Source organism: Salmo salar, chromosome ssa19 (genome assembly GCF_905237065.1).
Source record: "Salmo salar chromosome ssa19, Ssal_v3.1, whole genome shotgun sequence".
In the NCBI taxonomy this organism is placed as follows: Eukaryota; Metazoa; Chordata; class Actinopteri; order Salmoniformes; family Salmonidae; genus Salmo; species Salmo salar.
In genome coordinates this window covers 24316813-24460991 of record NC_059460.1, presented here as the reverse complement: position 1 = coordinate 24460991, position 144179 = coordinate 24316813, and the positions used below count along the sequence as shown (strand labels likewise).

The 144179-nt window shown below is 42.4% G+C and overlaps 1 protein-coding gene across 1 annotated transcript; it reads right to left on the bottom strand.

Annotated features, from left to right (window-relative positions):
• Positions 1-64586: 64586 nt before the first annotated feature.
• LOC123729048 (succinate--hydroxymethylglutarate CoA-transferase-like) lies at positions 64587-127852 on the bottom strand. The gene is made up of 10 exons (XM_045702883.1): positions 127795-127852; positions 124055-124138; positions 123601-123633; positions 123189-123332; positions 119824-119834; positions 108125-108133; positions 103005-103013; positions 95195-95257; positions 94569-94705; positions 64587-64671 (listed from the first exon to the last, which is right to left on the bottom strand). The coding sequence occupies exons 1-10, from the start codon at positions 127850-127852 to the stop codon at positions 64587-64589; spliced, it is 633 nt and encodes a 210-aa protein (XP_045558839.1).
• Positions 127853-144179: the final 16327 nt, after the last annotated feature.

Sequence of the window (144179 nt, the reverse complement as noted above, 5' to 3'; positions counted from 1 at the left end):
TCCTCGGGGTTTCGCCTGCCATTTCAGTTCTGTTGTACTCACAGACATTATTTTAACAGTTTTAGAAACTTTTGAGTGTTTTCTATCCAAATCTACCAATATGCATATCCTAGCTTCTGGGCCTGAGTAGCAGGCAGTTTACTTTGGGCACGCTTTTCATCCGGACGTCAAAATACCGTCCCCTATTCCAAAGAAGTTAAGGTAACCTTCGGGCCGACTGGGAGCACAAGGCAGGTTAGAAGACACCGCTAGAGACAAGATGTAATTGTGATGAACTGAGAGAATATTAGGGTAGCACTGTAATTCATTAATCATATGCTGTCTTCCCTTGTCGTCTGTTTTACCTCTTTCCTTTTCTGTCTTCTACACCTCTCTCCCCACCTCTTTCTTCCTCATTTTTTTAATAATGCACACCATATGTTCACTGAAGTACAGATTGAATTTGTATTTATAATATAATATTACTATAATAATATTTATAATACATGCATTTATAATCAAAGCGTTTCACATTCTCCACTGGTTGAAATTAAGTATATCATTGGAATACTACAGCTACCCTGTGTCCTCAGATTAATGCAGATGAAGGGAGTTAGATATGCATAGGAAGTGTAATGTACTGTTTTTTTATTTGTATATATGAATTACAAATCAGCCTTTACTTAAATCATGTTTCTAGTCTATTGCATAGTTATAATGTGTAATCCTTGATGTCCCAGTAGTAGGGGTGTATAATTGTAATACATACATGCAGACATAGCATCATTCAAAGAACGGAGTTTGATACACCTGATATTGGATATAACTGAAAAAGAATGTCTCACAGCGATTCATACCTGAACCGCACCTTTATTTGCCAAGGAAGAGTACATGATCATTGAATATATTCAATGTACAGGCTACAATGTGGGGATATCATGCATGGTAATAACTACAGTACATGTGTATATAGGACTTGCATCCTTGGCACAATAAAGTTATTATTTTCTACTCTATCCATAGGCTTCATTAAATGCCATTCAGACTTGAAGTTGATACAACAACTATGATAGCTGAGGTTCATAGATTGGTATGAATATTAGTTCAGAACCTAACATTTTAGGGTCCATACACAGATCGGCTACATACTGTAGCTAGCTACACATCCATAGGCATACGGTTATTTTTATCCTCCACTACACAATAAGAAAGTAAATAGTTAGCTAGCCTCTTGAGGATACCCTAGGATAGGGGGCGCCACAGCGCATTTTGAAAAAAATTTGTTCCCATTTTCAACGGCCTACTAATCAAACTCAGAAGCTAGGACATGCATATACTTATTATATATGGATAGAAAGTGTGATTACCCAGTAAAGTTAATTTAAAATCTGGTATGACAGGTGTTCTCAAGAGATATTCATCTATACATGTTAGACTGACAATATAAATTAAAAAAAAAAATTCGAATAGTAATTTAGGGAATTGTAGCACTGTTTCCCGGGACGCATTTGAGGGGAAAATAGTTAGTCAACATCAGACGCCGATGTAAAATGCTGTTTTTATATATAAATATGACCTTTATTGAACAAAAGAATGCATGCTGTGTGTAACATGATGTCCTAGGTGTGTCATCTGATGAAGTTTGTAAAAGGTTAGTGCTGCATTTAGCTGTTTTTTGGTTATTTGTGATGCATGTGGTTGGTCGGAAAATTCAAATGTTGCTACTTTTTCCATGTACTCCTCTAACATAATCTAATGTTGTGCTTTTCCTGTAAAACCTTTTTGAAATCGGACGACGAGGGTCGATTCAAGAGAGGTGTATCTATAAAACGATATGAGACAGTCCTATATTTGAAAAAAAATAAAAATACATTTCGTTATGCTAATGTCGCTAGGAGTTTTTCGCTGGAAGTTGATCCCGCTTACGGGACGAGACGCTCAAGAGGCTAGCTATGTTACTTCAGCTGCATTGCAAGGCAAGCTTACACAATTGTACATTCAATTTGCAGTAAATGCTTTAGCTAGCTAGATTATTTACATCCACTGTTTCACAAGACGACATAGCTGAGGTTCATAGATAAGATCTGAACTAATGTTCATACCAAAAGTTTTAGGGTCCATACACAGATTGGCTACGTACAGTAGCTGGCTACACATCCATAGGCATACAGTTATTTTTATCCTCCACTACACAATAAGCAAATAAATAGTTAGCTAGCTATGTTACTTCAGCTGATTCCTAACATCCACTGTTCCACAAGTCAACAGCCTGGTTTGCTGCTTTTCTCAGGAGTCCCTAAAACATTAAACAACACAAATTACAAATTCATACTCATGTCATAACACTAGCTAGCTAGCTGGCTAATGTTAGCTAGTCAGCTAACTTGCTAAATAGCGATTTTCGTAAAATAACTTCATGACAAAAAAATATCCACAATCATTTGTCTCTACATTAACTAACATATTCCTCTCAATTGTACATTTTTTGCTTGACTCGTTATGACCTTATAATTACTTACATTTGCTTCCACAGTAATTTTCTGTCAGCCATCTTTGCTGAAGAAAGTCACCAGGGACAGGTGGCTAGCGTAAAATTCGTCATTGGAACCACTCGATTTGATTGGTCTTATAAAAACCTTCGGACCCAAATGCATAATGAGTGCTCTAACTGAGTGCCCCTTGCGGTGGTCTGGAGCAATGAAGCCATGACGCAGGGTACCACTAAGTCCATCGGTGTAAACTCTCAACTTTTAAAGGAGGAACCACTGTACATCATGATCGAAAAACAGATGCTTAAAAAATATAATTTAATACTTATAAATATCTAATATCTTATCATTCCAGAGCACAACTGTGTGCTCTTGACATTTACGTGCTATGAGATATGCAAGACTTTCTGGACACACATGCATCATTGGAATCAATAATGACGATCCAAAAAGCATTGTGATGGTTTTACAACATTGAAATGAAATGTATTAGAAAATCCCTAATATTGCAACTGCGGCAATAACTCATGTTGAAGCAACCCGCTAGACTGTTGCATTTCAAACTTGTCTCAAAATGCAATATTGAAAGTGAGCATATTTTGATGAATGCACCACTTTTGGCTTCTTCAGAATGCCTCCCTAAAATGTTGCCACCACATTTTCCTGAGAATCATATCCAAAGCAGCCCATAAAAAAGTCTCAAATCAGTCTCACGGTGGAAGGTGAAAACTATGAGAACAGTAAATACAACTCCACGTCACTCCTTATCTGTTTTGATGTCTGAAGCCAAGGTTAACTACCTAGAGTGATTTTATTTTACAACAGATGTTTGTTGGAGCTGCCAAATGTTTCCCAGGTGCCCCGAACAAATGCTATGAAAAATAACAAGTGATGGCAAAGAAACGACGTCTGAAGTTTGTTCAAGGACAGCTCTCACGAACACTAGAGCTGAGAAGCCCATTTATGAACAACACTAGAATACACCGACACTAAATCATTGCTTACACATGATTTGTCAAAACATCCAAGTAAAAAAAAGCAATATGATTAAAAACTACTTTCACATTTAACTTAATTTCAGCAGACACCTGTTGCATGTTTGTGTGTGACAGAGTGAGAGAGAGGAAGAGAAAGGTCCCACCCATTTCCGATTTTGGACTTCCAATCTGAAATCTGTTCTGATGAGCACTACAACGTTAATGATCTTGAGACCTTAAAGAACTCGTCATTGACTGGTTTCCCTCCCACCACTGGCCATGCCAGAGAGGTCAGCCAACTGTCCTCAGTCTTCACACAGGGCTTCATTAAGCCCCCTCCACCGTGACCATGACCATCCTGTGCGCCTATGCGTGTATGAGAGTTTGTTCTCTGCCCTTTCACTCCCTTCCCTCAGGGCCCATCTGATTTTGTTTGTCCTGTCCTGGGACCCAGCTGTAAGGGAAAGGGACACACACACACACACCATAAATCGATCCCGCTCCTGTCCTCCTCAAGGCAAGAGCCTCCCCTCCTTTGGGCCTCTCCCTGTCGAAACCTCTCAAAAAGATGCTTCCCACACACACCCTGGTTGCTTCGAGGGGACGAGGCGTTGATCAGGAAGTGCCTCTGTGGCTGAACTGGAGGAGAACCCATGGTATGGAGAGAAAAGAAGGGAAGCTGCCAATAGCGAGGGGAGTGACCCAGTTGAAGGCCTCCACCTGTAGCTCATGGCAAGGCCATCCCACACAGCTGTACAGGCCCCTGCCCTAGCCAGCGACCCTGGATCATTAAAGCAAAGCCTTCCTCCACTACGGGGGAGAGCTTCAAGTGTGTGTGAAAGCCATTATAGAGAGAAGGGGCATATCTCTGGGTCTTTCGATGCAGGAGTGAAAGCACTCGTAGGGCTTGCATGTGTGACTCCCACCCGAGGCTTTAGGTTTGACATTTACAGTACCGCTAAGACACACAAAGTCTACTTCCAGGGCACGGTTTCACCGTTTCCCCCCTGTCCCCCAGAGGGATTCTGGGATGTTTCAGGACCACTCAGACGTATAAATGTCCTCCCACAAGAAAGGGGTTATAAATTATATCCGTATCGGAGAGCCATCACAATATATCAGGAGTTGCTTTCAACTCATCTCCCAGACTCAATGTTTTCTTTTGGGGAAACAGACAGCTCCTCATAAACAAAGCCGACAGCTGACATTCAGATGCACTCGGACAAAGTGGAGAGCTGAGGAGAGGGGACAAGCTTAATCATTTTGGTATCATTGCAATGTACTGTATGTGGTCATTGTGTGAATACCCAGTGTCCTTAATATGTAAAATAATATATACAGTACCAGTCAAAAGTTTGGACACACATACTTATTCCAAGGTTTTTCTATATTTTTGCTATTTTCCACATTGTGGAATAATAGTGAAGACATCAAAACTATGAAATAACACATTATGACGAGAACAGCTCAAATAAGCAAAGAGAAACGACAGTCCATCATTACTTTAAGACATGAAGGTCAGTCAATTCGGAAAATTTCAAGAACTTTTAAAGTTTCTTCAAATGCAGTTGCAAAAACCATCAAGCACTATGATGATACTTGCTCTCATGAGGACCGCCACAGGAAAGGAAGACCCAGAGTTACCTCTGCCGCATAGGATAAGTTCATTAGAGTTACCAGCCTCAGAAATTGCAATCCAAAGAAATGCTTCAGAGTTCAAGTAACAGACACATCTCAACATCAACTGTTCAGAGAAGACTGCGTGAATCAGGCCTTCATGGTCAAATTGCTGGAAAGAAACCACTACTAAAGGACACCAATAAGAAGAAGAGGATTGGGCTAAGAAACACGAGTAATGGGCATTAGACCGGTGGAAATCTGTCCTTTGGTCTGATTAGTCCAAATTTGAAATGTTTGGTTCCAACCGCTGTGTCTTTGTGAGACGCAGAGTAGGTAAACGGATGATCTCCTCATGTGTGGTTCCCATCGTGAAGCATGGAGGAGGAGGTGTGATGGTGTGGGGGTGCTTTGCTGGTGACACTGTCAGTGATTTATTTAGCATTCAAGGCATACTTAACCAGCATGGCTACAACAGAATTCTGTGATACGCCATCCCATCAAGTTTGAGTTTAGTGGGACTATCATTTTTTTTTCAACAGGACAATGACCCAACACACCTCCAGGTTGTGTAAGGGCTATTTGACCAAGAAGGAGAGTGATGGAGTGCTGCATCAGATGACCTGGCCTCCACAATCACCCGACCTCAACCAAATTGAGATGGTTTGGGATAAGTTGGACCACAGAGTGAATGAAAAGCAGCCAACAAGTGCTTAGCATATGTGGGAACTCCTTTATGACTGTTGGAAATCATTCCAGGTGAAGCTGATTGAGAGAATGCCAAGAGTATGCAAAGGGTGGCTACTCATCAAGGCAAAGGGTGGCTACTTTGATGAATCTAAAATATGATTACTACATGATGTGTTCACTATTATTCTACAATTTAGAAAATAATACAAATAAAGAAAAAACCTTGAATGAGTAGGTGTGTCCAAACTTTTGACTGGTACTGTATATATAATAATATATTCTAATATTTGCAGATGCTTTTTCTTCTGTATTCCTGTCTCAGTCGAGTTTGTTGCACCCATGTCTGGCCTGCCAAAACTGTAAACAAAGGCCTGCTCTGTGCTTTCAACTAAAAGCAAAGGATCTCTCACATTGCAGACAGGGTGTTCCTGTAAACTACAAGAAGGCGGCAGCGAGCATTAAAGTTTCATCTCTTTTTTTATCTAGTGCAACATCAGACAATTTCAATCTTTTTACTGGAGGCAGCTGCTTGGGCTAATTGAGGATGACCACAGGGTGGATTCTATTGTGATTTTAATGCTTTCATTCATTTGCTCATCATCTCTTCCTCTCCTGGAAATCCTGAGGATATATATTCCATGGAGATGTCAGGCAAATGATCTTCTCAGGGCCGGTAAGAGTCTTCCACACAGTGACTCACAGAGAGCGGGAGAGAATGGAAGGCCGGTAGAGTGGACGGTCCCTGGGCTGCAATCTAATTGCCTCCAGCTTCCAGCCACTGGAGCCAGCAGTGTTAAAGCTCAAAGCCATCACTGCAAATGTTTGGAACCGCCATGCACTCATTCACATACTCTCAGAGACCCAAGGAATAACAGAGTGCGAAACAATGAAATATGAGTTTAGCACTCCATGTTGTCAAAAACAATAAGCAAAACAATACCTTATAAAGCCAATTCAGTGTCAGTTCCTTGGGATACCTTTACAGAGTCTAACAAAACATGACAAGGTAGGATTTCTATTGCAAATGACTTCAACATATTCCCTTATTCTTATCACTATAATCCTTTGCTGATTGACTGGGGTCCTTATCTATATTTTTAAGTTCATCAAAAGTAACCTGATACAACAATATCAGTATCAGGTTAATTTTTTATTCAGTTCTTGGGAAAATCCTGTTTTGGGGAATTCCTGTTTAATTCACACCAGACCCTTTCCTGATGCTCTCACTGCTTCCCCCGAAATCTCCAATCACCCCAAGTCTGTGATCCATTCCTTCAAGTGGCCAATCATGTCCAACAACAACACCGAATGCGAAAAGCCAACACCCTCTGGAGCTGTGCCATTCAGATTATTTGTCTGAGATCTATTGACTGTATCACATTAAAAGTCATTTGATGTTTTTTTAAATTATTATTAGCGTTTGGGTTTCATTGTTTTGGCTTCTTTTGCTGTAAGGTCTAACACTGATCTTGACAGCAAATATATCTGGTTGCTCAATGCATTGATGTCCATCAATAGTATGACCAAGCCTGTTAGTTTCAGCTGTTAGGATAATACCCTAATGACTCCTTGTGTTGTTCTCTACTTATGAACCGAAACATATGAATGTCCATCTTTCACAGCCTCATGCAGTGCTACACCAGTTTTTGTTCCTCGAAAGGCTGAACTTTTTCTCTTGCTGTATCGTATTATTAGGTTACGAAAGCAGAGCGACGTGAGAAAGAGGTGAAGCCAGTCCATAGCACTTATACTGAACCAAAATATAAACGCAACATGCAAAAAAGTTGAAAGGTTTTACTGAGTTAAAAGTTCATAATGTCTAATGAAATCAGTCAATTGAAATAAATTCATTAGTTCCTAATCTATGGATTTCACATGACTAGGCAGGGGTGCAGCCATGGGTGGACCTTGGAGGGCATAGGCTCACCCACTTGGCAGCCAGGGGTGCCAGGCCAAGCCAATCAGAATGGGTTTTACCCCACAAAAGGGCTTTCTTAAAGACATATATATTCTGTTTATATGTTTTGTTCAGTGTGTATCATAATGGTGAATAAGCAGTACATATTGAGTTACCGAGCACACGGGTCATACTAACTTAGCGGAGATTGAGAACCATAACAATGGCACAAAGCCCTTTGTCTATGGCTAAGAGACAGAGTTGCATGGCCGCCGGATCAAAACAACACATTTTTATATTCACAGCTTCTTTCAAAAGATAGCGGGCAGAAGCCCAAAAGCTCTGAAGTTATTACTCATGTGTGCTACTCAAATGAGGTATAAACTCTTCAAAACGGATCGCTGTGTACTTGTCTCCCTCTGTAAATAGAGCCGACACAGCGCTGCAGGTGCCAAGACAATACTGACGTTGCATTAGAAAAGGTCAAGTATGGGAGCTTTCAAAACATTCAATGTAGGACCTATGGTGTCTCCCAAGGACTCTTTTGAGACTTAGCCAATTCCTCATCACTTTCATGCTATACTAGTGATACCGTTGATGTTACCTACCACAGGGGAAAATCTGCACATGGATGGATGTCTAGGGGCATACAATTATTTTGCTCGACCAAAAAAGAACACAAAGACTAAGAATGTAAACCATGTCCCTTCAATAAATACATTTTCAGTAAAATTACCTTTCAAAGATAGCTATCCAGGGTTGACAGGTCACACACAAAATGTCCCAGCCCAATGGCTACTCATACTCTAACTAGCCAGGAAAAGAGTTAAATTGTGTCCGAAATTCTAGTGGTAACCCATAGTTGAATCTGAGATATTGCCTAGAACACCTGCACTCACTCACAGCTTGTTCTGGAGCTCTGAGAGAAGGAAAGAGTCTTTGAAAAGAATGTTAATGGTGTGCCCCTGTGACATTGCATTGGCACTACACAGCCTCCATCAGATCAGTTATAGAATTCTAGCAGTTTGACAATATCTCTCAATGTTAGCCTTGCTGCCTACATGCAACATACAGACATGCTACTGTATGGTAATGGTTGAACCTGAGCCATCTCCACGTGGGACCTACGGAAAATGACTAGGCAGGGGGCACAGAAGGCCGTGCCTAGGTCTGATGCAACCTGCAAAAGTCACTGCTCTTTGCAACATCTGTTTAAGCTCCACCACTTGGATGTCTTGTTGGGGTGGATTTGAAGGTCCGCCGGGCTCAGAATATCCCCTTGCTTATAAATGGTCGGTGGAAAAGACTGCCTTGAGACAACACCAAGGTCGGTAATTATCTGTTATTGTGTGCAGCTGTCTGGATAACCTAGCCTAGCGTTTGCTCAAGAAAAGACACGGGTAAGGGGAAATATAACCTTGTGCAAACTTTTGGCAAACATTCTGTATGTCAAGAAACGTTTGCCCTAGAATCATGTGTTTATTTTCACCAAGTCAACATTTTTAGGAAGTAAATACACCCTACATATGCTGAATAGAATATATTGAACATTGTGTGTCACCTTGCTTTATTTTCATATTTTATTAATTGCCCAGCAAAACAGATGGCTATTAGAGGGCCAGCGTATGTAGAATACAATATGAAAAACCTACTCCCTAGACAGTTGGATATAAGACATATTGCTACAGTACAATGCAGCGTTGTCTGGATCTTTACTGCTAGGCTACACACGTCAATAGGAGATGGATGACTCGTGGTAACACAGTCCAGACAGAGCTGCTGAGAGGATAAATCAGACAAATTTTACAGCCCAAATGAGTTGAGCCTCGTTAAAAAAGTCCTGGCAAAACAAAAAACATTCACCTACGTAAATTTGGAAGCATAATAATAAAAAAGCGAGACTCCCCGTTTTGTCCACTTTCATCCATAAGAATACACCCATGTCCATCAAGCCGCAAATCTGGTAGCCATTTCGGGAACGTATAACATCTGGGCCTGCCACCTGATACGAAGGAGCCAGTGCATAGGAAATATCTAATATTAATATTAATATGTCTGAGGACCAGATCCAGTTGCGGGGCCTGGCAGGGAGTCGGTCGATAACCTGCTTTGCTTTGAAACGCTGTGTCTTTGGTGGAAGCACCCAATATCCAGGCATAATACCATACATAAACATACTGTCATATGTATGATTTATTGAGATGGAACATGAGCATTGTGATTTAGTGTCCATGCTACATTGGGAGCAAAAAGTTTGTGTGAACCGAACGCCATTGTTTAAAGGCCTAGTGCAGTCAAAAATGTTTTTTTTTATATATATATATATTTCCACACTATGAGGTTGGAATAATACTGTGAAATTGTGAAGATGATGATAATGCCCTTTTAGTGTAACAGCTGTTTAAAAAGACTGCCTGAAATTTCTGCCTGTTTTGGTGGGATGGAGTTTTGACATGCCTGGTGACAACACATGGTGGGAAATGAGTTAATAGACCAATAATAAAGAGAGTTCAAAACCTCTCTGCCAATAACAGCTAGTTTTCAGTTTTCCCCTCCCCACTCAAGACCACTCTCAGACAGTCCGAGCAAAATTCTTGCTTGAGAAATTGCTCTTTGCTATGAAGCTATTTTGTTTTTAATTGAAAACAATTACAGTAAGGTACTTAATTGTTAACCAGAAATTATTTTATATTGAGATAAAAATGCCTGCATTGAACCCTTAACATTATGGTTGGAATGAGCACACTTAGAACTCCTAACTCACATTTTATGCTTTGGGTATCTCTCCAGCTAGTTCTTATGAGGAGCTAGATCATATTCTCTGTTCAAAGGTGAAGATGACCAAACAGAAGATGTGACAACAGGGAAATCCACTGTGGTTCACATAGACCATAAGAGTTTGTTCATAGTTGACTTACAGTTTACAGTACATTCAGAAAGAGTTCAGACCCCTTGACATTTTCCACGTTTTGTTACGTTACAGCCTTATTCTAAAATGGATTAAATTGTTCATCAATCTACACACGATACACAATAAGGACAAAGCATTATAAGTATTCAGACCCTTTATGGCAGCATTTACAGCCTCGAGTCTTCTTGGGTATGACGCTACAAGCTTAGCACAACTGTATTTGGGGAGTTTCTCCCATTCTTCTCTGCAGATCCTTTCAAGCTCTGTCTGGTTGAATGGGGAGTGTCGCTGCACAGCTATTTTCAGGTCTCTCCAGAGATGTTCGAATGGATTCAAGTCCGGGCTCTGGCTGGACCACTCAAGGACATTCAGAGACATGTCCCGAAGTCACTCCTGCGTTGTCTTGGCCGTGTGCTTAGGGTCATTGTCCTGTTGGAAAATGAACCTTCAACCCAGTCTGAGGTCCTGAGTGCTCTGGAGCAGGTGTTCATCAAGGATCTCTCTGTACTTCGCTCAGTTAATCTTTCCCTTGATCTTGACTCCCAGTCCCTGCCACTGAAAATCATCCCCACATCATGATGCTGCCACCACCTTGCTTCACCGTAAGGATGGTTCCAGGTTTCCTCCAGACATGACACTTGGCATTCAATCTCGGTTTCATCAGACAAGAGAATTTTGTTTCTCATGGTCTGAGAGTATTTAGGTGTCTTTTGGCAAACTCCAAGAGGGCTGTCATGTGCTTAGTATTGGCTTCCATCTGTCCACTCTACCATAAAGGCATGATCGGTGGACTGCTGCAGAGATGGTTGCCCTTCTGGAAAGGTCTCCTATCTCCACAGAGTAACTCTGGAGCTCTGTCAGAGTGACCATTAGGTTCTTGGTCACATCCCTGACCAAGGCCCTTCTCCCCTGATTGCTCAGTTTGGCGGGGCAGCCAGCTCTTGGAAGAGTCTAGGAAGAGTCTTCCAAACTTCTCCCATTTAAGAATGATGGAGGCCACTGTGTTCTTGGGGACCCTTCAATGCTGCAGAAATGTTTTGGTACCCTTCCCCAGATCTGTGCCTCGACACAATCCTGTCTCGGAGCTCTAAGGACAATTCCTTCGACCTCATGACTTGGATGTTGCCCGGACATGCACTGTCAACTGTGGGACCTTATATAGACAGGTGTGTGCCTTTCCAAATTGAGCACATGTGGACTCCAATCAAGTTGTGAAAACATCTCAAGGATGATCAATGGAAACAGGATGCACATGAGCTCTATTTCGAAGTCTCATAGTAAAGGGTCTGAATACTTACGTAAATAAGGTATTTCTGTTTTTCTTTTTAATAAATTTGCAAACATTTAAAAACATTTTTTTTGCTTTGTCATTATGGCGTATTGTGTGTAGATTGATGAGGGGAAAAAAATATTTCATAAAATATTTAATAAAATATGGATCAAGTAAAGGGGTCTGAATACTCTCCTAATGCACTGTATATACTGTACATCACCATAACCAAGCTGCATTTCACCTTAGCTGGGCTTATAATATTGGAGCCAAACAGGAGGTGCTGAATGACAAAAATGTACAAAACGAAGAAGACAATCAAGAGTTCCATTTCGTTGATGCGTTCCTAGAAATCACTCTCGGGTTACTCAACAGAAAACTATCACTCCCCAGTGAGAGCAGCCTTTTACAATATCTTTTTCTATAAATGTTGCTCATATCATTCACATTGACAACTTGTTTATGGTTAAGGAGGAGGAAATCTTAGTGAGTGAGGTATGGGACTAAAGCTATGCCTGTTTGCAGGTGCTTACAGATTTGGTGACATAGCACAGTGATACTCGTAATATTAGTCAGGAGGCCAAATTGGTCCCCTTGTGACATAATTATTCCATAATTATGCTTCCCGTACAATTCAATCACTTCACAGAACAGCATGACACAAATCATCCTAAACAAAGCATGCTTTAATTGTTGTATATATTATAAATAATAGAGTATTTACTTTTGGCCTATAACCTCAATGTTTTTTTTGTTCCCCACTTGCTCCATTAATCAAGTATCCGTCAAATAGCTAATTGTCTTGTAAAGGCCATATGAGGAAACTTTTTTTTTGAATTAAACCTTTATTTAACTAGGAAGAATGGGTTAACTGCCTTGTTCAGGGGCAGAATGACAGATTTTTACCTTGTCAGCTCTAACCACTAGGCTACCTGCCGCCCCATATGCAAAATTCTGATGAGCCTATCAAATGCTGATCGATTTCCAACCATACAGTACAATATGATGGAAAGAATCTACAACATCAGCGCAACTACACGTAGACCTTTTGGAGGGAGAGGTTCCGGAGCTTTTGAAATGACTTCCAGATTGAGGTTTTCTCCTATTTTGATTACAAACGCAGTAAACATGCCATGGAAAGTATTTCACAGACCATTGAAAGCAGCTTATGTCATGTCATTCAGGGCCTAGAGGATCATGAATGTCAATGTCAGTTAGAAGAGGGTGTGTCTGCCTTCTGAGCATTGTTCTTCTCTACATTTCTTCCTTCTAGGGAGTTTTTCCTGGTCACTGTACTTCTCATTCTGCCTGCTATTTGGGGTCTAGACGGGTTACTGTAAAGCACATTGTGGCAATTGCTGTTTTGAAAAAGGGCTTTATAAAAACATGACTGATTAATTGTTTGATTGTGCAATGCTTGTGGGCACTATGTTGGCCTACATTTCTGTGGACAGATCAAGAGGACAAAGGGAGTGTCTATTTCTGGTCCTGGGCTGCCTCAGGGGATGTAGAACTCATCACTTCAGTCAATTGTTTTGTGTCTGCCCAAGACTGTCCCTTCATCAACCCCTCAGGTCACCTCCGCCCCAAATCATCTGCTTTCCTAATTTGAACATCTTCCACTCTCATTCCATCCACTCTCACCCACTCTCTCCTCCTCCTGTGTCTTCTCTTTGCATTCCCACTCTTCCACTCCATCTGTTTTCTTTTTTTGCCATCTTTTTTATTAAATTGCTCTCTCTCCTTAACACTCCTCTCAAGGGTCACCTAATCGCTGTTCCTCACCCTTCCCCTTCTGACTGGATCTTTCTGTATTCTGAGCGGATGGCTACCACTGATTTCACAAGTGAATCAGGATGTTGGCGTTTCCTTTGAGGGGGGAGTCAGTAATAGAGATATATATCTCTCTGGCTGTTATGTGGTCCAGATGCACTAATTGGTGTCATCGGTCAATCAGCAGGTGTAAGCACGCAGTGTGTCCCTTTGTAATGGTGCTGTGGTTCCGTTTCTATAGATTAGTCACAGACACACATGCTGTATCCTTATCTCTTGGCCTCTAGCCTGCATTTCCGGCACATGTGTGCTCTCTGGCAAGGCATGGTAATACACAGCAGTCTGTAAAACTGGCACCATGGTTGATATCTTCAAAGCAGTCTTTGTTGTGGTGCTGAATGTTTTGGGGCATTGTCTGGGGGTTGTGGTCTCTGCGCCGGAACTAAGAGGCCTCTGGGCAGCCTGGGAAAGCCACAGCCCCGACCTTCTCGCTAAGGATGTCTAAAAAAAAAAATAGATGGAGACCCAGGCCAGTCGACGAGCAGCTTAGGTAACATTGTGACTCAAAGCACAAGGCACTATGACTTGAACGATGGTTCACAGCATGCACAGCCTTCTGAGAACATGTCAATGAGTCACAATGGATGTCTCCTGAATGACATTTCATTACTAGCCAGGTGGTGACAAACCTTTGTTTTATGTTTTATTTCGGGACCACGGTGGTGGTAGGAAGGTGTATGCCGGAGCAGGTGTTGATATCTCAAACATAGAAACAGCATGCAATTCTGTTGTGAACCTCAAACTGTTAGTATTTATGCTAATGCAAAAAATATGTCTAAGCGTCAGCCCCGCCCCCCAATTACACGTACAATCACATGAAAATGCCTAATGGACCTATGATGTCCTCCAGATTGGATTTTCCACAATCTAGATTTTTTTTAAATCAAATGTTCAAATATCTTCTTCTCATGAACCGTATTTCTGATTGACTCGAAACTCAGAATGTATCTTAAACATTACAATTACATTGCGAAATATGAAGCCGATTCCAGATTTCATTTTGGATTGGAGATGCTTAATGTGAGTCTGGAAAGAGAGTTTAGAGTCTAACCAGACACCTAGGTATTTGTAGTTGTCCACTTATTCTAAGTCAGAACCGTCCAGAGTAGTGATGCTCGCGGGCGGGCAGGTGCGGGCAGCGATCGGTTGAAGAGCATGCATTTAGTTTTACTTGCATTTAAGAGCAGTTGGAGGCCCCGGTAGAGTTGTATGGCATTGAAGCTCATCTGGAGGTTAGTTAACACAGTGTCCAAAGAAGGGCCAGAAGTATACAGAAGAGGTGGATCAGAGAATCACAAGCAAACAGGGGCGACATCACTAATGAACAGTCTATTGATGTACAGAATGACACAAATATTAATTTTCACAAAGTCTGCTGCCTCAGTTTGTATGATGGCAATTTGCATATACTCCAGAATGCTATGAAGAGTGATCAGATGAATTGCAATTAATTGCAAAGTCCCTCTTTGCCATGCAAATGAACTGAATCCCCCCAAAAACATTTCCACTGCATTTCAGCCCTGCCACAAAAGGACCAGCTAACATCATGTCAGTGTTTCTCTTGTTAACACAGGTGTGAGTGTTAATGAGGACAAGGCTGGAGATCACTCTGTCATGCTGATTGAGTTCGAATAACAGACTGGATGCTTCAAAAGGATGGTGGTGCTTGGAATCATTCTTCTTCCTCTGTCAACCATGGTTACCTGCAAGGAAACACGTGCCGTCATCAGTGCTTTGCACAAAAAGGGCTTCACAGGCAAGGATATTGCTGCCAGTAAGATTGCACCTAAATCAACCATTTATCGGATCATCAAGAACTTCAAGGAGAGCGGTTCAATTGTTGTGAAGAAGGCTTCAGGGAGCCCAAGAAAGTCCAGCAAGCGCCAGAACCGTCTCCTAAAGTTGATTCCGCTGCGGGATCGGGGCACCACCTGTACAGAGCTTGCTCAGGAATGGCAGCAGGCAGGTGTGAGTGCATCTGCACGCACAGTGAGGCGAAGACTTTTGGAGGATGGCCTGGTATCAAGAAGGGCAGGAAATAAGCCACTTCTCTCCAGGACAAACATCAGGGACAGACTGACATTCTGCAAAAGGTACAGGAATTGGACTGCTGAGGACTGGGGTAAAGTCATTTTCTCTGATGAATCTCATGTCCGATTGTTTGGGGCATCCGGAAAAAAAGCTTGTCCGGAGAAGACAAGGTGAGCGCTACCATCAGTCCTGTGTCATGCCAACAGTAAAACATACTGAGACCATTCATGTGTGGGGTTGCTTCTCAGCCAAGGGAGTGGGCTCACTCACAATTTTGCCTAAGAACACAGCCATGAATAAAGAATGGTACCAACACATCCTCCGAGAGCAACTTCTCCGAACCATCCAGGAACAGTTTGATGATGAACAATGCCTTTTCCAGCATGATGAAGCACCTTGCCATAAGGCAAAAGTGATAACTATGTGGCTCGGGGAACAAAACATCGATAATTGATATTAATTGACAGCATGCCAGAACAGATTGCAGAGGTCTTGAAAAAGAAGGGTCAACACTGCAAATATTGACTCTTTGCATCAACTTAATGTAATTGTCAATAAAAGCCTTTGACTCTCATGAAATGCTTGTAATTATACTTCAGTATTCCATAGTAACATCTGACAAAAAATATCTAAAGACACTGAAGCAGCAAACTTTGTGGAAATTAATATGTGTGTCATTCTCAAAATGTTTGGCCACGGCTGTATGTTTGTTTAGTCCATGTCTAATTCTGTGTTGTTGTATATGTCGAACTGCTTTGCTTTATCTTGGCCAGGTCGCAGTTGTAAATGGGAAGTTGTTCTCAACTAGCCTACCTGGTTAAATAAAGGTGAAATAAAAAATACCTATACACACTTATGGGATTTGGCCTAAAATGCCTTAATTTAAATGTTTCTTACAGAAGAAATATGGAATGCATAAGCATTGTATCAATTGAAATGTAACAGTTTAGAGATGATGGGATAATTATTAGACCAAAGTTGAGGACACAACAGTTCACCTGACAGAAGAATGAATCCAAACTTTACACTGTTAATTATGTGCATTTTACATTTACTGTACTTTTCACACCATTTGTTGATAACAAAATCTGAAAATACTCTGGATACATTCAGTAACCTGAAAATAATATTACTGGAAAATGTGGGGTAGGTGCAACGTAAGACAAAATAATGTTTGAGAGGACTAACTCCACACCTCTCCAAAGTGTGCACAGTTCCTAAGCATTTTCAATGCTCTTTTATGACTCAAAGAAGAGTCTTCAAATAAAAGTTTTATTTTTGCTTAGCGGTGCCATTGTGTAACAAGAGCAAGCACACTTGTAGTTGTTTTGAACGCAGCCCTACAATCTACCATCAGACAATTAATGCAATTGTTACACAAAACTTGCTTGGTGTCAACCGGTGTAGCTAAAATGAAGAAGGAATCATGCTTAGGATTAGGATGTCTGGGTAACCAGCAATAGATCAGCTATGTTCCTGGTCTGACTTGGGCCTACCCCAGAGAGAAAAATATCCCCAGCTGCTTGTTCCCGAAAGGGAAGGTAGAGCTGACAAATGCTGACTGCGTGTACCAAACGAAGGGTAGAAATGGGATAAGGAAAAAACACCATAGCGTAGTGCACTTGCAGAAAAAACATGACTTTCACATGTGATAACGTGATCGTTTGTGAAGTTAATGTGACGGAATGTAAAATCAACATGGGATAATATAAAACTACAAGTGAAAACAACATCTCATGGGAAATAAATGTGACAACATGGGAATGGAAGATTTATACATGTGAAACTGCAAATTAAACTTTTTTTCTAATGGAATGAAATGATATGGGGGTTTTAAAGTAAGGAACCTCCAACCAGAAGTAAGAAAGAGTGTACTGACTGTCATCTAGCTCGATAAAAATAGTTTTCTGTCAATAGTCCTGAAAAATATGGTTGGTAATGGAGCCAAGAAAACCTTTTCCCTTGTTTATCGTTATGAGAACAGGGGATTGTGTCAGGTCTTTTCTCTGCTTCACACACTTAGAGTGATGGCAGCTCCTGGTGGTAGTACTGAGGAGGTGCACACATGAGCCTGTTTTTACTGTGTTGCTTGTGCAATAGATTGTTAGAAGCGATCAATCCCGTAAGGCAAGGGAAGGGGGGGCATGGAGAATGGCAAATGGCAATCTGTCATCCTGATCTGTATGTCAGAAGAGACCGAAAAGAGAGCAGACATGCAGACTTTCTTCGCTGGCTAGAACCTGAAAAGGTGCCGAGGGGAGTGTCCAAGGAGGGATGGAACTTGTGGTTAATAGAGCACATCCTCTATCTTCTCATGTGGGAACTCTCATGAAAGTGCGCTGCTACACAGGGAATATTTTTAAACACCCACCATTGTCGCTTGAGACGGAGAGGGGGAGGGACGACTTACGTTAAACTAGAGAGAGAGAGGGTAGGGCAAGGAAGGATTTGCACACTATCCTCCACTGCCGCTTAGGGCTGTTCCCTAGGTTGATATGGTTAGCTTGCTTTACAGCTAGCTAGCCAGGTTAGCTTAAGCCTTGCAGTGTGATCTAGCCCCTTTGTTAGTGTGATTAGCAAGCTTTACAGCTAGCTAGCCAATTTAGCTAAAGCCTTGCGGCATGGGCTAACTTAGTTAGCTAGAAGCCTTGCGGCCTGGGCTAACTAAGTTTCAGTAGCTAGCCGTATGACCGGAGACTGAGGAGTAGAAAATAAATTATACTTGAAACAAAATGTTGCTTTCAGTCAGTACTCAACACTATCGACAAGAGCCGAGGTCCTACGTTCGGCAGCGTTAACCTCACGGTTCACCTGAAAACAGTTCAGTAGGAAGAAAGGAATCTATTTGTGCTGAGTGCCTCAGTGAGTGTTGTCTATTCTGCAAGGAAAAGAGGTGAGAATGACCAGTTGGCAGGCCAGTGGTTCCTTATATGGAGGAGAGGGGCTCACCTCATTTGCCATTTAACATTTTTTAATTAGCCAAGTCAGTTAAGAACAAATTATTATTTACAATGACAGCCTACCCCAGCCAAACCCAGACAATACTGGGGCAACTGCACACTGTCCTATGGGACTCCTAATCACAGCCAGATGCAATGCAGCCTGGATTTGAACCAGGTACTTCAGTGACCCCTTTTGCACTGAATTGCAGTGTCTTAGACCACTGCACCACCCGGGAGCTCCAAGCTGTTTGACCTGTCTATCTCCAACAGATGCTGTGTGATTGGATACTTAGAGCCAGTGTTACGTGAGTCCTATCCCATATGTGAGACATTGAAACGACTATTTGAAATACAACCATTTTGAAGATCTCTCATAATATCAGACACTTCAAACTGGTTGAGGATTTGTGGTGCGATATCAAGCAGCAAGATAGTGCCTGTTAATGTTCACTCCTTCTGACACCTACCAAATTTAAATCTGAGATAATAATAGATGGAATATCCTTGCTTTTCCAATCAAAAGCTTTTTGTGTATATCAATCCAAGTGTTTAGAACCAACAACCCATGGACATTACGGGAATGAACCTCTTGAGCGTCTCGTCCCATATGCGGGATCAAAATCCAGCGAAAACTCCTAGCGACATTAGCATAACGAAATGTAATAAAAAAAAAATCAAATATAGGACTGTCTCATATAGTTTTATAGATACACCTCTCCTGAATCGACCCACGTCGTCCGATTTCAAAAAGGTTTTACAGGAAAAGCAAAACATTAGATTATGTTAGAGGAGTCCATCGTAAAAGCAGCAACATAGCCATTTTCCGACCAACCACATGTATCACAAATAACCAAAAAACAGCTAAATGCAGCACTAACCTTTTACAAACTTCATCAGATGACACACCTAGGACATCATGTTACACAATGCATGCATTCTTTTGTTCAATAAAGTTCATATTTATATATGAAAACAGCATTTTACATCGGCGTCTGACGTTGACTAACTATTTTCCCGTGAAATGCATCCCGGGAAACAGTGCTACAATTTACTGAATTACTATTCGAAAACATTTTTAAAATGTAATATTGTCATTCTAAGATTTATAGATGAATATCTCTTGAAAGCACCTGTCATACCAGATTTAAAAATAACTTTACTAGGTAATCACACTTAGTGATAAAAGGGGATGCGATACTCAGAAAATGAGCTAGTAAACCTAGCTCGGTGCCATCTTGGAACAATCGCATATCACATCTAATCTTGTATAATATTGTCAATAATCGCTTACCTTTAGTTGTCTTCATCAGAAAGCACTTCCAGAAATCCCAGGTCCACAACAGATGTATTTTCAGTCGAAAAAGTCCATCCTTTATGTTCCATTAGCTTGCTGTTGTTAGCGCGTCTGAAGGCTGTATCCAAATGCTCTGCCGTGCGCGGGACAGCCGTTTCGGAAAAAAATAAAAATTCTCCCATTTAGGTTCGTTCAAACATGTCAAACGTTGTATAACATAAATCTTCAGGGCCTGTTTCAACAAGAGAGCCAATAAGATTTGAGGGGGACGATTGTATTGTGTTTCAAAACGTTTCCAAAGGAGGGGGTAGCCAGGGCCGCCGGCGTCATAATGGTGATGGCCCTCCCCCTGTGAGCAAATTCCAACGCGTCTCATTCACTGAGTTTCGACAGTAGAAGGCTCAAAACACTTTGTAAAGACTGGGGACATCTTGTGGAAGCAATAGGAAGTGCTCAATGAACGATAGCTCACGGTGTGAATAATAGGCAACGACGTGAAGTTGAGTCCACAATTCAGAATTCCACTTCCTGTTTCAATCGGTCTCGGGGTTTTGACTGCCATATGAGTTCTGTTATACTCACAGACACCATTCAAACAGTTTTAGAAACTTTAGGGTGTTTTCTATCCACAGGTATTAATTATATGCATATCCTAGCTTCTGAGTTTGATTAGTAGGCCATTGAAAATGGGCACGAATTTTTTCCAAAATGCGCTGTGGCGCCCCCTATCCTAGGGTAACGTCAAGAGATTAAACACTTGCTTAGGTCCAACCTCTGATCTTTCCAAACATTATAAATGCTAAAACAAGGCACTGTGGGGACTGACCTATGGTTCGGAGAACACCTGCTCAATGCTGTTGATGGGGCCGCAGGGCACGCCTGTCCTTTCAAATGTCCTCAGTCACACATCCATCACCTCTTCCAAGAACCTGGGAGTGGGGAAGGAAGAATAATGGAGGGTTGTAGTTTGAAGGGACCACAAAGTGAAGCTTTCAAGGAGTTGGAGGCCACAGCTGGAGCTGATCCAGAGACACAACAACTGCTGCAAAAATGTGAGACGTATGTGGTCATATGTAGGCCCTGAGCTTAGCCTCCTGCCTTGGCCCCAAGCACAGAATATCCTAAGATAGCAAGAGAGTGAGACACTCTCTCTCTTTTGGTCTTTACCCATAACCCCGAGCAGACTTTCCCTCACTAACACACACACACAGACACACACAAAAGCATGTGTGCACAAACACAGATGCATTGGCATACACACATGGATGTTAGGATAAAGACACTCTCAGAGCCCCTTCATCCACTGCCAAATGCACACGAACAATCTGCATTTTGTGCAAACAAAGAAAAATATGCTCCCAAAACCAATGCACTGCTGCCCAATAAGGCCTAGCAGCTGACAACTGCTTTGCGTGACATGATTTCATTCCAGCTGGCGACGAGGATGTCCCATGTGGGACGCAACGATAGGCTGCATGTATTTCACATACTGTTCAGACACAGTCATGTAACGAGCCACCCTCCTCCAGTGGTGTTTGATAGCATCCACTTCGCTGAACGCCTCTGATCCCATCACACCCCTTGACCCATTCGAGAGCCTACAGTCAACTGGGCCCAGGGCCCAACTAGGGCTTTTCATCACCAAGCGACTGGGAAGGGAGGGCAGATGAAAACCTCTGTGTGCGTGGTCTCCATGTCTTGTTGCCTTTCCATATGCCACATCTGTTACAGCCTCTCTGGACAAGCTGAGGACTTGCAGACTTACCGAAGAAGACATGAATATGGCATGTTTGCCCTGACTCAGACATTTTTTTACTATGTTTACTGTGAAGGACAAGGCATCACCTCTGGGAGAAGATGTGAAGCAGCTCTTGCAGGTGCTGCACTCTGTGTGTTTCTCTTGTACTTGGGTTCCTCTGACAGATGATTCAGGCCCAGCACCTGGGAATACAAAGTCAATACCAAGTCAATTGGAAAGGACTCTGGGTGACAGTTCAGTGATACAATAATACTTGTTAAATTCTGCTAACCCTAGTAGCAAACTTTGTTAGGAAAGATTAACTAGAAGAATTACAAGACTATGTATTTTATGCTGTAAACTGTTTGATTAACTCTGAGAGGATGTCAATGTGTGTGTGGGTGGTCATGCTAATTACTTTGCCCGCAGTCACAACCAAGTATCCATCCTTGGTTCTGAAATTCTGAAAACAAGGGAATAGTATAATGAAATAGACAGTGGATAACATATTGTCTGGTGTTTGTGATCCTGACTTCTCTGTAAATTACTGGTGAAATTCTACCCCTAAGTCTAGCCCTACACCGTCTTCACATGTTGTTGCCTTAGAATTTAATCAAAACAATGGATTAAAATGGATATTTTCCCTTAGGATCTACACAACTTACTCCACATTTTCAAAGTGAAATAAAATTATAGAAAATGTTCAAAATTCATAAAAAATAAAGATGTATTAATTGCGAATGTTTTCACACCCCAGAGTTAATATATTATATTTTTTTTATCCGTTATTTTACCAGGTAAATTGACTGACAACACGTTCTCATTTACAGCAACGACATGGGGACTAGTTACAGGGGAGAGGAGGGGGATGAATGAGCCAATTGTAAACTGGGGATTATTAGGTGACTGTGATGTTTTTTTGAGGGCCAGATTGGGAATTTAGCCAGGACACCGGGGTTAACACCCCTACTCTTACGATAAGTGCCATGGGATCTTTAATGACCTCAGAGAGTCAGGACACCCGTTTAACATCCCATCCAAAAAACAGCATCCTACACAGGGCAGTGGGATATTTTTTAGACCAGAGGAAAGAGTACCTCCTACTGGCCCTCCAACACCACTTCCAGCAGCATCTGGTCTCCCATCCAGGGACTGACCAGGACCAACCCTGCTTAGCTTCAGAAGCAAGCCAGCAGTGGTATGCAGGGTGGTATGCTGCTGGAAGCACCTTTAGCGGCCATTACAGCTGTGAACAATATTATTCAAACCTCTGATTTTAAAAAATATATATTTCTCTCCATCTGCCGGATGCATGAGCCTTAGGCTGTAGCCTGAACCTATTAATTTGTTTAATAACGGACACTCCTTACCTATTTTGTGTCTAGCTGTTTTAAAAAAAACTTTGCCTATATTCCCATCACTCTCCATTTGTTACGCTATGAAAATGACTTTGGGCTATAGGCTACGCTTTCATCGTTTTATGCATGGCTTTCTCCCGATCAAACAATGAATCTAACAGAGATCCATCTCCAAAAGTTGTTTGAATAGCCTAAAAACATAAGGTAGCCGGGGTCTAATAATGACAGAGAACCAACAATAGACCTATCAATAGACTATAGAAAAATCAAATGACAAGTTTAAGCTTATTAAGAAATGAATTATCTATGCGTGATGCGAAAATCCCTCCATGTGAGGTTGAAAACCAAACGGCCAATTACATATCCTCCTACACTCTTAGAAAATGTGTTATTTTTTTAACACATTTGTGTGTCTATTTAGGGATGATTTCTTAAAAATTTTTAACACTATCGACATGAGCCAAAGTCCTACCTTGTGTCATATGAAACAAATACTGTACATGCAAAATATTCTTCATGAAAGATTTCAAACTTGTCGGATATTCAGTCCAGGGAAACCAACCCAAACAATGTTGTACAAGAGATACAAGAGAACAGACTGTGGTTTGATATGGTAGCCATTTACTCAAAAGAAATGACCTCTACCATAGACCAGTTAAACTAGTACAACACTTCCACTCACTAACTGAAAGCCACGTCCCCACTAAGCCATGCCTCCAATATAATTTCCTAGTGTGCCAAGTTACTACCATGCTTGTATTTGTTAGTGACAGAGACATGGTTGTTCAACTTGTACATTTTCAGTCCTGTGGCTATCACCAGGCAAATGTTATCATTAAAATGAATCTCTTTATGACAGTACATATCTCGTGATTTATTTTGAGGCCTCTTTTTAGCCTTAAACTGTAGGGTTGCACAATTCCATTAACTTTCCCAAAATTCCCAGAAATCCTGATTGAAGGTTTCCAGATGTCCTGCTTATTCCCTCCTATTTACTGGAAGTTTCCAAATGGAATTTCTGGAAATCCTGGGAAATGTGGAAAAATATCCGGAACTTTGCAACCCTACCCACAAGTCACATTACACATGAAGTTTAATTAATATTGTAATCCAGCCACTAATCATGTTTCCATCCAGTGTTTATGTGAGTAAATTCATGCCGTATTAAAAAAAATCATGGCAGCTACAATTTTATAAATGCTGACAGATAATTTGTTAGTTCAACATTGTGAGATCTTTTAATGTTGGTAAAATGAATTATGCGAGGAATGGTGATGGAAACACCTTTATGTGCAAATATTGATATAATAATCATCATATTTGTCACGTCCTGACCAGTATTAGGGATTATTTGTAATTGTAGTTTGGTCAGGACGTGGCAGAGGGTATGTTGTTTATGTGGTTCGGGGTGGTGGTTTATTTAGTAGGGTGTTTGGTTAGTTAGTTCCGGATTATTGTCACGTCCTGGCCAGTATAAGGGTTCATTGTTATTGTAGTTTGGTCAGGACGTGGCAGAGGGTATTTGTTTTATGTGGTTCAGGGTGGTGTGTTAGTTAGGAGGGCGTTTGATTTATTATTTCCGGGTTTTGAGTTGTGGTCTATGTTTATGTATTTCTATGTGTAGTCTAGTGAGTGTGTTTCTATGTTGAGTTAATTGGGGTGGACTTCCAATTGAAGGCAGCTGTTTGGTGTTGCCTTTGATTGGATGTCCTATATTAGTTGGGTGTGTTTGTCTTGTATTTGTGGGAGATTGTTTTTGCATTGCGTGTTTATGTATAGCCTGCAAAACTGTCATTTGTCGTGCTTATTGTTTTCTTGTTTTTTTCGTGTTCAACGTTCGTTAATAAATTAAGAAAATGAACACCAACTCTGCTGCATATTGGTCCACCTTTTCAGACGACGATTTCGCTATATCGTCCTCCGATGAAGAAAGCCGTGACAGAATCTCCCACCAAACCAGGTCCAAGCACCAGAGGAAGGAGCAGAGGAATTGTGATTTGGACAATTGGGAGAGATGGACATGGGAGCAGGTTATGGCCGGAGAAGGCCCATGGAGTAAGGCTGGTATGGACCGGGAACGTTTCCGAGGGACACGACTGGCGTATAAGCACGAGAGGCACCCCCAATAAAAAAAATTGGGGGGGGCACGGGTAGTTTGGCTAGGCCTAGGAAGAGCCGGAAGCCAGCTACCCGTGGTTATATGGAGGAGCGTATGAGGTGGAGAGCGCCATGTTTCGCTGAGGAGCGCACTCTCACCCATACGCACGCACAGTCCGCTACGCGTTATTCCAGCCCCTCGCAGGTGCCGTGCTAGAGCGGGCATCCAGCCTGGTAGGAGGATGCCTGCGCAGCGCATCTGGGCGCCGGTACGCCTCCGAGGACCAGGCTACCCAACTCCCGCTCTACGCACGGCTACCATCAGGCCCCTGCACAACCCAGTCCGCCCTGTACAAGCACCCCGCTCGTGCAGGGCTACTAGTTCCATCCATCCAGGAAGGGTTGTGCAGGAGGTAAGATCAAGACCGCCTGTGCGCCTCCATAGCCCTGGGTTTCCAGCTCCTGTCTCTCGTGCGGACCCAGAAGTGCGTCAACCCAGTCCGACTCATCCTGTTCCCGCTCCCCGCACTAGCCTGGAGGTGCGTGTTCCCAATCTGGTACGCCCAGTACCAGCACCACGCACCAGGCTTCAAGTGCGTAAACCCAGCCTCGCCAGTCAACAGTCACCAGAGCTGCCCGCCAGTCAACAGTCACCAGAGCTGCCCGCCAGTCAACAGTCACCAGAGCTGCCCGCCAGTCAACAGTCACCAGAGCTGCCCGCCAGTCAACAGTCACCAGAGCTGCCCCGAACCGCCGGAGTGGCCAGACTGCCCCGAGCCGCCGGACTGGCCAGACTGCCCCGAGCCGCCAGACTGGCCAGACTGCCCCGAGCCGCCAGACTGGCCAGACTGCCCCGAGCCGCCAGACTGCCCCGAGCTGCCAGACTGGCCAGACTGCCCCGAGCTGCCAGAGTGGCCCGACTGCCTGGAACGGCCAGAACCGGAGCCACCTCCTGATATAGGTGGGTTGGGGAGGGGGGGTGTAGCACAGTGCCGTCGTTGACGGCAGCCACCCTCCCTTCCCTCCCTTTTAGTAGAGGGGAATTTTTGTTTTGTTGTTTGGGGTTGTGTTTTTTGTTTGTTTTTTAAGGTGCTTCCGGGGTTAGCACCTTTAAGGGGGGGGGGTACTGTCACGTCCTGGCCAGTATAAGGGTTCATTGTTATTGTAGTTTGGTCAGGACGTGGCAGAGGGTATTTGTTTTATGTGGTTCAGGGTGGTGTGTTAGTTAGGAGGGCGTTTGATTTATTATTTCTGGGTTTTGAGTTGTGGTCTATGTTTATGTATTTCTATGTGTAGTCTAGTGAGTGTGTTTCTATGTTGAGTTAATTGGGGTGGACTTCCAATTGAAGGCAGCTGTTTGGTGTTGCCTTTGATTGGATGTCCGATATTAGTTGGGTGTGTTTGTCTTGTATTTGTGGGAGATTGTTTTTGCATTGCGTGTTTTTTGTGAACCTGCAAAACTGTCATTTGTCGTGCTTATTGTTTTCTTGTTTTTTTCGTGTTCAACGTTCGTTAATAAATTAAGAAAATGAACACCAACTCTGCTGCATATTGGTCCACCTTTTCAGACGACGATTTCGCTATATCGTCCTGCGACGAAGAAAGCCGTGACAATTATGTTCTGTGTTAGTATTTCTATGTTCTTTCTGGTTAGTTGTATATCTATGTCTAGTTAATTGGGATTGAACTCTCAATTGGAGGCAGGTGTTTTCTAGTTCCCTCTGATTGAGAGTCCTATATATGGGTATGTGTTTGGTTTAGTGTTTGTGGGAGATTGTTTCTTGTTTTGCTGTGTGTGCGCGCGCCTGACAAGACTGTCTAGACCGTTTTTGTATACGTGTTTATTTTGGTTTTTCCTACTTTGTCCGTAATAAAGAAGATGAGTATACACTTCCCTGCTGCATTTTGGTCCTCTCCTTACGACAACCGTGACAATATGAAAGTAAACTAGGAGTCACACAATGATATGGCTCTGGAAACCATGCAGTTAATGCTTGATTGCCATTTGACAAATACAAATATTCTCGCACTTATCCATAATAATCACATAGTTCACATGAAAATCTGCTGCCAATTGGATAGAAACCTAGCTAGTATTAGGATATCCAACAGTTAGAATTTGTATTCACCGGTCAACCTGCATTCAGAATGATTGCCAGATTTTGTTACATTGTGAGACTACCTAACCCATTTAAACTAGAACAACCATTTCAGTAATGGGTGCAAAAAATGTAACTGTTTGGAATAGTTTAGATAAATATAAACTCAGCAAAAAAAAAGAAACTCACTGTCAACTGCATTTATTTTCAGCAAACTTAACATGTGTACATATTTGTATGAACATAAGATTCAGCAACTGAGACATAAACTGAACAAGTTCCACAGACATGTGACTAACAGAAATGGAATAATGTGTCCCTGAACAAAGGGGGGGTCAAAATCAAAAGTAACAGTCAGTATCTGGTGTGGCCACCAGCTGCATTAAGTACTACAGTGCATCTCCTCCTCATGGACAGCACCAGATTTGCCAGTTCTTGCTGTGAGATGTTACCCCACTCTTCCACCAAGGCACCTGCAAGTTCCCGGACATTTCTGGGGGGAATGGCCCTAGACATCACACTCCGATCCAACAGGTCCCAGACGTGCTCAATGGGATTGAGATCCAGGCTCGTCGCTGGCCATGGCAGAACACTGACATTTCTGTCTTGCAGGAAATCACGCACAGAACAAGCAGTATGGCTGGTGGCATTGTCATGCTGGAGGGTCATGTCAGGATGAGCCTGCAGGAAGGGTACCACATGAGGGAGGAGGATGTCTTCCCCATAATGCACAGCATTGAGATTGCTTGCAATGACAACAAGCTCAGTCCGATGATGCTGTGACACACCGCCCCAGACGATGACGGACCCTCCACCTCCAAATCAATCCCGCTCCAGAGTTCAGGCCTCGGTGTAATGCTCATTCCTTCGACGATAAATGCGAATCTGACCATCACCCCTGGTGAGACAAAACCGCGACTCGTCAGTGAGAGCACTTTTGCCAGTCCTGTCTGATCCAGTGACGGTGGGTTTGTGCCCATAGGCGACGTTGTTGCCGGTGATGTATGGTGAGGACCTGCCTTACAACAGGCCTACAAGCCCTCAGTACAGCCTCTCTCAGACTATTGCGGACAGTCTGAGCACTGATGGAGAGATTGTGCGTTCCTGGTGTAACTTGGGCAGTTGTTGTTGCCATCCTGTACCTGTCTCGCAGGTGTGATGTTCGGAGGTAACAATCATGTGCAGGTGTTGTTACATGTGGTCTGCCACTGCGAGGACGATCAGCTGCCCGTCCTGTCTCCCTGTAGCACTGCCTTAGGCATCTCACAGTACGGACATTGCAATTTATTGCCCTGGCCACATCTGCAGTCCTCATGCCTCCTGGCAGCATGCCCAAGGCACGTTCACGCAGATGAGCAGGACCCTGGGCATCTTTCTTTTTTTGTGTTTTTCAGAGTCAGTAGAAAGGCCTCTATAGTGTCCTAGGTTTTCATAACTGTGACCTTAATGGCCTACCGTCTGTAAGCTGTTAGTGTCTTAACGACCATTCCACAAGTGCATGTTCATTATTGTTTATGGTTCATTGAACAAGCATCGGAAACAGTGTTTAAACCCTTTACAATTAAGATCTGTGACGTTATTTGGATTTTTACAAATTATCTTTGAACGAGAGGGTCCTTAAAAAGGGGTTTCTTTTTTGCTGTGTTTGTTATTTATATTTCTGTAGCATAAGATTGAGTTAAAAACGTTTATATACACTGCTCAAAAAAATAAAGGGAACACTTAAACAACACAATGTAACTCCAAGTCAATCACACTTCTGTGAAATCAAACTGTCCACTTAGGAAGCAACACTGATTGACAATACATTTCACATGCTGTTGTGCAAATGGAATAGACAACAGGTGGAAATTATAGGCAATTAGCAAGACACCCCCAATAAAGGAGTGGTTCTGCAGGTGGGGACCACAGACCACTTCTCAGTTCCTATGCTTCCTGGCTGATGTTTTGGTCTCTTTTGAATGCTGGCGGTGCTTTCACTCTAGTGGTAGCATGAGACGGAGTCTACAACCCACACAAGTGGCTCAGGTAGTGCAGCTCATCCAGGATGGCACATCAATGCGAGCTGTGGCATGAAGGTTTGCTGTGTCTGTCAGCGTAGTGTCCAGAGCATGGAGGCGCTACCAAGAGACAGGCCAGTACATCAGGAGACGTGGAGGAGGCCGTAGGAGGGCAACAACCCAGCAGCAGGACCGCTACCTCCACCTTTGTGCAAGGAGGAGCAGGAGAAGCACTGCCAGAGCCCTGCAAAATGACCTTCAGCAGGCCACAAATTTGCATGTGTCTGCTCAAACGGTCAGAAACAGACTCCATGAGGGTGGAATGAGGGCCCGACGTCCACAGGTGGGGGTTGTGCTTACAGCCCAACACCGTGCAGGATGTTTGGCATTTGCCAGAGAACACCAAGATTGGCAAATTCGCCACTGGCGCCCTGTGCTCTTCACAGATGAAAGCAGGTTCACACTGAGCACGTGACAGACGTGACAAAGTCTGGAGACGCCGTGGAGAACGTTCTGCTGCCTGCAACATCCTCCAGCATGACCGGTTTGGCGGTGGGTCAGTCATGGTGTGGGATGGCATTTCTTTGGGGGGCCGCACAGCCTGACTGCCATTAGGTACCGAGATGAGATCCTCAGACCCCTTGTGAGACCATATGCTGGTGCGGTTGGCCCTGGGTTCCTCCTAATGCAAGACAATGCTAGACCTCATGTGGCTGGAGTGTGTCAGCAGTTCCTGCAAGAGGAAGGCATTGATGCTATGGACTGGCCCGCCCGTTCCCCAGACCTGAATCCAATTGAGCACATCTGGGACATCATGTCTCGCTCCATCCACCAACGCCACGTTGCACCACAGACTGTCCAGGAGTTGGCAGATGCTTTAGTCCAGGTCTGGGAGGAGATCCCTCAGGAGACCATCCGCCACCTCATCAGGAGCATGCCCAGGCGTTGTAGGGAGGTCATACAGGGACGTGGAGGCCACACACACCACTGAGCCTCATTTTGACTTGTTTTAAGGACATTACATCAAAGTTGGATCAGCCTGTAGTGTGGTTTCCCACTTTAATTTTGAGTGTGACTCCAAATCCAGACCTCCATGGGTTGATAAATTGGATTTCCATAGATTTTTTTGGTGTGATTTTGTTGTCAGCACATTCAACTATGTAATGAAAAAAGTATTTAATAAGATTATTTCATTCATTCAGATCTAGGATGTGTTGTTTAAGTGTTCCCTTTATTTTTTTGAGCAGTATATATATATATATATATATATATATATATATATATATATATATATATATATATATATATATATATATATATATAACATACATATATACACACACCTGCAGTAGAGCATGCTGGGAAATATGATAATAGAACAAATTTGCCTAACTAGACTATCTTCTTGAAAACTTGTCTGAGATTATATTTTGCATTGTATGTTTTATAAATCAGGGCTAAAATGTTGCCATTTCCACTCAGCATTAGCCTCAAATGGTCACCTCGTCCAGATAGAGAAAATGTAACTTATTTCTTGTTTGGTATTCCTCCAGTTGAGGCTCACTCCAGGCTGTCAGTTGAAGGCCAGGGTGTGGGGCCGTGGCATAGACGCAAGAAGACTTTGGATCCGCAATGTGATTGGTCAATAATCTAACACATCTCGAGTGTGTTGTATGGTTTTCAGTAGTGATGTTACGTTTGATACCGGAGCTCCGAGGCATGCTTCGTAATCGCTAAGCAGCTAACGTCGAAGCATGCTTCACCATAAGGATGGTGCCAGGTTTCCTCCAGACATGCCACAGAGAAATTCTAGAGATCTATCAGAGTGACCATCGGGTTCTTGGTCACCGCCCTGACCAAGGCCCTGTCCCCAAATTGCGCAATTTGGCCTGGCAGCCAGCTCTCGGAAGAGTCTAATGGGGTATTGCATGTAGATTGTTGAGGATTTTTATTTATTTAATCAATTTTAGAAATAAGGCTGTAATGTAACAAAATGTGAAAAAAGTCAAGTGGTCTGAATACTTTCTGAATTGTATTCATATTTACAGATGACATACAAAGTTGTTAAAAAGGAACATGAACATTTTACAGAAGGAATTTCTGCCAAAAAAAATGCATTTTAGTAAATAAAAAAAGATTACGTTCAAATGGCTTTCGTATAGTGACCCGCAAATTATGCCTGGTTTCCTGAAACGGGTCACTTAAATATACTGAAATAAAAGAACTCTGAAATGTTCGATACACACAAAAAGCTTATTTCTCTTGTGCACAAATTAGTTTGTATCACCGTTTGTGAGCATTTATACATTGCCAAGATAATCCATCCACCTGACAGGTGTGGCATATCAAGAAGCTGATTAAACAGCATGATCATTACGCAGGTGCACCTTGTGCTGGGGACAATAAAAGGCCAATCTAAAATATGCAGTTTTGTCACATAACACAATGCCACAGTTGTCACAAGTTTTGAAGTAGCTTGCAATTGGCATGCTGACTGCAGGAATGTCTACCAGAGGTGTTGCCAGAGAATTGAATGTTCATTTTCTTACCATAATCCGCTTTAAATGTTGTTAAGAGTATTTGGCAGTATGTCCAACCAGCCTCACAACCACAGACCACGTGTAACTACGCCATCCCAGGACCTCCACATCTGGCTACTTTACCTGCGGTATCATCTGAGGGGGACTCATGACAGCCTGCTTGGAGTTCTCAGACCATGAGAATGAAGATTATCTGGTCTGATGAAACCAACATTCAACCCTTTAGCCTGAATGCCAAGCGTCACATCTGGACGAAACCTGGCACCCTCCCTATGGTGAAGCATGGTGGTGGCAGCATCATGCTGTGGGAATTTCTTCAGTGGCAGGGACTGGGAGACTAGTCCGGATCGAGGCAAAGATGTTTGGAGCAAAGTGCAGAGAGATTTTTTATGAAAACCTGCTCCAGAGAGCTCAGAACCTCAGACTGGGGCAAAGATTCACCTTCCAACAGGACAACGACCCTAAGCACACAGCCAAGACAATGCAGGAGTGGCTTTGGGACAAGTCTGTGAATGCCCTTGAGTGGCCCAGCCAGAGCCCGGACTTGAACCCGATCAAACATCTCTGGAGAGACCTGAAAATAGCTCTGCAGCAGCGCTCCCCATCAAACCTGACAGAGCTTGAGAGGATCTGCAGAGAAGGATAGGAGAAACTCCCCATGTAAAGGTGTGCCAAGCTTGTACTTTCATACCCAAGAATACTCAGGGCTGTAATTGCTGCATTAGGTGATTCTACAAAGTACTGAGTAAAGGGTCTGAATACTTATGTAAATATCATATTTCAGTTTTTATTTTAATAAATTAGCAAACATTTCTAAAAAACTGTTTTTGTTTTGTCATTATGGGGTATTGTGTATAGATTGATATGGGGAAAAAACGATTTAATCAATTTTAGAATTAGGCTGTAGCCTTAGACAATGTGGAAAAAGTCTAGGGGTCTGAATACTTTTCGAAGGCACTGTTCTGTATGTGTTGACTGAATATACACAAGTGATGTTTGCTAAATTCACAAATTGATGGCGAAGCCATGAAGCCTCAACTACTAAGCACAGATAAAATAAGGTTTCACATATTTTCAAGACCTGAGCTATTTAATGTATGGGTTTTATTTATTACATTATCTTCTGGATTGTTACCGAACAGATAACAACAATAGAAATAATAATCTGGTTGCATTGAGAGTCAGGCAGAGAATGGAGTGAAAGTGCACTGTAAGTACTCAACAATGCTGTCGGCCAAGTGTAAATGGTTTAGCAGCCTTTCCAATGAATTGGAATACCAAATAAGCCATCCACCCTTGACGGGCTATCAGCAGGACAATAGACTTTTGCCGAATTTAGGGTATTTAAATGTATTAATGGCTGTTTGCGAGGCATGTCAGTTCACCCATCTCTTTACATAGCCAACCAAATGCACTGTTATCTAACCACATCTGGATGGATCAATAACACATTACTGTGGGAATAAATATCACTGAATGACAGAAATATTGGAATAAAGTAGGCTAATGCAATTGAAGGCAACAAATTGTTACTTACTGAAACACCCAAAGTCATCCAATTGTTATAATAAGATTTGAAGCAATTGCCTATCCGCATGTGGTCAACTATTTCAGCACCCTTTCGCACTGCTTTGAGACAAGCATGGGGACTGGTCTTGATAAATCAAACAGATTTTTATTTTCACTGAATCTCTGTTTGGGTATTGGTCAGCCTACAATTAGGGTGTGGAAATGTTAGGATTATTTTGCTCTTCACTCGCAGTCGCTTAGTAGCCTAGGCCTACTCCCGACTGGTCACATTGTACAGTGCCATATTTTACTAACGGAAACCCTGAGGCATACATAGGCTACTGTAAAATGCATTTTTGTTGTTCTTGGAATAGAAACACCATAAAATTAATCAGTTTAATTAAGCAACATTTATAACAGTATAGACAGCACAACAAATACAATAATAATTTACGAACAAATTATAATCAATCCCATATAGTCTGTTTTAAAGTCTTTAGTACAGACAATATTAAAAACAGTCAAATGCATTCGTGAATTCAATCGCTTTAGCCGACATGTTGCACTTTAATTATTCAAGGCTCCCTTTGTTATTTTGTTTTATAACTAAAATGCTTGACTGTATTTAAAGACATGGATGACTTTTATTCTGTGTGATAACATGCACAAATTAATGAATGATTGATTGATTGATATGCTGTATATTGAAGTAGGCCTTTATGCCAATAAGTAAATTATACTAAAACAGCTACAGTAAACAGACTCTTAGGCCGACATGGATGTCGATTATGGCAGCCCCCCGCACCTCTCTGATTCAGAGGGCTTGGGTTAGATGCGGATGACACATTTCAGTTGAATGCGTTCAGTTGTACAACTGACCACATATCCCCCCCTTTCCTTTTTTACAGCTCCATGTCATTTCAATAACTTAGCTTCTCAAAGATGCCCTCTGGTGGTCGAACTAGCATTAATGGCAACAATGGCTGACAGTAAATACAGTGATGTCATGCACTCCAACGTGCCATACCATTCTGCAGCATCCCGCAAGCTGTGCTGCTGTATGACACAACTTTTAAAGGAATAACCACTGTAAGTAACTAGCTAGCAAACATAAAAACGGTTTGCATGAAACGTCAACAGCCCTATGTAAGTCAAAAGCTGAAACTTCAAAAAAGTTAACAATCCCTTTAAGTAAGTCTGGTTGTCTGGTCATTTGGCACCGAATACTTTGGCAGCTGTGACTAGATATGGTAACAGTATCTAAACAATAATGTATGGTCCTTGCTATCCGGGATGCTTGTTACCCCACTGAATTTTACATTTTAAATGATTAAGGTAAGGGTTACGGTTAGGGTAGGGAGGTCCGAAGGATCCCTGATAGCACTAACCAATAAGGTATGGAGGTTTGGAGCTGAGCTGGGCCAAGAAGGCCACATGGCTTGGGAATCTTTGACTGACCCAAAATCAGTCTGAGAAGAAACCTCAGAAGCAATCTCAGTCTTTGGCAAAGGATGGGGCACAATCAGTGAAACATTTTTTCAGGACGCTAACGATATGAAAAACTTCTTCATTTAAGACTTAAATTACTTTGATTGGCCCTAGAGTCATGAAACATATTGAAATTAATAGAAAATAACTGCAATTTACTGTAGATACAAGGTTTGTCCAGGACAATGTGTGCCACAGCTTGCCACTTACAATATAACAACATATGGGAATGTTCTGCATTAATTATCTGGTGTAAGGTGCAAATCAAAACTCAAATGATGATATAATCTTGACGATATAATCTTGAAGCACATTCAAAACAGTATGGGTGTGGATGCGGAAGTAAAGCAGAAAGGGTCATCCCTTTCACATCGTATTGTTAACTGTTGCAGAGGCAGAGCACCAGACCAACAATAAGGCTACAGAAACGATTTCCTATGAGGGGTCCTTCTGAGTTCTCCCACTTCTGTGGAACCAGTTTAATGCCTCCTCGTCCTCAAACGTCACAAGTCAATAATACACACAGCTACGGGCAAAGAGTTAAAAACATGAGGAGAGGGCAAGAACCCGTCTCCTTGATCCTAAAACTGGATACCCTGTTAAGCAGGCCTCCTTCCCTTATGTGTGGACCGGGGCTGGCCGCACTGCACATAAAACACAGCTCAACCATAATCCAAATCAAAGCCACTCTTTTATTCCAGACCCATGGAAGAATTACATTGTGGGTAGAATGTACACACAGGGACTGCTGCTACAACGGCCAAATATCCATCCTCTGGCCTTAATATCCCGTTCAGACAATGAGACCTAACCCAGTGAATTTACATTCTTCATCCTACCTAAAACAGATGTGCAGGGACATAAACTAAACATGTATATAAGCACTGACATTCAGAGAGAAGAATAAAGTTCAATTAAATTCTCAAACCGGCAATATATGCATATAAGGCATTCACAGAAGCATTTCAAAACACACACACATCGAAACAGATCCATAGAATGTACGTTTTAAACATACATAGTCACAACCATCAGGCCTATTCCCAAACACAAACACACCACCTTGATAGAAATGTTCCAGATTTTATTATTCTATCCCAGTACGGAGGCAAAACGGTTAAGGGGTTTAAATGTTTTTTATGCTTATGGCAAACATGGAAATGGTCAGTCCCATAGTAGACCTACTTGCAGCGAGTAAAACACATAACTTCTAATTCTAACTGTTGCAGACATCAAATTACATGTCGATATCAGATGGAAAACCGACATATTAGTTATCTGATAAACCTAAAATCTTTCACTTCGCAGATAAGCCTTATTTTGTGCACACAGGCACAGGGCCTTATTTAATTGAACTCCAATAGCATAACTATTGGATATCTAAACACATGATCTCATTTATACGCAATAAATACACAGCAGACACAATTTGGCACATAACGTCATTTTCTGGTTGCAAATGGGTTTTCTAGTTGAGAAGACATATGACCAGATTCCAACCAACTGGTCTCTGCTACAACCAGGTAAAGACATGTTTTTCACAATGAGATTAAGACAACAAGGAAAGACATATTTTGGTTGTTTGAGAGAGGTTTAAGACTTCTTCTTCTGGTTGTCCAACCTTACCACAACTTTATAAAACACCCCGAAATGATGCCATTGCAACACATTTCGCGCTCCTGTGTGGGTGTATGTACGCCACAAAATTAAACTTTTCTTTCTAAAAATGCAAAAACATATTTGTTTTCTACATTGATAGTGCTTTCAGAAACTATTCAGACCCGTTGACTTTTTCCACATTTGGTTACGTTACAGCCTTATTCTAAAATGTATTAAATTGTTTGTTTTTTTCATCATCAATCTACACACAGGTTTTTTGAAATTTTTGCAAGTAATAAAATAAATGTTTTTAAATATCACATTTACATAAGTATTCAGACCCTTTACTCAGTTCTTTGTTGTAGCACCTTTGTAAACGATTATACCCTCAAGTCTTCTTGGGTATGACGCTACAAGATTGGCACTCATGCAATTTGGGGAGTTTCTCCCATTCTTCTCTGCAGAAACTCTCAAGCTCTGTCAGGTTAGAGGGGGAGCGTTGCTGCACAGCTATTTTCAGGTCTTTCCAGAGATTTACCTGGGCTCTAGCTGGGCCACTCAAGAACATTCAGAGACTTGTCCCGAAGCCACTCCTGCATTGCTTTGGCTGTGTGCTTAGGGTCGTTGTCCTGTTGGAAGGTGAACCGTCGCCCCAGTCTGCAGTCCTGAGTGCGCTGGAACAAGTTTTCAAGGATCTCTCTGTACTTTGCTCCGTTCATCTTTCCCTTGATCCTGACTAGTCTCCCAGATCCTGCAGCTAAAAAATATCCCCAGAGCATGATGCTGCCACCACCATGCTCCACCATAGGGATGGTGCCAGGTTTCCTCCAGACATGCCGTTTGGCATTCAGCCCAAAGAGTTTAATCTCGGTTTCATCAGACTACAGAATCTTGTTTCTCATGGTCTGAGAGTCTTTAGGTGCTTTTTGGAAAACTCCAAGAGGGCTGTCATGTACTGAGTAGTGGCTTCCTTCTGTCCACTCTACCATAAAGGCCAGATTGGTGGAGTGCTGCAGAGATGGTTGTCCTTCTGGAAGGTTCTCCCTATTCCACAGAGGAACTCTGGAGCTCTGTGAGAGTGACCATCCGGTTCTTGGTCACTTCCCTGACCAAAGCCCTTTTCCCCCCGATTGCTCAGTTTGGCCGGGCGGCCAGCTCTGGGAAGAGTCTTGGTGGCTACAAACTTCTACCATTTAAGAATAATGGAGGCTACTGTGTTCTTGGGGACCTTCAATGCTGCAGACATTTTTTGGTACCCTTCCCCAGATCTGTGCCTCGACACAATCCTGTCTCGGAGCTCTATGAACAATTCCTTTGACCTCATGCCTTGGTTTCTGCTCCGAAATGCACTGTCAACTGTGGGACCTTATATGGACAGGTGTGTGCCTATCCAAGTCAAGTCCAATCAATTGAATTTACCACAGGTGTACTCCCATCAAGTTGTTCAAACATCTCAAGGATGAGATCAATTTCAAGTCGCATAGCAAAGGGTCTGAATACTTATGTAAATAAGGTATTTCTGTATTTTCAATACATTAACAAAAATTTCTAAACACCTGTTTTTGTTTCGTCATTATTGAGTATTGTGTGTAGATTGATCAGTAAAAAAAAAAAAGGGCGTAACAAAATGTTAAAGTCACGAGGTCTGAATACTTTCCGAATCCACTGTAATTAATTCCTACGGTTCTTAACCATTTCGCCTTCCTCTCACACATGGACACAGTCAAACACAGGAGATGTGTTTCATAAAGAGGCACTGATTATCTGATCTATTTAGGCAAGACCTGACCTCTAGTGTCAGTATTCATGTACTATCACTACAGGCCTTAAATCCAGAAAAAGTATCCAGACTAGTGGCAAGGGATGGACCAACTCTCCACCCATCTATCTGCAGTTAATCTCCCCAAGAGTAATCACATCAGTAAAAAGGAAACCATAAGAAACATAAATGAAAGCTGAACTGGCATTTCTGGAAATTATATTTGTTTGAATCCATTGATCCATCTCCAACTTATTGGCTCCCGAGTGGTGCAGCGCTCTAAGGCACTGCATCTCAGCGCTAGAGTTGTCACTACAGACCCTGGTTAGATTTCAGGCTGTATCAAAACCGGCCGTGATTGGGGGTCCCATGTGGAGCACAATTGGCCCAGTGTCGTTTGGCTGGGGCAGGCCGTCATTGTAAATAAGAATTTGTTCTTAACTGACTAGCCTACTGTAGTTAACTAAGTAAGTATCAGTCATTATAACATTATATTTTAACTGGAACTTTACCACTAAAACAACTCACAGTGTAACCCAGAGTGCTCAACAAGCAGATGGAACACACAAAACAACTCTAGGAAAATAAAATAGAAATATATGAACTTAAGACTGATGTTAATGAATCATGCCTGCTTTATGTGAATCCTGGTGACAAATGTTAGTCCACCCAATAACACAAATACACCCCTCATGTCAATGTACAATTGAAATGCCAAAATGTATTTGTCTGAGGAAAAAAAGGTTAAACTCATATTTATTGCCCCTATGCTAAATGTATAAGGAGCAATCCATGTTGTAAATAGACCTACAGTAACTGGGAATCAGGGGAAAAACTACACCTCAAGCAAAATAGCCATGTTGTACCACAAAAATACTGCAAGGCCCAAAGTCACACTAAGATTTTGTGATTGAACTCTATACTCAATATTACACAAATATTTATTTTTTTATATGACACCTCTGCCTAATTTATCCAATAGTAGTCTCTCTGATTGGTCTACCAATTTTGTTTCATGATATTGTCTAATAGCGTTCGACACTACAAAATTCTATTTTTATACGATTCTATCATGAGAGATTTTTGGGTGATTGCATAAATCTCTATAACGAGGTGCCGTGTAAAATATCATTATTGAGATCAAAATGGAGTGCTCCTTTCCTCCCCGGGTCTTTGCTTATTAAAAAAGTAGCATGAGAGATTTGTGTTCACTCAAGCCCCCTCTGCAAGCACCCTGAACCAAGGCCAAGCTCCCTCTGGGACTTACTCAAATGGTTCTCTCTCCTTTATTTGAACTCAGACACTTGCCAGCGCTAACAGCTCTTACTGGGAGAGTTACTGACGTATTCCACTGTAATTCTGTCAGGTCTACAAGTCCAAGTCTCAGGAGGGATTAGTTGACAAAAAGTCAAGGCACGGTGGTGGGGCTATTTCGAGCTCAACAACAAAATAATAAATCTTGATTCAGTGAGCTATGTTCTCAGGCTAATGTCAAAATAGGGTGGTGAACTAAGGAAGCTTCTTCTTTGAGAGATATTTTATATGAGGATCAAACATCAGAAGAACAAGCAATAGTGGCAGTATAGTATACTAACCAAGTGTCATGGCTGCCACGGTTGTTTATCGAATTAAAGAGTGGGCATTTATCAGCAGCAGGAATATAAAGGAGTACCGTAATTGAGTCACAATAAACATTGTAATTGCTAGTTGCCTGTTTATGGCTCTATACACAAAAGTGCACATACAGATGTTGGATCTTAAATGTAATCACTCTTTCGTTGCTGAGAAGTTTTCTGCAAACTTTGCATTAGCAAACCAGCTCATGCTGTCAACAGACTTTTAAACCACTGTTGAGCCTGCCAGGCCAAGTGTCTGCAACTTCATATTAACATTTAAGTGGGTGCAATGTATGTTAAGCACAATACATGTGACAGATATTGGATTGTATGAATAAGATAAATGAACTGTTAATTACAACGAGGGAGGTAAATCCGACTATTTCCATGTGAGGTTGCTATTTTAGTAGCCTATGGAGGGAAGATTACTTTCGATATAATTAGGATAATTCCCTATTACTGCATAATTGGCCTGAACACTGCATTATGTAAATTGTGTTCTAGTTAAGACAGCGAAATGTGGAATGTCTTTTGGCATACACTGAGATACAGTTGCTGTATACAAAGAAGTTCACTTTTCGAGCCATCCAGGCCCACAGTTATCGGCTTTACAGGACCCAGAGCTGAAGGAGCTAGAGCCAGCAAAAAAAAGATCATGCACTTCACAGAAATATGGGAGCGATTGGGACCCATCTTTCTAGTTCCCCCCAAAACCAGAGGGCAATTAAAACAAGTCAGGCCCTGCGTTGCTGTAAATCTCCCCTTTCCTGCATCCCCGTCTGCTCGTGCTAACTAGAGCTACAATCCGAGCGGAAAAGCTGTTTACTGTCTCGTGTTTTCAGACCTTGCCAGGGGCTCGCGCTGCTGCTTTTGAGGTCGTCTGGGAAAATATGACCATGCTGTCCTGGATGCCCAGCCACTGACCCATATGTCGCTAGTTCTAGGAGAAGTGGGGCTTCGGGACAGGGTCACAGTCAGACGCTAGCCAGGATCACTGACGGCTACTGGACGACTCACCTCTCTCACTCTCCTGCTGAGATGAGGACTGAGGCCCTACTCTTTAAGACACCTTTCCCCGCTGCGCCTGACCTCCCAGAGTCTTCCCTTATTCCCCTTAGTCATTAAAAGAAAGAGGAATCAAACAGGCGCCACACTGTGCACATCTGCTCAACAGAAGCACTCAGTAACACTACAGCCTTGTCATGACACCTACGGAAGGTGGCGCCCCTCCTCGCCGGGGCGGCGCTCGGCGGTCGTCGTCACCGGCCTGCTAGCTACCATCGATTTATGTTTCACGTTCTGTTAGTTAGGCCTAGGTTAGTTGCGCACCTGTTTTGTGTTAGTTGTTAGTGGGGAAGGGTATTTAGGCTAGCTAGGTTTGTTGTTTGTGCGGGATTGTTCGTTTGTCAGGGTGTGTTTTTGTTATGAGGTTCTGTATTTTGCCTTTTGGAGTTACGCTATTCGTTTTGGGCTGCGTCCCTGGTTACGTTCTTTTAAGGGTGGTGCGTTTCTTTCTGCACACCTTGCACTCCATACCTTTTGCATATTTTCCATGTGGATATTTTATTAAATTCATTCACGGAATCATTCTGTCTCCTGCGCCTGACTCTCCTGAATCCACAAGCCACCCGTTGTGACAGAATCCCGCACCAAACATGGAGTCAGCAGGAACTTCAACACCAGCCCCGTCCATAGAAGAGCGGATTGATCAACACTCCACCCTCCTCCACCGTCTGGGTACTGCAATGGACCAGGTGCTGGCACGCCTAGAGAGTTGGGACCGAAGTGCTTCCGGCCCCACTAACCAGCCGGTCCAACAGCCGGCACCTCAACCAGCATCTCCAGCAGCCAGTGCCAGCGGGGTTAAACTCTCCCCTCCCAGGGAGTATGATGGCACGGCCGCTGGGTGTAAGGGGTTCTTACTCCAGCTGGAGTTGTACCTAGCGACCGTCCGTCCTCCTCTCTCGGAGGAGGAGAGTGTCAGCGTCCTCGTCTCGTGTCTCACGGGTAGAGCCCTGGTATGGGCCAACGCCGTCTGGGACAGTCCGGACTCAGCCAGGGACAGCTACCCGGAGTTCACCCGTCGCTTCCGGGCAGTGTTCGATCATCCCCCGGAGGGGAGAGCGGCGGGGAAGCGGCTGTTCCACTTTGCTCTGGAGTTTCGGACCCTGGCTGCTGGAGCGGGGTGGAATGAGAGGGCCCTTATAGATCACTACAGGTGTAGTTTGAGGGAGGACGTCCGCCGGGAGTTAGCATGTAGGGACACTATTATCTCTCTGGACCAGCTGATTGACTTGTCGATCCGTTTGGACAATCTGCTGGCGGCCCGCGGGCATCCGAACCGGGCCCTGCTCATTCCACCTCCTAGCCCTCCTGCTCCCACACCGATGGAGATGGGGGGGCTGCCGCCAGGAAGGTCGGAGGGGGGGGGTCTCTCCTGTACCGCCTGTGGTCACAGAGGACACACTGTGGACCGGTGCTGGAGGAACTCACCCGGGAGTCTAGATGGCAGGCAGAGCACTTTGACACCTCAGGTGAGTCAGCACCAGCCTCACCCAGATCCCTCTGTCAGTCACATGTATGCATTAGTGTCCTTTCCCGCTTTTTCCCCTCACTCCCGGCTTAAGGCACTAGTCGATTCAGGCGCGGCCGGGAGTTTTATGGACCGTGGGGTCGCAACTAAGTTAGGGATTCCCTTGGTTCAGCTGGGCCAACACTTCCCCGTGCACGCCTTAGATAGTCGACCACTAGGGTCCGGTCTGGTCAGGGAGGTTTCCATGCCTCTGGTAATGGTAATGCAGGGGGGTCATGAGGAGAGTATCAGTCTCTTCCTCATTGATTCCCCGGCGTTTCCGGTGGTACTAGCGATCCCCTGGGTAGACACTCACAACCCTAAGATTTCGTGGGGACAGAGGGCTCTTAAGGGGTGGTCAAGGGAGTGCTTGGGCAGATGCATAGGGGTTTCCGTCGGTGCGACTACGGTGGAGAGTCCTAACCAAGTCTCTACCGTGCACATTCCCTCAGAGTATGCCGATTTGGCAATCGCCTTCAGTAAAACGAAGCCGACCCAATTACCACCTTATCGACGAGGAGACTGTGCGATAGATCTCCAGGTAGGCGCTGCACTTCCCCGTAGTCACGTGTATCCCTTGTCTCAGGAGAAGATGGTGGCTATGGAAACATACGTCACTGAGTCCTTGAGGCAGGGATACATTCAGCCATCTAACTCACCCGTCTCCTCGAGCTTCTTCTTTGTGAAGAAGAAGGAGGGGGGTCTGCGCCCGTGCATTGACTATAGAGGTCTAAATGCCATCACGGTGGGTTTCAGTTACCCGCTACGTCTCATCGCTTCAGCGATAGAGTCATTTCACGGGGCGCACTTCTTCACGAAGTTAGATCTCAGGAGTGCATACAATCTGGTGCGTGTCCGAGGGGGAGACGAGTGAAAAACAGAATTTAGTACCACATCTGGCCATTATGAGTACCTCGTCATGCCGTATGGGTTAAAGAATGCTCCCGCCGTCTTTCAATCCTTTGTGAACGATGTTCTCCGGGACCTGCTCGGTCAGGGTGTGGTGGTGTACATCGATGATATTCTGATCTACTCTGCTACACGTGCCGAGCATGTGTCTCTGGTTCGTAAAGTGCTTGAACGACTGGTGGAGCATGACCTATACGTCAAGGCGGAGAAATGTGAGTTTTCCAAACCAGCCGTCTCTTTTCTGGGATATCGCATTTCCACGTCCGGGGTGGAGATGGAATGTGACCGCATTACGGCCGTGCGTAATTGGCCGACTCCCACCACGGTCAGGGAGGTGCAGCGATTCTTGGGTTTTTGCCAACTACTATCGGAGGTTTATCCGGGGTTTTGGGCAGGTGGCGGCTCCCATTACCTCACTGATGAAGGGGGGCCCGGTGCGGCTGCGGTGGTCGGCGGACAGGGCCTTTAGCCGGCTGAAGGCTCTGTTCACCGATGCGCTGGTGTTGGCGCATCCGGATCCCTCTTTGCCATTCATACTAGAGGTGGATGCGTCCGAGGCTGGGGTGGGAGCTGTGCTATCACAACGCTCGGGCGCGCCACTGAAGCTTCACCTCTGCGCTTTCTTCTCTAAGAAGTTAAGTCCAGCGGAGTGTAACTATGACGTGGGGGACAGGGAGTTGCTGGCTGTGGTAAAAGCCCTGAAGGTGTGGAGACATTGGCTTGAGGGGGCGCGTCACCCTTTTCTCATCTGGACCGACCACCGTAACCTGGAGTACATCCGGGCGGCGAGGAGATCGATCCCTCGTCAAGCCAGGTGGGCGATGTTCTTTATGAGATTTCAGTTCACAATCTCGTACATCCCAGGTTCCCGGAACACTAAGGCCGACGCACTGTCTCCATGACCCTGAGGAACGGTCCGCCGAGCCCACCCCCATACTTCCAGCCTCCTGCCTGGTGGCACCGGTGGTCTGGGAGGTGGATGCGGATATCGAGTGGGCGTTACGGGCGGAACCCACTCCTCCTCAGTGTCCCGTGGGTCGTAAGTACGTCCCGCTCGGTGTTCGCGATCGATTGATTTGGTGGGTGAACACGCTACCCTCCTCGGGTCACCCGGGGATTAAGCGTACGGTGCATGGTCTTAGTGGGAAATACTGGTGGCCCAAATTGGTGAGGGACGTGAGGCGCTATGTCTCCTCCTGTTCGGTGTGCGCCCAGAGTAAGGCTCCTAGGCATTTGCCTAGAGGGAAATTACAGCCCCTCCCAGTTCCACAGCGACCATGGTCCCACCTGGCGGTGGATTTCCTCACTGATCTCCCGCCGTCTCAGGGCAACACCACGATCCTGGTCGTTGTGGACCGGTTCTCTAAGTCCTGCCGTCTGCTCCCTTTACCCGGTCTTCCTACAGCCCTGCAGACCGCGGAAGTACTATTCACCCACGTTTTCCGGCACTACGGGGTGCCTGAGGACATCGTTTCGAATCGAGGTCCCCAGTTCACATCCCGGGTGTGGCGTGCATTTATGGAGCGACTGGGGGTCTCGGTCAGTTTGACCTCAGGTTTTCACCCCGAAAGTAATGGGCAGGTGGAGAGGATAAACCAGGATGTGGGCAGGTTTCTGCGGTCCTACTGCCGGGACCGGCCAGGGGAGTGGGCGAGGTTCGTGCCGTGGGCCGAGTTAGCTCAGAACTCTCTTCGCCACTCCTCGACCAATCTGTCACCTTTTCAATGTGTGTTGGGTTATCAGCCGGTCCTGGGGCCCTGGCATCAGAGCCAGACGGAGGCCCCTGCGGTGGAAGACTGGGTCCAGCGCTCAAGGGAAACCTGGAACGCCGTTAACCTGTTGGGGATAGGGGGCAGTATTTGCACGGCTGGATAAAAAACGTACCCGATTTAATCTGGTTACTACTCCTGCCCAGTAACTAGAATATGCATATAATTATTGGCTTTGGATAGAAAACACCCTAAAGTTTCTAAAACTGTTTGAATGGTGTCTGTGAGTATAACAGAACTCCTATGGCAGGCCAAAACCTGAGAAGATTTCAAGCAGGAAGTGGCCTGTCTGAGAAGTAGTGTTTCATCTTGGCTCTTTTTATTGTAGACTCATGATCTGTGCAATAACGTGACACTTCCTACATCGTCCATAGGGTCTCAGAGCCCGGGAAAACGTTGAACGATATCGAGGCAGGCTCTGGCTGAAACACTTTATCGCTTTTGGCAAGTGGCCACTCAGAGTACTATGGGCTTAGGCGCGTGCCCGCTTCGACCGAATGGTTTCTTTTCCTTTGTCTGTTTATCAAAACGCAGATTCCCGGTCGGAATATTATCGCTTTTTTATGAGAAAAATGGCATAAAAATTGATTTTAACCTGTTAGGGCTAGGGGGCAGTATTGACACGGCTGGATAAAAAAACATACCCGATTTAATCTGGTTACCACTCCTACCCAGTAACTAGAATATGCATATACTTATTACATATGGATAGAAAACACCCTACATTTTCTAAAACTGTTTGAATGGTGTCTGTGAGTATAACAGAACTCATTTGGCAGGCAAAACCCTGAGACATTTTCTGACAGGAAGTGGATAACTGATGTGTTGTATTACCTTTAAACCTATCCCATTGAAAAACACAGGGGCTGAGGAATATTTTGGCACTTCCTATTGCTTCCACTAGATGTCACCAGCCTTTACAAAGTGTTTTGAGTCTTCTGGAGGGAGATCTGACCGAACAAGAGCCATGGAACGATGATGGCCCATTAGACACCTGGCGCGCGAGTTCATGTTGGGTACCCTCGTTCCAATACGTTATAAAAGAGTATGCATTCGTCCACCTTGAATATTATTCATGTTCTGGTTAAAAAAGGCCCTAATGATTTATGCTATACAACGTTTGACATGTTTGAACGAACGTAAATATATTTTTTCCCCTCGTTCATGACGAGAAGTCCGGCTGGCTTAGATCATGTGCTAACAAGACAGAGATTTTTGGACATAAATGATGAGCTTTTTTGAACAAAACTACATTCGTTATGGACCTGTGATACCTGGAAGTGACATCTGATGAAGAGAATCAAAGGTAATGGATTATTTACATAGTATTTTCGATTTTAGATCTCCCCAACATGACGACGTCTAGTCTGTATCGCAACGCGTATTTTTCTGGGCGCAGTGCTCAGATTATTGCAAAGTGTGATTTCCCAGTAAGGTTATTGTTAAATCTGGCAAGTTGATTGCGTTCAAGAGATGTAAATCTATAATTCTTTAAATGACAATATAATATTTTACCAATGTTTTCTAATTTTAATTATTTAATTTGTGACGCTGACTTGACTGCCGGTTATTGGAGGGAAACGATTTCCTCAACATCAATGCCATAGTAAAACGCTGTTTTTGGATATAAATATGAACTTGATAGAACTAAAAATGCATGCATTGTCTAACATAATGTCCTAGGAGTGTCATCTGATGGAGATTGTAAAAGGTTAGTGCATCATTTTAGCTGGTTTTATGGTTTTGGTGACCCTGTCTTTGAATTGACAAAACATTACACACAACTCTTGTAAATGTACTGTCCTAACATACTCTAAATTTATGCTTTCGCCGTAAAACCTTTTTGAAATCGTAAAACGTGGTTAGATTAAGGAGATGTTTATCTTTCAAAGGGTGTAAAATAGTTGTATGTTTGAAAAATTTGAATTTTGACATTTATTTGGATTCAAATTTGCCGCTCTTGAAATGCTGTTGATGGAGTGCACCACGGGTGGCACGCTAGCGTCCCACCTAGCCCATAGAGGTTAAACAGCGGTTGACATGCTTCGAAGTACGGTAATGGAATATTTAGAATACTTTTGTCACGAATTGCGCCATGCTCGTCACCCTTATTTAGCCTTTACGATAGTGTCTAGAACGCACGAACAAAACGCCGCTGTTTGGATATAACGATGGATTATTTTGGACCAAACCAACATTTGTTATTGAAGTAGAAGTCCTGGGAGTGCATTCTGACGAAGACAACAAAGGTAAGAACATTTTTCTTATAGTAAATCTGACTTTGATGAGTGCTAAACCTGCTGGGTGTCTAAATAGCTAGCCCTGTGATGCCGGGCTATCTACTGAGAATATTGCAAAATGTGCTTTCACCGAAAAGCTATTTTAAAATCGGACATATCGAGTGCATAGAGGAGTTCTGTATCTATAATTCTTAAAATAATTGTTATACTTTTTGTGAACGTTTATCGTAAGTAATTTAGTAAATTCACCGGCAGTGTTCGGTGGGAATGCTAGTCACATGCTAGTCACATGCTAATGTAAAAAGCTGGTTTTTGATATAAATATGAACTTGATTGAACAAAACATGCATGTATTGTATAACATAATGTCCTAGGGTGTTCATCTGATGAAGATCATCAAAGGTTAGTGCTACATTTAGCTGTGGTTTGTGTTTATGTGACATTATATGCTAGCTTGAAAAATGGGTGTCTGATTATTTCTGGCTCGGTACTCTGCTGACATAATCTAATGTTTTGCTTTCGTTGTAAAGCCTTTTTGAAATCGGACAGTGTGGTTAGATTAACGAGAGTCTTATCTTTAAAATGGTGTAAAATAGTCATATTTTTGAAAAGTTGAAGTAATAGCATATCTAAGGTATTTGAATAACGCGCCACGGGATTCAACTGGCTGTTGAGTAGGTGGGACGCAAGCGTCCCACCTAGCCCATAGAGGTTAACATTGTGTTCGCGGATGTGCCGAATTGTACTGCTTATCTTGACGATGTGGTGATTCATTCGTCTACTTGGTCTGATCATCTCGCCACCTTGAAAAGTGTGTTTCAGCGGTTGGAGAATGCTTCTTTAACCCTCAATTTGGCCAAGTGTGAGTTTGGGAAGGCTACAGTGACTTACTTAGGGAAACAAGTGGGACGAGGTCAAGTGCGCCCAGTAACTGGCAAAGTGGAAGCAATTGTTGCTTTTCCTGCTCCCACGACTCGCCGCCAGTTGCGCAGATTCCTGGTGATGGTAGGTTACTATCGTGCGTTCTGTAAGAATTTCTCGACGGTAGTAGCTCCCCTTTCATCTCTGCTTAGTCCGAAGGTACCATTTAAGTGGTCCCAGGACTGTAACTATGCTTTTGAGTCCGCTAAAGCGCTACTTTGTAGTGCCCCAGTGCTTGCCGCCCCCAACTTTGACAAACCTTTTAACTAGGCGCTGAAAAGTTGCAGGTGCATTACACATTCCAAAGGGCATCACAATGTATTGTACGAAGTTATCTGGCGTAACGAAAGCCGAGATGTCAGAAGCTCAAGAGGTCAGAGGCACCTGCCAATAACCTTTTAGCAAATCTAACTTACTAACGTAAGCAGCAGAGCCAATTCTATCAATGCAGTCATCTAAGCGAGGTAGAGGAAAAGAATCAGACTTTGTAATGGCATTTACTTGACGATAGTCCGTACATAAGTGAGACGTACCGTCAGGCTTAGGAACAAGAATACACGGGGAACTCCAGGAGCTGTTACTGGGTTTTGCCATGTCATTCTGTAATAAATAAGCTACCTCACTTTTCATTACCTCCCTTTTCTTTGCATTAACCCGGTACGGATGCTGACTTATAGGAGCAGCGTTCCCCACATCCACGTCATGTTCCAAGATGGACGTGTGACTTGGAACATACTGAAACACATTTAGAAAACTGTTTATCAATAGGATAAGATCCTTAGTTTGATCTTTATCCAAATGTTCCATTTGAGAGGGTAACTTTTTCAGCATCTCTGAATTACATAAGTGTTCACACTGCTGTAACGTATGGCGTAACTCCAACCCGTCCTCCTTATCCTCCTCTAGGTCCCAGCCAGGCTTCAGCACCACCACAGCCACACTGGAGACGGCGGGCTGGACCGGCTTACTTGAGGAACTGTTCTGAGAATCACACACATAATATGCTTTCAGCATGTTAACATGACACACTCGGGAAGAACGCCTCCGATCTGGGGTCTTTATCACATAATTGGTGTCACTGAGTTTCTTTTCCACAAGATATGGTCCAGAAAAACATGCTGACGGAGATGAGCCAGTTATTGGCAACAAAACTAAAACTTGATCCCCTGGTGCAAAAGAACGGCCAACAGCCTTTTTGTCATAATGCAACTTCATGCGTTTTTGAGTAGAGGAGAGAGACTTTTGGGCTAACACACAGGCAGCGTGCAGTCTCTCCCGCATCTTACTGACATAATCCAACACATTTTTAGGGGCGCTACTGGGTGTAGGAGATAAGATATGCTCCTTCAAAACTTTCAGCGGACCCCGTGGGGTGTGTCCAAACACAAGGTCAGCAGGGCTGAACCCTAAGGACTCTTGTATTGTTTCCCTAATAGCAAATAGGACAAAGGGCACCCCCTCATCCCAATCGGTACTGGTATCCATGCAATACTTGCGTAGCATTGCCTTTAGCGTCTGATGCCAGCGTTCGAGAGCCCCTTGACTCTCTGGATGATACGGACTGGAGACCTGATGGGAAATACACAGCGTCTTTAACACATTAGAGAACAGCTTTGACATAAAGTTGGATCCCTGATCAGTTTGGATTACTTTAGGGAGTCCAAACGTAGAGAAGAACTTCACTAGTGCCTTCACCACAGTCTTAGCCGTTATTGTACGGAGAGGAATAGCCTCTGGGTATCGAGTAGCACTGCACATTATTGTTAGTAAGAACTGGTTACCTGACCTGGTTTTCAGCAATGGACCTACACAATCAATTATCACTTTTTCAAACGGTTCCCCCACCACAGGAATCGGGCAGAGCGGCGCACGAGGAACTGTTTAATTCGCTTTCCCAGTGAGTTGACATACGTGGCATGTTTTACAAAATTGGACGTCGTCAGACTTCAAACCTGGCCCAAAAAAAGTGTCGAAGGACTTGGTTATAAGTCTTCGTGATCCCTAAGTGTCCGGACCACGCCTGGTCATGGGCGAGTGACAACACCTGCTGTCGGAACGGTGTAGGAACAACCACTTGACACACTTCACTCCAGTCACTTACGGTGCCATGAGCTGCCCATTTACGCATCAAAACTCCTGCATCCATAAAGTAGGCAGTCTCCTTAGTTTTAGCTTCCTCAGTGGAAATTACCGAAGCAAAACACTTGCGAAGACTGATGTCTCCCTTTTGACATTCAATCACCTTCTCGGGGGTGACAGACAAAACAATGTCATGTAATTGGGGTGCGATTTCGCTTTCCCCTGCCTTAGTTTTTACGGGGGTAAAAACTGTCGGCATTGCAGAAGGAATACTCGGTGCATTGTCTTCTACCTCAACCTTCTTAAAAATGGAACTAGCCAAATCCACCACATCTCCTAGCTTGCGAGATTGTGCCCTCATTAACCTGTTGGGGCTAGGGGGCAGTATTTTCACGGCTGGATAAAAAAACGTACCCGATTTAATCTGGTTACTAATCCTACCCAGTAACTACAATATGCATATACTTATTATATATGGATAGAAAACACCCTAAAGTTTCTAAAACTGTTTGAATGGTGTCTGTGAGTATAACAGAACTCATTTGGCAGGCAAAACCCTGAGACATTTTCTGACAGGAAGTGGATACCTGATGTGTTGAATTACCTTTAAGCCTATGCCATTGAAACACACAGGGGTTGATTAATGTTTTGGCACTTCCTATTGCTTCCACTAGATGTCACCAGCCTTTACAAAGTGTTTTGAGTCTTTTACTGTGAGATCTGACCGAACAAGAGCTTTGGAACGGTGATGGCCGATTAGACTCTGGTGCGCGAGTTCATGTTGGGTACCCTCGTTCCAATACGTTATAAAAGAGAATGCATTCGTCCACCTTGAATATTATTCATGTTCTGGTTAAAAAAGGCACTAATGATTTATGCTATACAACGTTTGACATGTTTGAACGAACGTAAATATATTTTTTCCCCTCGTTCATGACGAGAAGTCCGGCTGGCTTAGATCATGTGCTAAGAACACGGAGCTTTTTGGACATAAATGATGAGCTTTTTTGAACAAAACTACATTCGTTATGGACCTGGGATCCTGGAAGTGACATCTGATGAAGAGAATCAAAGGTAATGGATTATTTACATAGTATTTTCGATTTTAGATCTCTCCAACATGGCCGTTTGTCTGTATAGCAAAGCGTATTTTTCTGGGCGCAGTGCTCAGATTATTGCAAAGTGTCATTTCCCAGTAAGGTTATTTTACAATCTGGCAAGTTGATTGCGTTCAAGAGATGTAAATCTATAATTCTTTAAATGACAATATAATATTTTACCAATGTTTTCTAATTTTAATAATTGAATTTGTGGTGCTGACTTGACTGCCGGTTATTGGAGGGAAACGATTTCCTGAACATCAACGCCATAGTAAACCGCTGTTTTTGGATATAAATATGAACTTGATAGAACTAAAAATGCATTTATTGTCTAACATAATGTCCTAGGAGTGTCATCTGATGGAGATTGTTAAAGGTTAGTGCATCATTTTAGCTGGTTTTATGGTTTTGGTGACGCCTGTCTTTGAATTGACAAAACATTACACACAGCTATTGTCAATGTACTCTCCTAACATAATCTAACTTTATGCTTTCGCCGTAAAAACTTTTTGAAATCGGACAACGTGGTTAGATTAAGGAGATGTTTATCTTTCAAAGGGTGTAAGATAGTTGTATGTTTGAAAAATTTGAATTTTGACATTTATTTGGTTTCAAATTTGCCGCTCTTGAAATGCACCTGCTGTTGATAGGGTGCACCACGGGTGGCACGCTAGCGTCCCACATAGCCCCAAGAGGTTTTAACATACAAGCTGGAAAAACATGTGGAAATGCTTGAACCAATTTCTCATCTGTAGTTCTGATTTCTGGGTTGTCTACTACCTCTAACACAGGAGTGACGTTACCACCAGCGATATCATTCCCTAGTAACAATGTGACTCCTTTTACTGGCAGTGTAGACACTACACCAACACGGAAACGTCCTGATACCAAGTCTGACACTAAGTGGACCCAGTGTAATGGTACAGGTACTGTTTTTGTCTCTATCTCCTGTAATATGACATGTGAGCCACAATACGTTTCAGGAGACCAGGGTAAAGCATCAGTAGCAATTACTGACTGTGCAGCCCCGTGTCTCGTAAGATTTGTATCGGCTTTTGATCAGCTTGTTCTCCTGTTAAGGAAACACAACCGGCAGATATAAACAGAGCATAGACAGGATACGGTTTCTCAAATGCTGAATCAATATCTCAGTCCAACGGACGAGCCATAGACTTTACTAAACCCACACTTTTCATTTTTGGGGACGGTGACAGGGACTGTTTCGGTTTATTTTTCAAAACCGGGCAGTCCGCAATCACATGACCCTTTTGGTGACAGTAAAAACATTCACGGATTTCATGAAAATGCTTAGGGTTGTCAGAGGAAAAGCGACCTGAACGAGGCACTGATGATGTAATCGTTCGGCCTTCAAAACAAGGTGCACCAAAGACAGTCTTGTGTGTCAAAGCGTACTCATCTGCCAACACTGCTGCCTGGGCCAATGTCACCGCTTTCTGTTCATTTAAATGAACTACAATTCTATCAGGGAGGTTGCTTTTAAAATCCTCCAACAGAATCAACTCCCGAATATTGGCAAAGGTGTTAGCTTTGCTGTCTGAACACCAGCGATTAAACAGAGACTCTTTGTCCCTTGCAAACTCAGCAAAAGTATGGTGAGATGTTTTTTTGTGGTTCCTGAAGTGCTGTCTATAAGCTTCAAGCACCAACTCATAAGCTCACAACACGGTAGTTTTAACTGTATCATACTGTAAACTGTCTTCCAGGGAGAGAGCAGCTACTACTTCCTGGGCTTTCCCAGACAATTTACATTGTAACAGGAGCGGCCAAACCTCGGCTGGCCAATGTAGCACAGCGGCCACACGCTCAAAGCAGAGAAATAGGAATCAACTTCCGACTCTCGGAATGGAGGGACTAACGCTATATTTTCACTTACATCAAAGTGGGCTTGATGATAAGCAGTTTGTGGAGTCGCATTGAAGCCAGCGTCTAGCTCCAGTTTCTCACCTCCTTTTCCTTTTCAATTTCCATTTACCTAATTTCAAGTTCAAACTTCATCTGTCTCTCTTTATCTTTTTGCTCCATTTCTAACCGGGTCGGCCTCACCTTCAGCCTAGCGGTCCCGCCTGAACGACCTGAAGCAGAAGATAAAGGATCTTGCAATGAGAGAATTCATTCTCTCATTAAACCCTCCCTGACTAGCACCAAAATCTCAGCCTTTAGGGCTTTCTCAGGGATAACAAATCCATAATGGTCAGCTACAGCTAAAAGGTCTGCTTTCCGAAACCTCACCAAAGAATCAATAGAGGGCGCTTCAAAAAACTTGGAGATGGCTGTGGCAGCCATCTTGTACACAGAAGTCCACTGAACACACAAACTAAACAAGTCATCCAAACTCACAACCTACCATCACACCTCAATCACCAATCACAGAGAGCTCAGTGCAGCAGGGTCCGGTGGGTTTAATGAAATCCCGGATGAGCCCCCATTATGTTATGCACGCCTCTAGAAAGGGGGAACGTAACAGGAAACCATACACAAAATGTATCATTTTACCAAATATTTAGGAAGAGGTCATCATTTCATTGAGTCTTTGAAGGAAGAAACCACATGGTAAAAGTGGTAAGCAAGTTAGGTCCAGAAAATGGATTTTCACCAAGTCAAATGAATGTGTAGTGTTGGAGGTTTCATGATGCTTATATATAAACCAAAGTACAGTAGGTCAGTTTAAGGTTGTTCTATACATCAGTTGGGTTCTCTATAAGCTTCAATATGAGGTCCTAAACCTAGCATGAAAGTGCATCCTTGTAGCTGTGTGGGCTAACATAACATTATTGAATGAGGAAAGATGAGCCAAAGGTTGAGCCAATGGCAAGTTGAGCAAATATATGTGTGTTCTTCCCAGGCATAATGCAAGGCATTATCGCTGGGATATGAGGTAATAACAGGGCCTGGCTTATCCTCTTGACGGTCGCCTAAGATAGGGGGCGCTACAGCGATTTTTGAAAAAAATACATGCCCATTTTAAACGGCCTCCTACTCAAACTCAGAAGCTAGGATATGCATATAATTAATAGTTGTGGATAGAAAACACCCTAAAGTTTCTAAAACGGTTTGAATGGTGTCTGTGAGTATAACAGAACTCATATGGCAGTCAAAACCCCAAGACAGATCGTAACAGGATGTGGAATTCTGAATTGCGGACTCAACTTCAGCACTTTGCCTATAAATCACACCGTGAGCTATGGTTCATTGAGCACTTCCTATTGCTTCCACTACATGTCCCCAGTCTTTACAAAGTGGTTTGAGTCGTCTACTGTGAAAACTGACTGAAAGAGGGGCTGTTGATCTTGGTCACATGGGGAGGGCCGTCACCATTATGACGCGGGCGCCCCTGGCTACCCTCCCCTTTCGAAACGTTTTGAAAGTCAATGCAACCGTCCCCATGGAATATTATTGAAGCTCTGGTTGAAAAAGGCCCTAAAGATTTATGTTATACAACGTTTGACATGTTTGAACGAACTTAAATATTTTTTTTTTGCATTTTGGTGAGAGAGAGAAGTCCCGCGCACGACTGTACATTTGGAGAAGCCTTCAGAACGCGCTAACAACAAGAAGCTATTGGGACATAAATGATTAACTTTTCTGAACGAAAATACATTTGTTGTGGACCTGGGATTCCTGGAAGTGCCTTCTGATGAAGATAATCAAAGGTAAGGGATTATTTACAATAGTATACAAGAGTAGATTTGCTATTCGATTGTTCCAAGATGGCGTTGAGCTGTAACGGTAGCCTATTTTTCTGAGTATCGCATCCCCTTTTATCGCAAAGTGTGATTACCCAGTAAAGTTCTTTTTAAATATGGCATTGCGGGTGCTTTCACGAGATGTTAATCTATAATTCTTAGAATGACAATATTACATTTTAAAAATGTTTTCGAATAGTAATTAAGTAAATTGTAGCGCTGTTTCACCGGATGCATTTGAGGGAAAATAGTTTCTCAACGTCACGTGCCGATGTAAAATGCTGTTTTTATATATAAATATGAACTTTATCGAACAAAAGAATACATGTATTGTGTAACATGATGTCCTAGGAGTGTCATCTGATGAAGATTGTCAAAGGTTAGTGCTGCATTTAGCTGTTTTTTGGTTATTTGTGATGCATGTGGTTGGTCGGAAAATGGCTATGTGAATACTTTGACGATATACTCCTCTAACATAATGTTTTGCTTTTGCTGTAAAGCCTTTTTGAAAACGGACAACGTGGTTCGATTCAGGAGAGGTGTATCTATAAAACGATATAAAATAGTCCTATATTTGAAAAAAATAATATTTTTTTTCTATTGTTCGGTTATGAATATGGCGAAATTATTTTACGCTGGATGTTGATCCCGCATACGGGACAGAGAACTTCAAGAGTTATGTTAACCTGTTTAGGATAGGGGGCAGTATTGACACGGCTGGATAAAAAACGTACCCGATTTAATCTGGTTACCACTCCTACCCAGTAACTAGAATATGCATATACTTATTACACATGGATAGAAAACACCCTAAAGTTTCTAAAACTGTTTGAATGGTGTCTGTGAGTATAACAGAACTCATTTGGCAGGCAAAAACCTGACAAGGTTTCATGCAGGAAGTGGCCTGTTTGACAAGGTGTCGTTCTTCTTGTCTCTGTTTATTGAAGAGTGAGGATCTTAGCTGTCCCGTGACACTTCCTACGGCTGCCATAGGGTCTCAGAAGGCGGCAAAAAGCTGAATCGTGGCTTTGCAGGCTCTGGCTGAAAAAAAGTAGCGCGTTTGGGTAGTGGCTGGTTACAGTACTGTGAGACTCAGGCGCGTGCCCGCGTCGCCCGAAAGCTTTGTTTACTTTCCTCAGTTTAGCTAAATGGACATTCCCGGTCGGAATATTATCGCTTTTCTACGAGAAAAATTGCATAAAAATGGATTTTAAACAGCGGTTGACATGCTTCGAAGTACGGTAATGGAATATTTAGATTTTTTTTGTCACGAATTGCACCATGCGCGCGACCCTGATTTACCATTTCAGATAGTGTCTGGGACGCACGAACAAAACGCCGCTATTCGGATATAACGATGGATTATTTTGGACCAAACCAACATTTGTTATTGAAGTAGCAGTCCTGGGAGTGCATTCTGACGACGACAACAAAAGGTAATCAAACTTTTATAATAGTAAAGCTGATATTGGTGAGTGCTAAACTTGCCGGGTGTCTAAATAGCTAGCCCGTGATGCCTGGGCTATGTACTTAGAATATTGCAAAATGTGCTTTCACCAAAAAGCTATTTTAAAATCGGACATATCGAGTGCATAGAGGAGTTCTGTATCTATAATTCTTAAAATAATTGTTATGCTTTTTGTGAACGTTTATCGTGAGTAATTTAGTAAAATGTTAGCGAATTCCCGGAAGTTTGCGGGGGTATGCTAGTTCTGAACGTCACATGCTAATGTAAAAAGCTGTTTTTTGATATAAATATGAACTTGATTGAACAAAACATGCATGTATTGTATAACATAATGTCCTAGGGTTGTCATCTGATGAAGATCATCAAAGGTGAGTGCTGCATTTAGCTGTCTTCTGGGTTTTTGTGACATTATATGCTAGCTTGAAAAATGGGTGTCTGATTATTTCTGGCTTGGTACTCTGCTGACATAATCTAATGTTTTGCTTTCGTTGTAAAGCCTTTTTGAAATCGGACAGTGTGGTTAGATTAACGAGGGTCTTGTCTTTAAATAGCTGTAAAATAGTCATATGTTTGAGAAATTGAAGTAATAGGATTTTTAAGGTTTTTAAAATCGCGCCACAGGCTGCAAGTGGCTGTTACGTAGGTGGGACGAATTCGTCCCGCCTAGCCCATAGAGGTTAAAAGTGTAAAAAATAAGTACAAATTGTACTTAAGCCATCCCCGGGGAAAGTTGTGCCAAGAGACCACTTTTTTATGTTATGAGTAAGTTGTTTTCAAAACTGTAATGTTTACATGAATTCTGATTACACACAACAACCTGAAATATATGTAGATGTCTTTGTTAGAAATAATACTTCAAACACATCTGTAAATTATACGAATGTTAGGCACATGAAGAGGGTTCGAACAGGAACACAATTCAGTAAACAGCAGTGAAGGATGAATTGGCTTGAGTGAAAGAATATTGTACTAACTTATCTATGTTCAAAGTGTAATGTTGGGAAATCCCTGATCTGCATTGCCACAGAACAAAATGTGTTTTAATGATCAAACAAATCCAAAACGCGCATTCGTTCAGTGGAAAATAATGACAATTTGGATAGAGCAGGGCCCTCTGCTCGACTGAAAAGTTATGGTAGTTAGAATCCAACTGAGACTGACAGTAGTTCCAGCTAGAAGGAACTTTGCCTTAGTGGCATGACACACATTATAGCCTTCAAAATTATACTGAACAAAAATATAAACGCAACATTCAAAAATGTCATTGATTTTACTGAGTCACAGTTCATATAAGGAAATCATTCAATTTAAATAAATTCATTAGGCCACTAAGGCAGCCATGGGTGGGCCTCCTCCACTGGGGAGCCAGGCCCACCCACTGGGGAGCCAGGCCTAGACAGAAATAGTTTTTCCACCAAAAAAGGCTTTATTACAGACAGAAATAGTCCTCAGTTTCATCAACTGTTCGAGTGGCTGGTCTCAGACTGTAAATAAAATGGAATAGTAAAACATAAATAAAAATTGTCCTGTTTTGAAGGCTGGTGAGCTAAGTTTTCAACTCTCCTCACAAACACTTTCTCCCAGCCAAATAATTGTGCAATTTTCAGTGGGGGTTAATCAAATTCAACAATTACGCTATAAAAATGATCTTCCATGGTAGGTACCCAATAATTGAAATTGTAGAAGTGTATGAAAAGTATTCCTGCACACCATATTTTACCTCTGCACATGTATTGTTAATGTTTTGGTTAGAGACCAAGACCAGTCCAAGACCGGTGTCTAATATGCTTGGAAAGTGGAGACATCATAGAATGTAAAAGAAATTGCTGGAGACACCTTGCGGTATTCGAGACACTGTCATGCTTGCTAGCAAAGACATTTGCAGTGGCTAATTAACTGTAAATCCGTAAACACGGGCACCCTCATAGATACCTGCCCTATAAATACACTTCTACTGTCTTCAACCAGGATCTCAGCGATCACTGCCTCATTGCCTGCATCCGTAATGGGTCCGCGGTCAAACGGCCACCCCCATCACTGTGAAACACTCCCTAAAACACTTCAGAGAGCAGGCCTTTTTAACCTCTCTAGGGTATGTGGGACGAAATCGTTCCACCTACTCAACAGCCAGTGTAATCCCGTGACGCGATATTCAAATACCTTAGAAATGCTATTACTTCAATTTCTCAAACATATGACTATTTTACAACATTTTAAAGACAAGACTCTCGTTAATCTAACCACACTGTCGATTTCAAAAAGGCTTTACAACGAAAGCAAAACATTAGATTATGTCAGCAGAGTACCCAGCCAGAAATAATCAGACACCCATTTCTCAAGCTAGCATATAATGTCACATAAACCCAAACCACAGCTAAATGCAGCACTAACCTTTGATGATCTTCATCAGATGACACTCCTAGGACATTATGTTATACAATACGTGCATGTTTTGTTCAATCAAGTTCATATTTATATCAAAAACCAGCTTTTTACATTAGCATGTGACGTTCAGAACTCGCATACCCACCGCAAACTTCCGGTGAATTTACTAAATCACTCACGATAAACGTTCACAAAAAACATAACAATTATTTTAAGAATTATAGATACAGAACTCCTCTATGCACTCGATATGTCTGATTTTAAAATAGCTTTTTGGTGAAAGCACATTTTGCAATATTCTAAGTACATAGCCCGGCATCACAGGGCTAGCTATTTAGACACCCGGCAAGTTTAGCACTCACCAATATCAGATTTACTATTATAAAAATTGGATTACCTTTTGTTGTCTTCGTCAGAATGCACTCCCAGGACTGCTACTTCAATAACAAATGTTGGTTTGGTCCAAAATAATCCATCGTTATATCCGAATTGCGGCGTTTTGTTCTTGCGTTCCAGACACTATCTGAAAGGGTAAATAAGGGTCGCGCGCATGGCGCAATTCGTGACAAAAAAAATCTAAATATTCCATTACCGTACTTCGAAGCATGTCAACCGCTGTTTAAAATCCATTTTTATGCCATTTTTCTCGTAAAAAAGCGATAATATTCCGACCGGGAATGTCCATTTAGCTAAACAGAGGAAAGTAAACAAAGCTTTCGGTCGACGCGGGCACGAGCCTGAGTCTCACAGTACTGTAACCAGCCACTACCCAAACGCGCTACTTTGTTTCAGCCAGAGCCTGCAAAGCCACGATTCAGCTTTTTACCGCCTTCTGAGACCCTATGGCAGCCGTAGGAAGTGTCACGGGACAGCTAAGATCCTCACTCTTCAATAAACAGAGACAAGAAGAACGACACCTTGTCAGACAGGCCACTTCCTGCATGAAACCTTGTCAGGTTTTTGCCTGCCAAATGAGTTCTGTTATACTCACAGACACCATTCAAACAGTTTTAGAAACTTTAGGGTGTTGTCTATCCATATGTAATAAGTATATGCATATTCTAGTTACTGGGTAGGAGTGGTAACCAGATTAAATAGGGTACGTTTTTTATCCAGCCGTGAAAATACTGCCCCCTAGCCATAACAGGTTAAATAAGCATGCCCCATTCCCAAAAAATTGAACTAAGAACAGATATAGCCCTTGGTTAACCTCTATGGGCTAGGTGGGACGCTTGCGTCCCACCTACTCAACAGCCAGTGTAATCCCGTGGCGCGTTATTCAAATACCTCAAAAATGCAAAAACTTCAATTTTTCAATCATATGACTATTTTACACCATTTTAAAGACAAGACTCTCGTTAATCTAACCACACTGTCCGATTTCAAAAAGGCTTTACAACGAAAGCAAAACATTAGATTATGTCAGAAGAGTACCCAGCCAAAAATAATCAGACCCATTTTTCAAGCTAGCATATAATGTCACAAAAAACAAAACCACAGCTAAATGCAGCACTAACCTTTGATGATCTTCATCAGATGACAACCCTAGGACATTATGTAAATACAATACATGCATGTTTTGTTCAATCAAGTTCATATTTATATCAAAAACCAGCTTTTTACATTAGCATGTGACTAACATGTGACTAGCATTCCCACCGAACACTGCCGGTGAATTTACTAAATTACTCACGATAAACGTTCACAAAAAACATAACAATTATTTTAAGAATTATAGATACAGAACTCCTCTATGCACTCTATGTCCGATTTTAAAATAGCTTTTCGGTGAAAGCACATTTTGCAATATTCTCAGTAGATAGCCCGGCATCACAGGGCTAGCTATTTAGACACCCAGCAAGTTTAGCACTCACCAAAGTCAGATTTACTATAAGAAAAATGTTATTACCTTTGCTGTTCTTCGTCAGAATGCACTCCCAGGACTTCTACTTCAATAACAAATGTTGGTTTGGTCCCAAATAATCCATTGTTATATCCAAACAGCGGCGTTTTGTTCGTGCGTTCAAGACACTATCCGAAAGGGTAAATAAGGGTGGCGAGCATGGCGCATTTCGTGACAAAAAAATGCTAAATATTCCATTACCGTACTTCGAAGCATGTCAACCGCTGTTTAAAATAAATTTTTATGCCATTTTTCTCGTAAAAAAGCGATAATATTCCGACCGGGAATCTGCGTTTAGGTAAACAAACGAAAGAAAATAAAGCATGGGGTCGACTCGGGCACGCGCCTAAACCCATAGTACTCTGATCGGCCACTTGCCAAAAGCGATAATGTGTTTCAGCCAGAGGCTGCCTCGATATCGTTCTGCTTTTTCCCGGGCTCTGAGAGCCTATGGGAGCTGTGGGAAGTGTCACGTTATAGCAAAGATCCTCAGTCTTCAATAAAAAGAGCCAAGATGAACAAACACTTGTCAGACAGGCCACTTCCTGCATGGAATCTTCTCAGGTTTTGGCCTGCCATATGCGTTCTGTTATACTCACAGACACCATTCAAACAGTTTTAGAAACTTTAGGGTGTTTTCTATCCAAAGCCAATAATTATATGCATATTCTAGTTACTGGGCAGGAGTAGTAACCAGATTAAATCGGGTACGTTTTTTATCCGGCTGTGTCAATACTGCCCCCTAGCCCTAACAGGTTAACTCCAGACTTGACTGCCCTTGACCAGCACAAAAACATCCTGTGGCGTATTGCATTAGCGTCGAATAGCCCTCGCGATATGCAACTTTCCAGGGAAGTTAGGAACCAATATACACAGGCAGTTAGGAAGCAAAGGGTAGCTTTTTCAAACAGAAATTTGCATCCTGTAGCACAAACTCCAAAAGGTTCTGGGACACTGTAAAGTCCATGGAGAATAAGAGCACCTCATCCCAGCTCCCCACTACACATAGGCTAGGAAACACTGTCATCACCGATAAATCTACAATAATTGAGAATTTCAATAAGCATTTTTCTACGGCTGGACTTGCTTTCCACCTGGCTACCCCTACTCCGGTCAGCAGCTCTGTGCCCCCCAGAGCAACTTGCCCAAGCCTCCCCAATCCAGATAGCTGATGGTTTCCTTAAAGAGCTGCAAAATCTGGACCCCTACAAATCAGCTGGGCTAGACAATCTGGACCCTCTCTTTCTAAAATAATCTGCTGCAATTGTTGCAACCCCTATTACTAGCCTGTTCAAACTATCTTTTGCATTGTCTGAGATCCCTAAAGACTGGAAAGCTGCCGCGGTCATCCCCCTCTTCAAAGGGGGAGACACTCTTGACCCAAACTGTTACAGACCTATATCTGTCCTAACCTTCCTTTCTAGAGTCTTCAAAAGCCAAGTTAACAAACAGATCACCGACCATTTTGAATCCCACCGTACCTTCTCCGCTAAGCAGTCTGATTTGCGAGCTGGTCATGGGTGCACCTCAGCCTCGCTCATGGTCCTAAACAATATCATAACCGCCATCTATAAAAGACAATACTGTGCAGCCGTCTTCATCGACCTGGCCAAGGCTTTAAACTCTGTCAGTCACCGCATTCTTATCAGCAGACTCAGCAGCCTTGGTTTCTCAAATGACTGCTTCGGCTGGTTCACCAACTACTTCTCAGACAGAGTTCAGTGTGTCAAATCGAAGGGCCTGTTGTCCGCACCTCTTGCAGTCTCTATGGGGTGCCACAGGGTTCAATTCTCGGGCTGACTCTTTTCTCTGTATACATCAATGTCGTCACTCTTGCTGCTATTGATTCGCTGATCCACCACTACGCAGACGACACCATTCTGTATACTTCTGGCCCTTCTTTGGACACTGTATTAACAAACCTCTAGATGAGCTTCAATGCCATACAACACTCCTTCAGTGGCCTCCAACTGCTATTAAATGCAAGTAAAACTATATGCATGGTCTTCAACCGATCGCTGCCTGCACCGCCCGCCCGTATAGCATCACTACTCTGGACGGTTCTGACTTAGAATATGTGGACAACTACAAATACCTAGGTGTCTGGTTAGACTGTAAACTCTACTTCCAGACTCACATTAAGCATCTCCAATCCAAAATTAAATCTAGAATCGGCTTCCTATTTCACAACAAAGCCTCCTTCACTCATGCTGCCAAACATACCCTCGTAAAACTGACTATCCTACCGATCCTTGACTTTGGCGATGTCATTTACAAAATAGCCTCCAACACTCTACTCAGCAAATTGGATGCAGTCTATCACAGTGCCATCCGTTTTGTCACCAAAGCCCCATATACTACCCACCACTGCGACCTGTATGCTCTCGTTGGCTGCCCCTCGCCTAATTTTCTTCACCAAACCACTGGCTCCAGGTCATCTATAAGTCTTTACAAGGTAAAGCCTCGCCTTATCACAGCTCTCTGGTCACCATAGCAGCAGCCACACGTAGCACGTGCTCCATCAGGTATATTTCACTGGTCATCTCCAAAGCCCACTCCCCCTTTGGCCGCCTTTCCTTCCAGTTCTCTGCTGCAAATGACTGGAACGAATTGCAACAATCACTGAAGCTGGAGTCTTAGATCTCCCTCACTAACTTTAAGCATCAGCTGTCAGAGCAGCTCATAGATCATTGCACCTGTACAAAGCCCATCTGTAAACATCCCACCCAACTACCTCATCCCCCATATTGTTATTTATTTTTTAGCTCCTTTACACCCCAGTATCTCTACCCGCACATTCATCTTCTGCACATCTGTCATTCCTGTGTTTAATATCTAAATTGTAATTATTTCGCCACTATGGCCTATTTATTGCCTTACCTCCTTAATCTTACTACATTTGAATATACTGTATATAGTTTTTTCTATTGTGTTATATACTGTATGTTTGTTTATCCCATGTGTAACAGTGTTGTTTGTGTCGCACTGCTTGCTCTATCTTGGCCAGGTTGCAGTTGTAAATGAGAACTTGTTCTCAACTGGCCTACCTGGTTAAATAAAGGTGAAATAAAATAAATAAGTGAATTGTTTCACCTCACAGATAGGCAAGATGCTTAGCTAGCCAGCTAAAATTGTTTACAGTAAGTTATAGGTCTGCTCGATAAGGGCAAAAATCTATTTCTGATTTTTTTTAACCAAATGTTGCTATTGTGATTTGACTTGCGAAATACAGTAGATCAAAACTTTGTTGAACTCATAGAAATATAATGATTTATATTATGAAGGAAAGTAGAAAAGCCGCACTGTTCTTGTTTGTAAAAATCTGTTAACTGCAATTTACCTAACAGAACAGCATGCACATTTATAGTGAATCTAACAGCGAGGAGGAGCTTGGTGTGTGTGGGAAGGAGAGAGGGAGAGAAGACAAACAGAGTGTAACTATAAAAAACGAACATTACACCCAGCTGAGTGACGTTTCAAAATATTGCATGAGATATGGATCTCTTGTGATATGGATATTGCACACTTAGATGTGAATTTGATTCATTTTACAGCTTTACTAAGTTAGTGTAGAAGCTATTGCTATCTGTCTCCAAAAATGATGGGTGTCTCCAGTTGTGTTGACATTTTTTACCATTTTGTTTCCATGCGTATCCACTTTCTAAGCGTATTGGAATCCTTTGCAACCGATTAAGCAACCGACCTCAAAGACCCAGGAAAAAGCCATTAGACTGGAGGGGTTTCATGAATGAAGGAAACCTGGATGTGAGGATAGCATGCTAGTTGCACTGCACCTGATATTCTCATGGGCTGTTCCCCCATCTCCTGGCCTCCTTCCCAGAGTTGAGGTAATTTGTAACAATGTGTGTGAAACAAGCCACCTGAGAGAGTAAGAGAGTGAGATAATTTTTATTGTTTATTTCACTTTTGTATATTATTTCACTTTTGTATATTATCTATCTCACTTGCTTTGGCAATGTTAACATACGGTATGTTTCCCATGCCAATAAAGCCCCTCGAATTGAGAGAGAGAGGGAGGGGTGGGGGGGTTTAAATCTATGACCTGTCAGCAAGCTCATTACACCCTGCTTTATAGTGAGTCCAGTTAACTTACACAGCACTTAGATGTGAAAGGAAGCAACAGCTCCACCTCATCTTGCAACATGCTTCACTCCATTTTTCTTTATCGCTCACTAAATAGCACCTGTCCAGTTGTAGGACCACTTAAGGTATCAAATTAATTTACCTAAAAATAATTTGATGAAATTTGATTGAATTTGGCCTTACTGCTATTAGCCCATAGAAACGCATTGAATTCAAGTTTTATGCATGAATAAACAGATAGTCCCCCCCAAAAAAATCAAAAGGAAGTTTGTTCTGAAGTGTCTGTCCTATATCTGAGCGATAAGAAAGACCAGGAAACTATTTTCTTCCATGTATTTAACCCCTTAATTAGGCACTAAACTGTCTTAGTTTAACTAGGTCTTTCCTTGTAGCACTGGACCACACGACAGGACAATATTCAAGAGAAATTGCCAAGAAACTGAAGATCTCGTACAACGCTGTGTACTACTCCCTTCACTGAACAGAGCAAATTGGCTCTAACCAGAATAGAAAGAGCAGTGGGAGGCTCGGGTCCACAACTGAGCAAGAGGACAAATACATTAGAGTGTCTAGTTTGAGAAACAGACGCTTCACAAGTCCTCAACTGGTAGCTTCATTAAATAGTACCCACAAAACACCAGTCTCAAGGTCAACAGTGAAGAGGTGACTCTGGGATGCTGGCCATCTAGGCAGAGTTGCAAAGAAAAAGCTATATCTCAGTCTGGCCAATACAATGAAAAGATTAAGATGGGCAAAAGAACACAAACACTGGACAGAGGAACTCTGCCTAGAAGGCCAGCACCCCAGAGTCGCCTCTTCACTGTTGACGTTGAGACTGGTGTTTAACTGTTGAGCAAGAGGTGATTTAATCCTCTAACCGCTAGAGAGTGTCCGAAGTTAGGGGGTGTTCGATCTTGGGGGGAAATTAGCTAAGTAAACAATGAACCATAATCCCAACTCATGACGTTACTACCCTGCATGAATCTGCAGGTAGCTAACCAACCAGGTTCAATGTTAACTAGCTAACATTAGGCTATAACTAGCCAAGCAAATGGCTCTGAGATATGAATAATAAGATCATACAAGTAACTTTAGCCCCCCCAAAAAACGTTTTTTATTTTAAAAAAAGATTACGTTCAAGTGGCTCTCATGTGAAGTAGTGACCCGCTACATACGCCTAGTTTCCTGAAACGGGTCACATACAGTCCCACAGTTGACAGTGCATGTCAGACCAAAAAACAAACCATGAGGTTGAAGGAAATGATTTTCATTAAGCTGTCTGCTCAAGAGGAAGCTTCTTACTGTAACCAGTGCTTGTAATCTGGTTCAGGTTATTACCTACCAGGGTGTTTACAAACACTACAAGAACAAGATTATCCACATGTATCGATCACATTTTTACTAATGCTGTAGAACTTTGTTCTAAAGCTGTATCCGTACCCATTGGATGCAGTGATCACAATATAGTGGCTATATCCAGGAAAGCCAAAGTACCAACAGCTGGGCTTAAAATAGTATATAAAAAGATCATACTAAATACTTTGCTGTGACTCTTATGTGGATGATGTTAAAAAATATTTGTTGGTTTAATGTGATTAATCAGAAGCATCCAGAAGCTGCACTTGATTCATTTATGAAGTTGCTTCTTCCAATTATTGTTAACATGCACCTATTAAGAAACTGACTGTTAGAACTGTTAAGGCTCCATGGATTGACGAGTAATTGAAAAACTGCATGGTTGAAAGAGATGGAGCAAAAGGAGTGGCTAATAAGTGTAGATGTACATCTGACTTACTGCAAATTGAGAAATGATGTGACTAAACAAGACAAAAAGAAGAAGAAACTGTATTATGAAGCCAAAATCAATGATATAAGGAATGTTGGGGTATGAACGAAGGAGGGCTAGGGGTTACGATACCTGGCATTGGAGGAGTAGGGATAGGCTGGCGGAGAAGATGCCAAATTTCCTCTATATGCTCCTCTTGCTGGGTTAGGTTCCGCTGTAGCTCCGCTGAATCCATTACATTTTTAGGTGAGGTATTCTGTAATGAATACTCATGGAGAAAAAGGTGTAGATTCACACGCAGAGCATGGAAAATGTTTATTAAGCCTTTGCAGAAGGCAGGAATCGTGATCACAGGCAGGGAATGGTCAAACACAGGTAGGCAGTGAAAAACAAACAATACCTCACAACCATACAAACAGAAATAACTAAATAGGGAGCTGGTGAGAAACCAACACAGGTGAAATCAATGAACAAAAATGAAAGACAGGGCTTCATTCCAGAACACAAAGAAACAGGGCTACGTTCAAGAACACAAAGAAAATTAACACAATGTTGACTAAGAAAAGAAAAGCAGAACCTTACAGATAGCCTACATTTGTTTGATCAATAGGACTGTAAAGTTCCCAAATGTAAGATGACTCCCATGGTATTTAGCTACATATTTGCAGACATCCATTCAAGTGTATTATGTGGCTTTTGCGAATGCGTTCTAATGATATAACGTCACGTTGTTGCAACTGCCTGTAAACACACAGTCCAGGTCAAAGTGAATGATGGCAGGCCCTTGTGGCAAATGGCTTGTTTGCTGTAGGCCTACTGTAGCGCTGATTGGCTATGGCGCACCTGTCTGCATAGATTCAGGTCCTCGACGAGACAGTTGTTTTTATTAGGTTTTGTTTACTGCAGTGTCTATTAATTGTCAGGAAGCATATAATTTCACATAAACCCAAACCACAGCTAAATGTAGCACTACCCTTTGATGATCTTCATCAGATGACACACCTAGGACATTATGTTATACAATACATGCATGTTTTGTTCAATCAAGTTCATATTTATATCAAAAACCAGCTTTTTACATTAGCATGTGACGTTCAGAACTAGCAAACATCCGGTGAATTTACTAAATTACTCACGATAAACGTTCACAAAAAACATAACAATTATTTTAAGAATTATAGATACAGAACTCCTCTATGCACTCAATATGTCCGATTTTAAAATAGCTTTTCGGTGAAAGCACATTTTGCAATATTCTCCGTAGATAGCCCAGCCATCACGGAAAGCCATTTAGACACCGACCAAGTTTAGCCCTGACCAAAGTCAGATTTACTATTACAAAAGTTTGATTACCTTTGTTGTCTTCGTCGGAATGCACTCCCAGGACTGCTACTTCAATAACAAATGTTGGTTTGGTCCAAAATAATCCATCGTTATATCCAAATAGCGGCGTTTTGTTCGTGCATTCAAGACACTATCCGAAGTGTAAATAAGGGTCACGAGCATGGCGCAATTCGTGACAAAAAAAATCTAAATATTCCATTACCGTACTTCGAAGCATGTCAACCGCTGTTTAAAATCAATTTTTATGCAATTTTTCTCGTAAAAAAGCGATAATATTCCGACCGGGAATCTGCGTTTAGGTAAACAGACGAAAGAAAACATAGCATGGGGTCGACGCGGGCACGCGCCTGAGTCTCACAGTACTGTAACCAGCCACTACCCAAACGCGCTACTTTTTTTCAACCAGAGCCTGCAAAGCCACGATTCAGCTTTTTGCCACCTTCTGAGAGCCCATGGGAGCCGTAGGAAGTGTCACGTAACAGCAGAGATCCTCTGTAATGGATAGAGATAATCAAGAAGGGCAAGAAATTGTCAGACAGGGCACTTCCTGCATGGAATCTTCTCAGGTTTTGGCCTGCCAAATGAGTTCTGTTATACTCAAAGACACCATTCAAACAGTTTTAGAAACTTTGGAGTGTTTTCTATCCAAAGCTAATAATTATATGCATATTCTAGTTTCTGGGCAGGAGTAATAATCAGATTAAATCGGGTACGTTTTTTATCCGGCTGTGAAAATACTGCCCCCTAGCCATAACAGGTTAAACCATTCAAGTGTTGCTTTAGCAGTATGCTTTGGGTCATTGTCCTGCTGGAAGGTGAACCTCCGGCCCCGTCTCAAATCTCTGGAAGACTGAAAGAGGTATCCACTGAAGAATTTCCCTGTATTTAGTGCCATCCATCATTCCTTCAATTCTGACCAGTTTCCCAGTCCCTGCCTATGAAAAACATCCCCACAGCATGATGCTGCCACCACCACGCTTCACTGTGGAGTTTTCTTAAAATTTTTTATTTTACCTTTATTTATACAGGTTTTTCTCATTGAGATAATATCTCTTTTCCAAGAGAGACCTGGTCCAATAGCAGCAGGGTGAACAACATTTCAGACAAAACAACTTACATACACTAACACAACATTAAGCAAAACTGTAAACACACATACAGTACAACAATGACATATTACATTAAAACCACAAACATCTTGACTAAAAACAGCTGGCCTAAAAACAATTACACTCTACTATTATATATGTATCGATCAAGTGCTTAAACTCCACCAACAAAACTAGATCATCACATTTTCAAATGTTCAGGAGAGAATTCCAGGACCACGGTGCTAAGTAACTACAACTATTTCTACCATGACCTGTTCTAATTTTTGGTACTGTTAGAAGCAAATCAGAATGGGACCGTAATTGATATTTATTTACTGACCTGACTAAAAAAGAACAGAGATAAAATGGCATTTTACCCCATATGGCCTTATAAATCAGTGTATACCAGTGTTTAAGCCTACGGTGTCAAAAGCCTTCGACAAATCAATAAAAACAGACACACAATGTAACTTCTTATCAAGAGCACAGTGGATGTCATTTAAAACCTTCAATGTTGCTGAAACAGTGCTGTGGCCAGACCTAAAACCTGATTGCATTCCATTTAAGATGTTGTTTTCTTGGAAGTAGGTCTTTAGCTGCCTACTAACTAAGGACTCCAGTACCTTTGATATAACAGACAATTTTGATATGGGTCGATAGTTGTCAAGTAGCAAGGGATCGCCACCTTTCATGAGAGGCAGTACAAAAGCAGATTTCCATAACTTGGGGATTTCCTTAACATCAAGCGTAAGGTTAAAAATACATGTTAAGGGGGAGCAATGATGTCTGCGGCTAGGTGTAGGAGGCGGGGGTCTAGTTCATCAGGGACAGGGGATTTGTTTTAATCAATTGCTTTCAGGGCTTTACACACTTCTGAAACAGAGAAGGATGAAAAAGAGAACCTGGTGAAGGAGTGCACAGGGGTGTCAGGTAAATTTATAGAGGGCTCAATTATACCTTTGACCTTTTCAAATAAACTGCCTTTATCTAAAAACAAAATGCTGGTTCAAGGCTTTCAGAATGGAGGTTCTCTCATTTACAATCTGTGTGTCGACCAACAATTGTTTAGGAAGCTGTGTATCTTTTCTGCACTCCAAACCTTTCACTACTTGCCAAAATTTGGATGGATTATTTACATTTTGTGAAGTAGATTTCAGGTAGTGGTCTGCATTCAATTTACGGATCCTAGCCACACCCATATTTCGAAGATGTTTAAAAGCCATCCAATCATCTGCCAAACCAGTCCTTCTTGCTTTAGCCCACATAGCATTTCGTTCCCTTATGATTGTTGTAAGTTCCCTAGTAAACCAAGGGTTCTCTCTGCCCTTAATCCTGAATTTTTAAAAAGGGGCATGCCTATTGCATATATCCTGGAATGCGTTGTGGAAGTAAGAAAAGGCGTTTATCATCAGGGATTAACATCAGGGATTAATTATATTCTATTCCATTCAATGCCAGATACATCATGTAAAAAACCTTGAATATCAAACCGCTTCCAGTTTCTTTTCGTAATAACACGTGGAGATTGCCATCTCTCACACAGGCAATAGCACAGTGATCACTTATGTAATTTGCAAAAATACCAGAAGCATTAAAACGATGACAAGTATTGGTTAAGATCAAATCAATCAAAGAGGATTTCAGAGGATATTTTATATTCAACCTAATTACACTGTTGACAATCTGAGTGAGATTGTAGGTATTGCACAGAATTTTAAGTTGATCAGAGCTAGATGTTAGCCAGTCCTGATTCAGACCACCCATCAGGACAAACTCAGAATTGACATTCTGTGATAACAATTTGAAAATACAATCCAGAGAGCCAACAGTAGCAGATGGAGGTCTATAACAGCAAGATACAACAATATTTAAAGATGAGCCAAGGTTTAGGTTCAAAGACAGATACTCAAATTGCTTAGGTTTAGTAACAGAAGTCAGAACGACCACCGAGAACTTGTCTTTTACATATACAGCAACACCACCTCCCTTAGATTTACGATCTGTACAAAAAACATTGTAACCATTTATGTCAATATTTTCGTCTCTAATAGATTTTTTAAGCCTGGTTTCAGAAAGCATAAATACATCCGGGTCGGCAGTTGTTATCCATATATTCACAAAATCAAGCTTTGGCAGAAGACTTCTTACATTCATATGCAAAACTTCAGGCCACTGACTACTTAATTCGGCAGGGGTAAGAATGTCAGGACCTGGATTAGACTGGACATTTCCAGACAAAAGAAGCAGCAAGATAAGGGCAAGTCTAGATCGAGGGTTACAACATTTGGAGTTATAGACAGCACTTGAACGAGAATCCAAAATCACCAGTCTTTAACGCCACGTATTTCAGGAGATGTGTGAAGTACCAAGAGAACAGTCCTGACATGTAAGCGCAAGAGTCTGATTTCTCCCATATTGTTTGGGAGAAATGTGCATAGTTCTCATGTGCATTTCTGGAGCAAGCTTGGGGTTTCTCACAATACTCGAGGGAGAAACAATCATATATTTCCTCATTCACAGTGCAACGGGCTTTAAATGTATCGCCAACATTGTAAAAGCAAAGGGTAGACACCAGCAAAATGAACAGCAGCATCATGTTTGTTAAATGCCCTAAAAGTCACTAATCAAATAGTTCAACCGCTGATCAAAAAAAGTCAGCGATGTATGCGTATGATGTAGATGAGCAAAGGTCCGGGGAGAGAGAGAGAAAGTGGCGAGGGCACCTGTACAATAATGGGAGAGACAGACCAGGGCAGGCGGTGAGCAGGCAGTCAGACAGGCAGAGAGCTCTAGTCAACAGCGCTCATGGATCCTTGGTCGGCAGGATGTTCTAGGGGTGATGAGAGGTGTTGGGTTTGCGCCAGAAATAGTGTTTTCCTTGATGGCCAAAAAGCTACATTTTAGTCTCATCTGACCAGAGTACCTTCTTCCAAATGTCTGGGGAGCCTCCAACATGCCTTTTGGCAAATACCAAACGTGTTTGCTTGTTTCTTTCTTTAAGCAATGGCTTTGTTCTGACCACTCTTCCGTAAAGCCAAGCTCTGTGGCGTGTACGGCTTAAAGTGGTCCTATGGACAGATACGCCAATCTCCGCTGTGGAGTTTTGCAGCTCCTTCATGGTTATCTTTGGTCTCTTTGTTGCCTCTCTCATTAATTCCCTCCTTGCCTGGTCTGTGAGTTTTGGTGGGTGGCACTCTCTTGGCAGGTTTGTTGTGGTGGCATATTCTTTACATTTTTTAATAATGGATTTAATGGTGCTCTGTGGGATGTTCAAAGTTTCGGGATATTTTTTATAACCCAACCCTGATCTGTACTTCTCCACAACTTTGTCCCTGACCTGTTTGGCAAGCTCCCTTGGTCTTCTAGGTGGCGCATTGCTTAGTTGTGTTGCAGACTCTGGGGCCTTTTAGAACAGGTGTATATATACTGAGATCATGTGACAGATCATGTGACACTTAGATTGCACACAGGTGGACTTTATTTAACTAATTATATGACTTCTGAAGGTAATTGGTTGCACCAGATCTTGTTTAGGGGCTTCATAGCAATGGGGTGAATACTTATGCACGCACCACTTTTCCATTTATTTATTTTGTATTTATTTTTTCCATTTCACTTCACCAATTGAAACTATTTTGTGTATGTCCATTACATGACATCCAAATAAAAATCAATTTAAATTACAGGTTGTAATGCAACAAAATAGGAAAAATGCCAAGGGGGATGAATACTTTTGGCACTTTACTCACATCAATCCAGCCATCCTCTACAGACCTGACAAGAAACCAGACATTATATTAACGATGGACTCCAATGGAAAGCTTATAGTAGAAAATAAACTTTTCCCAAATAAGAAGTTGTCAAAGTTATGGTACCCCACAACAGAGAGAGCTATGGAGCTCTTGACTGTGGCCCAACTTGGCTCTCCAAGCCATATCATAATTCACATAGGGACCAATGAACTGCATGCCCAACAGGAGAGGGTGGCCATATCTCTAAGGTGAGTGATAGAGAGGGGCTACACCATCTTCCCCTTTGCAAAGATTGTAATATATATACTGCTCCAGAGGAGAGATTTCCACCCTACCTCCATCCAGAGAGTAATTTCCAGCCTCTCTCGGGACTGTGTGCTATGGCCCAACATACACCTGGCCTACCATCCCACACTCAGCCTGGACTGTCTTTACAACAATGTACACCTGCACATAGAGGCAGTCCCTATTTTTCGCCAGGACATTAAAAGATGTTGCTCTGGGTGGCCAGTCTACACCGCACAGGAGCAGCAGACCAGCCACCAACTCCCTGAGACAAATTTACATTTACATTTACGTCATTTAGTAGACGCTCTTATCCAGAGCGACTTACAAATTGGTGCATTCACCTTATGATATCCAGTGGAACAACTACTTTACAATAGTACATCTATATCTTTTTTTTTGTGGGGGGGGGGGTAGAAGGATTACTTTATCCTATCCCAGGTATTCCTTAAAGAGGTTGGGTTTCAGACGCTCTTTTAGACCTGCATCCGGTAGCCCTTCACAGATACTGGAGAACAGCCAGCAACACTCCTCCCCACACCACCTTCTACCACTTCTCTCCCAGGAACTGCATGCAGATACACTAAGCTATGCCCAAGCCGTACACAATAAAAGAGGCCCCACGCAGAGTTTGGAGCATTGCCGGCCACACTGCCCTCCACACCACCCTCTTCAATTCCCCCTAAAACCTCCCTACCATGCTACCAGACCAGGCCCACCTCAGCACAGCTTTAGCAGACTCAGCACACCTCAGCATAGCTCAACCAGACCCGGTGAATCACAGCAAAGCTCTACTAGACCCGGCCTGCCTCAGCACAGCACTACCAGACCTGGCTCATCACAGCAGAGCTCAACTAGACCCGGTCTATCACAGCACATCTCTACCAGACCCGTCCCATCACATTGCAGCTCATCCAGACCCGGCCCGCCTCAGCACAGCTCTACCAGACCCAGCCCGCCTCAGCACAGATCTACCAGACCAGGCCCACCTCAACTCTGCCCAGCTCCACACAGCACTGACCACTACCCTAGGGTCTGGCAAAACACTGTTGTGGGTAGCGCACCACATGATGCAGTCCACACTATATATCAGTCACATCATCAGCCTACATATGCTGAGAGTTTGGGGCTTCACCAGCCACACTTCCCCCACACCACCCTCCTCAATTCCCCTGACAACCTCCCTCCTTTGCTAGTTTTGGTTAACCTCCCTACTCCCATCCCCAGGACTAGCATGGGACAGTTCTGCCCCCATGGCAGCCCAAACCCAGAAACAGGAGCCACACCAAGACCTCCTGTGCACACCCAGAATGGAGCATTGGCAGCCACCATGGTCCTCTGCAGCAGCCCCAATCCTTTGGCGGGAGCTCCATCCGGGTGGACTGAGCTCTGCTCCAGTTCTTGCCCCAGCCCCTGCATCCAGCGACTTGAGGGAGGCCTGTCAAATGTTCATTCTGCTCTGCTTTCACGTGGTTGGCCAAGGACCTTGGCAAAGTCTCAGCTCACTCAACAAATAGCTGCAGATGACCCTATCGCTGTTAGCTCTTATGGGAATGAGCCTGTTTGGCCTACCACTTGGCGGATGAGCCTTTGTTGCTCCTAGACATTTCCACTTCACAATAACAGCACTTACAGTTGACAAAGGCAGCTTTAGCAGGGCAGATATTTGACAAACTGACTTGTTGGTAAGGTGGCATCCTGTGATCGTGCAACATTGAAAGTCACTGAGCTCTTCAGTAAGGCCATTATATTACCAATGTTTTTCTATGGAGATTGCATGGCGGTGTGCTCGATTTTATACACCTGTCAGCAGCGGGTGTGGCTGAAATAGCCGAATCCACTAATTTCAAGGGGTGTCCACATACTTTTGTATATATAGTGCATCTCAATTAAGAAAGCTAAATCAAGCTACCTTTTAAGCTCTATCTCTGACTATCTCTGATCTTTCAACATTTTGGAAAACAGTAAATGCACTAAAGCGTAGACATTCCTCTTCTCCCCTGGTTAAATAAGTTCTGTCTGACTCTGGCATCATAACTAAGGTGAATAGGATAAGCAATGCTTTTTATCATAATTTTATCATCTCAGCAGGATTTTTATTTGAGTGAAACGGTGGTGTAGTTGACCCTGGTCAGTCAATTCACTGCTCTGCCAGCCTCTAACTGACTCGAAGGTTAACCCATCAACTTCTAGTGAATCTTTGTTTTTATTTCAACAATTTACTCTCGGTGATGCTAGATGCCTTGCTTAAGATAGATTTCTTTAAATCCTAGTACTAGTACAAGCACATTTTCAGCACCACGCTACGTTCTAAAATGTTCTCTCATGTATTTATTTCCCTTTGCTACTACTGGTATGTAATTTACATTGGGAGCTAGTTGCAGGTGGAAATGTAACTTACTATTAGCTAATGACTGTATTGGACGTTCTGAATCAGGCAACCCATCTCCAAGGAATGGGGTGGCAGTTATCCTAGTGGTTAGAGTATTGGGCCAGTAACTGAAAGGTTGCTAGATCAAATCCCCGAGCTGACAATGTAAAAATCTGTTCTGCCCCTGAACAAGGCAGTTAACCCAATGTTCTTAGGCCATCATTGTAAATAAGAATTTGTTCTAAACTGACTTGCCTAGTTAAATAAAGGTATAAAGGAAAGTATGTGGTTTATATTAGTCTGATAATTTTGCATCTGTCAACTCTTTTTGCCAAAGTACTGGGAAGAAATGCTAATCTGGATTGGCCATCTCATGCCTTTATGCTCTTGTTTGTATCCAGCCACCATCAAATTGCTCTGGGGTTAGATAACTGTGGCCACAATAGATCAGGGAGGAATGCATACTGGGATATGGAGGGGAGGGGTACTTGGGGTGAACATATTCATCTCAGGCAGCCCAGGGGTCGACCACAGCGACCATGATCTAAAAGCCTCAGATGTGACATTATGCACTGACCACAAGCCACACATAACACCACCCCAAGATATTAGGGGACAGGGACACAAATATGCCACAACTCTCTGTCTATTGGAAGAATAACAGTACATCAAAATACCACAGGGAGAGAAATGAGCATAGGCATTGCCTTGTCCGATTCCTGAAAGCATTTAGGAATGTACGAGGGTTAGAAAAGAAATTGTTGCAAGAAAGAATTCCCTGAATCACAATAAAGGGATATAAACAATTGTGTAATTTGAGTTACCTCCCAAAATCACATCCTATGTGCGAATTGGTATCATCCAAGGGACACAGAGTCTAAGACTGGGCAGTAAACCATATTTCACTATATACGGGTATTGATGCTGTGGTGGCTAATTACTGCATTACCAAATGAGGAGAGTTACAAACTTCACACACCAGTCAGAGTTATACTTAAACTACATCTTTGATAATTAAGAGCTTTGTATTAGCAATGACTTTCAATGATGCACTATCTCTAATGAACCATTGAAAGTGACAACTCAAAAGTACAAAGATCTTTTATAGCCAAGATACTCCCCTCTCAACCTACATGACGAAGCACAGATCTTAGGAACAGTTCACAAAGAAAGACTTTTACTTGAGAGAGGAGTATCCCATAGCAAGATAGCATTCGCTATAAATTATTGTTCAGTTTGGTCCCTAAGACAAGGTTCTAATCTCGTTCCTGGTACGGTATAGAATTAGCTCATGTTCTCTGGAATGCTCTTTAGGTTTTATCACCCAAAGACATCATAAATCTCCTCCGTCAGTGTTATCTCATAGAGGCCCTCCTCAGTAAAACACACACAGAATAGTTAACAGAATACTCTATTCTGTCGAATAAAACAACCATACAAGCATTATAACAGCATTATAATACAAGCATTATAACAGAATCTTGCAATTTTCCACGACAATGCACAGACCAGTTTAGATTTTTACTAACGATATTTCAATGTTTGGTTTGTTAAAATGTAATATAAATGTAATAACTGAGTGATGAAACTCAAAAAAGTATGACAATCATCTGTTCTTACCGCCAGTAAGAGACTACTAACAGCTTAGAGCTGCTAATTTGCTAGCAAGAGCTTGTTCACATGTACTTTTGTGCCATGAATAGTTCCTTTGAGGCAGTGCTGGTGCCAAAAGCACCCTAGAAATTGGTACGAGGGCCCTTGTGGTGAAAGTAAGAACTGCCATTGAATCCACTGAAAATGCATGGTCATAAAGCAGAATAATTATACTGATAAAAGAAAAGTGACTTTTTCACAAAATAGAGGCATACAAAGACAAAACAAATGTGGTACAGTGTGGAAATGATAACAAATGAGTGAAGGAAATTCAGAGATGGATGAAAATGCTGGAAAAACTGTTTTGTTGAAGTTTGATTGAAAAGTTTAAACAATCAGAAGAGAGAAAGTCCCTTTAAAACCACTTAGAATTATATTTATACCCCTTATTCCACATTTTGTTGTGGTACAACCTGAATTCAAAATGGATTAAATATATTTAATCCATTTACACACAATGCCCCATAATGACAAACTGACAACGTTTTTAGGCATTTTTGTAAATTTATTGAAAATTAAATACAGAACTATCTAATTTACATACGTTTTCTGTGACGTTACTATGAAGGATCAGGAGACAGGGGCAGGAATGCGTAATATAGGTTTTTATTAAGCCCAAATTACGGCGTGCCGTGTAAAGGCAAGGGGACGAAGACCAAACAAACACATAACAAAATATAGGGTAGAAACCCAAAACAAAAGAGCGAGGAGTACCTTGAATAAATAACACAAGTGCACAATGATTAACACACGGGACGAGACCTGTAATCATCTGCGCAATCCACAATGGCACAAAAGCCAAAACACACAGCACAGGTACTCACACACACCAACGGACATTGTAACAATAATCAAAAGCACCATGGTGAACAAAGGGCACATATATACAAATACAATCAGTGGGAATAGGGGCCAGGTGTGCGCAATGAAAGTTCCAGAGGCATCCGTGACAGTACCCCCCCTGACGCGCTGCACTAGCAGCGCAACAACACCGGTCTCGAGGACAATCACCGGAACGCAGTGCGGGTCGACCAGGACCCGATGCAGCTGCCAAAGTTGCGTTGTCGTCGGACGGGCCAGTTGTCGCTGCGAAAGTTGCGGCGGTGTCAGACGGACCAGTAGCAGTGGCGTCGGACAGACCGGTTATGGCGACGTTGGACGGGCCAGTTGTGGATGCTGAAGTTGCTTAGTCGGATGGACACGTTGTGGCGACTTCGGACGACCCAGTTGCAGCTGCCGAAGTTGCGGCGGTGCTGGACAGACCAGTAGCAGCGTCGTCGGATGGGCCATTCCTGCTGTCTCCCTCAATGGTCGATTATTCTGTCACGTTGGTATGAAGGATCAGGAGACAGACGCAGGAATGCGTAATATGGGTTTTTAGTAAGCCCAAATTACGGCGTGCCGTGTAAAGTCACGGGGACGAATACCAAACAAACAAAATACAGGGTAGAAACCCAAAACAAAAGAGCGAGAGTACCTCAATTAAAATAACACAAGCGCACAATGATTAACACACGGGACGAGACCCGGAATCATCTGTGCAATTCACAATGGCACGAAAGCCAAAACACACAGCACAAGTACTCACACGCACCAACGGACATTGTAACAATAATCAAAAGCACCGTACAGTGGTTCCTCCTTTAAAAGTTGCATCATATTGCGGCACACCCTGCTTGCTGCTGCAGCATTCTGTGGCACGTCACTTAATTCTCAGCCATGTCTTCTGTTATTGCAAGTTATTGCTAGTTTGACCACCAGAGGGCATCTTTGAGAAGCATTTGATACTATTCCATATTGGCATTACCAGAGAATTTAAAACCTTTTTTGTAATTTCATAGTATATGTGATTGATTTGAATACATTTTGCTTAATTCATTTGATTAATACTTTGGTGTTTCCATTTAGAGAAAAATTGACAGTTTGTTAATTCAGACCGTTTCGCTCATGGAGCGCACACTGGATGTTCGGGCCGAGGAGTAGAGTTGATTTGAGCGTTCTGGCCTTACAATGGCAGCCAAGCACCCAAGCTAATGTTGGCTAGCTACTTCCAGTCACAAATGAGACCACTCTAACCATTTTACTCACCCTAGCAGAGCTGGTAAGGCAGTTTTTGTGTTAACCTCTTGGGGCTAGGTGGGACGCTAGCGTGCCACCCGTGGTGCACTCCATCAACAGCAGGTGCATTTCAAGAGCGGCAAATTTGAATCCAAATAAATGTCAAAATTCAAATTTTTCAAATATACAACTATTTTACACCATTTGAAAGATAAACATCTCCTTAATCTAACCACGTTTTACGATTTCAAAAAGGTTTTACGGCGAAAGCATAAATTTAGAGTATGTTAGGACAGTACATTTACAAGAGTTGTGTGTAATGTTTTGTCAAGTCAAAGACAGGGTCACCAAAACCATAAAACCAGCTAAAATGATGCACTAACCTTTTACAATCTCCATCAGATGACACTCCTAGGACATTATGTTAGACAATGCATGCATTTTTAGTTCTATCAAGTTCATATTTATATCCAAAAACAGCGTTTTACTATGGCATTGATGTTGAGGAAATCGTTTCCCCTCCAATAACCGGCAGTCAAGTCAGCGTAACAAATTAAATAATTAAAATTAGAAAACATTGGTAAAATATTATATTGTCATTTAAAGAATTATAGATTTACATCTCTTGAACGCAATCAACTTGCCAGATTTAAAAATAACCTTACTGGGAAATCACACTTTGCAATAATCTGAGCACTGCGCCCAGAAAAATACGCGTTGCGATACAGACTAGACGTCATGTTGGGGAGATCTAAAATCGAAAATACTATGTAAATAATCCATTACCTTTGATTCTCTTCATCAGATGTCACTTCCAGGTATCACAGGTCCATAACGAATGTAGTTTTGTTCAAAAAAGCTCATCATTTATGTCCAAAAATCTCCGTCTCGTTAGCACATGATGTAAGCCAGCCGGACGTCTCGTCATGAACGAGGGGAAAAATATATTTCCGTTCGTTCAAACATGTCAAACGTTGTATAGCATAAATCATTAGGGCCTTTTTAACCAGAACATGAATAATATTCAAGGTGGACGAATGCATACTCTTTTATAACGTATTGGAACGAGGGTACCCAACATGAACTAGCGCCAGGTGTCTAATGGGACATCAACGTTCCATGGCTCTTGTTCGGTCAGATCTCCCTCCAGAAGACTCAAAACACTTTGTAAAGGCTGGTGACATCTAGTGGAAGCAATAGGAAGTGCCAAAATATTCCTAAACCCCTGTGTTTTTCAATGGGATAGGTTTAAAGTCAATACAACACATCAGGTATCCACTTCCTGTCAGAAAATGTCTCAGGGTTTTGCCTGCCAAATGAGTTCTGTTATACTCACAGACACCATTCAAACAGTTTTGGAAACTTTAGAGTGTTTTCTATCCATATATAATAAGTATATGCATATTCTAGTTACTGGGTAGGATTAGTAACCAGATTAAATCGGGTACATTTTTTTTATCCAGACGTGCAAATGCTGCCCCCTAGACCCAACAGGTTAACCAGGGCGTTGGTGACTGTAAATGTGCTGCTGGAAACAATGTAATCCCGCTTTTTTTCCGACAACGGCCATATTCAACGGGTGTTGAGCGATCGTAAAGTAATTACTCTGTGCTCTGGTACACTCAGACAGAGCAGAGTGCTCTGAAATCGGTGTAGATAGTAGGCTGGACACCTCTTTTCTGATAAAAACGAGTTCATTGCATCCGCCGTGGAGCCCAGTTTCATAATATGACCATATTTCCCAGCTGTTTGCCATCATTTTGAAGTAATCGTGAAAAAACAGGCCTTATTTTTGTGCATTTTTCACCCTGCCAGCTACTATTAGTTCTATTGAGCACCGTGGCACCAACTCGCCTTCCGAATGTTCTATTCCCAGCTTATTGTTCAACGTCACAATGTCTGCTTCGCTATTGTTGGCAATGAGACCTGCTCACGTTGTTTTATAGTTAAAATTTAAACAACAAAATGTAAACAACAAAAAAAAAATATTGGATCTCTTCGGTCTTCAAATCGTGACCTATGGGATAAATATAGGCATGTCTGTCTATTTCGCCAAATATCTTGCAATGTGTATATTTTTATATTTTTTCAAGTCGGGTGTAACCGGTGTGAAATGGCCAGCTAGTTAGCGGGGTGCGCGCTAATAGCATTTCAAACGGTGACATCAAAAGCTGCTGCTTTTGTGGAGCAATGGGTAACGATGCTTCAAGGGTGGTTGTTTATGTGTGCAGAGGGTCCCTGGTTCGAGCTCAGGTTGTTCGAGGAGAGGGACGGAAGCAAAACTGTTACACGGGCACCATTTTAATCAGGAGAATCTCCTCTTTGTAAGTCTGGGCAGCGAGCTCGTTTGTCATCGATAGGTAGACCAGAAATATTCAGAAGTATTTATTTTTTCCCTACTTTTTCATTACACAGACATAAGCACAGTTGACACCATCGAGGTGCGGATGTTTACTTTCTACACAAGTTGTTTTTTCCAGTTTCGACCGATGAAAAGATTGTAGTGGTTAATAAAGAGATACATTTTTAATGGAATTCTAAGCATCACTCCAGTCAAAACAGGCTCTGTGAACGTTCGATTCCATTAATTTGCTATGGGCTCGCGCTAGTGTTCCAGTTTAGCCAACGTTCTGAAGCCGTTTTTCAGCCTTGGGTGAATTTTGACTTGCTCTATTGTCCAGCCTTTAGATAGCCAGAGCGAATTTAGGAAGGCACCCGAATGTCTATTGAGAAAGCACAACGACTATAACATTTATCTAAGCTAAGAATGACAAGAATAATCCAGTCAATAAATGTTGGGTAGTTAGATAGCCTATAGTAAATATAGTGGCAAGTTTGATGTATAACTACTAACATTAGGTAGCTAGCTAACATACTGCTGTAATGATATGCTATGTGGTTCGTAAGGACAGCTAACAAATTGTCAGCCAACATAACGTGTAAGGTAACTTATATGAAAAGTCATTACTTTATTACATTGAGTAGCAAGCTACACCTTGGTCGTTAGGGGGGTTTCACACCTAGCTCGGATATTAGACTATTCTTTAGTAAAGGTTGAATAGTCAATTGTTCAGCTATTTGCCCTCCTCCCCAACTTGCAATACATTTCTGTTCCCATCTCATTCCTTTCCCTCTTCCACGTGTCATCATTCTGCTCCTGAGTGGCTTGCTTGTGGGCGTGCTGGCAGGATATGGCAGCATCTTCGGTTGTGCGTCAAGAATTCTCCATACAGTAGCACGTTTGTATGAAATGTGGTTATTCACAGGCAAATTGTTATATGTTATGGAGGTACATTTGTGTCTTTTTGTCGAGAGAAAAACCTTTTTTATTTTCAATCAAAAATAATTGTTCTGAAAGGAACTTTTTTCCGCCCCAAGGAAGTCAAAGCGAACACCTACGAAGATGACATCTCAGGTAAGCAGCATTGGGCTATATTGACGTATCCTAAAAATGACATCTGCTGCTTTAGATTGAACGGTTATATCTCAGTTATTGCATTCATATCTATAAAAAAATAAGCTGTTTTCTTTACTTTCAGAGAGCGAGCTGACCAAGGGGTCGAAAATGTAGATATTGCCAGATGTTCACTGTCTGAGGAACAGGCCTTGGAAGCTTTATTGCTGGCAAAAGTGTCCATAACCAGAGGTAAATAAACTGTTCTGTGTTCTTTTTCTCCGTCTCTGCCTGTCTTGTTGTACATGGAACCTGCCTCACATGCATGAATTAAAAAACCCTTAAGATGTCAGCTGCTAATTTTCAGATTTACACCACATAAACATACATTTTCACTGGACTATCTGTTGCTGCCAAGTCATGATTTCCCTGGGGGTTGGCCTTGCAATAACCAAGTGGTGAGACACATAGCCCTCTATATTTAAATGTTTCAGGTACACTCCGATAGGTGTCTGCGTCACATACAGTATCTTCTATTGACGTTATCTTCTATTGTTTGTCCTCATGTCTCTGTTTTTCAGCATAAAGTACTCTGTAGCCACTTAGTGTGGACACCAGTTGAGACCACACACACACAATAACAGTCTCTCTTCTTCATTTCATCCCCTCTTCCCTTCTCCCTATATCCTCTAGTTTATATCAGCTGTTTTGATGTACCCCTCCAGCATCTGAACTGGCTGACAGAGGGCATAGCATAATCATAGGTGAGATGTCACTTGGTCGAGTCAACAGGAAGTATTATTAAAGAGATGCTTTAAATTGAAATACAGACAGAGATGTAGTAGTCCCAGAGTTAATGATCCAAGGTCAGTTTTGTATTTCACCTCCTGATTTAAGATGAATGACCGTGTTAGAATAAAAAAACAAGGCTTAATCATTCTGTCTCTCTATCCATTTGTCACTCGTCTGCAGGTATGTTTTCATGTGAGAGAGGAAGCCTGTCCCATCATCGCCACATCACCTGCTCTTAGAATAACCTTCGGGATAACTGATGGCCCAAGGCTGGTTAGGAGACACCGCAATTGTGATGAACTGAGAGAATATTAGGGTAGCACTGTAATTCATTAATCATATGCTCTCTGCCGCTGTTCTTACCTCTTTCCCTTTCTGTCTTCTACACCTCTCTCCCCACCTCGTCTTTCTTCCTCGTTTTATAATGCACACCATATGTACATTGAAGTACAGATTTAACTTGTACTTATAATATTACAATTATCATAACTGTAATGCATTTATGTATTTATAACACCTGGACAATGAACTTCTTTCAATGAAGCATTTCACATTCTCCACATTCTTCTAACCGAAAGGTTGCAAGATCGTAATCCCTGAGCTGACAAGGTAAAAATCTGTCATTCTGCCCCTGAACAAGGCAGTGCACTGTTTCTAGGCCGTCATTGAAAATAAGAATTTGTTCTTAAACTGACTTGCCTAGTTAAACAAAGGTAAAAAAAACGATCCTGTGTCATCAGATTAATGCAGATGAAGGGAGTTAGATATGCATTTTTTTTCTTCTGTATATATAAATTACAAATCAATCATGTTTCTAGTCAATTGCATAGATGTGTAATCATTGATGTCCCGGGAGCAGGAGTGGTAAACACTGTTGAAGTGTATAATTGTAATACATACATGCAGACACAGCATCCTTCAAATAATGGAGTTTGATATGACTGAAAAATAATTTCTCAGAGATTCATACCTTTATTTGCCAAGAAAGACTACATGATCAGTGAATATATACAATGTACAGGCCACAATGTGGGAATCTCATGCGTGGTAATAACTACAGTACATGTGTATATAGGACTTGCATCCTTGGCACAATAAAGTTATTATATTCTACTCTATCCATAGGCTTCATTAATGTCATTCAGACTTGAAGTTGATACAACAACTATGATAGCTGAGGTTCATAGATTGGTATGAATATTAGTTCAGAACCTAACATTTTAGGGTCCATACACAGATCGGCTACATACTGTAGCTAGCTACACATCCATAGGCATACAGTTATTTTTATCCTTCACTACACAATAAGAAAGTAAATAGTTAGCTAGCTATGTTACTTCAGCTGCATTGCAAGGCAAGCTTACACAATTGTACATTCAATTTGCAGTAAATGCTTTAGCTAGCTAGATTATTTACATCCACTGATTCACAAGATGACAGCCTGGTTTGCTGGTTTTCTCAGGTGTCCCTAAAACATTAAACAACACGGATTTCAAATTCATTCTCCTAACACTAGCTAATGTTAGTTAACTTGCTAAATTGCGATTTTTGTAAATTAACTTTGTGACAAAAAAATATGTACAAACGTTTGTCTCTACATTAACTAACATATTCCTCTCAATTGTACATTTTTAGCTTGATTCGTTATGATGTTATAACAACTTACATCTGGTTCCACCGTAATGTTTTTTCAGCCATCTTTGTTGGAAAATGCCACAAGACAATGGTGGCTCGCGTCACTCGAAATGATTGGTCATATAAAAACCTTCGGAACCAAATGAGTGCTCTAACTCCCCCTTGTGTTGGTCTGGAGCAATGGAGCCATGGCGCTGGATACCTTTAAGTCCCGAGGTGCAAGCTCGTAACTTTCAAAGGAGGAGCCACTGTATATACTGTACAAATACAATCAGTGGGAATAGGGGCCAAGTGTGTGCAATGAAAGTTCCAGAGGGATCCGTGACATATTCACACCCCTGAGTCAATACTTTGTAGAAGCACCTTTAGCAGTGATTACAGCTAAGTATGTATGGGTACTTCTAATAGCTTTGCACACCTTGATTGTATAATAGCATTTGCCTTGTGTTTTAGGTTATTGTCCTGCTGAAAGGTGAGTTAGTCTCCCAGTGTCTGTTGGAAAGCAGACTGAACCATGTTTTCCTCTAGGGTTTTGCCTGTGCTTATAGCTGTATTTAATTTATTTTATCCTAAAAAATGCCCTAGTCTTTGCCAACGACAAGAATACCCATGACATGATGCAGCCACCACCATGCTTGAACATTTGAAGAGTAGTACTCTATGATGTGTTGTGTTGGATTTGTCCCAAACATAACACTTTGTATTATGGACAAAAAAATAAGAATTCTTTGCCCATTTTTTAAAAAAGTAATTAAGTGCCTTGTTGCAAACAGGATGCATGTTTTGGAATACTTTTTTAAATTCTATACAGGCATCCTTCTTTTCACTCTGTCATTTAGGTTAGTAAGGTGGAGTAACCAAATTGTTGTTGATCCATTCTCATATCACAACAAGTCAATTCTATAACTGTTTTAAAATCACCATTGGCCCGGTGAAATCCCTGAGCAGTTTCTTTCCTCTCCGGCAACTGAGTTAGGAAGTATGCCTGTAATTTGTAGTGACTGGGTGTATTGATACGCTATCCAAAGCCGTGTTAATAACTTCACCATGTTCAAAGGGATATTCAGCATCTGCTTTTTTATTTGTACACATATACCAATCGTGCCCTTCTTTGTGAGGCATTTAAAAACCTTCCTGGTCTTTGTGCTAGATTCTTTGCTTGAAATTCACTACACGATTGAGGGACCTTACAGATAATTCTAAGTGTGGGGTACAGAGATGGAGTAGTCATTCAAGAATCATGTTAAACACTATTATTGAACATACAATGAGTCCATGCAACTTATTATGCGATAAGTTAAGCAGAATTTTACCACTGAACTTATTTATGCTTGCCATAACAAAGGGGCTGAATCAAATCAAACTTTATTTGTCACACGTGCCGAATACAACAAGTGTAGACCTTAGCTTACTTACAAGCCCTTAACCAACAGTACAGTTCAAGAAGAGTTAAGTAAATATTTACCAGATAAACTAAAGTAAAAAATTCTAAAAAGTAACACAATAACATAACAATAACGAGGCTATATACAGGGGATACCGTTACCGAGTCAGTGTGCAGGGGTACAGGTTGGAGGTCATTTGTACATGTAGGTAGGGTTGAAGTGACTATGCATAGATAATAAACAGCGAGTATCAGCAGTGTACAAAACTAATGGAGGGGGGTCAATGTAATAGTCCGGTGGACATTTGAATAATTGTTCAGCAGTCTTATAGCTTGGGGGTAGAAGCTATTAAGGAGCCTTTTGGTCCTAGACTTGACTTGGCACTCCGGTACCTCTTGCCGTGTAATAGCAGAGAAAACAGTCTATGACTTGGGTGACTGGAGTCTCTGACAATTTTATGGGCTTTCCTCTGACACCGCCTACTATATACAGTGCCTTGCAAAAGTATTCATTCCCCTTGGCGTTTTTCCTATTTTGTTGCACTACAACCTGTAATTTAAATTTAATTTTATTTGGATTACATGTAATGGACATACACAAAATAGCCCAAATTGGTGAAATTAAATGAAAAAAATAACTTGTCTCAAAGAATTCTGAAAACTAAAAAATGGAAAAGTAGTTATGTATTCACCCCCTTTGCTATGAAGCCCCTAAAATAGATCTTGTGCAACTAATTACCTTCAGAAGTCACATAACTAGTTTACGGGATAGGCGTCCCGCTAGCAGGAGACCTGTGGACAACTTCCGGTGAAGTTGGAGGGTGGCAATTCAAATAAATAATCATAACATTTATGGATATTAAACATTTAGGTACATACAAGTGTCTTATATCAGACAAAATCATAAATTCTTGTTAATCTAACTGCACTGTCCGATTTACAGTAGGCTTTACAGCAGAATCATGCCATGCGATTGTTTGAGGACAGCGCCCCACATAAAAATATTTTTCCACCGGCACAGGTTCTATAAATTCACAAACAACGATTAAATATTCACTTACTTTTTGAAAATCTTCCTCTGATTTGTCATCCAAAGGTTCCCAGCTACAGCATGTAGTGTTTTTGTTAGATAAAATCTTTCTTTATATCCCAAAAAGTCAGTTTATTTGGCGCCATCGATTTTAGTAATCCACTCATTCAACAGGCAGAGAAAGGAATCCAAAAAGCTTCCGCTAAACTTTGTTAAAACAAGTCAAAATACATTTCAATTTAATCCTCAGATACCCTAAAATGTAATTAAACTCTAATATTTCATACATCAATAGGAAAGCGATATTATCAGGTGCGCCTCATCATCGAGCGCACACACACACGTTTCCAACTCTGTATCCCTGATGTAAAACTCAATATTCTTACTCGTTTGGGAAGAAACAAGCCTGAAACCTTGAACGAAGACTACTGACACCCAGTGGAAGCCATAGGAATTGCATACTGGGAGCTGGATGAATTTATTTCCCTATACGTTTCATCGGAAGAGCAAGGGATCTCAACAAAAAATATTCAGGATGGTTTTTCTTTGGATTTTCTCCTGCCATATCTATTACTCTCCTACATTATTTTAACATTTCTACAAATTTCAGAGTGTCTTCTTTCCAACAGTACCAATTATATGCATATCCTGGCTTCAGGGCCTGAGCAACAGGCAGTTTACTTTGGGCACGTCAGTCAGACAGGAAGTGGAGAAAAATAGACCCTAGCCTGAAGAAGTTTTTAAATAAAGTCCACCTGTGTGCAATCTAAGTGTCAAATGATCTGTCACGTGATTTCAGTGTATATATAAACCTGCTCTGAAAGGCCCCAGAGTCTGCAACACAACTAAGCAAGGCGCACCACCAAGCAGACCAAGGAGCTCTCCAAACAGGTCAGGGACAAAGTTGTGGAGAAGTACAGAAGAACAGATGGGTTATGAAAAAATATCCGAAACTTTGAACATCCCACAGAGCACCATTTAAATCCTTTATTAAAAAATGAAACGAATATTGCACCACAACAAACCTGCCAAGAGAGGGCCACCCACCAACACTCACAGACCAGGCAAGGAGGGTATTAATCAGAGAGAGATTAAGTGACCAAAGATAACCGTAAAGGAGCTGCAAAGCTCCACAGCCGGAGATTGACGTATGTGTCCAGCCGGACACTCCACAGAGCTGGGCTTTACGGAAGAGTGGCCAGAAAAAAAGCCATTGCTTATTAAAGAAAAAAAATAAGCAAACATGTTTGGTTATCGCCAAAAGCCATGTGGGAGATTCCCCAAACATATGGAAATGTACTCTGGTCAGAAGAGACTAAAATGTAGCTTTTTGGCCATCAAGGACAACGCTATGTCTGACGCAAACCCAACACCTCTCATAACCCCGAGAACACCATCTCCACAGTGAAGCATGGTGGTGGCAACATCATGCTGTGGGGATGTTTTTCATCGGCAGGGACTGGGAAACTGATCAGAATTGAAGGAATGATGGATGGCGCTAAATACAGGGAAATTCTTGAGGTAAACCTGTTTCAGTCTTCCACAGATTTGACACAGGGATGGGGGTTCACCCTCTAGCAGGACAATAACCTTAAGCATACTGCTAAAGCAACACTCGAGTGGTTTAAGGGGGAAAATGTAAATGTCTTGGAATGGCTTTGTCAAAGCCAAGACCTCAATCCAATTGAGAATCTGTGGTATGACTTAGATTGCTGTACACCAGTGTAACCCATCCAACTTGAAAGAGCTGGAGCAGTTTTGCCTTGAATGGGTAAATATCCCAGTGGCTAGATGTGCCAAGCTTATAGAGACATACCCCAACAGACTTGCAGCTGTAATTGCTGTTAAATGTGGCTGTACAAAGTATTGACTTGGGAGGGTGAATAGTTAAGCACCCTGAAGTTTTCAGTTTTTTTGTCTTATTTCTTGTTTGTTTGACAATAAAAAAAACGTACATCTTCAAAGTGGTAGGCATGTTGCTCACATCGGCTACCGAGAGCATTATATCACTGTCATCCAGAATAGCTAGTGCTCTCGTGCATGCTTCAGTGTTGCAAGCCTCGAAGCGAGCATAGAAGGCATTTAGCTCATCTGGTAGGCTCGCGTCACTGGGCAGGTCGTGTCTGGGTTTCCCTTTGTAGTCCGTAATAGTTTTCAAGCCCTACCACATCCGACGAGCGTCAGAGCGAGTGCAATAGGATTCAATTTTAATCCTGTATTGACACTTTCCTTGTTTGATGGTTCGTCTGAGGGCATAGTGGGATTTCTTACAAGCATCCAGATTAGTGTCCTGCTCCATGAAAGTGGCAGCTCTAGCCTTTAGCTCGATGCGGATGTTGCCTGTAATCCATGGCTTCTGGTTGGGGTACGTACGGTCACTGTGGAACCACGTTGTCGATGCACTTATTGATGAAGCCGATGAATGAGGTGGTATACTCCTCAATGCCATTGGATGAATCCTGGAACATATTCCAGTCTGTGTTAGCAAAACAGCGTAGCATCCGCGTCATCTGACCACTTCTGTATTGAGCGAGTCACTAGTACTTCCTGCTTTAGTTTTTGCTTGTAAGCAGGAATCAGGAGGATAGTATTATGGTCAGATTTGCCAAATGGAGGGCGGGGAAGAGCTTTGTATGCATCTCTGTGTGTGGAGTAAAGGTGGTCTAGATTTTTTTTCCCCTCTGGTTGCACATGTGACATGCTGGTAAAAATTTGGTCAAACTGATTTAAGTTTGCCTGCATTAACCTCTTACATCTAGACGTTCCGCTAGCGGAACACCTGCTCAAATATCCAATGATGGGCGTGGCGCGAAATACAAACTCCTCTAAAATCCGAAAACTTCCATTTTTCAAACATATGACTATTTTACAGCATTTTAAAGACAAGACTCTCGTTAATCTAACCACACTGTCCGATTTCAAAAAGGCTTTACAGCGAAAGCAAAACATTAGATTATGTCAGCAGAGTACCCAGCCAGAAATAATCAGACACCCATTTTTCAAGCTAGCATATAATGTCACAAAAAACAAAACCACAGCACTAACCTTTGATGATCTTCATCAGATGACAACCCTAGGACATTATGTTATACAATCTATGCATGTTTTGTTCAATCAAGTTCATATTTATATCAAAAAACAGCTTTTTTACATTAGCATGTGACGTTCAGAACTAGCATACCCCCCGCAAACATCCGGTGATTTTACTAAATTACTCACGATAAACGTTCACAAAAAACATAACAATTATTTTAAGAATTATAGATACAGAACTCCTCTATGCACTCGATATGTCCGATTTTAAAATAGCTTTTCGGTGAAAGCACATTTTGCAATATTCTCAGTAGATGGCCCAGCCATCACGGCTAGCCATTTAGACACCGACCAAGTTTAGCCCTGACCAAACGCCGATTTACTATTACAAAAGTTTGATTACCTTTGGTGTTCTTCGTCAGAATGCACTCCCAGGACTGCTACTTCAATAACAAATGTTGGTTTGGTTCAAAATAATCCATCGTTATATCCAAATAGCGGCGTTTTGTTCGTGCGTTCAAGACACTATCCGAAGTGTAAATAATGGTCACGAGCATGGCGCAATTCGTTACAAAAGATTTCTAAATATTCCATTACCGTACTTCGAAGCATGTCAACCGCTGTTTAAAATCAATTTTTATGCCATTTTTCTCGTAAAAAAGCGATAATATTCCGACCGGGAATCTGCGTTTAGGTAAACAGACGAAAGAAAACAAAGCATGGGGTCGACGCGGGAACACGCCTGAGTCTCACAGTACTGTAACCAGCCACTACTCAAACACGCTACTTTTTTTCAGCCAGAGCCTGCAAAGCCACGATTCAGCTTTTTGCCGCCTTCTGAGAGCCCATGGGAGCCGTAGGAAGTGTCATGTAACAGCAGAGATCCTCTGTAATGGATAGAGATAATCAAGAAGGGCAAGAAATTGTCAGACAGGGCACTTCCTGCATGGAATCTTCTCAGGTTTTGGCCTGCCAAATGAGTTCTGTTATACTCACAGACAACATTCAAACAGTTTTAGAAACTTTGGAGTGTTTTCTATCCAAAGCTAATAATTATATGCATATTCTAGTTTCTGGGCAGGAGTAATAATCAGATTAAATCGGGTATGTTTTTTATCCGGCTTTGAAAATACTGCCCCTTAGCCATAACAGGTTAAAGTCCCCGGCCACTAGGAGCGCTGCTTCTGGGTGAGCATTTTCTTGTTTGCCTATGGCCTTACAGAGTTGGTTGAGTGCGGTCTTAGTGCCAGCATCAGTCTGTGGTGGTAAATAGACTGCTATGAATAATATAGATGAGAACTCTCTTGGTAGATAGTGTGGTCTACAGCTTATCATAAGGTATTCTACCTCAGGCAAGCAATACCTTGAGACTTCTTTAATATTAGACATCGCACTCCAGCTGTTATTGAAAAAAAGACACACACCCCCACCCCTCGTCGTACCAGACAGCTTCTCTGTTCTGCCAGTGCATTGAAAATCCCTCCATCTTTATATTATCCGTGTCGTCGGTCACCCACGACTCGGTAAAACATAAGATATTACAGTTCTTAATGTCCCGTTGGTAGGATAATCGTAATCGTATGTCATCAATTGTATTTTCAAATGATTGCATGTTAGCAAGTAGAATTGATGTTAATGGCAGTTTACTCGCTTGCCTATGGATTCTCAAAAGGCAGCCCGATCTGCGTGCTCTTTTCCTCCATCTTTTCTTCACGCAAATGACAGGGATCTGGGGAGAGCAGTATATCTTTCTCGTCGGAATCGTTAAAGGAAAAAGTTTCTTCCAGTTCGTGATGAGTAATCCCAGTTCTGATTTCCAGAAGTTATTTTAGGTCATAAGAGACAGTATCAGCAAAATGATGTACAAAATATGTTACAAACAACACAAAAAAAACTAACAAAATAGCACAATTGGTTACGGGCATGTAAAACGTCAGCACTCCTCTTCGGCGCCATCTAACAATGCATATTGACTCAAGACATTTCAATTTAAAACAATGTCTACAAACAAAATTCCACTTTGACATTATGCAATATTGTGTGTAAATTATTTAAAAATGATATTTTTATAAAGCAGAAATATTTTATAAAAGAATACTATACATTTTAATGACCTGTTACACAAATGAGGGATACTGCAGTTTTTATACCTTGGGTAGATCATACATTGGCTCTAGCATCTGATCGTTTCAAAGCTTTCCAACATACATTTATTAACATAATGTGATACGTGCCTTCCATGTTTATACCCCATCTCTTACCTCTGAGAAGTGTATATGTGGAAAACCTACCGTTGATGTAGAAATGTAGGACTTAACAGTTTCTGGCCAAGTAATGTTTGGCACAGAACGAGGGCATCAGATCTGGTGTGATAAAGGGATGAATTAGGGTCGGTTCATATAAAGAGATTTGAAGGACCCCTTAAGTTTATATTTTTGTTCAATCCATCTCCAATCAGCAGATAATATTTGTTGAGCTTTACTTTTCCCTTGACGTGCCACGATAAGACAATAGAAATGTTATACTAGAATGTTTCAGACATTTGTGGGAGGAAAAGGGATCTTTCTTAAAGATGAAGGGATGTGGCTCCTGCACTCTTTCAGGAGGACATTTATTTGTGGAGCTTTAGTGAATCTCAAATGTCCTCTTTACCTCAAAGTGCAAGTGAGGCTGCTCACATTCGAAGGATTGGGGTCCTTAAGTTCAGTGGGGCCTCCTGAGTTCAGGACCCATTGCCATCAAAATGTGTGTTGTAACGATGCCCTGAGGCAATGGCAAGCCAGTTGAATAATTAGTTCAATGAGTGCCTGTCAGTTAGGCCTAAATTGAATCCAACCTTCTTGTGGAATTTTAAAAAAAACACGTTCTATTTAAACAAGGCCTGCGTGTTAGACACATTACTCTGCATGCCTTATCAATTTACCCAAGTGGGGCTTCATTGTCACATGGGTCCCATATTACGATGTAAGCGAAACAAAGAGCATGACATAAACCATTCTCCAAAAGCAACAGTGTCATCCCTACGATTAATACGCAGCCAAAGAGCCTAACATGATCCAGCTTTGAACTCGCCCTGTCTGAGGGAACATGGCAACATGATGTCAGGAGAGACGCAAGTGCCGGGCCGATATGTAAACGTGCCCGTTCTTCGCACTCCATTGATTTCAATGGAATTACGTTCTTGGCGCCGCAACTGTCTGGTCTCCGCTCTTAAAAGGAGACAGAATCACTATTGATAGCCCCTGAATCAGGTCTCGTGTATTCAAGTCTCAGGCACTGTGGCGACTGGGTCTAATGGAGTGTGCTCCTAAAAGCAAAACCAAGTCCTATAAGAACAGAAAGCTTGTTGGCGCTAAAAAACACAGTTGACCAATGGTTGGTCATGGCCAATTCTTACTGATTAGCTGCATAAGAGTTGACTGTGGGAAATAGGTCATTCATTTTCTATAAAAAAATGAAATATAATGGATTTATTAACTACAACAACAACAAAAAACTATTCTTACAAAATATGGCATACACCATAATTTCATAACTGAAAAGTTTACCTGAAGGTTAAGAACAACCAACAGTTTGGCATATAGAAATGGTTGAGGTCAGACTGATCTCTTAAACATCCAAGGAATTAAAGCAATGGGGTCAGATGGTAAACACTTATAAAAAGCATTTCTTACTCACGGAGAGATTATTTCTCTATGTTCTCAAGTATCACTTTTTTATTTGGTCTTGAGGATTGTATGGCTCAAATTATACGCTTAGTGGGAATGGATTCTTTCCACCATGAGAAACTGACAGTTCAATTGGAAACATTGTTGTCTTAGTTCTAAGAGGACATCCAGTACAATAACACCATACAAAAGTAAACCACTGATGTCAGCAATATTCATTGGGCTTGCACTCTTGAACAGATTAACGTAAACATAGTTCATGCTATAGCTCCGAAAGCTAGCATTTTGGGACTGATCATTTAACACAGCGTTGTTTTGAGCACCTTCACATTTCCAGGGGAAAAGGATAAATTACAATTAAGGGACCGGATTCAAGTGGAAAGCAGGTTACAGTTGCTGTGGGTGGAAAGCAGGTTGCAGTCGATGTGAACACCTCCCCCTGTCCTGTGTCTCTGCAGCAGGGCTGCCATGATGGCCCCGTGGGTGTAGAGTCCTGTGGCCAGGTCAGTCATTACAACACCCGGCCTGACTGGGTCCCCATCCTGGACAACAAAGCAGGTAAACTTAAGACATTTTTGACAACTTCACCAACATCATTAACTGTTTATTTCAAGTCCAGCAATCATTAGTATAATTCAGAGTCATAGAAAAGATGATATATTATATGCATTTAGCAGACACTTTTAAACAAAGAAACTTACAGTAGTGCATACACATTTTCGTATGGGTGAAGCCAGTGGGAATCAAACCCAAAACCCTCCTAACTGAGCCCCACAGGACCACACAGGTCCAATTAATGAGAGAGCATAGACAATTCACATCCTTAGAAGCTTTATTTGTGGTATTTATATGATTACTTCGTGATTCAGAAATGAAAAGATGATTAACACATGGCTTGAGAAGTTTGATGTAGAAGGCCCTAATCATGAGTGTAATAATGAATTGTGATCTCATGTGTAGATTTTGGCACAAACGATGTATCTTCATTAACCTGTGAACATGTGTATCTTGGGGAGAGAAAACATACTAACCTCAGGGCCAGTGATGTGCATCATGCCAGAGACAGCAGAGGCGATGGAGTCATACCCTGGTCGCTGGGATAGTGGTTGTATGTGTGTGTGTGTGTGTGTGTGTGTGTGTTGTGCGCGTGAGAGAATATAAGTCAGAAGCACACTAACATGTAATGGGGATATTCACTCTGTAGTCTCTGCACAAAACATTTCCGTCTCTATACCATGGTAACAGAAAATGTACTCCAACATGAGAAACACACAAACCATCCAACCCCTCTGTACTATGTAATAGCAGCATGAAATTAACCCACAAAACCATTGACCACAGCTGCAACTGTTGTGCATGTCAACACTGGGCCAATTGAATAATAACAAGTGACTTTTTGCTTACAAGGTCCCACCTCATGCAGAAAGAGTTATTTTAAGGAAAAATTGAAAACATATGTTCCATAACTCTGCACTAACTAACTAAAACAGAGAAAATGAATACTGGTTTGATTGAGCCCAAAATGAGGACATTGCAGCAGAAACTCAGAAGTGTTAATGTCTACTAAGCTATAGCCACTGCAGCCCAATCAAAATAAGCACTCCAGGGGAAGAAAAAAAATCAAACTATATTTCACATTTCAAATTAGCTTGGGTAACTTCAACACAACAAGAATGGAATTTTCCTAGAAACCTCAACACTTTCAGTACAGAGGGCCCTACTAATAGGGCACATGTTGACAATTACTTGCGTTCTCAGATGGCACTTAAAATCAGCTTTCATTTTCTGCAAAGAAATTAAACCCCAATGATAACATTTCAAACGTTTAATCCTTCTGTGGAGTGAGGACCCTCATCCCTCTGTACCTCAAATATTCTAAAATCCTCCCTTGGTGCCTGAGTGCATCTGCTTTCCATTCCTGCTCAAAACTTCCATTCCACAAATTCTCTGGTAACTTTACGTGTTAAAGAAGGTTGTTTAGTTCCAAGTTAATAAGTCTTGGTGGTGTGCGTCTCTCCAATATGCCTTCCTTATAAATCTAGAGACAATACCAGACAGGTTCTTTAATAACCTCTTACATCTAGACGTTCCGCTAGCGGAACACCGCTCCAATATCCAATGATAGGGCGTGGCGCGAAATACAAACTCCTCGAAAATCCGAAAACTTCCATTTTTCAAACATACACCATTACACCATTTTAAAGACAAGACTCTCCTTTATCTAACCACACTGTCCGATTTCAAAAAGGCTTTACAACGAAAGCAAAACATTAGATTATGTCAGGAGAGTACCCAGCCAGAAATAATCAGACACCCATTTTTCAAGCTAGCATATAATGTCACAAAAACCAAAACCATAGCTAAATGCAGCACTAACCGTTGATGATCTTCATCAGATGACACTCCTAGGACATTATGTTATACAATACATGCATGTTTTGTTCAATCAAGTTCATATTTATATCAAAAACCAGCTTTTTACATTAGCATGTGACGTTCAGAACTAGCATTCCCACCGAACACGTCGCTGGAGACTTCGTACATGGAGCCGGAACAGGTCTCACCGGACTGTGGAGACGCACTGGAGGCCGGGTGCGTGGAGCAGGCACAGGGCGTACCAGGCTGGAGAGACGCACTGGAGACCGGGTGCGCGGAGCTGGCACAGGATATATTGGGCCGTGGAGGCGCACTGGAGGTCTGGAGCGTAGGGCTGGCACAACCCGTCGTGGCTGGATGCTCACTTTAGCCCGGCAAGTGCGGGGCGCTGGCACAGGACGAACTGGGCTGTGAAGCCGCACTGGCGACAGAGTGTGTAGAGCTGGCGCAGGATATACTGGGCCGTGGAGGCGCACTGGAGGTCTGGAGCGTAGGGCCGGCACAATCCGTCCTGGCTGAATGCTCACTTTAGCCCGGCAAATGCGGGGAGCCGGCAACGAGTGCACCGGGCTGTGAATGCGCACCGGAGATATGGTGCGCGTCACCGCATAACACGGTGCCTGACTGGTCACACGCTCCCCACGGTAAGCACGGGGAGTTGGCTCAGGTCTCAACCCTGACTCCGCCATTCTCCCTGTGTGCCCCCCCCAAAAAATTTTTTTAGGAGCTGCCTCTCGGGCTTCCGTGTTGCCGTGCTAATTCCTCGTAGCGTCGCAGTTCCTCCTTTGCTGCCTCTTATCTCCTCCCTTGGATGGCGACACTCACCAATCTGCGTCCAGGGCCCTTTGCATTCCAGGATCTCCTCCCATGTCCAACTATTCTGGCCACGCTGCTTGGTCCGTTTTTGGTGGAAGGTTCTGTAACGCACGTCGTTAGCAGAAGAAGTGGGCCAAAGCGCAGCGTGGTAAGTGTTCAAGATAATTTATTACAAGAAACACTCAAACAAGAATAACTAAAAGTAACAAAACGAAGCGAACAGTTCCGTCAGGCATAGACGCTAAACAGAAAATAGCCTCCCACAAACACAGGTGGAAAACAGGCTGCCTAAGTATGATTCCCCATCAGAGACAACGATAGACAGCTGCCTCTGATTGGGAACCACACTGGCCCAAAAACACAGAAACAGAAAACATAGATTTTCCCACCTGAGTCACACCCTGACCTAACCAAACATAGAGAATAATAAGGATCTCTATGGTCAGGGTGTGAGTATGCAGGGGTTCAATTACATCATTTTTTAAAGTTCCCTCATCTTTAGTCTCAGCTGACCACCTAGCTATTAAGAAAGGTAACGTCCAGGACACACTTCTAGGAAAATATACCTTTAATCCAAACGCTATTTTAGATTTATTTTAGCTTTATGCTGCAAACAAGTGGGAAAGGAAACCATTGATATGCATGTGATAGTTTGAAAGACATTTTAGCTCAAGTAATGAGGCTGCTTGATTTGTGTGCAGTTGGCCTCACAAGAATGTGATGTGATTTATATTTGCTTATTGGTTAATTGCCTTGGACTTGCGGGCAAATTCAGTGATCTTGAGGTAATTTGGAGTAGACATTTTATTCTGACCCCATGTTTTTTACTAAGCAATAATGCATGGAGCGATCTTTCAGATCCTAGTGGGGGCGCATATTGGCAGTCACATACCTAGAAACAGTTTAACAGATGGGGCATAAATAGATCACTTTTCTAAAGGCTCCATCATTCTCATGGGTTGAATAATCCAGTCGTTGTCATTATCTGCAGCTCATTCAACACTGAGTTCTACTTTTTTACTGATTGTGTATTTTTTTACAAATGTATTGCGGCCTCCCGAGTGGTGCAGCGGTCTAAGTCACTGCATCACAGTGCTAGCTGCATCACCTCAGAGCCTGGTTTGATCCCAGGCTGTGTCGCAGCTGGCCGCGACCGGGAGACCCTCGAGGCGGCACACAATTGGCCCAGCGTCGTCCAGGTTAGGGGAGGGTTTGGCCAGCCGGGTTATCCTTGTCCCATCACTCTCTAGCAACTCCTGTGGGGGGCCAGGCGCAGTGCACGCTGACACGGTAGCCAGGTGTACGGTGTTTTCTCTGACACATTGGTGTGGCTGGCTTCCGGGTTAAGCAACCGTTGTGTCAAGAAGCAGTGCGGCTTGGCGGGGTTGTGTTTCGGAAGACGCATCGCTCTTGACCGTCACCTCTCCTGAGACCGTATGGGAGTTGGGACAAGACTGTAACTACCAATTGGATATCCTCAAAAAATAAATATACTGTATATGTGCATTGCACTGGTGAGGAGAGCTTGCAAGTAAGCATGTCACTGTACTGTTCACACCCTGTATCCTGTGCATGAGATCAATAAACTCTGTTTCAGTTAGCCACAGTCCATTTTTTTAACTTTCTGAGTTTTTAAATCCATTTCCGCACAAGGTGAGGAAGGATAAAAAGTGAGCCTGTCATTGTTCTTCAGCTGGCGGCATGCCCTTCTCCTTGAGCTCTATATAGAGTGAGTGGGTTTGATTGTCGTGAGCCTCTCCCACACACCCTGTGGTTATTAACGTCTTGGGGCTAGGTGGGACGCTAGCGTGCCACCCGTGGTGCACTCCATCAACAGCAGGTGCATTTCAAGAGCGGCAAATTTGAATCCAAATAAATGTCAAAATTCAAATTTTTCAAAAATACAACTATGTTACACCATTTGAAAGATAAACATCTCCTTAATCTAACCACGTTTTACAATTTCAAAAAGGTTTTACGGCGAAAGCATAAATTTAGAGTATGTTAGGACAGTACATTTACAAGAGTTGTGTGTAATGTTTTGTCAAGTCAAAGACAGGGTCACCAAAACCATAAAACCAGCTAAAATGATGCACTAACCTTTTACAATCTCCATCAGATGACACTCCTAGGACATTATGTTAGACAATGCATGCATTTTTAGTTCTATCAAGTTCATATTTATATCCAAAAACAGCGTTTTACTATGGCATTGATGTTGAGGAAATCGTTTCCCTCCAATAACCGGCAGTCAAGTCAGCGTAACAAATTAAATAATTAAAATTAGAAAACATTGGTAAAATATTATATTGTCATTTAAAGAATTATAGATTTACATCTCTTGAACGCAATCAACTTGCCAGATTTAAAAATAACCTTACTGGGAAATCACACTTTGCAATAATCTGAGCACTGCGCCCAGAAAAATACGCGTTGCGATACAGACTAGACGTCATGTTGGGGAGATCTAAAATCGAAAATACTATGTAAATAATCCATTACCTTTGATTCTCTTCATCAGATGTCACTTCCAGGTATCACAGGTCCATAACGAATGTAGTTTTGTTCAAAAAAGCTCATCATTTATGTCCAAAAATCTCCGTCTCGTTAGCACATGATGTAAGCCAGCCGGACTTCTCGTCATGAACGAGGGGAAAAAATATATTTCCGTTCGTTCAAACATGTCAAACGTTGTATAGCATAAATCATTAGGGCCTTTTTTAACCAGAACATGAATAATATTCAAGGTGGACGAATTCATACTCTTTTATAACGTATTGGAACGAGGGTACCCAACACGAACTCGCGCACCAGGTGTCTAATGGGCCATCACCGTTCCATGGCTCTTGTTCGGTCAGATCTCCCTCCAGAAGACTCAAAACACTTTGTAAAGGCTGGTGACATCTAGTGGAAGCAATAGGAAGTGCCAAAATATTCCTAAACCCCTGTGTTTTTCAATGGGATAGGTTTAAAGTCAATACAACACATCAGGTATCCACTTCCTGTCAGAAAATGTCTCAGGGTTTTGCCTGCCAAATGAGTTCTGTTATACTCACAGACACCATTCAAACAGTTTTGGAAACTTTAGAGTGTTTTCTATCCATATATAATAAGTATATGCATATTCTAGTTACTGGGTAGGATTAGTAACCAGATTAAATCGGGTACATTTTTTTTATCCAGACGTGCAAATGCTGCCCCCTAGACCCAACAGGTTAAAGAGCACTTAATGCGGTGTTGAGCACTAATCTGAGGAGTGAGGATAGTAGTTGGAGCATTAACCTGAGGACTGATGATAGTAGTTAGAGCATTAATCTGAGGACTGATGATAGTAGTTAGAGCATTAATCTGAGAGTGATTATTGTAGTTAGAGCATTAATCTGAGGAGTGATGATAGTAGTTAGAGCATTAATCTGAGGAGTGATGATAGTAGTTAGAGCATTAATCTGAGGAGTGATGATAGTAGTTAGAGAATGAATCTGAGGAGTGAGGAGAGTCACACATTTGTTTTTTGCTCTTATATTTTGGTAGGTTTTTGTATGCATTTCTTCTGCTGTGACACATATTTGAGCCTATGGCTATTTGTACACACCAGCCTGGGAAGATGGTTTTGATTTCACACTGCTTTAACTTGTTATGGATAGGGGGCAGTATTTTCACGGCCGGATAAAAAACGTACCCGATTTAATCTGGTTATTACTCCTGCCCAGAAACTAGAATATGCATATAATTAGTAGCTTTGGATAGAAAACACTCCAAAGTTTCTAAAACTGTTTGAATGGTGTCTGTGAGTATAACAGAACTCAAATGGCAGGCCAAAACCTGAGAAGATTCTGTACAGGAAGTACCCTGTCTGACCATTTCTTGGCCTTCTTTGTCATCTCTATCCAAAACAGAGGATCTCTGCTGTAACGTGACACTTTCTAAGGCTCCCATAGGCTCTCAGAAGGTGCCAGAACGTTGAATGATGACTCTGCAGTCTCTGGCTGAAAAACAGTAGCGCATTTGGATAGTGGTCAATCTGAGAACAATGAGACGGGCATGTGCGTGCACGTGAAGAGGCCATTTTACATTTTCAGTCTTTGAACGAAAACAACGACTCCCGGTCGGAATATTATCGCTATTTTACGAGAAAAATCGCATAAAAATTGATTTTAAACAGCGTTTGACATGCTTCGAAGTACGGTAATGGAATATTTTGACATTTTTTGTCATGATATGCGCCGGCGCGTCACCCTTCGTTACCCTTCGGATAGTGTCTTGAACGCACAAAAAAAACGCCGCTATTTGGATATAACTATGGATTATTTGGAACCAAACCAACATTTGTTGTTGAAGTAGAAGTCCTGGGAGTGCATTCTGACGAAGAACAGCAAAGGTAATCAAATTTTTCTTATAGTAAATCTGAGTTTGGTGAGTACCAAACTTGGTGGGTGTCAAAATAGCTAGCCTGTGATGGCCGGGCTATGTACTCAGAATATTGCAAAATGTGCTTTCACCGAAAAGCTATTTTAAAATCGGACACCGCGATTGCATAAAGGAGTTCTGTATCTATAATTCTTAAAATAATTATGTTTTTTTGTGAACGTTTATCGTGAGTAATTTAGTAAATTCACCGGAACGGTCCACAGTCCGGAGCCTCCACCGACGGTCAGCTGTCCGGAGCCTCTGGCGACGGTCGGCAGTCCGGAGCCTCTGGCGACGGTCGGCAGTTCGGAGCCCCGGCGATGATCTATGGTACGGTTCCTCCGGCAACGATCCAGGGTCCGGAGGAGATGCCCACCCGGACCCTCCCCTATAGGTTCAGGTTTGCGGCCAGAGTCCGCACCTTTGGGGGGGTACTGTCACGCCCTGACCATAGAGATCCTTATTATTCTCTATGTTTGGTTAGGTCAGGGTGTGACTCAGGTGGGGAAGTCTATGTTTTCTGTTTCTTTGTTGTTGGGCCGAGTGTGGTTCCCGATCAGAGGCAGCTGTCTATCATTGTCTGATTGGGAATCATACTTAGGCAGCATGTTTTCCACCTGTGTTTGTGGGAAGTTATTTTCTGTTTAGCGTCTATGCCTGACGGAACTGTTCGCTTTCGTTTTGTTACTTTTGGTTATTCTTGTTCGAGTGTTTCTTGTAATAAATTATCATGAACACTTACCACGCTGCGCTTTGGTCCACTTCTCCTGCTAATGACAAGCGTTACAGTATATGAATAAAAAGGTTGAAAAGGTTATTCTATAAATGTCAGGACACAAAACAACTAAAATGGTTTATGAGGCAAAGACCACATGAAGCAAATCAAAGCACATTAGTTACAGATTCACACAAGGAAGCTGTCAAAATCCAGCAAAATCTCAGCATGAGCGTTGTAAATCTTTCCAATTTTACAGTAGTGTTTACCATCCACAATTTACTAAGGCCTCGTGGGCAATGCCTCTTGCATTTTAAAAGAAAGCAAGGTCGGGAATTTAGCAACAGAGGTAATCTTCCAAAAAGACTTTGGGAAATTAAAACTGTCTACAATTCATTGGTTTCCTTACCATTGGGAATGCAATGGCAAACCTGAAACCAACCCACCACATCTGATGTATCGAGGAACGAAGACAAGAGATGCCTCTCTTGTTTATCAACTAAATAAAGTTGACACTTTATTTAGACATGAGATGCCTCTCAAAACTTAAAAAGATGCACACCCTTGAAGAATTCGATTTTTTTATAAATCAGGCTGGTATTTATTTATTGAATTTATATATCCATATATACACAGGGTATTAACATTGAGACCCAGGTCTCTTTTTCAAGTGAGACCTGTAAACAACATAACAAAATGCATATAAATAAAGAAAACCCTGTTAATTAATTGATTGATATTTTAGCATCACTGGTTTCTTGACTCTGGCGGTTGAAGAAACTAGGAATTCAGGTGTATACACGTATGTTCACTAGGGTGTTAGGCACCCTCTAGTGACCATTTATGAGAACTTTAGGCCTGTGCTTTGGACAGGGGTAGATAGCGTAGGCACCAGGAAAAAGTCAAGCGATGGCGTGGCCAATGTTCCCTCTAAACTGCGCGCGTGCGCCGCACACCTCACCCAGGAATGCCACGTAGAATAAATGCCATGCCCCGCAGAGACGCAAGAGATTGAACTTCATTGAGTTCGCCCCATTAGTTTGCACTATATAGATCAATGTTTTTTTCTGTGATCGAACATCGAATCAACATTATATCAGCCCCTTTTCAATGCAACAAACCAAAACAAATCTAACTTTGCAGATTGAGTCTGATTTTGTTGTAGGCAGAGCCAGATCACAACAGAGTAGAATTCAATTTGCGGGTGCTGTCAACAAGCATTCTTTCAATCACCCGCGAGTGAACACGCTTTTCAGATCAATTTAGATCAGAGCACAGAGCAGGCACGTGTTCACATTTGTTGATATTCTTTGCTATAGTTAGCGAGTTATTAGTACAGTTATAGATAAGTATAGGTCAGCTATTGCGAGTTACTGCTTCCTACAAGTGCACAAAATGTGTAAGCTACATTTCAACCTGTCTTTGAAAAGCCAGTCAGGTAAAAAGCTTAGGTCTTAATTAAAGGGGCAATGTTGTATTTTGAGACAGACTTGAACATGTAAATAAGCCAATAGTCAGACAGGTAGGCTACATTGTCGAATTCTTTGTATGGTAATAATAATTAATTGTATTTTGTAAAGTGGTTTATTGCATCATACAATGCAATTCACCGTCACACATTTGGCCCATTGTGTTACAAATATTAATTAACATCAAGCCCTTCATAATGTAAAAAACTTTTTAAAAGTCTCATGTAATGTAGGCCTGCATTGAACACCACAAATAGGCTACATCATAGCAATCAAAAGCTACTATTTCCATGTGAAAATGTTATGGGATTTGCTCCATTGGTTTTGTTTGTCGGCCTACATTATGCTCAAATCGCCAATTGGCTACTGTCTAAAACTGTAAGTGTACAGCCTCAGTGTTCACTGTAAATGTACGCTGGAAGTTGCACAAATTTCTCACATTGTTCAAGTTTCCGCTCACAAGACCTAAAATTTGATCAGTGCCCCAACAAATTTGAGGGAACATTGGGCGTGGCCCTGTGATGTGCAAGAATAAGAATGGGCATACAGTATATTTTATTATTGCAAGCCACAAGTTGCTTTACATACAAAATGGAAATGGCAGTTTCCTGAATTGAACATGGTTAGGATTATGTTGGAGATGTCATTGTTCATGACAAGGTGGATAATGAGAGTTAACCATGAAGTCAACAAAAACAGATCTGTTTTAATGCAAAGGCCCATGACAACATATAGTAATATCAAAGCAATATCAATAGCAATATCACATCAACACAGACAGATATGCCAAGGTGACACGATATCACTTCACAGGAATCAGTGACGTGGGCTTTTGGACGGAGCGTGACACGATTACAGAATTTACAGCTTGCCAACACGTGAAATAAATCTCAGAGGGCCAGCGTGGGAACATGAGCCATCCGTTACAGATCAGTGTGGCAACGGAGTAATTTTTGTATAAATCCCCACTTCCTTTACAAGTGAATAATGCAGACAGTAAACTGAAATGTGCCTTTTCACAAGTCCCGAAATTAACTGAAACATGGATGGAAAAGATTGACAACATGCATAGCCAAACAAAACTGTCTCAGTAAAATGGAGGAGAAATTGTCTCCCAGTCATTACATCTCCTTCATTAAAGATTTGCAATAAAATACAGCTCTCCGCCACCATACACAGGTACTTTGACAGAGTTGGGGTCAATTTCCCTTACATACTTTAAATTCAGGGAGTGAAAATGAAATCCGAATCAAAACAAATTCACTTTACATTAAGTTCCCCCTATTACACATTAATAACTGTAGTAACAGCATACATATGTATTACTATGTAATTACATGGTAATAGGATTGTAGCTGTACTGGTAGTTACACAACTGGAACAAGGACTATGTAATTACACATCGACTTGAAGGTTAATTCACATGTGTAATTAATATTGTTAAGATTTTCTAGTTCCAGTATGTAAGTAATGTTTTGTAATTAAATATTTGAAAGTCACCTGTGAGGGGCCTCCCGAATGGCGCAGAGGTCTAAGGTACTGCATCGCAGTGCTAGAGGCATCACTATAGATCTGGGTTCGATCCGGGGCTGTGTTGTAGCCGGCCGCAACCGGGAGACTCATGAGGAGGCGCACAATTGGCTGAGCGTCATCCGGGTTAGGGGAGGGTTTGGCTGGCCTGAATGTCCTTGTCCCATTGCTTTCTTGTGGCGGATGCACGTTGACTTCAGTCACCGGTTGAATGTGTTTCTTCCGACACATTGGTGTGGCTGGCGTCGTTACATTTACATTTACATTTAAGTCATTTAGCAGACGCTCTTATCCAGAGTGACTTACAAATTGGTGCATTCACCTTATGATATCCAGTGGAACAACCACTTTACAATAGTGCATCTAAATCTTTTAAGGGGGGGGTTAGAAGGATTACTTTATCCTATCCTAGGTATTCCTTAAAGAGGTGGGGTTTCAGGTGTCTCCGGAAGGTGGTGATTGACTCCGCTGTCCTGGCGTCGTGAGGGAGCTTGTTCCACCATTGGGGTGCCAGAGCAGCGAACAGTTTTGACTAGGCTGAGCGGGAACTGTGCTTCCTCAGAGGTAGGGGGGCCAGCAGGCCAGAGGTGGATGAACGCAGTGCCCTTGTTTGGGTGTAGGGCCTGATCAGAGCCTGAAGGTATGGAGGTGCCGTTCCCTTCACAGCTCAGTAGGCAATCACCATGGTCTTGTAGCGGATGCGAGCTTCAACTGGAAGCCAGTGGAGAGAGCGGAGGAGCGGGGTGACGTGAGAGAACTTGGGAAGGTTGAACACCAGACGGGCTGCGGCGTTCTGGATGAGTTGTAGGGGTTTAATGGCACAGGCAGGGAGCCCAGCCAACAGCGAGTTGCAGTAATCTAGACGGGAGATGACAAGTGCCTGGATTAGGACCTGCACCGCTTCCTGTGTGAGGCAGGGCCGTACTCTGCGAATGTTGTAGAGCATGAACCTACAGGATCGGGTCACCGCCTTGATGTTAGTGGAGAACGACAGGGTGTTGTCCAGGATCACGCCGAGGTTCTTAGCACTCTGGGAGGAGGACACAAGCGAGTTGTCAACCGTGATGGCGAGATCATGGAACGGGCAGTCCTTCCCCTGGAGGAAGAGCAGCTCCGTCTTGCCGAGGTTCAGCTTGAGGTGGTGATCCGTCATCCACACTGATATGTCTGACAGATATGTCGTTAAGCGAGCAGTGTGTCAAGAAGCAGTGCAGGTTGGCAGGGTCGTGTTTTGGAGGACGTATGGCTCTTGACCTTGGCCTCTCCCGAGTCCGTACGGGAGTTGCAGCGATGGGACAAGACTGTAACTACTATCAATTGGATATCACAAAGTTGGGGATATCACCATTTTTTTTTTTACAAATAAAAAACATGTGAAAGTCACCTGTAACTCAAACCAAGGTTCCACTACCATGTAATATCAGGGTTAATAACTAGAAATAAGGCCTGTCCTTAACTCCCAGTAATGTTCAATTAGTTTATTTCTGTGTTATAACCTGGCTAGGTAACACCATGTGCCAAGGTAGACTCAGCAAAGTGACGTTGACACAAGCAGTACTGCAGATATTGAGATAGGCAAGTTGCAAGACTTCTCTCGCACACAGTATCTGAGCACATGCACAGGTTCGCTTCACACTGTCACAGTGTGGTAGCCACGGGACCAAAAGCCTTGTGCTTCACGCTTTTAGTACTTGCGAACATTGACCCACTATGCTGTTTACTTTCTGCATTAAACTTTACAGCTCATGTAAAGTGTTGGTCCCATATTTCATGAGCTGTATGTTCCAAATGCACAAAAAGCTTTTTTCGCTCAAATTTAGTGAAATTTGTTTACATCCCTGTTAATGACATTTCACCTTTGCCAAGATAATCCATCCACCTGACAGGTGAGGCATATCAAGAAGCTGATTAAACAGCATGATAATTACAGAAGTGCACCTTGTGCTGGGGACAATAAAAGGCCTCTTTTCAATGTGCAGTTTTGTCAGATAACACAATGCCACAGATCTCTCAAGTTTTGAGGGAGCGTGCATTTGGCATGCTGACTGCATGAATGTCCACCAGACCTGTTGCCAGAAAATAATCTTCCTCCGATGTCTTTTTATAAATTTGGCAGTACGTCCAACTGGCCTCACAACTGCAGACCACATGTAACCACGCCAACTAGGACCTCCATATCCGGCTTCTTTACCTGCGGGATCGTCTGAGGGGGGAGGGGTGTTGAAGAATATTTTTGTCTGTAATAAAGCCTTTCTGTGAGGAAAAACTCATTCTGATTGGCTGGGCTTGGCTCTCCAGTAGGTGAGACTGGCTGCCAACTGGGTGGGCCCCCTAGGCCTTTCTGCACCTCTGCTCAGTCGCATGAAATCCATAGATTAGGGCCTAATTCATTTCTTTCAAATGACTGATTTCCTTATTTGAGCTGTACATTTTTCTTGAGCGGATGGTCAAGGGACCTGAACATAATTACAAATAATTTGTAGACTGAAAATTGACCACAAGAAGCCCAAACAGATATACAGTAATTTTGGAGTAAAACATAATCATTTTAAACATTACGTTTGTATACGATCATCCTCTATGCAAAGATGACTCTCAGAAACACAATGTTGTTCTCCGTTTTGCTGTATGACCCCCACAAGCATCACGGGACTTGTCTGAAGTCGGTTTGGTTTGAGTTATTAACATGGTAATTCACAGGTATTTTCTATTTCTATTATTTATTAAGGATCCCCTTTAGCTTCTTCCAAGGCAGCAGCTACTCTTCCTGGGGTCCAGCAACATTAAGGCAGTTATATACAGTTAAAAATATTACATGACATTACATTTCATAACACTTTTCACAACACATTGAGTGTGTTCCCTGAGGCAACTACTCTCTATTACATATCTACAATACAACATCCATGTGTACGTGTGTGTAGAGTGCTTGTCTTATCATGTGTATGTGTGTCTGTGCCTATGTGTATGTCTCTTCACAGTCCCCTCTGTTCCATAAGGTGTATTTTTATCTGTTTTTAAATCTGATTATACTGCTTGCATCAGTTACCTGATGTGGAATAGAGTTCCATCTAGTCATGCCTCTATGTAGTACTGTGCGCCACCCATAGTCTGTTTTTGACTTGGGGATTGTGAAGAGACCTTTGGTGACATGTCTCATGGGTGTCCGAGCTGTGTGCTAGTAGTTTAAAACAGACACCTTGTTGCATTCAGCATGTCAACACTTCTTACAAAAACAAGTAGTGATGAAGTCAATCTCTTTACAGGCATATTATAAATGTTAGCTCTCCATGTACATTTAAGGGCCAGCCGTGCTGCCCTGTTCTGAGCCAATTGTAATTTTCCGAGGTCCCTCTGTGGCACCTGACCACACGACTAAACAGTAGTCCTGACATGTACAGTGTTGAATCATCCGCATACATAGACAGACTGGCTTTACTCAAGGCCAGTGGCATGTCATTGGTAAAGTTTGAAAAAAGTAAGGGGCCTAGACAGCTGCCCTAGGGAATTCCTGATTCTACCGGGATTATGTTTGAGAGGTTTAGACAGGTAACTTTTTATTCACAATATAGCAGGGGTTGTAAATCCATAACACATACATTTTTCCATCAGTAGACTGTATTACTTTGTTAATTACAGCGAGCATGGGCAACCATCACCATCAATCATAGTTAACAAATGTTTATGTTATTCCGTAATTGCCACACATATACCACAGGTGTTGTAAACTCAGGACCCCATCAATAAATCTTCCTTTTAAAAACATATATATATTAACTCACCAAAAAAAGAAACGTCCCTTTTCAGGACCCTCTCAAAGATAATTAATTAAAATCCAAATAACGTCACATATCTTCATTGTAAAGGGTTTTAACACTGTTTCCCATGCTTGTTCAATGAACCATAAACAATTAATGAACATGCACCTGTGGAACGGTCGTTAAGACACTAACAGCTTACAGACGGTAGGCCATTAAGGTCACAGTTATGAAAACTTAGGACACTAAAGAGGCCTTTCACCTGAATCTGAAAAACACCAAAAGAAAGATGCCCACGGTCCCTGCTCATCTGCGTAAACGTGCCTAAGGCACGCTGCAAGGAGGTATGAGGATTGCAGATGTGGCCAGGGCAATAAATTGCAATGTCCATACTGTGAGACGCCTAAGACAGTGCTACAGGGAGACAGGATGGACAGCTGGCAGACCACATGTAAGAACACCTGCACTGGGATGGTACAGCCGAACATCACACCTGTGGGACAGGTACAGGATGGCAACAACAACCGCCCGAGTTACACCAGGAACGCATAATCTTCCATCAGAATTCAGACTGTCCGCAATAGGCTGAGAGAGGCTGTACTGAGGGCTTCAGGGCCTGTTGTAAGGAAGGTCCTCACCAGACATCACCGGCAACAACGTCGCCTATGGGCACTAACCCACCGCCACTGGACCAGACAAGACTTGAACAAAAAATGCTCTTCTCTGACAAGTCGCGGTTTTGTGATGGTTGGATTCGCATTTATTGTCGAAGGATTGAGTGTTAAAACCGAGGCCTGTACTCTGGAGCGGGATTGATTTGGAGGTGGAGGTGTTCTGCCATGGCCAGCGAAGAGCCCAGATCTCAATCCCATTGAGCACATCTGGGACCTGTTGGATCGGAGGGTGAGGGCTAGGGCCATTCCCCCCAGAAATGTCCGGGAACTTGCAGGTGCCTTGGTGGAAGAGTGGGGTAACATCTCACAGCAAGAACTGGCAAATCTGGTGCAGTCCATGAGGAGGAGATGCACAGCAGTACTTAATGCAGCTAGTGGCCACACCAGATACTGACTGTTACTTTTGATTTTGACCCCCCCCTTTGTTCAGGGACACATTATTCCATTTCTGTTAGTCACATGTCGAACTTGTTGAGTTTATGTCTCTGTTGTTGAATCTTGTTATGTTCATACAAATATTTACACATGTTAGGTTTGCTGAAAATAAACGCAGTTGACAGGGAGAGGAGATTTCTTTTTTGCTGAGTTTACATACAGTGGAGGAAAAAAGTATTTGATCCCTTGCTGATTTTGTACGTTTGCCCACTTACAAAGAAATTATCATTCTATAATTTTAATAGTAGGTTTATTTGAACAATGAGAGACAGAATATAACAAAACAATCCAGAAAAACCCATGTCAAAAATGTTATAAAATGATTTGCATTTTAATGAGGGAAATAAGTATTTGACCCCACTGCAAGACATGACTTAGTACTTGGTGGCAAAACCCTTGTTGGCAATCACAGAGGTCAGATGTTTCTTGTAGTTGGCCACCAGGTTTGCACACATCTCAGGAGGGATTTTGTCCCACTCCTCTTTGCAGATCTTCTCCAAGTCATTAAGGTTTCGAGGCTGACGTTTAGCAACTCGAACCTTCAGCTCCTTCCACAGATTGTCTATGGGATTAAGGTCTGGAGACTGGCCAGGCCACTCCAGGACTATAATGTGCTTCTTCTTGAGCCACTCATTTGTTGCCTTGGCTGTGTATTTTGGGTCATTGTCATGCTGGAATACCCATCCACGACCTATTTTCAATGCCCTGGCTGAGGGAAGGAGGTTCTCACCCACGATTTGACGGTACATGGCCCCGTCCATCGTCCCATTGATGCGGTGAAGTTGTCCTGTCCCCGTAGCAGAAAAACACCCCCAAAGCATAATGTTTCCACCTCCATATTTGACGGTGGAGATGGTGTTCTTGGGGTCATAGGCAGCATTCCTCCTCCTCCAAACACGGCGAGCTGAGTTGATGTCAAATAGCTCCATTTTGGTCTCATCTGACCACAACACTTTCACCAGTTGTCCTCTGAGTCATTCAGATTTTCATTGGCAAACTTCAGACGGGCATGTTTATGTATTCTTGAGCAGTGGCACATTGCGGGCGCTGCAGGATTTCAGTCCTTCACGGCGTAGTGTGTTACCAATTGTTTTCTTGGTGACTATGGTCCCAGCTGCCTTGAGATCATTGACAAGATCCTCCCGTGTAGTTCTGGGCTGATTCCTCACCATTCTCATGATCATTGCAACTCCACGAGTTGAGATCTTGCATAGAGCCCCAGGCCGAGGGATATTGACAGTTCTTTGTGTTTCTTCCATTTGCAAATAATCGCACCAAATGTTGTCACCTTCTCACCAAGCTGCTTGGCGATATTCTTGTAGCCCATTCCAGCCTTGTGTAGGTCTACAATCTTGTCCCTGACATCCTTGGAGAGCTCTTTGGTCTTGACCATGGTGGAGAGTTTGGAATCTGATTGATTTATTGCTTCTGTGGACAAGTGTTGTCACGGGCGTCGTTGAAGAGAGAAGGGGACCAAGGCGCAGCGGGTTGCGTGCTCATCATTATTTTATTTTCAATTAAAATGAACAGGAAAACAAAGAACGACAGACCGACAGTTTCACAGGCTATAATAACAGCAGTGCAAAATACAACTACCCACAATGAGACAGGTGAAAACAAGCTCCCTAAGTATGACTTCCAATCAGGAACAATGATGTACAGCTGTTCCTGATTGAGAGCCACACCAGGCCAACAAAGAAATACAAAACCTAGAAAACCTAGAAACCCAAAACAAGAACATACACCAAAAACCCCGGAACACATAAATACAATACCCCTCTACATACACATAACCCCCGAACCATATAAAACAAATACCCTCTGCCACGTCCTGACCAAACTACCATAACCAATAACCCTTATACTGGTCAGGACGTGACAAGTGTCTTTTTTACAGGTAACAAGCTGTGGTTAGGAGCATTCCTTTTAAGAGTGTGCTCCTAATCTCAGCTCATTACCTGTATAACCTCTATGGGCTAGGTGGGACGCAAGCGTCCCACCCGTGGTGCACTCCATCAACAGCAGGTGCATTTGAAGAGCGGCAAATTTGAATCCAAATAAATGTCAAAATTCAAATTTTTCAAACATACAACTATTTTACACCCTTTGAAAGATAAACATCTCCTTAATCTAACCACGTTTTACGGTTTCAAAAAGGTTTTACGGCGAACGCATAAATTTAGAGTATGTTAGGACACTACATTTACAAGAGTTGTGTGTAATGTTGTGCCAATTCAAAGACAGGCGTCACCAAAACCATAAATCAGCTAAAATTATGCACTAACCTTTTACAATCTCCAACAGATGACACTCCTAGGACATTGTGTTAGACAATGCATGCAATTTTAGTTCTATCAAGTTCATATTTATATCCAAAAACAGCGTTTTACTGTGGCGTTGATGTTCAGGAAATCGTTTCCCTCCAATAACCGGCATTCAAGTCAGCACCACAAATTAAATAATTAAAATTAGAAAACATTGGTAAAATATTATATTGTCATTTAAAGAATTATAGATTTACATCTCTTGAACGCAATCAACTTGCCAGATTTAAAAATAACCTTACTGGGAAATCACACTTTGCAATAATCTGAGCACTGCGCCCAGAAAAATACGCGTTGCGATACAGACTAGCCGCCATGTTGGGGAGATCTAAAATCGAAAATACTATGTAAATAATCCATTACCTTTGATTCTCTTCATCAGATGTCACTTCCAGGTATCACAGGTCCATAACGAATGTAGTTTTGTTCAAAAAAGCTCATCATTTATGTCCAAAAATCTCCGTCTTGTTAGCACATGATCTAAGCCCGCCGGACTTCACTTCAAGAACGAGGGGAAAAAATCTATTTACGTTCGTTCAAACATGTCAAACGTTGTATAGCATAAATCATTAGGGCCTTTTTTAACCAGAACATGAATAATATTCAAGGTGGACGAATGCATTCTCTTTTATAACGTATTGGAACGAGGGTACCCAACATGAACTCGCGCGCCAGGTGTCTAATGGGCCATCATCGTTCCATGGCTCTTGTTCGGTCAGATCTCCCTCCAGAAGACTCAAAACACTTTGTAAAGGCTGGTGACATCTAGTGGAAGCAATAGGAAGTGCCAAAATATTCCTCAGCCCCTGTGTTTTTCAATGGCATAGGTTTAAAGGTAATACAACACATCAGGTATCCACTTCCTGTCAGAAAATGTCTCAGGGTTTTGCCTGCCAAATGAGTTCTGTTATACTCACAGACACCATTCAAACAGTTTTAGAAACTTTAGGGTGTTTTCGATCCATATATAATAAGTATATGCATATTCTAGTTACTGGGTAGGATTAGTAACCAGATTAAATCGGGTACATTTTTTTATCCAGCCGTGCAAATACTGCCCCCTAGCCCCAACAGGTTAAAAGACACCTGGGAGCCAGAAATCTTTCTGATTGAGAGGGGGTCAAATACTTATTTCCCTCATTAAAATGCAAATCAATTTATAACATTTTTGACATGCGTTTTTCTGGATATTTTTGTTGTTATTCTGTCTCTCACTGTTGAAATAAACCTACCATTAAAATTATAGACAGATCCTTTCTTTGTCAGTGGGCAAACGTACAAAATCATCAGGGATCAAATACTTTTTTCCCCCACTGTACACACATATACACTACTGTTCAAAAGTTTGGGGTCGCTTAGAAATGTACTTTTTTTTAAGAAAAGCACATTTTTGTCCATTTAAAATAACATCTTATTCATCAGATATACAGTGTAGACATTTTTATTGTTGTAAATGCCTATTGTAGCTGGAAACGGCAGATTTTTTATGGAACATCTACATAGGCGTACTGAGGCCCATTATCAGCAGCCATCACTCCTGTGTTCCAATGGCACGTTGTGTTAGCTAATCCAAGTTTATCATTTTAAAAGCCTAATTGATCATTATAAAACCCTTTTGCAATTATGTTAGCACAGCTGAAAACTGTTGTTCTAATTAAAGAAGCAATAAAACTGGCCTTCTTTAGACTAGTTGAGTGTCTGGAGCATCAGCATTTGTGGGTTTGATTACAGGCTCAAAATGGCTAGAAATAAATAACTTTCTTCTGAAACTTGTCAATCTATTCTTGTTCTGAGAAATGAAGGCTATTACATGAGAGAAATTGCCAATAAACTTAAGATCTCGTACAATGCTGTGTACTACTCCCTTCACAGAACAGTGCAAACTGGCTCTAACAGAATAGAAAGAGGAGTGGGAGGCCCCGATGCACAATTTAGCAAGAGGTCAAGTACATTTAGAGTGTCTAGTTTGAGAAACAGATGCCTCACAAGTCCTCAACTGGCAGCTTCATTAAATTGTATCCGCAAAACACCAGTCTCAACGTCAACAGTGAAGAGGCGATTCTGGGATGCTGGCCTTCTAGGCAGAGTTCCTCTGTGCAGTGTCTGTGTACTTTTGCCCATCTTAATCTGTATTTTTATTGGCCAGTCTGCGATATGTCTTTTACTTTGCAACTCTGCCTAGAAGGCCAGCATCCTGGAGTCGCCTCTTCACTGATGACGTTAAGACTGGTGTTTTGCACAACTTAAGGATCCGCCCCTTTTATTCAATTTTCGCCTAAAATGACATACCGAAATCTAACTGCCTGTAGCTCAGGCCCTGAAGCAAGGATTTTCTTGGTGCCATTTAAAAGGAAAGAATTGGAAGTTTGTGGAAATGTGAAAGGAATGTAGGAGAATATAACACAATAGATCTGGTAAAAGATAATACAAAGAAAAAACATCAGTTGTTTTGTACGTTTTTTGTACCATCATCTTTGAAATGCAAGAGAAAGGCCATAATATATTATTCCAGCCCAGGTGCAATATAGATTTTGGCCACGAGATGGCAGTAGTGTATGTGCAAAGTCTTAGACTGATCCAATGAACCATTTCATTTCTGTTAAAAATGTTGTATCAAGACTGCCCAAATGTGCCTAATTTGTTTAACTTTTCAGGTTCAAAATTGTGCACTCTCCTCAAACAATAGCATAGTTTTCTTTCACTGTAATAGCTACTGTATATTGGACAGTGCAGTTAGATTAACAAGAATTTAAGCTTTCTGCCAATATCAGATATGTCTATGTCCTGGGAAATGTCTTGTTAGTTCAACCTCATGCTAATCGCATTAGCCTACGTTAGCTCAACCATCCCGTGGAAGGGACACCGATCCCGAAGAAGTTTTAAACTTACTGCACTATCAGAAGCCACCACTAGGGGGAATCCCATGCCTAGCAAAAAATTATTTCAAGTGCAAAATGATAGTCTTCGCTGTTGTACTGGACAAGAGTGCAATTTCAGGCTAATTTGACAAGTAGTCGATAGTCAGCAAATAGTCCTTACCATTGCAGTGAAACAAGTCAACTCCTACTTTCTCCCAGAATGAGGTGGGTACCATTCCCATAACCATGGGCTCCTTGGGCTGTCTATAATGAAATTTGAGACGTGTCACATTTTCCCACCATTAGCTCAACATCAGAATTTATATTCGGCCAATAAAGGGACTCTCTGGCCACTCTCTTACATTTCTCAGTTCCCAGATGTCCTTCATGCACTCTCTGTAGCATCTCCTTATGCATTGAAGTAGGTATCTGTTAGGCGGGGCGGAGTAGGTGAACACAAGTGCAGACTCAGACATGGAGACAGTGATAAGGTAACTAAGGTATTTATTGAAAAGCGGGAGAGAAATAGGGTGCAGGCAAGGGGAAGCTCGAGTAGGTAGCAGGGAACCAGGAACTGAGGCTGAGGCAAGGGGAGTAGGGGCAGGGTAAGCAGGTCCGGAGCGGAATCCAAGGAAGCAGTAGAGCGGGGGTCCAGGGCAGGGAAGCAGGACTTGTGACAGGGACCAGAGTCAGAGCAGACGGAATGCGCAGAGGCTACGATCTGGCAGTGTGGAAGGGGCAGGGCTGAGTATTTGTAGAGGTCTTGATTATAGAAAAGGTTGCAACTGCTCTGCCTCCAGCACACCTGTCTCCACTCACACAATCACATACACCCACACAGAGAGAGGGGGAGAGAGCACTGGGGGAGTGGCGGCAGGTTAGGGAGAAGTAGAGGGTGTGGCAGGAGCAGATGTAACAGTATCACCATTTTGTTGTCCTTCAACAGCACAACATTGACCAGCCTATGCTACCCTCCAGTCCCTCGACTTCTTGGCGCTGACGGAAACATGGATTACCACAGATAACACTGCTACTCCTACTGCTCTCTCCTCATCTGCCCACGTGTTCTCGTACACCCCGAGAGCATCTGGCCAGCGGGGTGGTGGCACTGGAATCCTCATCTCTCCCAAGTGGACATTCTCTCTTTCTCCCCTGACCCATCTGTCTATCGCATCCTTTGAATTCCATGCTGTCACAGTTACCAGCCCTTTCAAGCTTAACATCCTTATCATTTATCGCCCTCCAGGTTCCCTTGGAGAGTTCATCAATGACGCCTTGATAAGTTCCTTTCCTGAGGATGGCTCACCTCTCACAGTTCTGGGTGATTTTAACCTCCCAACGTCTACCTTTGACTCATTCCTCTCTGCCTCCTTCTTTCCACTCCTCTCCTCTTTTGACCTCACCCTCTCACCTTCCCCCCTACTCAAAAGGCAGGCAATACGCTTGACCTCATCTTTACTAGATGCTGTTCTTCCACTAATCTCATTGCAACTGCCCTCCAAGTCTCCGACCACTACCTTGTATCCTCTTCCCTCTCGCTCTCCTCCAACACTTCTCACTCTGCCCCTACTCGGATGGTATCGCGCCGTCGCAACCTTCGCTCTCTCTCTCCCGCTACTCTCTCCTCTTCCATCCTATCATCTCTTCCCTCTGCTCAATCCTTCTCCAACCTATCTCCTGATTCTGCCTCCTCAACCCTCCTCTCCTCCCTTTCTGCATCCTTTGACTCTCTATGTCCCCTATCCTCCAGGCCGGCTCGGTCCTCCCCTCCTGCTCCGTGGCTCGACGACTCATTGCGAGCTCACAGAACAGGGCTCCGGGCAGCCGAGCGGAAATGGAGGAAAACTCGCCTCCCTGCGGACCTGGCATCCTTTCACTCCCTCCTCTCTACATTTTCCTCTTCTGTTTCTGCTGCTAAAGCCACTTTCTACCACTCTAAACTCCAAGCATCTGCCTCTAACCCTAGGAAGCTCTTTGCCACCTTCTCCTCCCTCCTGAATCCTCCTCCCCCTCCCCCCCTCCTCCCTCTCTGCGGATGACTTCGTCAACCATTTTGAAAAGAAGGTCGACGACATCCGATCCTCGTTTGTCAAGTCAAACGACACCGCTGGTCCTGCTCACACTGCCCTACCCTGTGCTTTGACCTCTTTCTCCCCCCTCTCTACAGATGAAATCTCGCGTCTTGTGACGGCCGGCCGCCCAACAACCTGCCCGCTTGACCCTATCCCATCCTCTCTTCTCCAGACCATTTCCGGAGACCTTCTCCCTTACCTCACCTCGCTCATCAACTCATCCTTGACCGCTGGCTACGTCCCTTCCGTCTTCAAGAGAGCGAGAATTGCACCCCTTCTGAAAAAACCTACACTCGATCCCTCCGATGTCAACAACTACAGACCAGTATCCCTTCTTTCTTTTCTCTCCAAAACTCTTGAACGTGCCGTCCATAGCCAGCTCTCTTGCTATCTCTCTCAGAATGACCTTCTTGACCCAAATCAGTCAGGTTTCAAGACTGGTCATTCAACTGAGACTGCTCTTCTCTGTGTCACAGAGGCTCTCCGCACTGCTAAAGCTAACTCTCTCTCCTCTGCTCTCATCCTTCTAGACCTATCTGCTGCCTTTGATACTGTGAACCACCAGATCCTCCTCTTCACCCTCTCCGAGCTGGGCATCTCCGGTGCGGCCCACGCTTGGATTGCGTCCTACCTGACAGGTCGCTCCTACCAGGTAGCGTGGCGAGAACCTGTCTCCGCACCACGTGCTCTCACCACTGGTGTCCCCCAGGGCTCAGTTCTAGGCCCTCTCCTATTCTTGCTATACACCAAGTCACTTGGCTCTGTCATATCCTCACATGGTCTCTCCTATCATTGCTATGCAGATGACACTCAATTAATCTTCTCCTTTCCCCCTTCTGATAACCAGGTGGCGAATCGCATCTCTGCATGTCTGGCAGACATATCAGTGTGGGTGAAGGATCACCACCTCAAGCTGAACCCCGGCAAGACGGAGCTGCTTTTCCTCCCGGGGAAGGACTGCCCGTTCCATGATCTCGCCATCACAGTTGACAACTCCATTGTGTCCTCCTCCCAGAGTGCTAAGAACCTTGGCGTGACCCTGGACAACACCCTGTCGTTCTCCACCAACATCAAGGCGGTGACCCGATCCTGTAGGTTCATGCTCTACAACATTCGCAGAGTACGACCCTGCCTCACACAGGAAGCGGCGCAGGTCCTAATCCAGGCACTTGTCATCTCCCGTCTGGATTACTGCAACTCGCTGTTGGCTGGGCTCCCTGCCTGTGCCATTAAACCCCTACAACTCATCCAGAACGCCGCAGCCTGTCTGTTGTTCAACCTTCACGTCACCCCGCTCCTCCGCTCTCTCCACTGGCTTCCAGTTGAAGCTCGCATCCGCTACAAGACCAATGTGCTTGCCTACGGAGCCGTGAGGGGAACGGCACCTCCGTACCTTCAGGCTCTGATCAGTCCCTACACCCAAACGAGGGCACTGCGCTCATCCACCTCTGGACTGCTGCCCCCCTACCTCTGAGGAAGCACAGTTCCCGCTCAGCCCAGTCAAAACTGTTCGCTGCTCTGGCACCCCAATGGTGGAACAAGCTCCCTCACGACGCCAGGACAGCGGAGTCAATCACCACCTTCCGGAGACACCTGAAATCCCACCTCTTTAAGGAATACCTGGGATAGGACAAAGTAATCCTTCTAGCCCCCCCCCCTAAAAGATTTAGATGTACTATTGTAAAGTGGTTGTTCCACTGGATATCATAAGGTGAATGCACCAATTTGTAAGTCGCTCTGGATAAGAGCGTCTGCTAAATGACGTAAATGTAAAATGTAAATGACCACTGACAGCTCTGGAATTAGTGGGAAGTACGCATACAAGAGCCTTTTTGCCAGCCATTTTCCAGGTTATGGATCACCTTGCAAAGAATGGGATCTGTTGTGGTCTCTTCAGCTATTCTCCTTAGTTGCTGTTCAGAAACAGGAAGTGACTCCATGACCATATCCACATCATCCATAAACTCCTGACTGAGGCTGATTTGGGCCACCACTGATGGAGCATTTGAGAGGGCATCTGCTAACACTAAATTTGACCCAGGCACATAGGTTAGAACAAAATCATAGCATTGCAACCTTATCATCCTTTGAAGATGAGGAGGCATGTCATTCAGTTTTTTTTTTTAAGAGATTGGAATAAGGGGTTTATGGTCTGTTTCTAGGATCACCTTTGGTGAGCCATAAATCGTCACTCAATGCCTAGGTTTACCCTTACTGTAATCGCACCCTACCATACCCTTGTCTGTACACTATGCTCTGAATCTATCCTACCACGCCCAGAAATCTGCTTCTTTTATTCTCTGTTCCCAAAGCACTAGACAACCAGTTCTTATAACCTTTAGCTGTACCCTCATCCTACTCCTCCTTTGTTCCTCTGGTGATGTAGAGGTTAACCCAGGCCCTGTGTGTCCCCAGGCACTCTCATTTGTTGACTTCTGCACACGTAAAAGCCTTGGATTCATGCATGTTAACATCAGAAGGCTCCTCCCTAAGTCTGCTTTATTCACTGCTTTAGCACACTCTGCCCACCCTGATGTCCTAGCTGTGTCTGAATCCTGGCTTAGGAAGGCCACCAGAAATTCTGAAATTTCCATCCCCAATTACAACCTTTTCCGTCAAGACAGAACAGCTAAAGGGGCTGGAATTGCAATCTACTGTAGAGATAGCCTGCACAGTTCTGTCATACTATCCAGGTCTCCGCCCAAACAGTTCGAGCTTCTACTTTTAAAGATCCATCTCTCCAGAAATAAGGCCCTCACTGTTGCTGCTTGTTATAGACCCCCCTCAGCTTCCAGCTGTGCCCTGGACACCATATGTGAATTGATTGCCCCCCATCTATCGTCAGAGTTCATACTGCTAGGTGACCTAAATTGGGAGGGAGGGTTTGGCCGGCAGGGATATCCTTGTCTCATCGTGCACTAGCGACTCCTGTCACGGGCTGGGCGCAGTGCACGCTGACCAGGATTCCAGGTGTACGGTGTTTCCTCCGACACATTGGTGCGGCTGGCTTCCGGGTTGGATGTGCATTGTGTCAAGAAGCAGTGCGGCTTGGTTGGGTTGTGTTTCAGAGGACGCATGGCTCTCGACCTTTGCCTCTCCCGAGTCCGTACGGGAGTTGCAGCGATGAGACAAGACTGTAACTACTACCAATTGGATACCACGAAATTGGGGAGAAAAAAGGGGGTAAAATTATAGCATTTTTTTATAAATTAAAAAGTGCTTTCCTCACCATCTCACCATCTCACCCCTTTCAAAAAATGTATAACTAAGAACAGGTATAGCCCTTGGTTCACTCCAGACCTGACTGCCCTTGACCAGCACAAAACACCCTGTGGCGTACTGCACTAGCTTCGAATAGTCCCCGCGATATGCAACTTTTCAGGGAAGTCAGGAACCAATACACACAGTCAGTTAGTAAAGTGAAGGCTAGCTTTTTCAAACAGAAATTTGCATCCTGCAGCACTAATTTCAAAAAGTTTTGGGACACTGTAAAGTCCATGGAGAATAAGAGTACCTCCTCCCAGCTGCTCACTGCACTGAGACTAAGAAACACTGTCACCACTGATAAATCCACGATAATCAAGAATTTCAACAAGCATTTCTCTACGGCTGGCCATGCTTTCCACCTGGCTACCCCAACCCCAGCCAACAGCTCTGCACCCCCCGCAGAAACTGGCCCAAGCCCCCCCATTTCTCCTTCACCCAAATCCAGACAGCTGATGTTCTGAAAGAGCTGCAAAATCTGGATCCCTACAAATCAGCTGGGCTAGACAATTTGGACCATCTCTTCCTAAAATTATCCGCCGCCATTGTTGCAAACCTTATTACTAGTCTGTTCAACCTCTGTTTCGTATCGTCTGAGATTCCTAAAGATTGGAAAGCGGCCATGGTCATCCCCTTCTTCAAAAGTGAGACACTCTAGACCCAAACTGTTACAGACCTATATCCATCCTGCCCTGCCTTTCTAAAGTCTTTGAAAGCCAAGTGAACAAACAGATCACCGACCATTTCGAATCCCTCCTTACCTTCTCCGCTATGCAATCTGGTTTCCGTGCTGGTCACGGGTGCACCTCAGCCACGCTTAAGGTCCTAAACGATATCATAACCGCCATCGATAAAAGACAATACTGTGCAGCCGTCGTCATCGACCTGGCCTAGGCTTTCGACTCTGTCAATGACTGTATTTTTATCGGCAGACTCAACAGCCTTGGTTTTTCTAATGACTGCCTCGCCTGGTTCACTAACTACTTCTCAGATAGAGTTCAGTGTGTCAAATCGGAGGGCCTGTTGTCCGGACCTCTGGGAGTCTCTATGGGGGTGCCACAGGGTTCAATTCTCGGGCCGACTCTTTTCTCTGTATATATCAATCATGTCGCCAACATACCCTCATAAAACTGACTATCCTACCGATCCTTGCCTTTGGCGATGTCATTTACAAAATAGCCTCCAACACTCTACTCAGCAAATTGGATGCAGTCTATCGCAGTGCCATCCATTTTGTCACCAAAGCCCCATATACTACCCACCACTGTGATCTGTATGCTCTCGTTGGCTGGTCCTCGCTACCCCTCGCCAAACCCACTGGCTCCAGGTCATCTATAAGTCTTTGCTAGGTAAAACTCTTTCTTGTCTCAGCTCACTGGTCAACATAGAAACACCCACGCACACCATCAGGTATATTTCACTGGTCATCCACAAAGCCAACACCTCTTTGGCCACCTTTCCTTCCAGTTCTCTGCTGCCAATGACTGGAACAAATTGCAAAAATCACTGAAGTTGGAGACTTATATCTCCCTCATTAACTTTAAGCGTCAGCTGTCAGAGCAGCACACTGCCTCCGTGCTAACAGTATAACTCTGGTTCATATCCGCATGATTACTGCATACAATAGCTGTAGAATCAGCAGAGGCATTCAGGGCAGTTGGAGGGACATAAATTAGGTTTCTTACATTGTGTCTTCCAACGCTCCTGGGATAATGTACATTTGCTGATGCATTATGACAACTCAGCGACACAATGGTAGGGATTAGCTGAGCTGGGCTTGGGTCAGTGACAAGTCATTGTCTCAACACAGCCTTATAATGATGTGAAACAATCCAGGAACACAAATGACTTGGGTTGATCCCATCCTCCTTATAAAACAAGCTTTGTTTCCAGAAGGTGTCAAAATTGTCAGTAAATGTTACCCCCACAGAGCTGCAACAGATTACTTTCAAATGTGTAATAACAAAACAGTCACATAGTGGAAAAAGAAAAGTGCATATGCTGATGTTATTACACATGTGGAATAACCTTCAGCAAGTTGATGTGTAATTACACAGTCCTTGTTCCAATTGTATAATAACTGACACCGCTACAACCCTATTACCTTGTAATTACATAGTAACTATTTTACTACAGTTACTACTGTGTAGTTACTTAGTAATAGGGGCAACAATGTAAAGTGTTGCCAGGTTTTCTGACGCTAAGTATTTCATACATGTAGATCACATACATTGAGTTACAGAAGGGTGTATGTTGTGTCCAATCTAATGGTGGAGTTATTTGAAAGCTGTGTGTGGGCGAATGAGGACAGAGCCAGAAGTAGGTACCTGATATGGAGCAATACACCAGTCTAGGGGCTGCTTTGTGTACATGGTCGTAGTCAAGACCCATCTGATCAAGTTTTCTAGATAGATCATTTTCCACAAGGACACCACACATCCCTGCAAGCTGAGGAATGCAGCCCTTTTCATCTGTTTCAAGTGCTGTATATTTTCATCCAAATCTTTATTCAAAATGTCAATGCACACACATAATTGGGAGAAACTAAAGAGTCCCTAAAGGAACCAAGATAATCTTAAAGGTAGGATGATTGGGAAGGTGCTATTTCCCAGAATGGTACATTCTCTTTCAATTCCACACACATTGAATGAATGGACTGTAACAGGCTACTTTTCTATTCTCCACTTTAAATGTGTATACATGAAATCATGCTAGAATTACCATCACATTCCATTCCACTCTTAGGGTCTTTGAAATTTACAGCAATGCTCTACAAATAAAATCCAGACAAAAAAACACATTGTTAAACTTAAACAACTGTTATATATTGATGACGTGATACACAACTTAGTGTATTTGTCTAGTTGTCCTAAGATTTTTCTGGCAAAATGGTAAAGTAAAGCAAACAATAGCAAGTTGTTATAATACAGGACAGACAGTGCTACTTGTACCAGTAACTGATGTGAGCTAGTGAGCTGTGTGCTCTAGTAGTCATCATGCAGTGATGTCACCCACCCAGAGATCAGAAGTCAATTGTCACTCACAAAATACAAGGCTATTTATTATCTTGGTCCGTCAGTTAGCACAGTTGAGTCAGTAATGATATGTAACTGAGTAGAGTGACAGGTTCGCGACCTGTGTCAAGAAGTTTGGGATGGAACTCACTCTTTATATATGCAGAGAATATGTATATTTTTGTTTCTGTTGACACTGAGAAAATAAACATTCTCATCACCAACAAACGGAGGTCTCCATGATCTAGGGTCATCCTCAGCATCTTCCAGAAATTATCACTAATCAGACTATTCAAATACTGGATTCAAATACTTTCGCTTGATCGAGGTTGCCTGGTACAATGGAACCAACAGAATAATCGCTTAAAAACTGAATTGAACACCGGTCTGCTGGATATCAGTATAATTACATTATTAAGATTTCTGTGAAATATTGGCCAATGGTCACCATTGCCCATGCTGAGGAAAGTTGAAAATCCTTCTCCAACTTAAAATGCATCCATCCTCCCCATGGTCACAGGAACAATTTTCAAATAAGTAGTTCATTGGGCTTTTACTAGTGCTGTATTAGCAGACCGATATGGCCTTCTGTAGTGCAGCCCACAAATAAATACAGAGCTGCAATATATCTCTGTTTATTGCATAAATCGTGCACGCATTGGATTGCAATGCTGGTGCGGAAAATAATTCTGTCCAGTTAAATTAATTGCATTGTAGACTAATTCAAGTGTAGGCTATGACACAACGTAAATGGAGAAGGCGGCTAAAACATGTTCAGCGACAGATCAAAATAGCGGCATGAAGTCTCCAGGTGAATGGGGGAGTTATCTATGGTGCTGTCATTCAAGGTCCTTTATTTACCCTTTTCGTAATTAAATTCCATGAAAAACGATAGAATTACAAACCAAATAAATATGGAAATTTCAGCAGCCTAGAGGTAGGTAAATTGTGGTTTCTTCCCTGGCTTCTCTCTGGCGAACGATAAAGAACTCTAGGCTACAAATGTGCACTGCAGAGGCCCGTTGGAGGATTGACAATTTCAGAGCATTGGATATTTATAAACACAACATGTAGTGTTGGTCCCATGTTTCATGAGCTGGAAAAAAAAGATCCCAGAAATGTTCCATACGCACAAAAACCTTATTTCTCTTAAATGAAATTGCACAAATTTGTTTACATCCCTGCTAGTGAGCATTTCTCCTTTGCCAAAGATAATCCTTCCACCTGACAGCATGATCAGTACACTGGTGCACCTTGTGCTGGGGACAATAAAAGTCCACTCGAAAATGTGCAGTTTTGTCACTCAACATAACGCCACAGAAGTTTTGAGGGAGTGTGCAATTGGCATGCTAACTCTAGGAATGTCCACCAGAGCTTTTACCAGATAATTTAATGTTAATTTCTCTACCATTTGTCACCTCCAACGTCAGCTTCTTCACCTGCGGGATTGTCTGAGACAAGCCACCCGGACAGCTGATGAAGCTGAGAAGTATTTCTGTTTGTAATAAAGCCCTTTTGTGGGGAAAAACTCATACTGATTTCCTCATGTGAACTGTAATTTAGTAAAATCATTGAAATTGTTGCATGTTGCGTTTTAGATTTTTGTTCAGTATATATTAATTGATAGTTCACCCCTTTTCTTTTATTCTGTAATAGGGCAAATTTTAACCATGTGCTCAAGTTAATCAATTGAAAGCTGTTCTTTTAGAGCCACAAAGATATGTTGCCTATACGCGTAACAGTCCTACTCATCACTTATTATTATTATTATTATAAAAAATTGAAGATGAACACTTCTCACAATGGTGCTCGTTTAGTAAAGTTGGATCAAAGCTGAATCAATGTCACACAAGATCACATAACAATTAATTAGCATTTTACAGAACCAAATATAATAGCATAGCATAGTAGGCCTATAACGTTCCTGTTACACCAAAAACACCTTCTAATTTCTAATACGATTTTAGGATGGTTAGCTGAACCTGAATAGTGAAAATATATATATATATATATAATGCACCAAAACTATGATATATGCAGGATAATTTCTGCTCTAACTCGCTCACGAAACAGTGAAACGGATTTAATACGAAACTGATTGAGATCAATCAAATGTTTGGCATGCAGATGCAGTTCCACGTGTATAATGAATAATTATAATTTAGGATTGACAGTGATGATGGCGTATAGCTATGCTTAAATTGGTGTTTGAGGGTATTAAAAATATAATATTTTCTTGGTACAATATGTGTAGGTAAAGGCAGACTTTGAAATTGGAGGATACATTTTATGCATATTTTATAACAGGGATCTGCAGAGCAGTGGAGGCTGTTGAGGGGACAACGGCATATAATAATGGCTGGAACGGAGCCAATGGAATGGCATCAAACCATGTGTTTGAAGTATTTGATGCCATTCCACCAATTCCACTCCAGCCATTACCATGAGTCCGTCCTCCCCAATTAAACTGCCACCAACTTCCTTGCCAGAGAGCTACCATTCTGTAGGTTTTCATTCCAACCCTAATCTAGCGCACCTGATTATAATAATGGCCTAGTTTTAGGGTTTGGCCGGGGTAGGCCGTCATTGTAAATAAGAATTTGTTTTTAACTGACTTGCCTAGTTAAATAAATAAAATATAAGATGAATGGGATTAGTTACAACTGGGGTTGGAGTGAAACCCTACAGGACGGTAGTGCTCCAGGAACAGGGTTGGAGAGCCTTGTAATGATAAGCTATGGAATAGGGTACATCTGTCGGTACAAGCCTTGATTGAGGAAATAATGATGTAAGTTTACGTATTTCTTTTGCGCTCCCTCATCTAAAAAAATAGCACTACACCACTGCAAGTAAGATCTGTGGTATGTCTATAGCCGGTGGTGTTTGTATCAGTGGTGGAAAAAGTATTTAATTGTCTTACTTGAGTAAAAGTAAAGATACCTTAATAGAAAATGACTCAACTAAAAGCGAGTCACCCAGTAAAATACTACTTGAGTAAAAGTCTAAAAGCATTTAGTTTTAAATGTACTTAAGTATCAAAGTAAATCGAATTGCTAAAATGTACTTAGATATCAAGTATGAACCATTTAAAATTCCTTATATTAAGCAAACCAGATGGCACAATCTTCTTTTTTTCACAGATAGCCAGGGGTACACACCAACACTCAGACACCAAGAATTTGTGTTTAGTGAGTCCGTCAGATCAGAGGCAGTAGGGATGACCAGAGATGTTCTCTTAATAAGTGTGTGAGTTGGACCATTTTCCTGTCAAAATGTAATGAGTACTTTTGGGTGTCAGGGAAAATGTATGGAGTACAAAGTATATTATTTTCTTTAAGAATGTAGTGAAGTAAAAGTTGGCAAACATATATATAATTAGTAAAGTAAAGTAGAGATGCACCAAAAAAACATCTTAAGTAGTACTTTAAAGTATTTTTACTTCAGTAATTTACACCACTGGTCTGTATGCTGCATTTGTTCCCCGCTGGCTTCATCCATCTGAGCAGAAGTCTGTGGGGTGGAATTTGTCACGCCGATTGCAGCACCCCACCCCCAAACTACTTTCCGCAACTACGTTCCTCCCTCCTTTCTTTGAGGTAGTCGCTGATCTGACATAACATGATTGATGAAAACAATGAAGTGGAAGCCTTGCTCACACCTATCAAATTATGTTAGATTAGTGATTACTTCAAGGAAGGATGCATTGTCAATGTAAGCGCATTCAAACAGGGCATTTAGACTGTTAACAAACCTTCAAGTAGGTTCACATTCGTTTTACACAGCAGTGACACCATGTGGCTGCTGATGGCCAGAGCCACTGACAACTTCAAAAAATACTGTATTCTATAGGATTGTGTCACGTTGCAAGTCAGCCCCCTTTGTTTTTCCCTGACAACAATTTAGCTTTTTCCAAAAACACACAGAATGTCTGGTCTCTCGACTTTGATAAGCTCAGCACCCAGGCCTCCCAGTATCATTGTGGCAAATGGGCCAGCCAGGACCCTGCAAAAGAAGAGAATAGGCTTGATCTTTATTTATCTATTATACTGAGATAATGGACATTTGTCACCCATCCCAACTACATACAGTAGCATGCACACACAACATCAACCAGTTTCTGGCCCACAAAGGAACACCAATAAATGACAGTGGCTAATTAAATGAGGAATGAAAGAGTAGGCCTATATGTGAATATTATGTGAATTTACCTTGTGAGGTCGAGGACTTTAATGCCCTCCAGTGGTCAAACATTCTCTCCTGTGTCAGACAAACAGAGTTGTTAGACTAGTAGCTGACTCGTGGTGGCTATTCAGCTTAACACATGTCCATTGGGGTGGGGGCAGGGTAAAATGTCCTTTGAGGTGGTAAATATTAGCCACAATTGGGAGCCACAGTCAGTAATACCAACATACATTTAACTGTCACTTTAGTGTTAGTTTTCATCAATTTGTAGCTTACATTTTACATCATTCTACTCCATTCTGTTTACCTTTCTTTTCTCTGTCACAAATGTAGTTGTTCCTGAGGGTGTCACGCCCTGACCTGAGAGAGACGTTTTGTTTCTCTATTTTGGTTAGGTCAGGGTGTGATTTGGTTGGGCATTCGAGATTTGTAGTTCTTTGTTCTATTCTATGTTTTCTCTTTCTATGTTGTCAGGTTTTAGTTTTGTATTTCTATGTTGGGGTTTTGTTTGGGATGATCTCCAATTATAGGCAGCTGGTCCTCGTTGTGTCTAATTGGAGATCATAATTAAGTAGGGTTTTTTTCTTCCTGGGTTTGTGGGAGATTGTTTTTGAGTAGTGTATGTTTCACCTCTGCGTCACAGTTTGTTGTTTTGTTCTTTAGTTTATGTTGTGCATTGCATAGTTTCACACAGTAAATAAAATGTGGAACGACACACACGCTGCACTTTGGTCCGCTTCTCCTTCCTACGACAACCGTGACAGAGGGTCACTAGAATTAGTGGATCATATTATGCTAACGTTGTGCAATAATTTGGGACATGTAGCCTATTTGAAACATTATGGAACTCAAACCACACTTAGTAGGTTAAACCTGGAGCCTGGCGCACGGTTCACGAAGACCTGACCGTTGTCATACAGTTCTATGTTTAGTAAGGATTAGGGAAGATTTAAAGGACTATTGTTCAAACCTTATTGTAAACTTTATTCCACCTTCCAATATTTAATGGCTGGAAGTTGAAAATTATAACTTTTAGGATGAATAAAACCACTGTATTGTTGATTAATCACTATATTTTGTGTGTATGGTACTGTCACAGTTCTTCCATGGCCTGCATACTCACCTGACATGTGACCCATTGAGCTTGTTGGGGATGCTCTGGATCGACATGTATGACAGCGTGTTCCAGTTCCCACCAATATCCAGCAACTTCGCACAGCCATTGAAGAGGAGCGGGACAATATTCCACAGGCCACAATCAACAGCATGAGGCAAATGGTGGTCACACCAGATACTGACTGGTTTTCTGACCCACGCCCCTACCTTTTTTAAAAGTTATCTGTGACCAACAGATGCATATCTGTATTCCCAGTCATGTGAAATCCATAGATTAGGGCCTAATGATTTTTTTCAAATTGACTGATTTCCTTATATGAACTGTAACTCAGTTAAATATTTGAAATAGTCGCATGTTGCGTTCATATTTTTTTGTATCAGAGGTTATGCAGTGTCAAATAGCATTTTGTGTTGGATAAAAAAAGTCAAATACACAAATAATTACTGCCATTTAAACTACTTCTATAATAAAATATATATATACACTAAAGGTCAAAAGTTTTAGAACATCTACTCATTCAAGGATTTTTCTTTATTTTTACTATTTTCTACATTGTAGAATAATAGTGAAGACATCAACACTATGAAATAACATGTATGGAATCACATAGTAACCAAAAAAGTGATAAACAAATGAAAATATATTTTATATTTGAGATTCTTCAAATAGCCACCCTTTTCCTTGATGACAGCTTTGCACACTCTTGGCATTATCTCAACCAGCTTCATTAGTTAGTCACCTGGAATGCATTTAATTTAACTTCTCTAGGGTAGGGGGCAGTATTTTGACGTCCGGATGAAGAAGGTGACCAGAGTAAACTGCCTGCTACTCAGTCCCAGAAGCTAATATATGCATATCATTAGTAGATTTGGATAGAAAACACTCTGAAGTTTCTAAAACTGTTTGAATGATGTCTGTGAGTATAACAGAACTCATATGGCAGGCAAAAACCTGAGAAAAAATCCAACAAGGAAGTGTGGAAATCTGAGGTTTGTAGTTTTTCAAGTGATTCCCTATCCAGTATACAGTGTCAATGGGGTCATTTTGCACTTCCTAAGGCTTCCACTAGATGTCAACAGTCTTTAGAACATTGTGTCATGCTTCTACTGTGAATGGGGAGAGAATAAATGCATATGGAGTCAGATGACTGAGAAAATGACATGAGCTCAATCGCGCGCTTTCATGTCAGAGTTAGCTGTGTTCCTTTTCTTTTTTGAAGACAAAGGAATTGTCCGGTTGGAATATTATGGAAGATTTATGATAAAAACATCATAAAGATTGATTCTATACATCGTTTGACATGTTTCTACAAACTGTAGTATACCTTTTTTGACTTTTTGTCTGGACAGATGTGACAAAGAATATCAGTTTATACCAAAACTTCTGTTAATAATTAGGTAGCATTGTGTGGTTGTTGTTAGATGACAGATGTATCAATTCACTGTATCAGATTGCTATCAGATTGCTACAAATCTGCGTGCCTTGCATTTGGAATAGTGAACCTAACGTGCGAACAAAATGGAGGTATTTGGATATAAAGATGAACTTTATCGAACAAAACAAACATTTATTCTGGAACTGGGACTCCTGGGAGTGCATTCCGATGAAGATCATCAAAGGTAAGTGAATATTTATAATGTCATTTTTGTCATTTCTGTTGACTCCAAAATGGCGGGTATCTGTATGGCTTGTTTTGATATCTGAGCGCTGTACTCAGATTATTGCAAAATTTGCTTTCGCCGTAAAGCTTTTTTGAAATCTGACACAGCGGTTGCATTAAGGAGAAGTGTATCTATAATTCTTTGAATAACAGTTGAATATTTTATCAACGTTTATGATGAATATTTCTGTAAATTGATGTGCTCATTCACCGGAAGTTTTGGGAGGCAAACCATTTCTGAACATTACCAGCCGATGTAAAATGGGGTTTTTGGATATAAATATGGACTTTATCGAGCAAAACATACATGTATTGTGTAACATGAAGTCCTATGAGTGCCATCTGATGAAGATCATCAAAGATTAGTGATTAATTTTAGCTGTAGTTCTGGTTTTTGTGACGCCTCTCCTTGCTTGGAAAATGGCTGTGGGGTTTTTCTTGTCTCGGCGCTGTCCTAACATAATCTAATGTTATGCTTTCGCTGAAAAGCCTTTTTGAAATTGGACAATATGGTTGGATTAACAAGAACTGTATCTTTATAATGGGATATAATAGTTGTATGTTTGAGAAATTTGAATTATGAGATTTTTGTTGTTTTGAATTTGCTGCTCTGCTATTTCACTGGCTGTTGAATAGTGTGTCCCGCAGGTCCCACATACCCCAGAGAAGGGTAGCGTCCCACATACCCCAGAGAGGTTAACAGGTATGCCTTCTTAAAAGTTAATTTGTGGAATTTCTTTCCTTATTAATGCATTTGAGCCATTCAGTTGTGTTGTGATTTGGTAAAAGACCAAGTCCATATTATGGCAAGAACAGCTCAAATAAGGAAAGCGAAATGAAGGTCCATCATTATTTTAAGACATGAAGGTCAGTCAATACAAAAAATGTCAATAACTTAAAACATTTCTTCAAGTACAGTCGCAAAAACCATCAAGCGCTATGATGAAACTGGCTCTCATGAGGACCGCCACCGGAAAGGAAGACCCAGAGTTACCTCAGCTGCAGAGGATAAGTTCATTAGAGTTACCAGCCTCAGAAATTGCAGCCCAAATAAATGTTTCACAGAGTTCAAGTAACAGACACATCTCAACATCAACTGTTCAGAGGAGACCTTCATGATCGAATTGCTGCAAAGAAACCACTACAAAAAAACACGTGTTATGGTGTGGGGGTGCTTTGCTGGTGACACTGTCTGTGATTTTATTACACTTAACCAGGATGGCTACCACAGCATTTTTCAGCGATACACCATTCCATCTGGTTTGGGCTTAGTGGGACTATCATTTGTTTTTCAACAGGACAATGACCCAACACACCGCCAGACTGTGTAAGGACTATTTACCAAGAAGGAGAGTGATGCATCAGATGACCTAGCCTCCACAATCCCCCGACCTCAACCACATTGAGATGGTTTGGGATGAGTCCGACCGCAGATTGAAGGAAAAGCAGCACATGTGGGAACTAAATACATTTGATTGATTGATGTGGGAACTCCTTCAAGATTGTTAGAAAAGCATTACAAATGAAGCTGGTTGAGAGAATGCCAAGAGTGTGCAAAGCTGTCATCAAGGTAAAGGGTGGCTATTTGAATAATCTAATTTGTTTAACACTTTTCTGGTTACTACACGATTCCATATGTGTTATTTCATAGTTTTGATACTTTCACTATTATTCTACAATGTAGAAAATAGTAAAAAATAAATAAAAACCCTTGAATGAGTAGATGTTCTAAAACCTTTGACCGGTAGTGTGTATTATTAATTACAATCTCTCACATTTTGACACTTGGGAATCCTGAAATGACCTGTCAGTGGAGGGAGGACTTTTATTTTGAAACATGAGTGGAGCGGAAACTCCACGTGAAGGTGGAAATTAGCTCATCGGCTCTGGATCTTACTCTGATCTCAAGTTCAATGGCAGGCAGATGTAGTAGGGAGGTTTTGGGTGGAAGATTCAGTAGGAAATGGATTGAGGAGATGGATATTTGGGAAGGCGGAGTGGGGTCAGTTTCAGGAGTTGAGTGGACAGGAGCTGTCTCAGGTTGATCTCAATACAGATATAGAAACAGTGAATGATGGAGTAACAGGAGCAATAGTAGGGGCGGGTGATTCCTATGGGTACATGGGGGAGAAAGAGTAATACAGTTCCCTGGTGGACTGAAGAGTGTAGTGAAGCAGTGAAGAGAAGGGCTTTTAGAAAGATGAGAAGGTCCCATATTTACCAGCACCTGATTCACTATAAGCAAGCACAAGCAGTAGTAAGGAAGATCATTAGGACATCTAAGAGGGGGTGTTGGCACCGGTTCTGTGGAAACATAGGCTGGAACACTCCTGTGGGAGAAGTATGGGGATTATTAAGAGGATGAGTGGGGTCAGATGAGATTGTGCTGAAAAGTGGGGAGATTATCGCAGTGAGAGGTATAGAGAAGGCAGAGATGTTAGCCCAGGCATTTGTGAAGGTGCATAGCACATATAATCTGAAAGAAGAGGGGCAGCATGGGAGAGAGAGGGTCAGAGGAGAAGATCCGGGGGTCCTGGAACAGATAGAGATGGTGGGGGATCCATTGAATGCCCATTTTACGTTGTCTGAGATGAAGTGAACATTAGCTAAAGCTTGGGTAACATCTCCTGGGAAGTATGAGATGTATTACATCGTGATGGCTCATCTCAGTGACACTGCAATGGAGAATGTATTGGGCCTGTACAATAAGCTGTGGCAGGAAGGTAAACTGCCTGGAAGTTGGAAGCAGGCTGTAGTGGTGCTGATAGGGAAACCAGGGAACGACCCTACTAGTCCTTCAAGGCCGAAAGCCTTGACAACTCATGTATGTAAACTTATGGAAAGGATGATAAAGTAAAGGCTGACTCTCTTTCTGGAGAGTAGAGGACTAATGTCACCATATCAAAGTGGTTTCAGGAAGGCCAGGGGAACGATGGAGGGAAAGGGAGCGATTGTTTTTAGATTTGAGGGGTAATGGGGTTGAAGAGCCAAGATTAAATGAACTGCTGGGGAAATCTTTAGGTGATGTAGTATTAATTATGTATTTAGTTTTCTTAGGGAGACGAGAATATTGGGTAGGATTTAGATCTTCCTTGTCTTTGGTTCAAACTCCAGTCCATTTGGTGGCGGTAAAGCACCTTAAAGTTGGTTGCCAAATGCCATATAAAATCCACAGAAGAAGAAGAAAAATAATAAGAAGAAGAAGGACACCAGTGTTAGAGTAGTACAAAAAGTATATGCTGAAGCAGTGAACACAGTGGTAGAGGAGGATGGGTACAGGGTAAGGGATACTGAGAGGAATCCTGTCAGTAGCAGAGCCAAGGGAGAGTGACGGGAATAATATATGCTTCAGTAAGGTGGGCTTTTTAACATTCATAGCCATGGTTATCAATTGTACTGCAGAAATGGATCGGAAGTCACAGAAAATAGTGGTTGTGGTGGCAGTGGCAGAGAAGTACTTGGGATTGTGAGGATTTACTGCAGAACAGTTGCAGGGGGTGTGGAGCGGTAGTGTTCTGTCCTCTCAGACCGTTGGTCTAGAGTAAGATTAGACAGGGTTACATAGCGTAATGGGTTGGTGTTTTTTTTAGAGGGCTAATAGTTGGCAGGGCAATTTTCCTCCCCAATTTTTGTATTACTGTATCAATAAATTAATGTAGGTAGGCCGTGAATGGCCTCACATACCAGTACAGTAGGTGGCGGTGTATGCTCCTAAAAGTTGGATGCGATCCGCCAACCAAATCCTAAAGAAGAAGAAGAAGAAGAAAATGAACTTGACTTCTTCCACGAGAACCCACACCTAACTGTCACAACGCTACCGGTGCAGCCCTTATAAAATGTACCATGGTACTACTATGGTACGTTCACCTATACCTATATGGTATAGTCTGAATCATGGAAATGCATCATGGTTTTAGCCTTGAAGTATGATGGTACTACTGTGGTACTGTCATTGTACCTAAATATTACCATGGTATTGCATAATTTATACCATGGTATAGATCTGAATCATGGAAATGTACCATGGTTTTAGCCTTGAAGTATAGTGGTACTGCCATAAACCTAAATAATACCAAGGTATTGCCTAATTTTTATGATGGTATAGATGTGGATCATGGAAATACCATGGTTTTAACCTGCATTATACATTCTACCATGGTAACACACTATTATGATAAATGGAACCCCAAAAAATGATATGGTACCATCTTTACTAATTGTGAGTTACCATAGTATAATGGCAGTATAATGCATTAAATAAATAACCCCCCCCCCCAAGGTCAAAAGAGTTTGGTTGGTATTATATTTATGAATTTATATACCAGTTTACCAGTTTCTGATAAAGGCAGAGGCAGGCTACTCTTGTTGGCCTTAGTTTGTCTATAACATCAAAGAAATAGGCAAATAGTTTCTGTGGAAAAGGATAATACTTTCTGTATGAATAGTTCATTTTTTTGCTCATGTTTGAGTTCCCTGTGTTACCAACCTGAAATGCGGGAAGATGTAAAATATATGATACCCTAATCTTTTACATTTTGTAATCATTTACAGTATTTATAGTCAAAGGGTGCTGTGCTTGTTTCTGTTCGCAGAGGGAGCCACTCTCTGTAGTGGTTGCTTTACACTCTATCACTCTACTGTACAGTGGCTCTCGCGCTAGCCTGCCTAGTCAATGAGCCAGTTGAATGAGAGAGCCAAGCCAACTGAAGAGAGAAGCACCAGATAAATGAAACATTTGAATAGTTATCATCATGATGAGCGAGTTATAAAGCATATGAAATGAAACACCAAGATAAGCGGAGTGTAATTATGTTATTGTTGTTATTTTTTGACAATGTTTTGATAGTTTAATTAATTTAGAAAAGACTGTTAGCGAAAGTTAGCTCCAGTCAAGCTAGCATGTCGTCATGGCGACCGGACCAATGACCTTCACACAGTGGGTGCTTTTGTAAATTCACTCTGGAGTGCCAGAGAGTGTTGTCAGATTGTCCATTGTTAAATTCAGAGCGTTTCGTTCTCGGAGCATTTAGAGCGCACACTGGACACTCTGGCTGAGGAGTAGGGTTGATCCTAGCGTTCTGACCTTACCACGGCAGTCAAGCACCCAAGCTAACTGGCTAAAGTTAGCTGGCTTGCTTGCTACTTCCAGACATAAATGAGAGAACACCTCAATTTGACTGTTTTTCTCACCCTTCAGAGCTGGTTATGTTGTTTTCATGTTATACAGAGCATTGCTGACTAACTGTGCTGCTGGCCACAATTTAATTACGCTTTTTTGCCGAGGTTTACTGACACCGGCCATATTCAACGGGTGTTGAGCGTTAGTAAATTAATCAGTTATTTTGCGTCTGGGACATTCAGACGAGAGTAGATAGCCAGAGTGAATTTACGAATGAACCCAATGTAAACAAAGGCCTATGCTTTGCCATTGCAGAGTGAGTAGTCAATGTTGCATTATGTGAGTACCATACATTACTATGTTTTTGGTCACTTTACCGGAAAAACAGTGGGACACAGACAATCATAAAGCATTGTAAACAACTACCATGCTTTCATGTTTCACTACATGCTGCTAGTATAAAACCATGGTCTTATTTTCATTGTACTACCATGGTTCATGTGTGTACCATGGTAGATAGTACAATTGTCACGGGTATTGTAGGGATTGGACAAACGCAGCGAGAACGTGTAAACTCATCTTCTTATTTTATTAAAGAAGGAAAACAAAAGAAACACGTATACAAAAAACAACAAAGGACACTAAACAGTCCTGTCAGGTGCACAAACACAAAACAACAACCCACAAATCCCATAGAAAAAAACACCCCTCTTAAATAGGACCTTCAATTAGAAGCAACGAGGAGCAGCTGCTTCCAATTGAAGGTCAACCCAATAAACACCACATAGAAATAGACATCCTAGAACTAACATAGAAATAGACTAACAAGAACATAGCCCAACAAACCCCGAAACACTCTAAACAAACACGCCCTGCCACGCCCTGACCAAACTACAATAACAAACAACCTCTTTTACTGGTCAGGATGTGACAGTACCCACCCCCAAAGGTGCAGACCCCGGAAGCACCTCACACAAAAATAAACACAAAAAAAATAAACCCCAAAACAAAAAAATAATCCTAACTAAAGGGAGGGAAGGGAGGGTGGCCACCATCACTGACGGTTCTTGTGCTACACCCCCCCCTCCCCAACCTCCGACTACGGAGGTGGCTCAGGCTCCGGTCTTACTCCCCAACCTAACCTGTCCACCCCCGCTAAATACTTATTATATTTTACCCCTCCCGAAGTCTCTGGCCTAAGGCGCATCGCTGAAGACATCGGGCTGATGTGCGACTCTGGGGGCTCCGGACTGGAGGGCAACTCTGGGGGCTCCGGACTGTGGGCCGTCTCTGCTGCCTCCGGACTGTGGGCCGTCTCTGCTGCCTCCGGACTGTGGGCCGTCTCTGCTGCCTCCGGACTGTGGGCCGTCTCTGCTGCCTCCGGACTGTGGGCCGTCTCTGCTGCCTCCGGACTGTGGGCCGTCTCTGCTGCCTCCGGACTGTGGGCTGTCTCTGCTGCCTCCGGACTGTGGGCTGTCTCTAGACGGGGCACTATCGCCGGAAGCTCTGGACGGGGCACTGTTGCCGGACACTCTGGACGGGGCACTGTCGTCGGAAGCTCTGGACGGGGACTGCGCACTGAAGGCCTGATGCGTGGGGCTGGCTTAGGAGGCGCCAGACTAGGGACACGCACCATAGGGCTAGTGCGAGGAGCAGGAGCAGGACGAGCTGGACTGGGCTGACGCACTGGAGGCCTGGTGCGTGGTGCTGGCTTTGGAGGCACCAGACTAGAGACACACACCTCAGGGCTAGTGCGAGGAGCAGGAACTGGATACACCGGGCCATGAGTAGGCACTGCAGGTCTGGAGCGCACCTCTGGCACAACCCGTCCTGGCTGGATGGTAATAGTAGCCCTGCACGAGCGGAGTGCTGGCACAGGGCGAACTGGGCTGTGCAGAGGCCTGATGACTGCCGTGCGTAGAGCAGACGTAGGGTAGCCTGGGCCTAGGAGGCACACTGGTGGCCAGATGTGCTGTGCAGGCATCCTCCTTCCAGGCTGGAGGCCCACTCTAGCACGGCACTTGCGAGGGGCTGGGATCGCTCGCACCGGACTGTGCGTGCGCATGGGCAAGATCGTGCGCACTTCCGCATACACCGGCACTCTCCACTCCACACGCTCCCCATAATAAGCATGGGGAGTTGGCTTAGGGCTCACCCTTGGCCCAGCCAAACTACCCGTGTGCCCCCCCCCCAAAAAAAATGTCTTGGGGGTGCCTCTCAGGCTTCCTTGCCAGCCCTGTTCCCGCATAGCGTCCCCGGTCCTCTTCAGCCTTCCTCCATGTTCCTTCTCCCGCTAGTATCTGCTCCCAAGTCCAAAACTCCTTATAGCTCTGCTGCTGCTCCTTCCTCCACTGCTTGGTCCGTTGGTGGTGGATAGTTCTGTCACGGGTATCGTAGGGATTGGACCAAAACGCAGCGGGAACGTGTAAACTCATCTTCTTATTTTATTAAAGAAGGAAAACAAAAGAAACACGTATACAAAAACAACAAATGACACTAAACAGTCCTGTCAGGTGCACGAACACAAAACAGGAAACAACAACCCACAAATCCCATAGAAAAAACACCCCTCTTAAATAGGACCTTCAATTAGAAGCAACGAGGAGCAGCTGCTTCCAATTGAAGGTCAACCCAATAAACACTACATAGAAATAGACATCCTAGAACTAACATAGAAATAGACTAACAAGAACATAGCCAACAAACCCCGAAACACTCTAAACAAACACCCCCTACCACGCCCTGACCAACCTACAATAACAAACAACCTCTTTTACTGGTCAGGACGTGACAACAATGAAACAAATATCATGGTTTTTTGGTCACTACCATGGCAGGAAAATACCATGGTACTGGTGCGAATACCACCACTGCAACCAAAAATCAGGGGTGTGTGCAGCAGGGAACAACTTTGTGGAATGTTCAGATATAAATATTTTATGAAGAACAAACATGCCTCTGACAAGTAGAATAAGGAATCATAACAGCTCTATTTATGACATTTCTATCTGCAATGTTAGCCATCTGAATGTGGCCCGGGTAGTAGGGGTTCTTTTCAACAACTAGGTGTAGCTATTGGGTTATGTACTTGTGCATATCAAATTTGTATTATTGGGTAACCAAATCCATAACGTATGCACCATTGCACCTTATAATTGATATTTGTATATTATATTGTAAAGGACAACATTTATTGGATAGTTTTGATTGGTTCGTTTTGGGTGATTTGATTCTGAAATAAAGCAATTTATTTACAATTTACACCTACATTTACACGTTTACAATTTACACCTACATTACACCTACTTTTCAAACAAAGTTTCATTTATTATCATGTGACATTTCATTCAGAATGACTGATATGATGTTTACAATATTTTACATGATTCATACTTCAATATGTGGTATGTAACAGAAATATAAAAGCATTGCCATTCATTGTTTGTTATGTATTATTATGATACACTTCCACGCTGTCCATATAGTTCTGTATATTGACAGTTTCTTTCCTACTCATCCATACATTAAATGACACACGCATGAGATCCATTTAAAAATAAATCAAGAAATTAAACACAATATGAAGGTGCTTTCTTTATTAATGCAATGTGATGAAGTTATCTGTAATCTAAAAATGTTCTATAGATATCAATAACATTAAACCCAGTGAAAGCAATATTGGTCTAAACATAAGATGGAATTATCGTATTTTGAGTTTACATTGCAGTTTACAAACTGTTTGTTTGTATGCATAAAATTGCATACACGAGAGAAAACAAATTGACAATGACAAAATTGGCTTAGAGAAATGATCAAAAAGTGAAGGGGACACACTAACAAACGGAAAATATTTTAACAAAGATAATCCATTATTTTAGTTGGCAATATAGTAGCTAATTTTTTGGCCTATTCAGTCTCAGATGGTTCAATTATTATTGTAATAAATCACATATAGTATATCCCATTGAGCAAAACTGGTTCAAAATATGTTGTTTCCACAGCAAATCTCTTCGAAAAGGCATCTTTTCAACCATTTAACATGTGTAAATACACTGCTCAAAAAATAAAGGGAACACTTAAACAACACAATGTAACTCCAAGTCAATCACACTTCTGTGAAATCAAACTGTCCACTTAGGAAGCAACACTGATTGACAATAAATTTCACATGCTGTTGTGCAAATGGAATAGACAACAGGTGAAAATTATAGGCAATTAGCAAGACACCCCCAATAAAGGAGTGGTTCTGCAGGTGGGGACCACAGACCACTTCTCAGTTCCTATGCTTCCTGGCTGATGTTTTGGTCACTTTTGAATGCTGGCGGTGCTTTCACTCTAGTGGTAGCATGAGACGGAGTCTACAACCCACACAAGTGGCTCAGGTAGTGCAGCTCATCCAGGATGGCACATCAATGCGAGCTGTGGCAAGAAGGTTTGCTGTGTCTGTCAGCGTAGTGTCCAGAGCATGGAGGCGCTACCAGGAGACAGGCCAGTACATCAGGAGACGTGGAGGAGGCCGTAGGAGGGCAACAACCCAGCAGCAGGACCGCTACCTCCGCCTTTGTGCAAGGAGGAGCAGGAGAAGCACTGCCAGAGCCCTGCAAAATGACCTCCAGCAGGCCACAAATGTGCATGTGTCTGCTCAAATGGTCAAATACTGCCCCCTAGCCCCAACAGGTGAACTAAGTCATGGGCCCTTCCCATGAGCGCAGACATTGATCTGGCGTCATGTGACCGTCCCTTTCTGCTCTTCCGAATATAAACCCCACCTTGGGAATTTATCTTCAGACCATCCTTCTCTCAATTACAAGAGGACTAAGGTTTGAGTAGAGACCATTCTTCTCTCAATTACGAGAGGGCTAAGGTTTGAGTAGAGACCATTCTTCTCTCAATTACGAGAGGGCTAAGGTTTGAGTAGAGACCATGCTTCTCTCAATTACGAGAGGGTGTAACGATGGTCGTCAGGAATGGACCAAGGCGCAACGGGTTGAGTGCTCATAATTCACTTTTTAATGAAAACACTTATACAAACAAAACGATGGACGACGAATACAGACTTGAAGGCAAACAACAGCAATTCAAGTGACAACCTCCCACAAATTACAAACACAAACACACCCTAATATATAGGACTCTCAATCAAAGGCAACTAGACAACACCTGCCTTCAATTGAGAGTCCACACCCCAATTAACTAAACATAGAAACAGACCAACTAGAAAGAACATAGACTAACAGAGCAGTGACCAAAAAAAACCTGGATTACATAAATCAACTACCCTCTACATAATACACACACCCCGAACCACATAAACCAAATACCCTCTGCCACGTCCTGACTAGCCTACACTAACAAAATAACCCTCATACTGGTAAGAACGTGACAGGGGGCTAAGGTTTGAGCCCATTGCTGAATTCTTAATCATACCATGTGGTTAAACTCTGAGACTATCTAACCAACAGAATAAGAACAAATCTTTGATATTAATTACTAGTCTGCAGCTAGGAATTCGGTATCATTGAACGTGAAGACCGACAACCGCCGAAACATCTATTCTATAACAACATTGCTGAATGTTACTCTGAACTTTCTATTCTAACCACGGCAGAGAGAGAGAGAGGGCGGATAAACTCTCCAACAGAAACTAACTTTCCAACAGAGATCAAGACGACACACTGAGCGTAAATATATATATTGATTGCAATTATTCTCTAATGAGTGAGAATTCAAGTGCAAATGATTAGCATTTCAATTGTTAGAATTATCAACTTTGTAGTGTCTTTTATCTCAGTCGACCCCCACTTCCCTTTTGTCCACCAAGCCGCCATGCCGGTTTAGCCCACTAGGGCACATTCCCCTATCATTTCCTTGTAACCATAACTACTTCTTTGGTTGTGCATTTCTGTGATTAATTAGTTAATTAATAAATAAATGATTTGACAATTGATGTATGGATGACTCATAGTGAAGACTGGGTTCGTGCAGATAACCAAAAATTTACGACGTTTGGAATGAGACTAACGTGAGGCAAAGAATAATTCATAATTAATTAGAAGACTAATTGATCAGATATTAAAATATCTGAAAGTTATATTAGGAAAATTATAACTTTGTAATCTGAATATTTTCCTTGGTGCCCCGACTTCCTAGTTAATTACATCTACCTGATTAGTTAATCACGTAAAAATAATTACGGAGAATTAATTTGATAATCTACAAATAAGTCTTCAGTTTAATAATGCCAAAGACACGACAGATGTTACCCCACTCTTCCACCAAGGCACCTGCAAGTTCCCAGACATTTCTGGGGGGAATGGCCCTAGCCCTCACCCTCCGATCCAACAGATCCCAGACATCATCAAAAAGAAAGGAGGACCAAGGCACTCTTCATATAATTCATTAACCTCTATGGGCTAGGTGGGACGCTAGCGTGCCACCCGTGGTGCACTCCATCAACAGCAGGTGCATTTCAAGAGCGGCAAATTTGAATCCAAATAAATGTCAAAATTCAAATTTTTCAAACATACAACTATTTTACACCCTTTGAAAGATAAACATCTCCTTAATCTAACCACGTTTTACGATTTCAAAAAGGTTTTACGGCGAAAGCATAAATTTAGAGTATGTTAGGACAGTACATTTACAAGAGTTGTGTGTAATGTTTTGTCAATTCAAAGACCGGGTCACCAAAACCATAAAACCAGCTAAAATGATGCACTAACCTTTTACAATCTCCATCAGATGACACTCCTAGGACATTATGTTAGACAATGCATGCATTTTTAGTTCTATCAAGTTCATATTTATATCCAAAAACAGCGTTTTACTATGGCATTGATGTTGAGGAAATCGTTTCCCTCCAATAACCGGCAGTCAAGTCAGCGTCACAAATTAAATAATTAAAATTAGAAAACATTGGTAAAATATTATATTGTCATTTAAAGAATTATAGATTTACATCTCTTGAACGCAATCAACTTGCCAGATTTAAAAATAACCTTACTGGGAAATCACACTTTGCAATAATCTGAGCACTGCGCCCAGAAAAATACGCGTTGCGATACAGACTAGACGTCATGTTGGGGAGATCTAAAATCGAAAATACTATGTAAATAATCCATTACCTTTGATTCTCTTCATCAGATGTCACTTCCAGGTATCACAGGTCCATAACGAATGAAGTTTTGTTCAAAAAAGCTCATCATTTATGTCCAAAAATCTCCGTCTTGTTAGCACATGATCTAAGCCAGCCGGACTTCTCGTCATGAACGAGGGGAAAAAATATATTTACGTTCGTTCAAACATGTCAAACGTTGTATAGCATAAATCATTAGGGCCTTTTTTAACCAGAACATGAATAATATTCAAGGTGGACGAATGCATACTCTTTTATAACGTATTGGAACGAGGGTACCCAACATGAACTCGCGCGCCAGGTGTCTAATGGGACATCATCGTTCCATGGCTCTTGTTCGGTCAGATCTCCCTCCAGAAGACTCAAAACACTTTGTAAAGGCTGGTGACATCTAGTGGAAGCAATAGGAAGTGCCAAAATATTCCTCAGCCCCTGTGTTTTTCAATGGGATAGGTTTAAAGTCAATACAACACATCAGGTATCCACTTCCTGTCAGAAAATGTCTCAGGGTTTTGCCTGCCAAATGAGTTCTGTTATACTCACAGACACCATTCAAATAGAAACTTTAGAGTGTTTTCTATCCATATATAATAAGTATATGCATATTCTAGTTACTGGGTAGGATTAGTAACCAGATTAAATCGGGTACATTTTTTTTATCCAGACGTGCAAATGCTGCCCCCTAGCCCTAACAGGTTAAACAAATCAAAATATATTTTATATTTGAGATTCTTCAAAATAGACACCTGTTGCCTTGATGACAGCTTTGCACACTCTTGGCATTCTCTCAACCAGCTCCACCTGGAATGCCTTTCCAACAGTCTTGAAGGAGTTCCCACATATTCTGAGCACATGTTGGCTGCTTTTCCCTCACTCTGTGGTCCAACTCATCCCAAACCAGGTCGGGTGATTGTGGAGGCCAGGTCATCTGATGCGGCACTCCATCACTCTCCTTCTTGGTCAAAAAGTCCTCACACAGCCTGGAGGTGTGTTTTGGGTTATTGTCCTGTTGAAAAACAAATGATAGTGGGACTAAGCGCAAACCAGATGGGATGGTGTGTCGCTGCAGAATGATGTGGTGGCCATGCTGG

Excerpts from the sequence above, each read along its gene's own strand:
- LOC123729048 (XM_045702883.1), bottom strand. The coding sequence starts at position 127,852 with ATGATACTGGGAGGCCTGGGTGCTGAGCTTATCAAAGTCGAGAGACCA. Across the intron at positions 94,706-95,194 it reads TGCACATCACTGGCCCTGAG|GATGGGGACCCAGTCAGGCC; the intron begins GTTAGTATGTTT and ends TTTGTTGTCCAG. Across the intron at positions 64,672-94,568 it reads ATCGACTGCAACCTGCTTTC|CTCTCAGGTGGCTTGTTTCA; the intron begins CACCCACAGCAA and ends CACTCTCTTACT.